The 135,215-nt window shown below is 38.1% G+C and overlaps 5 protein-coding genes, 1 long non-coding RNA gene and 2 pseudogenes across 6 annotated transcripts; 4 read left to right on the top strand and 4 right to left on the bottom strand.

Annotated features, from left to right (window-relative positions):
- Positions 1-34,097: 34,097 nt before the first annotated feature.
- LOC147522646 (uncharacterized) lies at positions 34,098-35,108 on the bottom strand. The gene is made up of 2 exons (XM_086568180.1): positions 34,843-35,108; positions 34,098-34,725 (listed from the first exon to the last, which is right to left on the bottom strand). The coding sequence occupies exons 1-2, from the start codon at positions 35,106-35,108 to the stop codon at positions 34,098-34,100; spliced, it is 894 nt and encodes a 297-aa protein (XP_086424306.1).
- An 18,269-nt stretch (positions 35,109-53,377) lies between these two features.
- LOC147522645 (small nucleolar RNA R71) lies at positions 53,378-53,471 on the top strand (annotated as a pseudogene).
- Positions 53,472-64,760: 11,289 nt separating this feature from the next.
- On the bottom strand, positions 64,761-66,045 carry LOC147522644 (uncharacterized; annotated as a pseudogene).
- A 397-nt stretch (positions 66,046-66,442) lies between these two features.
- On the top strand, positions 66,443-67,007 carry LOC147522643 (uncharacterized). Its single transcript, XR_015195503.1, has 3 exons — positions 66,443-66,543; positions 66,691-66,791; positions 66,871-67,007. It is a non-coding gene; the product is annotated as an uncharacterized LOC147522643 (long non-coding RNA).
- Positions 67,008-80,545: 13,538 nt separating this feature from the next.
- LOC147522642 (uncharacterized) lies at positions 80,546-81,634 on the bottom strand. Its single transcript, XM_086568171.1, has one exon. It carries the CDS (start codon positions 81,632-81,634, stop codon positions 80,546-80,548), a length of 1,089 nt encoding a protein of 362 aa, XP_086424297.1.
- A 5,589-nt stretch (positions 81,635-87,223) lies between these two features.
- On the top strand, positions 87,224-89,341 carry LOC147522641 (uncharacterized protein At5g39865-like). The gene has a single exon (XM_086594576.1). It carries the CDS (start codon positions 87,760-87,762, stop codon positions 89,095-89,097), a length of 1,338 nt encoding a protein of 445 aa, XP_086450702.1. The 5' UTR covers positions 87,224-87,759; the 3' UTR covers positions 89,098-89,341.
- Positions 89,342-92,990: 3,649 nt separating this feature from the next.
- On the bottom strand, positions 92,991-97,869 carry LOC147522640 (RNA-binding (RRM/RBD/RNP motifs) family protein). The gene is made up of 5 exons (XM_086594575.1): positions 97,731-97,869; positions 97,070-97,223; positions 94,976-95,051; positions 94,316-94,429; positions 92,991-93,725 (listed from the first exon to the last, which is right to left on the bottom strand). The coding sequence occupies exons 2-5, from the start codon at positions 97,183-97,185 to the stop codon at positions 93,306-93,308; spliced, it is 726 nt and encodes a 241-aa protein (XP_086450701.1). The 5' UTR covers positions 97,186-97,223; positions 97,731-97,869; the 3' UTR covers positions 92,991-93,305.
- A 2,085-nt stretch (positions 97,870-99,954) lies between these two features.
- Positions 99,955-100,899, top strand: LOC147522639 (uncharacterized). The gene has a single exon (XM_086568164.1). It carries the CDS (start codon positions 99,955-99,957, stop codon positions 100,897-100,899), a length of 945 nt encoding a protein of 314 aa, XP_086424290.1.
- Positions 100,900-135,215: the final 34,316 nt, after the last annotated feature.

Below are 135,215 nucleotides of genomic sequence, written 5' to 3'. Positions count from 1 at the left end.
ATCTTGCAAAGTACCTTTCATTTCGTGGTCTTCCAAGTTGAATTTCCCTAAAACACATACAAGAGATTTTGAAACTAGCAAAGAATTAAGACTATCTAATTAAGTAATTTTATTTTCGAACTTTTACCTTTATAAATTTCCATAATCGTCTCTCGCTTCTCTTTTGACATCATGCCAATTGCCATAAGTAGCAATGGAAACTTCGAGAAGCAACGAAGAAACTTGAGTAGCTAGCCAAATCTTTCCCACCTTCACCAATACGTTGACCATTTTGATTGAATACAACATCCACACGTTCATTCTCTTTCATCTTTGTAAGACGGAGCATACAACGCTCCTCTACCTTTCCTTTTTCTCTCCATGCGTTGGTCACATTTTCTTCCATGTTTGAGTCGGAGTCTCGTCAACTTCCTCGTGTTAGAATTGAAGTTTTCTTCCATGTCCATGTCTCGAAGTCAAGAGTCTCGTCAACTTCCGTGTTAGGATTGAAGTTTTCTTGATCCATGTTAAATTCCTCAGAGTGTGTAGACATGAATAAAAGCACATGAAGCCAAATAAGATAACAACTATAACTTCTAAAATGATTACACAATTTTTACTTTAAGAAGATAACAAATCAAAAATAAACCCAAATAAATTTTATTGAGGAAAAAATTAATCGAAACAAACTTTTCTTAGTGATAAACTAAAATGATAAAATATCTGGTACAAGATAAACCAACTCCTTTGGAAGGAAAGAAAATATGTTTTAGGTCGAATCCACCCATATCCCCTCACAATTTTACACGGAGCATAAGAACCCAAAGAGTCAACTTCTGGCAAACTTTTACTGTTTGTATGGTCAATAGAGCAACCAACGTTGATCTCATCCTCATTCTCCTCTTCATGGTAGTCTCTTTCAGGAGCCCTCAATGTTATTGACCATCTTGGGTCGAGCTGGTCGGGTACATAAAATACTTGCTTGGCTTGGGAGGCCATAACAAAAGAGTCTGATTTATGGCCTATTCTACCAAGATCAACAGATGTGAAACCCAATTCATCCACTTTGACGCCATTTCTGCTCTCAACCCAATCACACTTGAATACCGGACTTTAAAGCGTCATATAGTCAAGCAAACCATATTTCTTGAATAACACCGTAATAACACATCTCCTAAATGACCTGTTTTTATCCTGGCACTAGTAATTTGTAATTTTGTTGAAGCCACTAAGCTTACACCACTATTCTGGTTTACTAGTGATGCTTCATGAGCCTTTGTATGAAAGCCAAACCCGCCAATAACATAGCGAGCATTTTATAACGCCTCTCAAGGTCGGTCCTTGAGCTACAACTTTCAAGATGTCCGAGAGATCGCTCCCCGAATCATTTCCTCTTCCTCAACCTGCTTTGCAGGTTTTGGGACTTGTTAGTCACATTTATAATATGGTATTAAATGTGATGCAAGTTCAATTAGTATACCGCTTTTCTGAAGCCAAAATAAAGGTGCGGTGGTGCTCATCTTGTAGCCATTTCACGACTAAAGGGATTACTACGCCTTAGGTGCTCCATATGCTTCCTTACAAAGACATAATTAGGAAAATACAAAGAACCATCAAACTGTCCAAATTAAGCAAGAAAGTTTCATAGTTTCTTGTAGGCGACATTGTTAGGTATAATTAATGCCGACTTACTCAATATAAAGTTGTACATCATCTCGTGTTTTGCAAACACACCGATGCGCTGCTCCCAAGAGTATTGTTCCACTCCAACAACCTTTGTACCACCAAGAGGCTTCCCCGCTGGATATTGTATCTTTTTTTTTTGTTGTTGGTATCCATGTTTCTTCCTAAAGGAACTCCCCACGGTTTGCAGACCTGATAAGTACTTTCGAAGAAACTTCTACAGCCTTCCTCAACAAGATAATTTTCTGCAATGCATCCTTCGGGACGATTTCGATTTCAACGTATCCCTTCAATATCTTCATGAATCTAAAATTTAATACATATAAGAGTTAGAGAAAAAGGGAAGCTTCGCTTGAATTATTGAAAAAATATAAGAAATTAGCTTGTACTTGCCTCTCAAATGGATACATCCACCGAAGAATATCGACCACAAAGCTCGACCTCACGTACAAGATGAATTGTGAGATGCACCATAATGTCAAAAATGATGGTGGAAAGTACATTTCCAAAGAAACACAATGTAACCGCCAAATTGTCTTGGATTTCCTGCAAAGAAACCTAAAATCTTACTCACCTAAAGTTGTAACTCCGGTTGTGAACCTATCGGTGCCCCTGGGTTTTGGATTTCCATCCATACTTACTTCGACCTATCCTACCCGATCCCGTGGTAAGGTAAACGACTAAAACGCATTTGGCAATCTGGGCGTTGGACTTTGGACTTTGGACTTGGGTCATGGACCTGGGACTTTGAATTGTGGACCCGGACTTAAGAAATATAAATGGCGAAAATCAAATAAACGTGCAAAAGCCGTTTTATCAAATGGCGCCACCGGGCCGTGGGAAGCGACTGGACTTAACATAATAACCTTAATACATCCATAAAACCCTCCTTTTACCTCATCATCTTTTAATTTAATTGTCATTTCTCGCAATACTAACTTTTACCGTAATTTTTTTCTACTAACAAATAACATGAGCGAAGTTTTGTTTATCTTCATTAGCCGCAGACCTAAGTATAAAGTAGAATTTGGAAAGTACTAAACAGACAAAAGAGTCTCCGGACGGTGAATTAAAAAAAAGACGTGAAACTAACGCCTGATATCAACACTCGGGTTTTCAGTCTGAGCCACTTTCCTTTTTTGTTACTCTTTTGGGCTCTTTGGTCCCCTTTTTAGTAGCATAAGCTTCGGAGTAGTCGATCACATATCGACAATCCTTGGGGCCTTGGGTTTCAAACTCTTAAACTCCCAAACTTTGTCGAGGATATTATTAAGCTATAACCTGTTTTACCTCGTTATATTTGTATGTTAACATGAGAACTTCCATTGTATGTAAAGGTGGTTAGTCATCACATATTAACGTAACAAATTAATATGATTGAATATTTTGATATATCGCGTGGCATCAAACCACACCTTAGAATATTTTTGTATGTGTATGTAACATCAATTCCGCGTACACGGTATTCAACCGCATGGTTAAGTTCTTGACATTCCCCAGCTCGCACATTATAACTTGGCATATATTACGCATTATAGGCACTATAGATTTGCATGAGTAGACTTTCTCAAGTAAACTAGTATATGTTAGTTAGTTTCTATTTCTAGCATTTATCGTTTTTAATTGCATGTTTTAGTAATCAATAATCCATAATACACCAGTAAATTAAAAAAAAAAAAATTAAAAAAATAAAAATAAAAAATTAAAAAAATTAAAAAATCATAGTAATTAAAATTTTCATCTAAATCATCTTAATAACACCCGCATAATACACCATCATAAATCATCCTATTCCATCGCCTAGGAAACTTGAAAAAAATTGAGGTTGCCTAATTAAGGAACGTGCTAGCTTACGAACAACCTCCTCAATTCTCGTGAGACAGGCTGTTTGGAATATTCACACGCTATCCTAGCTTCCCCTTTCGAGTTAGCAAATGTTTCGAGGAGGCGTGTTTCAACTCCCCTCTAAAACTCGAAAGCACTAAATTAAAATTTATATTTGTATGAGACTACGGTCTGGAAAACATAAGGAATTAGAACTTACATATCATCACGTCAAAATACAAGAAACAACTATTTATGTTATCTCCTAGGCATAGTTCCTCCTCCGGTAAATCAACCTCGTCAAACATCTCCGTTTCCATTATCCCCTTTAATTATGGTGAAGAAAATCTCACGATGAGAAACCCTTTAGTTCTATCTTGCTTCTACGGAAGGACACCGCTTCCTACATTAAACTTCGATCGTTGTAGGTGATTTTCGTATTCCAAACATTTTTAGGTTTGTTACACCGCTTTACCATGGTTTTAGACCATGAAAAACGTCTACAATCATCTTCGTCGGATGCAACAAGTAGTCACCACTTTCGCCATCCGTAGTTGCAACGAACAAGTCTTGCTTAGGTTGTTTCCCGCTTCACCTTAGGGATAAAGCTTCGGTTTGGCTTTCGCCGGACAAGCGCCCGCCATCCATTGACACATGGGCCAAACTTGTTCAAGCATTCATGATAAAGTTCTATACTCAAAAGAAAACTACAGAAAATGCTTCAAAAGATTCAATTCTTTAGCCCGACCCCCTGGGAATCCTTTTTGGGCGTGGAGCGATTCTTGATCTACTTCTCAAATGTCCCCATCATCAACTTCGACACCAGATATTTCGTTCATTTTTCAATGGTCTCTCGACCATCAAAAGGAAACATTAGATATCATGAACGGCGGTTGTTTTCATGGACAAAATCATTCTTGAAGCATACACTTTTCTTGAAACGAGGGCCTCACGAAGCACCCGTTGGGAAACACCGATTCTTCGGATCTTCTAAAGACAACTCTACCAAAGTTACGTCTATGTTCGAGGTCAAACCGATCCGGGATTAAAAACTCTAATCGAGACCTTAAACAAAAAGGTTGATGCTCTTTCCGCCAGTAAAAATTGAACAAAAACCAAACCGGGTCATGGGCGCCAACGCCTTCCCCATGCCCTCTTTTGCTAATCTCGAAACGCGCCGATTCTTATTGTCCTTTGGTATATGAGTGTCCTCCCAACCCACGAAGGGCTTGTGCTTTCAACATCCCTAACGCACCTTAGCGACAACATCCGGGTTTAGCTTGGGCACCCCCTCCAACAACAAGCTCCTCCGTGGCAACAACGTTCTAATAAAGACCACCCGCAATTCAATTCTATCGTCAAGGAAATCCTCCACAATTTCAGCAAGGGCAAAGTAATTTTTCAACAACGCAAATATGGGATACCAAAACAACCCAACCTTGTTCCCGCTAACCAAGGATATGGCTACCAAAATCAACCCGTAAATAATAACCGTGAACTAGTTCCCGCGCTCCTTTGGTACAATCCACGGTAGATAAAGCGGCTGAAACTTTCCCCGACATACATGAATCAGCCAGAATCAAATCCTAGCTTCTATCCAACAATCTCTTGGCTGTTAGCTCGGGATAAAAGTCAAAAAGCGTGTTCCAGCCAGCCGGTTCCAAACCCTAAGCTACAAACACCGCCTTTGAACTCAACAATGCACCGGGGACTGAGTAATCCAAGCCGGGTGAGGTAAATGCCATTACCACTCTTCGTTAAGGCGAACCATCGACAATAATATCGCATGCCGGGCGAGGAATCGACGGAAGCCAATGCTAACGTCCCTTCCAACTCATACCTTGCACTATAGCGGACGAAGTTGTACCATCAAAATCTACACCTTCGTCCCTAGGAAAAGATACCATTGATCCTTATCGCGATTCCGTCAAAAGTCTCCGTTCCACGCCCGTTTGGTAAAGAACAAACATGCACGAACATTTTGATGAGATCCGTGAAACCTTCAAAAATTTGACCATAAACTTACCTTTCCTAGATGCTGCTAAAAGCATTTGCCCAAGCATGCCAAGTTTTTGAAGGACATGTATTGCACCACCAAACGGCGTCTAATGTACCTCAACAAAGCGTTCCTCACGGCGGGTTTCCCTCGATTACCACTACCAATGGTGTGGTAAAATCTGAGACCAGTCGACCAACTGTACCTTGCGTTGGGGGGACAAATTATACCCAGCCTTCACTAGCGCTTTTAGACCTAGGTGCGGTGTTAACCTACTTTCCTACTACTTATTTAGCGGTTAGGTCTTCATGAATTGAAACCTACCAATATGACTCTACTTGAACTTCGCGGATCGGCTCCATCAAGTACCCAAAAGGCATAGTAGAGACGTTATAGTAAAGTCAAGATTTTACTATCCGGTTGATTTTGTCATTCTAGATCTTGAAATAGCTTGTGACTCCATCCCTATCATCTTGGGGCGTCCTTTCCTTGCAACTGCCAACTCTTATAAATTGTCGGGGCGGTTCAATGACATTGTCTTTTCGAACCTTTACTCACCGAACTCAGCGTGTTCAAATTAATGAAACAATTTCCGATCCTATAATGGAGGCGGATTAGCTTGGTTGATAGTGCGGAACATGATTATTTCACAAACTCTTTTCCCCGGACAAGATACACCAATTTCTTTCTTTTGATAATCCAGAGTTTGGCGATGGCTTCATTACATAAGGGATGTCCATGCATTATTAGAGTCGGTACCACTATTTGACCCTAATGCTTTTAGTGCAAACTAATTGAGAAGGACCGGATTAAGCTCTTTTCCATTGAAGAGATGATCCCTCACGAATCCTTGATCCCCAATCCTCAACTCGGTTTAAAACCTCTACCCCGATTTGAAGTGCGTGCATCTCGATCCCGATGGTAGTCACCCTATAATAATTTACGCTCACTTAACTGCAGACGAAGAGACCGCGGTTGATCCATGTCATTCGTGAACACCGCCTCTGCTATCGGATGGTCCTTAGATGATATCAAGGGAATAGACCCTAGCATATGCGTCATCGTATACATCTTGATGATGGCACAAAGACATCACGAGAACCATAACGCCCGCCTTAATCCCGCCATGAAGAAGTGGTGAGAGAGAAGTTCTACGTTTACTTGATCTCGGGTATCATATACCCTATCTCGATAGTGATTGGTTAGTCATCCACGTTGTTCCCAAAAGTCCGGCATTCAAGTTGTGCAAAATGAAAATGGTGAATGCATCTCCACTTTCGCATTCCTTTGAAATGGAGAATTTGCATTGACTATCGCAAAACTTAATGCGGAACGCGTAAAGATCATTTTCCTCTCCCGTTCATTGACCCGGATGCTAGAGCGTTTAGCGGTCATGCCTGCTTATTTTCTTGATGGCTATTCCGATACTTCCAAATTGTCATCGATCCCGCGATCAAGAAAAGACAACTTTCACGTGTCCCTTTGGAACCTTTGCTTCTGACGAATGCCTTTTGGTCTTTGTAATGCCCCGGGCACTTTCAACGCCGCTGCATGCTTCACATTTTAGTGATATGGTGGAACGTTATATGGAAGTCTTCATGGGCGACTTTTCCATTTCACGGAAATTCCTTTAACGATTGTTTATCCAACCTTTCCAAAGTCTTACGCGTTGCAAGAAAAATCTGGTACTCAATTGGGAGAAGTGTCATTTCATGGTTACCAAAGGACTTGTTCTAGGTCATATTGTTTCAAAAGGCGGGATAGAGGTTGATAAAGCTAAAATTGTTAAGATTTCTTCGCTACCTTTTCCCACGCGATTCGGGATATCCGTGCCTTTTAGGCCATAGGCTGGGTTTTACAGGAGATTCATTGAGGATTTCTCTAAAGTTGCTTTCGACCTTTAACCATCTCTGGCTAAGGATCGATGATTCGACTTCAATTTCAATTGCAAACAAGCTTTTGATACACTAAAACCGCCTCGACTACCGCTCATATTATTCAACCCGATTGGTCTCAACCATTCGACCCCGATGTGTGACGCTTCGCGACTTTGCTATTGGTGCGTGCTAGGCTGGAACGACGGCCTGCTGACGACAAACCCGTTGTCATTTATTACGCTAGTAAAACTCTTAACGACGCTCCAGCGTAATTATACCACAAGAAAGAAAGAGTTCCTAGTTGTTGTCTATGCTTTGGATAAGTTTAGCCCTACCTAGTTGGAACATCGACCATAGTATATCTTGACCATGCCGCGATTCGGTACTTACTTCGCGAAAAAGGACGAAAAAAACAACGATTGTTCGCTGGATCCTTCTCTTAAGAATTCACCCTGGAAATCAAAGACAAAGAAAGGAACGAAAATGTCGTGGCCGACCATTTATCAAGGCCGGTTGGTGACATCGATAGTGATTACCGAAGCTATCGGTGACTCCTTCCCGCACGAATACTTGTACTCTCTATTTTTCATCTCCATGGTGCGGGATATCGTTAACTACCTAGTTCTTGAGGAAGTCCCTCCTTTTGGTCGCGTCCGATCATAAAAGTTCTTATCCATCATAAAATATTATTTTTGGGATGAACCCTACCTCTTTAAGTATTGTTCCGACCAACTCGTTCGTGTTTGCATTCCATTCGGGAACACACCGACGTTTTATCCTTTGCCATGAACAATCTTGCGGAGGTCATTTTAGTGGAAAAAAATCTGCGGCCAAGGTGTTACAATGTGGTTTTACTGGCCTACCCTTTTTAGGCGATGCACCTAACATTGCGTAGCTTGCATTCGTTAATCAACACCTAGGTCGAATTACCAAAAGAAATATGATGCCCACTAAATCCTATCTTAATTGTGGAAATTTTTGATGTTTGGGGCATTGATTTTATGGGACCCTTCCCTATTTCTCAAGGTTTTCTATACATTTTAGTCATTGTAGACTATGTGTCCAAATGGATTGAGGCACTTCGATGTCGCTCGAATGACCATAAGACTGCCGTGAGATTTGTAAAAAGAAAACATTTTCTCTCGTTTTGGTGTTCCCAAAGCTATCATCATGATGATGGGGTACACATTTTGTAACAAAATTTTTGGGTTTTAATAAAAAATATGGAGTTACTCACAAGGTTGCTACTCCATACCACCCACAAAACGAGTGGCCAAGTGGAAGTCTCCAATGAGAGAGATAAAGTCTATTCGGAGAAAACTGTCAACCCATCAAGAAAGGATCGGTCTCTCCGCTTTTATCCGGATGCCTTGTGGGCATACCGAGCGACATTTAAGACACCTATAGGGATGTCTCCTTACCGCATTGTTTTTGGAAAACCTTGTCATCTGCCCGGTTGAACTTGAGCATCGTGCCTTTTTGGCCATCAAAAGCCTCGATTACAATATCATCGGCGGGCAGGCGAAAACTACAATTAAATGAGCTTGAGGAGATTGAATTGATGCTTATGATCTCGAAATCCTACAAAGCTAATATGAAAAGAGTGCACGACAAGCACATTTTTTAAAGTAAGGATTTCAAAATTGGCCAAAAGTTTTCTTTGTCTAACTCGGATTACACATCTTTCCCCGGGTAAATTGAAAACCACGATGAATGCGGTCCTTTCATTGTGTCACCTGTGAAACATTATGGGGCAATCTCTTTCTTTGAATCCAAAGATAACAAATAATTTCAAGTCGATGGACAACGCCTAAAACATTACCGCGAATTACGCTCACGGATGTTGAACGGACTCTTCTTGAATCCGGTATGCCAACTAGATGTTTTAGGTTTGGCGTACTCAATCTTGTTTCTATAGAGAGTACGCCATTTTGGTAGGGCCATCTTCTATCTTATGATCTCCAAAGTTCTTTTGAAGTGTGTGGTTGCAAGTCGCCCGAACCTTAGTCCACGGAAACTCTTTTCTGAACGAATTATAAATGTATTCTGAACAACACGAGCAAACGTGGCTTTTCGATGCTTGATGGGTACCTAAAATTTCACCTCCTTCCTTTTCTTCCCTTTTCTACTCTCTACCTCGCGAACTTCCGCCTTAATCATTTTGGTGTAAGTCTTTTCATCCGCGAATAGGGAATGGTCGTAGTTCTTTTGCTCGTAAGCGGCGTCTTGGCGAAGGATGGGGCTGGTGTATGCATTGCCAAACACCATACATCTAGGGCTCGACTTCCTATCCGATACTAGCCCGGTTTAAGGTATACTTTTGTCTAACACCGTACCGGGGATAATAATCTTCGCCGCGCCGTTTCCCTCTGGGGATGGGATTAGTCTTGAGAATCGACAATAAAAGACTTCGATTTGTCTTGAGAATCGGCGTTAAAAGACTCAATTCGTCTTGAGGATCGGCGTTAAAAGACTCACCTTGTAAATATGTTTATTTTGTTACCTCTTCCCTTTGCATTAAGTTTTGCACAAGGGATTAGGTAATCAAACCTCGGATGTTGCATACTTGGAACACAAACGGCAATGGATTCCACCGCACCAACCCTAGAATTGGTTACTTTGAGTCACTTTGGGGCGGTTTGAGGATAGCCGATATGTAAAAGGGCAATTTTATTAGGCCGTGGCGCCGACGGTCGGGATGGTACCGTCCGCCCCTTAACCCCATAATACATAGAGGTGAAGCCACAGTCGGGGCTGGATTGGGTTCGCTCTGGAAATGACATGACAGTTGTCTATGATTTAAGATGGTGACTCCCCGGACATTGATTGTTTTTCACGTATATCTCCCTTGTATGTAAATAAAACCCACTTACAAAAAAAAAAAAAAAAAAAAAAAAAAAAAAAAAAAATGACTTTCAAGAATGACTCATACAATTGGATAGAATTTTTAAATCTTGATCGTTTAGATATCTCATTCGGTCCAATTCGAGACCCAAACGAAGTCATGGGTACAGCATTTAGATTGTTAGGTTTAAATCGGGCTTTGGGCTTGATTTGGGCTTCGAAATTTTTGGCCCAACCCAAATATCGATTTCTCGGTCCATTTAAACCAAACCAACCCGATAACACGTCCACTATTCCACGATTCGTCTCCCTAAAAAACCGGATCTTGCCCCTCTCGCGTCGGTCATCGCACGAGATAGGCCCACACTAAAACCAGGTCTGTGGCGAGACCTCCTCACAAATCCGATCAAAATTTCCTTCCGTCGGATCATCCCAATTCTCCCCTCATCAATAATCCATAGCCATCCTCCCTCTTAGATCAGAATGGGCTGGAAACGGACGGATTTGTGTGGAAAAAATTTTTGAAATTTGTTTGAAAATCGGGATGTTTGCTCCATTCTTTGATCATGAAATTCACTCTGTAGGATGGGAGAGTTTGTTATATGCCAATGGAGGGCTTTATTCTAAGGATTTGGTGATGAAATTCTCGACAATGGAAGCTTTAATGGCGACCATTTTGGATCACCGTCGAGGGTGTGCGACACGAAGTCACACGGTGTTGCTCTCCGGGATCACGGGCATTCCACTGTGGGACCCGGATGACTCGGCGAAGAAGTCGTGTACCCCCACGGACTTCACGACCTAATGCTCGACACGCTTATCGAGGGAGAGTACAACATCGGCGGAAAATGCGCGGCGTATCGGTTTCGGTCGCGAAAAACCAGCTAGCTGACTCAATGGATGGGTGAGCGTCATTGGCACCTCGAAGCCTTCCGACATCAACAAGACCTTCCTCCACCTTTGGATCCTCCAGATGAAAGGGTAACTTCTGCATCGTTACCTTTCTTTTTGATATTATCACACATGCCACTCTTAGATACGCCCCCTTGGCCGTTCTAGTAACGCAAGTCATGATTAATCTGGGATTTTGTCCACCACCCCCTACTCCCTATACCACAATATATGAGAATATCTTTGGTGTTTAAGAAATGCATACAAGACCGCGGGAACCCACGGCACCTAGGGCAGCCGAGCACGCTAAGCGTAGGATCCTCTCACCCACCATACTTTGATGAGATCGCCGCCATGAGTAAGATCACCCAACCCATAGAGGCCTCTACGCGATGAAGCGATTGGTCGAGAGACATGTACACTTTCGCCCGGTATCGATGAGACGTACCTTAGGCGAAGTTAAGGACAGATATGACCACTCGCCACGAAGTCGATGACCAGGCAAAGATGGGTGAATTCCAAACGGGAGATGAGAGCCTCCATGACTACATTTCGGGGACGGTATGCTTTTCGCGAGAACCAGTTTATTGAATGTTCATGGCGAGCCGGCATCGATTCGAGCTTCGGTGATGGATACTCTTGGTGATATCCGGAGCAGTTAGCCTCCACGGGGCTCGTCTTTGCCCGCGTCGCGGGACTCACGGTTCTTCTTCTGCGGCCCAGGACTCTCTTAACAAAGCAGCACCAGGATCATCGGTAGCTAGTTTTTTTTTCTCGTCTTGTATAATATTTTTATTAGATACTTTATTTACGGTTTGAATTTTCTAATAGTACATGGTTCCTAAATATTTTTATCTTGATATGTTAGCTATATCTAATAGTATATAGGTAGGAACATATATTGCTAATAATAAATTATATACATATATATATAAATATATTTCATATGTCATACTTAAACAACAAATTTTAACGTAACTAACACGTTCAGAAACCGATAATGAAAACGCATCAAAAAGCGATTGAAAAGCGGTCATGAACCACATCTAAAAACGGTCATGAACCACAACTAAAAAAACGGTCAGAAAACGGTCATAACCACATCTAGAAAACGGTCAGAAAACGGTCAGAAAACGGCAATTTTCTTTCTATAAATAAGTTCAACTCTTCCTCCATATTCACTCATTTCTTATTCTTCCCTCTACACTTCTTATTCTAAAAAACGTTTTTAGATCACTCCAAGTTCAAGATTCATGGATGCACTAGAAAAGTTTGAGCGGCGCAGCGAATGAATATGCTACTCAAGTTTTCATGCTCGGTTGTTTTTTATTATAGTCATGTTGTTAATGTGGCATATAATTCTATCTAATATTTAGGTTTGTAGTTAAGTCATCGTTTATCATTAGTTGTGTTTCCATCATTATGTTGTGTTCTTTGTTTCCTACCATTGTATATTACATCCTATTGTGATAGTATATCTACATTTTCCTTGTCCTTCTAAAAAAAAAAAACAAACAAACAAACAAACAAACAAAGGGGGCACTATTTGTCACATGCCCCATTTCTTCTCATCCACACTTCATCCACTTTTCGCATATCTTAGAAGATACACGTTGAGGCATATCTAGACAATGCAAAGAAGAGGAAGTGGAGAAGTCCGGAAAGCTATGATAGATTGGCGGGACGCCAGGAAATGGCATTTCTACAAGGATCGAGGCAAGGAAGGACTATCCCCCGCCAAGGTTCAGGCAATGTGAGTTGATGCTTGTACATATTTGTTTTATGTTTTGATGTGAAATAAATAAGTGACCTAACAAAGTGCTACTTAACGGTGTGCTTCTACTTTTATGATGTATAATATATAGTGTGTTACAATAAATTTCGTGAAAGATGTCAACTTTATTTTTGCTCAAAGCCTCTCGGTATACTCTTTCTTCCTCTTAACACTTTGAGGACACAAAGTGTCCGAATCGTTTGGGGTGGTGAGAACCTTTTGCAAAATTAGGCATGCATAGTTATACATGGTTACTTAATGTCTAAATAAACGTGTTTAGTGACAAATTCTCGTTTCTCTTTATATGATGAAAAATATTTAGAAATCTCACCCTAGCATCAAAATTAGGACTTGTTCTTAGAAACTTAAATTAATAATGCATTATGCAATAGTTTTTACATCTTTTCATGAGCATTCACGCGACTGACTATCATTAAATGTACAATGCAAGATAAGTTTACGGGACCACGGTTAGACAACTTAGTTTCCATATCCTGTAAGAATCTAACCAAAAAGCCTCAAAATGTATGATATATGAGTAATGACACGGAGGAGTAGTTCTTCCCATAGAGAAGTTCACACGCCTACTTACTTGATCACTACCCAAATCCTAAAGCAGAATTTAGGCCTTCTTTGGATCGATATAGCCAAAAATTCGCACCTGTAAAATTTTTTTTTACCGCTAGTTGCCCACTGAACCTTTCATTAATCCTTTCTACTTCACTAATAAAAATCATTACCCATCTAGTAACCACAAATAAATAAGCCTACCTAGATGATGAGTATGAGAAATAGGATGAAGTCTTGAGAAAAATGAAGAGAAAAACCTTGTCACAAATCAAAATCAGTTACCTGTTTCAGAAGAAAAGAAAAATAAAAATAAAAATAGAAATATGTTTCCAAAAATCAAAAGAAATATCAAGGTTAGAATTTCCCCCAAAGATCAAATCAAAAGGGAATACAAAAGCTTGAAAAATCCAAGTATGGAAACCATGTTGGAGCCGTGGAAAGAAAAAAGGATTTCTAGTATAAATATCTCAAGACCTTATTCTCTCATACTTATCATTTTTTTTGAACTTTCCATTCCATTTTTTACACTACCACCTAAGCCCCATAACACCTAATAAAGACCTCTAGCTCAATTAGGAATAGGATAGTGTGATAATAAGTAGTAGTTGTGACTTCTCCCCTTCGGCTCCTCATTTGTCATTGAGTATGTGAGGAAACGTGCCCACCGCACTAATTTGGAGATAGCAAAGCTTGAGTGGAAAAATAAGAGAGAAATTGTGTTTCTCCCCACATACACGCGAGAACCTACTTAAGGACGCTTATCCAAAGGATCCGAAACGGCCCCGCCGTTACATTTCATTATTAGATCAATTTGCATGCATGCTCATACGTAGATGTTTCGATTATTGTATGTATATTAACTTGAATTTGAAAGAATAAAATCCTTTGTTTCCCTATTTAGAGATGACTAGATACCGAGATTAATTAAGGAAACAAGCATTTGTTACTAAGTCGCCAGTAGTATAAATGAAGTTTGTGAGTATCTTCTCTGGAAACTCTCACGAGGCTATAACTTCGTCCACTTAGGGAATTCTAGCGGTTCAAGGCCTTGTTGCATCTGATTGATGCAACCTCTCGCGAAATGAGATTTAGCTTGGACAACACATTTTTGATCACTTATCGTTTTAATGTCTCTTCTTTGCTTGAGGACAAGCAAAGTCTTTTTTAGGGTGGTGTGATAAGCACCCAAAACTGTAATATTAAACCCCGAGAGACATAGCATTTTGGTCGATTATGTGTTTAATAATCATGTAATAATTATATTTTTACCGTACTTTTTTTGGTTTCCAATTTAAATGAATATAGTGACAAAACGTGCATCAAAGTCTGAGAATGCGGAATATTTGGAGTTTCCCACTCTCGACCCGCGGCCGAAGTTTCCAAAAAACGAGAACCGGTCTGGGACGCCCACATATGAAGAAGCAAACTTCCGAAGCTCAAATCGGATAAATCTAGGTGCCGACGTCGGAAGCCGCCAAAGTACAAGAATCACGGGAATATTTGGAATTCCCCAATCTCACGTAAAGCCCAACAAAAGCCCGACTAGAGCGAAGTTTCCAAAAGAAACGAACCAATCACGAAGAAGGCCCACACATAAAGAGGCGGAAATTCGAGGCTCAAATCGGGTAAATCTAGGTGCCGACGCGTTGGCTAGTGAAGTCGCTATGGCGACGGGCGACGTACTTTCTTTATGAGGACAAAGTAGTAAAAATAAATAATTTCGGCGCCATACCTAACACACACAAGTGGACACACTCTGCCCCCCGAAGGCATGATGAGTCAGCATAGGCAGGTGGCAAGTGATGAGTTCAATTTGGTGCCACCTTGCAAGAGGAAAAAGATACCAATTCAATGTTTGAATTGAATTGGGCTAAAAAACGAAAATAAAACATATAAAGACAAAACCTTATAAGCTAAAGGACAAAATTTAATTTGTTAAAACAAAACTTTGATTCTCAAAGTTTTGAACTTTTCAATTAGGTAACAAACAAACCTGATTAATTGTTAGGATTTCACGTGAAGGGTCTTCTTCCGCCTATATATATGAGGGGTAGCCTTCATTATTACCCCTTCAAAGATATTAATGCTTTAGCTTTAAATTTCTTTCTTCAAGATTTTACCTTCCGCTATTTTGTTTTTGACTTAATACGATAAGTTATTTTACCTTAATAACAGGTTATTTCTTTCCTTGTTTAATTTACGTCACGCAATTATTTACTTAATGTATCAAACAAGTTTTATTATTCCTCCTATGATGATGAGCTAATCCCCTCGTCGGGAGGGGTTATCTTTCTTCGTAAAAATCGGATTGACTTCGTTAATATTCTAGAATCACTACTTAGGAATTAGACATAGAATTAACATCCTGGTCCCAAAATGACCGAGACTATACAAAGTTAGATCTTGATGCTCCAGGCCGGTCTTAAAGCGACCAAAATGTCTAGCGACTCTGTGTCGATACAACTCTCAGTCGTCAAATGATGTGAACTGTGCTGGAGCAGAAATAATATACCGAGAGATGAGGTATTATCGAAACTCCTTATGCTAGTGAAATCGACCTAGAGATGTGGGCATGCACTAGGGATCAATACTTTCGGCGTCGTCTCCGAAACGAGGACGGTAACTAGAGATGTAGTGATTTAGTAATAAAAAACTGTTGAAAAATGATTCTTGCATGAGCATGATTAACTCTCTCCCTGTTTCTCTACTTTTATTTACCTACATATAATCGCCGTAGTAATTTATATTATTTGCATTACCGTTATTTTAATTAAAACCAACTAAAAGAAACCTAAAAATCTTACTCACCTAAAGTTGTAACTCCAGTTGTGAACCTATCCGCGTTCCACTAAGGTTTGGGCGATCCCTTTACTCGACCTATCCTACCAATCCCACGTAGTAAGGTAACTTGACTAAAACGTACGACAATACGGACGTTGGACTTTGGACTTTGGACTTGGACTGTGGACCTCGGACTTTGGACTGTGGACCTCGGACTTAAGAAAATAAGTAACTGAAAATCAAATAAACGTGCCTAAAGACCGTTTTATCAGACACATACTTGTGAGAACCTACTTTAAGGACGCCTATCCAAAGGATCCCTAAACGCCCCCGCTTTCGTATTTCAATATTAGATCAATGCATGCATGCTCATACGTAGATGTTTTGATTATTGTATGTATATTAATTTGAATTTCGAAGAATAAAATCCTTATTTCCCCTGCTAGTGAGATGTCTAGATACACGAGATTACTTAAGGAAACAAGCCTTTGTTCTTGAAGTCGTTGTAGTATAAATGAAGTTTGTGAGTATCTTCTCTGAAAACTCTCACGAAAGGCTATAACTTCGTCCACTAGGGAATTCCTAGTGGTTCAAGGCCTTGTTGCATCTGGTCAATGCAACCGCTTTCTGCGAAATGAGATTTAGCTTAGACAACACATTTTTGACCACTTATCATTTTGATGTCTCTTCTTTGCTTGAGGACAAACAAAATGCTTGTTTAAAGGTGGTGTGATAAGCACCCAAAACCGTAATATTAAACCCCGAAACATATCATTTTGATCGATTATGTGTTTAATAATCATGTAATAATTATATTTTTTTGTACTTTTGCTTGGTTTCCGTGATTTAAAATAAATATAATGATAAAACGTGCATCGAAGTACGGGAATACTGGAATATTTGAAATTTCTCACTCAACCCCAGTGAAGCCCAACAGAGCCGAAGTTTCCAAAAGAACAGAACCAGTGCAGAACGGGTCCACATATAAAGAAGCAGCAAATTTCCGAAGCTCAAATCGGATAAATCGGGGTGCCGACGTTGGCTAGTGAACTGCCATAGCGACCAGGGCGACAAACTCTACGCAAAGACAGAAAGTTGTAAAAATGCCAAAATCGGCGCCGCCACTGGACATACTAAGTGGACCCACTCTGCGGGCCTAGAAGGCATGACGAGTCATCATAGGCAGGTGGCAAGTGATGGTTTTAATTTGGTGCCACCTCGCAATATGGAAGACACGTACCAATTCAAAACAGATGGTTTGAAATGAAATTGGCTAAAAGACGAAACTTTAATACGGTAAAGGACAAAACAAATGGGTAAAAACAAAACTTTGATTCTCAAAGTTTTGAACAACTCAATTAGCAAACAAACAAAAGCAAATTAAACCATCTCCAGTCTCCAGCCTATATATATGAGGGGGTAGCCTTCATATATTTTCCTTCAGCATTTTATGCTCTAGCTTCCGCTTAGCAGTAGTTAGTTTTAATTCAGCACTTACATTCCGTCATTTACTTTCCAGCAGCTTAAATATTGTAAGTCATTTTACCCTTAATAACAGTCATTTCTTTTCTAGTGTAATTCATGTCCTATATTTATTTACTTAATGTATACAGCAAGTTTTATTATTTCTTAAATGTCCATGAGCTAATCCCCCCCCCCCTCAGGGGGAGGGTTATGCTGCTCGTGTGAGAATTCGGATTGACTCGTTAATATTCTAGAATCACTACTTAGGAATTAGGCATAGATTAGACATCCGGTCCCAAAATGACTGAGATACAAATTTGGAGTCTTGATGCTCGGAATCAGCCTTCTAGCGACCCAAAATGTCTCGCGTCGCGACTCTTATGGTGTCGAGGCAGACTCTCAATTTGTTGTCCGGTGATGTGGAATCGAGCCAGAGCTGAAATGATATTCCGAGATGAAATATTAGTTCAACTCCTTATGCTAGTGTGATGCGGCTCGAGAGATGTGGGGCATCGCTAGGGGATCAATACTTCGACATCGTCTCCAAACACGAGGCAATTAGAGATGTAGTGATGTGGTAATATAAACTGTTAAAAATGATTCTTGCATGAGTATGATTAACTCTCTCCCTGTTTCTCTATTTTTGTTTACCTACATATAATCGCCCGTAGTAATTTACATTATTTGCATTACCGCTTAATTTAATTAAAATCAACTAAAAACCTAAAATCCTACTCACCAAAAGTTGTAATTCGAGTTGTGAACCTTTTCCGAGCCCTAAGGTTTGGACGATCCCTTACTCGACTTATCCTACCAAACCCACGTGAGTAAGGTAACTTGACTAAAACGTATGACTATACGGACTTCGGACTTTGGACTTTGGACTTCGGACTTTGGACTGTGGACCTCGGACTTAAGAAGATAATTAATCAAGAAAACCAATAAACATTACAATTAAACGCATTTTATCAAATACCAAAATAGCAAATAATGTCACGCCATAAGAAAATTTTAACGTATAAAGCATGGATCGGGGCTTCTGCTCACTTAGTAAAATAATCTGTTGCGATGAGCAAGAAACGAACACTGCCAGGGGCTGTCGAAAATAAACCAACAATGTCAAGGCCCCATTTTGCAAATGACCAAGGTTTATGGATTGGATGACGCTTCATCGCGGTAAGTTTGACGCATATCATAATATCATATATCATATTTTTGACAAGGCACACACTTCTCGGACAAACGCTGAACATCATTTGCCATATATGACCACCAATACTATTGGGTCATTGCTATGTGAGTGAGACTTCGCCCCCGGGAGTGGTGTTCATATAGTCTTGAATGAATTTCTTAGAGGCCTAGTAAATCGTTCGTTCTGCCCAAACAACGAAGGATAGGATTGAGACTTGTGCCACTGTGATAGAGTTTTTGGTCATCAGGAATTCTGGAGCATTGGCAGCTGCATGATTGTTGTTGGTAGATACCGAGACATTATCAGTGTCAAGCTTGTTGGAATCATCTGACAGCATAAGTGGTTAATCCAGTGTTGTCTTGGCAATAACAACTTGATTTTCATGGATAATTATGTGATAGAATTAGGAAGCCTTACATCATAACGTGGATACTACACAATACTGATAGATACAAAATTTTGTGCAAATTGTTGAATGAAGTCCAAATAAACGACCATTCTATTATCGCGAGCCGCATATTATCATTCGAAGTGGCCATCAACTAACTTAGAATAATTAATCGTAACTTAGTCGCCCCCAGCTGAAGAGTTGTGCGTATACCGCAAATGACAAATTCGTACTCGGCCATATTATTTGAAGCGTCAAAATCCAAATGTAGAGACCTCTCAATTATGTCGTCATTCAGCTTCAAGATGACAAAACCAAGACCGGAGCCAGACTTATTATGCAAACCTTTGGTGTAAATCCAACAATCAGTTGATATAGCCAATAAGTATTGCCAGTCATCACCTCTGGGAGGTAATGACAATTAGGTATCAACGTTTACCTCATCGAGTAATGCGTTTGACATAGAAATACCATCAATAAGAAAATCAACCATTAGCGAAACCAAAGTTTGTCTCTTTTTAACTGTATAAGTGTAAGAAATAATATTGTAAGTGCTAAGGTAACTTTTCCATTCTGCGACTCGATTCGTAGACATTACAAAAAAACTTGCGCAACGGATATTGAGTATAAACTTCGACTATTCTTTCCTGGAAATAAGTTTAAGACGTCTGACAACATGAAACAAGGCCAATGCAATTTTCTCAATGCAAGAATGCCTCGATTAAGCTGATATAAGAGTCTTGCTAACAAAGAATATGAGACGATTATTGGCACTATGAAACGATAATGGACAAATATGAATTGGATATGTTTCACTGAGATTTGTGAAAAGTAACCATTACGAAGTTTGTATGTATCGTCTTGAACTCAAGGGTAACCATTGCGAACAGCGAAGAATTAAATCACCACCACATAAATGATTCCACATGCAACTATGTTGTTAGCGTGTGTTACGTTGTGGTGTGACAGATACAACACCATTTTTGAGTCATGGATGACAGTACATTGTGAACAATAAGAATCTCATCCTCACCACGTAAACAATCCCACACACTACGATATCATTGGTGTGTGTTATGTTGTGGTACGATAGATTTCACATCATTTTTGAGGAATTGTTCGTTTCAGATGACGCTTGTAGTAATTGTTTTGTTTTCGTACACACTTGAACTATCGAAGAAGTGCTTCGCGAGACATTGGACTTACATTATCTACATCAAACGATGGAGAATCGTTAGAGGCAATAACTTTGCACTGAATAATTTGGTGCATCGGTGGAACGGTAGTAGGGTCACATGCAACCTGTTGTTGAAAAGGAGTAGGAAGGATTAGTCCGTTATCGCCAACTTGACCTTGAACATCATGTACGCGATAATCGATAGTAATTGTATCGAGAACTTGAGCTCTTCTAGTATTCGTCATAATTTTTGCAGAATGTGATCGAGGGTGTTGAATAAGAACCGCAGACGGTGCCAATTATGTTTCGACCAAATATAATCAAAACACTAAGTGGTGATGAAAGAGATGAAGAACGTAGAAAAGTAGTGAAAAAATAATGGTGATCGAGTGAATGATGAGACTGTACCTTTCGGTTGTCTACGTACCCAAATTATCGATGGGATCAACTCTTAAGAACGTAGTTCTTTATGAAAAATAGTTTGGTATTTATATGTATAGAATAAAGACTTCTTGTAGCTCAAGTAATTGCAATTGAACCTAACTCTTAATTGATGATTATTTCTTTGATATGAAACGAATCTAGACATATATTAATGTACGCAAGTGGCAAGCCATATGGCTAGGGTTCAGCCCTAGACACATGAGTTAATGGGCCTGTACATTGATCTATGATATTGCAAATTGGGTTTTAGCCCTGTTGATTAAACAAATAAAGTGGAAACCCCTACTAATAAACGTTTGCAACGTAGGTGGGGGTCGAAACAATAGGTATGAACAATGAGTGTTCATAGCTCATGTTAAATTATGAACAACCCAAATAGGTATGAACAATGATTGTTCATATAATGATTGGGGTATGAACAATGATTATTCATACTCCAATAAGTGTTCTTACTAATCATAAATTATGTTGAGGTATGAACAGTAATTGTTCATACCCCAAATAGGTATGACCAATAATTGTTCATAGCTTATGTTGATGTATGAACAGTGATTGTTCATACTATATATACTGGGTCATTTCGGTTGGACGGGGCCATTTATTATTTAGTTTCAGGGGTATACTTGACCTTTCATCTACTCGGTCCATGTGAGTGATTAAAAAAAAATTGATTCGGAGAGTTACTTTTTCCCCCGATTTGTCCTGGACACCAACCCTTTTTATTAGATAGATGGCTCTTTTATTCTATAAAGAGTGTTTTTTTTTCTTTTTCATATGTGTGGTATGTGAAAGTATGAAGCAATCTAAGGTCTCTTTTTTATGGTGAGAGCAAGTCCAATGAGGTGTTATATGGGCTGCTAAAGGGCCATATAACACCTGAAACACCAAAATGTCATCCCAATGGGATTGTTAGAAGGGTTCTAAATTTAGCTGGTGTGATAAACTCAACCAAATTTGTGGTTTTGTTTAGTAGTTGCCATAATAAGTTGTTGGGGGACGGACGACACAGTTTCTGCCGTATGTTGGTAATTTATGTACTGACAGCAGAAACTATATAGAAACTATATATGTCATTTGTCTCCCATTTTAACTAAATGGACATACAACAGAGTCTATCCCTTCTAGACATTTAACACCATTTTTACTTAGCCAAATTATTCAACTAATTGTTCACTCACATGCATTTACTTGTCATATCATCAAAGCCTCAATCCTCACAACCTCAACCAACTTCATTTATATCATTTCAATCACATCCATCCATTGTTCTAACCCCATTTCTTGTTTCAATCACATCCATCTATTCTACCAACTTTATTTCTTGTGTCAACTTTATAGATCACAAATTTCTAATATTTTCCTTCACTCACACTTTTTTTTTCATTGTACCATCAAAGCCTCACCATTCTCAACTTTGCAACCTTTATTCTCGCATTCAAAATGGCTTCTTCTTCTCGCTATGTTGAATCAAGCTCCTCATCCAAAGAAGAGAGCATGGTGAATGATGATGAGAACATGTTCTTACTTATCTTCTCGTTGTTGCAAGATATGCACGAAGCTAGTTGTAAACTTCGAGGCTCAGTCACCGATACAAAATACATTTATCATGATTAAATCGAGGTTGACAATAGGATTATGAGGGATTACTTTAGTATCCCCTTGATGTCTTCCATATGAGGTTTAGGATGCAACGCCATCTCTTCCTCCAAATTTTGAAAGTTGTCTCCGACCATGACAACTACTCCACATACAAGGCATTGGAAAACTATGTTACGTTTGATGGGTATGCAAAATGTGGTAGCTTGCATTCGTTTGCTTGCATATGGTTGTGGTGCAGATGCGTGACATGAATACGTTTAAATAGCAAATAGCTCTCTTTTAGAAAGCATGAGGCATTTTTGTGATGCCGTGGTGGTAATCTTTGAAGAAGAATATTTGAGGGCTCCAAACGAAGAAGACAAGGTAAAAAATCATGGCTTCCCGGGTATACTTTGGAAACTTGGATTGTATGCATTGGAAATGAGAAATGTGTCCTATGGCATGACAAGGTACACATATAGGTCATAAGAAGAAACCTACGATAATTTTGTAAGTCATCACCCATAGAGACTTGTAGATTTGGCACACATTTTTTGGTATGGCAGGTTCAAACAATGACGTCAACGTGCTTCAACATTCTCAAATATGCGTGGTGATGCTCCTTGTTGCAATTACACCGTGAATGACCTCCAATACAAAATGGGTTACTATATAGCTGATGGATTTATCCTAAATAGGCTACACTTGTGCAAACAATCCCTTATCCAACAACTCAAATGGAAGGATTCTTTAATTTGCTAAGATGTAAGAAGCATGTCGAAAAGATGTCGAGGGTGCATTTGGTGTCTTACAAACTAGGTGGGGGATACTCAAGAGGCTGGTGCAAATGTGGAATAGGGATGACATTAATCGGATAATAAAGACATGTATTATTTTATATAATATGATTGTCGATGATGAGTGAGAGATTGATATCGAAGATTGGCAAATTGATATTTCTTGGGAGCCCACAGTCGCATTGCATATTGCAGAAAATTGACATGAGAAAATTGCAAGAAGACTCAATACATTTCGTCGTATTCATAGCGGAGAAACTAATTTTCAACTAAGAGTTGACCTCATCAATCACCTTTGGAATATCGTTTGGATCAAGGAATGTAGCATGAGAGTTATCTATGTTATTAGTGAGTATTATTTATGTTTGTTCTATAGTTTGAGTATTATTTATGTTTGATTTCATGTTGTTTCAAGACAATTCAAATTTAAATTACAATATTGGAAATGAATTAACAACAACAATGGAATTGAAAGAACTAACAACATTGAAATTAATCTAAGTAGTAGAAGCATCAACCCCACTAAAAGCACCACCACCAGCCACTAAAAGCACCATTTGGAGTTCCAAACGTTCCACTCTCTCTCCTTTGGTGAATTATCTCTAATTTCATCATCTTGAAGCATTCAACAACTTCCGGGTTAAGAGTCAAAGTATCTTGTGCTAGTATTTTGTTATATTATTTCCACTTCTTGAGCTCTATCAACTTCACCCTATTGGTAGTGGCATTCGTCATTTGTGTCGAATACTTCTCAATCATCTTGTAACGCAACAACTTGTTTAGGAAATAGATCAATTAGAATGCCACAAAGAGTTTTCGGTAAAGTTGTAGGAATAGAAGGCACGACTTCGTCATCTACATCGAGAATGATGTTGGCTCATCTCCTTGTTGTAGTGGTGGACCAGCTCTCCAATTCTTCATTCCATTTTGGATTTTCCTTGAGGAAGACCCAACAATGCTCAAATTGAAAGTATGAGTTATGAGCCAACGAATATATTGATTTTGTATCAGCCAACCGATCTTGGATCGTTGTGCCACTTGTTGTGGTCCTCTCCGAAGTGGAGATAATTCCCGCCCATTGGTTGCAAACTTGTTGGATGTGTTCAAATTGAGTAAACACCGAATCCTGCTTGGTTCACTTGTTGTTTTCAACTCTTTCTAAAAATTCTCATATATTCTCTCCCAATAGTGTGTGACTCGTTGCCCCGCACAAACAATTGGATATTCATTAACATATATCCATCCCTTGCAAAGAGCCTTGCCTTCTTTAATTGATAAATTTGTGGACCTTGTAGTAGATTTCTTTCCTTTTGATGTGGTTGGTTGTTCATTTGGATTCATTTTTGTAGTTAGAGTAGATAGAAATTTTGTGAGAATTGTGAGAAAATGGTGAGAGTTGTGTGAAGTAGGTGTGTATAAATATGCAATTTCATAAAAACTAGCCGTTGGAATGATCTAGACTATATAGACAGCAGAGTTCGTTACAACTTAATAGACAGACGACATAGTTTCTGTCGTCCGTCTCCCAAACTTAACAGCTGCTAAAAAACGTGATTGGAATGATTTTTTTTTTTTTTTATTTTGGGCAGTTAAATTTGGTTTGGCAAGCTAAAATTTAGCAGCCCAATTTAGCCCATTCGACTTACTCTGAAAGTTATCTTTTGCTTGCTTGAATTGTTTCACCCTGAGAAACCAGTATTTAATTCTAAACAATCTGAATCCACTTGCTTCCTCTAAGCACAAAGCTGTTTGAGGGGTGGCCAATTCAAATTGATAGAGATTTATATTTGAGCCGACCCACACCCTATCCCTTTTTCTATTAAGCTACAAATGCTTCAATCACCCAATTAACAAAGAGGAATTCTTTATTACCAAAAAAAACAAAGAGCAATTATGCTCTTCCCAAATGTGGTTATGTGGGACTGAGAGCCTATTTTAAAAGTTTAAGCTTATTAGGCGTCCAATTATAGCTATAAGCCCAGATTGATGACCTGATGGGCCTAATTGTAAAAAATTGGCTTTCTCTATAATCCTGACTACACTACAGCCCAAAAACCTTAGATGGGCTCTTTTTTTTTCCCGCTTAGCACACATCATCATATTTTATTTTATTTTTTTGATTGGTAATAAAAGTCCATTTTAAATAAGATTAGTAATATTTTGATATTGTCAGGGTTTAAACTCCAGACCTTTAGTACCATCACCCAAAGATTTTACCAATTTTACTAGTTGACACCTACAACACACGTTGTCATAATAATATTAAACTTGTCCCAGCTTACAATCAAGAGCAAATATATGTTGAAAGTGAACCCAAGTTTAGACTCCTAATAGTCCGCATAGCCAACTTATGTGCCTCCCCATTGAAAATTCTACTAATCCAATGAAAATTAACTATACTACTTAAACTAAACTAAGATTACTAATTGTGCTACCGTGGAGGTTGTTACTATTGGTTCCAACTGCAAGGCAATACTAATATCAACATTGAAAGGGCTAAGGGCTGAGTTTCAGATTCAAAGTTTGATCCTCTCCCTCAATAAAAAAAAATAGTTGGCTTTGAGAGCAAAGTGTATAGTCTCCGCTACAACAAACTTTGCTTCTTCAACATCCCTAACTTTAAAAATTATGAACAATGTTGCACCACATATATTTTCCTTCCATATATCCCAAAGCAATGACTCCAGGGCACCTTATTTCCCTCATGCAAACCTTGTCAAAAGATGCATCAAATCTATCATTAGCATAGCAAAAACTAGTAAGTTCAATTGGGTTGGCCCATAATTATAATTGGTCTTGTAATTGTAAGTTGGTTAAGTGTTAAGGATTCGAATGGAAGGCAAATGCTTAAAAGTAGGAATTTTTAGTATGGCTCAATGGGCTATAGCTATTTATTGGGTTTTTATTTCGTTTGAATATGGAATTTGAAATCAAGGATTTCCAAGCCCAAATCAAACCTATAAGGGCATCACCAATTAACCAATACTAGTTTGTGTGCACACGCGTTACGCAATTTTTTTTTTCAGTTTACATGTTATTTTTCCCCAGTGGACAGCTGACCAGCTAAGTGAGTTGGCTTTTGCGGGAAGCACACCTCAATAATATTAGTAGAGATGTAACTCTATTTAGATTGTGGTGATTTTGTAAATTATATTTAGCCATTTATAGACATTTCATTTAGATTAAAATTCAATGGATTATTTTAACTGAGTACTCGTGTAGTCATGTTAATTATGTTAGTTTTTTTCAAAGGGAAGGATAGAACCACTCCCATTATAGCTGTGTTTACCACAAAAATCCCTACTAGCTTCCTTAGTCTCTCTCTTTTCCCTAGCCTCACTTTTTCTTTCTCTCCTCCTCTCTTTCCTTTCCTCCCTTCCTTTGATTCACTGTTCCTTTTTATATCCTTCGCCTTTTCCTTCCATCCGTTGATCTCCCTTCTATCTCACGGTCGACTTTCCCACACCTGTCCCTTTAGGGTTCCGCGGCCCGGATCCTATACACTCCAACCCTTCTTTCTTATCATGCCTTCGGTTTGACCCTGATAGCCCCTGGATCCCCTGTCTTTATGTGGCCCACATTCTTCTAGAGTGCCGTGAACTTGCTTCGATGTTTCTCGTTCTCCTCTCCTTATTCCACTTTGGGCCCTAAGTCATGGCATCTCATTGGTCATAAAATAGGCTGCTACAGATGTCCCCTCTCGGCCCTCGGATCTCTAGGGGTCCGCGAGCCGAGACTCACCACCTGGCCGTGAGATGAGTTGTCCCATCTGGGGTCTTCCACTCATTATTTCCTCTGGCATCTATGATCATGCTTCTGCCTTGGACTCTGAGTCTATGAACACGTGTCCTTGGGCACGTGCCCCTCGACGCATGCGTAACCACCCTTATCTCTTCGGTTTTCATGCGGACAGGTGTCCTCTTTCGTATGGTCCTTTCTCCCATCCACGTGTTTTCTCTTCCCCTTTTTGCCCTTGTCTCTTAGTATCCCTCCCAAAAGACTCCTCATGCAATCCTTCACCTTCCCTATTCCAAAACTCTTCCCATTCATTCTCATTTAATCACTGCTTTCTTTTTCATCCTTTGCACAAGCTTCACCTTTTCTCCTCCTCTCCGGTATAGCTCCCTTTGCGTCTGGCCCTCGTTCCACTATTGAACCACTCTTAGCTGTTGCTTGATACTAATCAGGTTTGTGACTCTCCCTTTCCTTCCATTTAAAGTGCATTTTCATCGATCACGCTTTTCCTCTTTTGTTTTTCTTCTTTTTTTTTTGTTTTTTTTTGTTTGTGATTTATTATTTCGCTCATCCCCCTCTCTTTTGAGGGCCATCCATCAACTAAGTTCCCCTTTTCTTCCATCTTCTTGTTCCTATCATGTGTGATCCGGATTCAGGTAGCTCATCCGCTACCAGATCAGCTAGATCTGGGTCTTTGTCCCCTTAATCCATCAGTCAGTCTGCTGAATCGGGATCTACCAGCCCATCCTTTGAACGGTCAGAGTCCCCTAGACCTGAACCACCTCATCCATCCGCGGCCCCCTCAACCTCTAGAAGACCACCCGTGCTTCCACCTCCACCTTCTTATTACCGCAGACCTAACCTTGTCGCGGTCCAAGCTGCCTATATGGTATTCCCGGAGATGTAATCTTAGAACATGTGCCTGGCGTCACCCACTTTCCTCATCTAGTCCCACTGCGACTAGGGTTTCTAATAGCCACAATGGGGCAAATAGTGGCTGGACTGCGATTCCCCTTGTCTATATTGGATGTTGAAGTTTGCAACCACTTCAACATACCGCCGTGTCAAGGCAGCAACTTCTGGCGAATCATGTATGCCGCGAACTATTACAACAAATCAAATACTCCACAGATTTGCCTGCATGACATCACCGCCCACTACTTCATAAAGAAGAGCACCAAACTTGGGAGCGTAGGATATCAATCCTTCTGTGTGCATCCGCGGAAGAAGTCCTTCGTTCTCCGCGTCACTACCTCTGATAAAGTATGGCACCACTACCCCCTATATGTGTCGGGGAACTTCCTTTCCGCGGATCTACCTCCTGAATTATCCTTAAGGCACTTCCATTTTCATGAAAGCAGTGAGTGTGGCTGGCTGCTGTGTTTGAATTTTTGAGGATCCCTGTATTAACACATCTACTCGTTTATGTTTCAAGTTGGAAACCAGATTCGTAGTCCCAAATATACACCGGTGTTTCTTCTGAGATCTTCACTCGGCTCCGAGACCTAGGGAGCAGTCAGTGCGACATTCTCGACATTGATCCTGACAAGGGTAGTCCGCTCCCTCTAGACCCTTTGCTCAAATACATTGGCAAGTATCATGGTCCTCTATACCTGTTGCCGTCGCCCAAAGAAAGGAAACCTAAGCCTTCTCCCCCCAAAGGCCGGAAAACGAAATGCCCAGTTCATCAGTCATTTGGGTTTACCACCAAGATCTCTCACTCTCAAGCACTTGACCGGAAGGTCGCCGCCACCACGACGCGTAAATCTCCCCCCGCCACTTCTCCAACCAACGCCGATACTATCCCGAGCTCGTAATCTTCCATTTCTGACTGGGAAGACGACTTTGCCTGTCCTACAGCCACCTCTGCGGACATGGACATTACCAAACTTAAGCTTTGGGATAGCGACTCTGAAGGTGATGCGCCCAATGACACAACAGCCAAGGGTCCTCATGCTAAAAAAACTAGGGTCGCCGCTTCCACCGCCTCGGCCAGCGAGTCTCGAATGGATTCTCCGCGGCCCATGGCTTCACCACGCCGCTCTGATAAAGAGGCCACTGGGCCAGTAGAAATTTGGCATCCATAATATAAGGCTAGGGACCGGGACATCACCACCTGTGACTCCACTTTGGACAACCCTACAATGGCCGCGTCCCTATTCTTCAGCTCCCACCTCCCTAGGGATCAAGCTTATGGGGATTCTGGCTCCTTCGCCTCCCACCGGGCTGCGATTTATACTGGATGGGAAAGGGTATGCATTTCCCTTTTTTCCTTTTCCTTTCTCATTGTTAATTTCCCCTAACTTTATCCTCATCTCCAGCTGAGCCTCATGTCGGTTACGTCATCCGCGGCCTCACCAACACCCTGGATGCGCTAGAGACCGTAAAGAATAAGATCCACGGTCCGGAGGGGTGGAAGGCGAAGTATGCACAACTGGAGAAGGAACGAGATGACGCCCGCCTCGTAGCGCTTAAACATCACCAGGAATTCCAGCGCGCTGAACAAGCTCACAAGGACTATGTGGCTGGCGTCACCTCAAAGCTGGAGAGCCAAAGGGAGGCAGATAGGGTCGCTGCTCAGGCCGCCCTAAACAAGTCATTGACGGACGCCACTAAGCACTTCAAGGCCTTAGCCTCCAAGAAGATTGCCTGGGAGCTAAAACAACAACTAGAAGCCCTTGCAGCAGCCAACTGTCTCCTCCCCGCCCAGCCTCCAGTTCCTGCCATTCCAGACTCTGTAGCTCCATCCCCAACATCTGAGCCAGAAGCTGTCGTCTAGCCTGGGTGGCAACCTCCCCCATTGATGTTGATGAAACTATTGCGGAGGAGGATGGGGGGCAGCCATCAGAGGATGTGGCCGAAGATCCAAAGTGAAGATAGCTCCAGTGTTTTTGTAATGCACTTTTAGTCTTGTATTCCTGGGTACTCCCAGAGGTTATGATAGAACTTGTTTCCTGTCCAACAATTGTTTTGGATTTGTTTTCTGATCTACGTATCACTTTTTTCTTAGCATATTGCACATTACTAATTATTACATAAGTTCCTCACATCAGGCCAACACTTGCCTATCATACATATTCATCCTACCATATTGTTCCTTTAACAGCTGCTAAAGCTGTCTGGGGGTAGCTCAGTCTACCCCCTGGTTGAATTGGGACCTCATTGTCTGCTGCCATGGAGATGCTCGGGTTGCTTAGTTTGCCCCCAAGTTGAATTCATACATCATCGTCCACGAAGGGCTCATTCCCCCACTTCCATGGAGATATTGGGGGCAACTCAGTTTTCCCCCAAGTTGAATATGGAGATGTTGGGGGCAGCTCAGTTTGCCCCCAAGTTAAATATGGAGATGTTGGGAGCAGCTGAGTTTGCCCCCAAGTTGAATTCGGACCTCATCGTCCGCGGAGGGCTCATCCTTCCCACTGCCATGGAGATATTGGGGGCAACTCCGCTTGCCCCCAAGTTGATTATGGAGATGTTGGGGGCAACTGAGTTTGTCTCCAAGTTGAATTCGGACCTCATTGTCCACAAAGGGCTCACACCCCCCCCCCCAGCTGCCATGGAGATGTAGGGGCTGGGGCAGCTCAAATTGCCCCCAAGTTGGATTCATACCTCATCATCCGTTGTCTTTGGCCTAATCCAAATGCAAATGAATAAACACAAATCAGATGAAGGAAATTTGCTATCATTTTCATTAACATACTAAAGGGCTCAAAATATCATTACAAAGCTCGATGTTCACATCTCATGAAGCAAATAAACTTTCATTTAATTGAAAAAGTATACACAAAGTTACTCATGGAACTTCTTCAACATCCTGATGTTCCATGGTTGCTTGATGTTCTCTCCCAGGGGCGTCTGCAACCTATAGGTCCCGGACGTTCCAGCCTCTACCACGATATATGGTCCCTCCCAGTTGGGGCCCAACTTTCCATCTGTCTCCTTATTGGTGGCTGGGGTCACCTGCTGAAGCACACGGTCACCAACATTAAATTTCCGTGGCTTCACGCACTTGTTATATTATCTTTGCAACCTCCTGTGGTACTCTTCCAATCTAAGGCGTGTGGTGTCCCTCCTTTCCTCTGTAAGGTTCAGCTCCCCGGCCAATATTGCCTCATTAACTCCTGTTTCAACAGCTTTGGTTCTGGTTGTCGCGACTTCCATTTCCACCGAAATCACTGCCTCCACTCCATAAGCCATAGCAAACAGCTGATTCTCTGGTAGAAGTCCGCGAAGTCATGCGATATGCCCAAAGTACCCGGTGTAACTCCTCTGCCCAAGATCATTTGCGCTCCTCCAACTTTTTCTTTAGATTATCCATTATAGTTTTGTTTGAGGACTCTGCCTGCTCATTCCCCTCTGGATTGTAAGGGGCCGAGAACCCTTGCTTTACTCTGAACGCTTGGAGAAATGCTTTCACCTTCTCCCCTGTAAACTGGGTACCGTTATCCGTGATGATGGTGTGTAGGAGACCGAACCTACATATGATATTTTCCCATAGGAACTTTCTCACCTATTCCTCCTTCACATGTTGCAGAGCCATACCCTCAACCCATTTTGTAAAATAATATGTCGCGGCTAGCATGAACCTTCTTTTGCCGCTTGCCATGGGCAGGGGTTCGACGATATCCAACGCCCACATAGGAAACAACCATGAACTAAAGACCTTGTGCAAGGGTTCAGTTGGCGCGTGTATCAGCGGTGCGAAGCTCTGGCATTTCTTGCACCTCTTAGCATATTCGGTTGCATCTCTCTTTATGTGAGGCCAAAAGTTCCCCTGTGTTAGCAGCCGGTGAGCCATAGTCCTCCAGGCCGAATGACTCCCACACCCTCCTTCATGAATTTCCCCCAACACCTCTTGCACCTTCTGCGGTCCCAGACATTTCAGCAACGGTCAGCTGACACTTCACCGATATAAATTCCCATCCAGTAATATGTACCTCTGTGATACCTGCTCCATCCTTCTCCTTTCTCGCTTGTCCTCTATCTCTATCCCCGAAAGGAAACTCTTGATGGGTTCCATCCACCCGCTCTTACTCAGTAGTTAGCTATACCCCCTCTTCCTCTGTAGTACTTGGTTTGCTCAGCACACTAACTTCGATGGATTTGCCCTCGGTTCCAGGCAGTACCGCAGCAACATATGCCAATACATCGGTGTGTCTATTCTCTTCCCTGCCTATATGAGCAAAAATGATTTTTTTGAATTTGTCTGCCCTTCTCCGCAATACCTTCAAATACTTCACCATCCTTGGACATCGGGCCGCGAACCCTCTGTTGACCTGACATATTACCAAGTTCGAATCTGAATACACTATTAGCTCTCTCACACCCAGATCCCTAGCCAAGTCCAAACCTGCTATCACTGCTTCATATTCAGACTCATTGTTTGACGCAACAAAACCTAGCTTCATTGATAACTCCAGGCGAGTATTCTCGGGCGTGACCAACACCACCCCAATTCCATTCCCAGTATCGGTAGCGGACCCATCTGCAAAGACTCTCCATCTGTTCTGCATGTCCCAAGGATCCAGAGGGTCGTGGTTTTGGTCCACTTCCTGTTCCATAATCATCTCCTCCCCTAGGTGGGATCCTCGGCCGGAAACTCTGCCAGGAATTCAGCCATGGCTTGTGCCTTCTCTGCGGTCCTGGCTTGATACTCAGTGTCATACGAGCTCAGCATTACTGCCCATTTCAATATTCTCCCTGATTTCTCTGCCTTCAGGGCTTGCTTAAGTGGCAAGTTGGTCACCACTACCACCGAGTGAGCATCAAAATAAGGTTTCAATTTTAGGGCAGAAAAGATCAAAGCCAAGGCAAACTTCTCAATTCTACTGTATCTTGTTTCAGCGTCTAACATAGTCTTGCTCTGGAAGTACACCGACCTATCTACCTTGTCCGCTACCCTTATCAGCACTGAACATATTGCATACTTTGATACCCCCAAGTACAAATATAGCTTCTCCCCTTGCCCTGGGCGCGACAAGATCGGGGCCTTTCCCAAATACTCTTTCAACTCTTGGAAACCCTTTTTGTATACAGTAGTCTACTGAAAGTCGGTCGTCCTCCTCAAAAGTAGGTACAAATGTTGGCATTTATCCGAAGACTTTGATATGAATCTATTGAGAGTCGCGACCCTCCTGGCTAATCTCTACACCTCTTTCACATTCTGCAGAGACGACATTTCCAACAGTGCCCTTATTTGGTCTGGGTTTGCTTCTATTCCGCGGTATGTGACAATGTATCCCAAAAAACTTTCTGGATGTCACTCCGAACGTGCACTTCTCTGGGTTCAGCATCAGTTTGTGTCTTCGCAGTATAGATAATGTTTCACTTAGCCCTGTCAGATGCTCCTCCTTGGTCATACTCTTCTCTACCGTGTCATCTATGTAGATTTCCATTCCCTTTCTGATTTTGCTTTCGAACATCTTCTCCCCCACTCTCTGAAATATTGCCCCGGCATTCTTTAGTCCAAAAGGCATTCTGGTATAACAATACGTTCCCCCCTCCACTATGAACGCGGTCTTCTCTTGGTTAGGGCCATACATCATCACCTGATTGTAGCCCATTGATGCATCCATGAACGAGAAAATCTTGAATTCCGCGGTTCAGTCCACCAACTCATCTATCCACGGCATGGGGTAGCAATCCTTCGGGCACTCCTTGTTGACGCCCGTAAAATCCACGCACATCCTCACTTTCCCGTTCTTTTTGGGGTTCGCTACTACGTTTGACAGCCATTCATTAAACTTGCATTTGCGGATGATTTCAACATCTTTCAACTTCTTTACCTCATCTCGAATTCCTTGTGCATACTGCGGTTTCACGCCCCTCATCTTCTGCTGGACTGGTCAGACACCTTCCATCATATGCAATTTGTGACACGCGGACTCTGGATCCAATCCCTCCAAATCCTCGATTGTCCATGCAAACACATCGATATTCCCAGTCAACAAGGCAATCAACTTCCCTTTCCAATCCTTTGACAAACTTGTCCCCACATTCACAAACTTCTCCTCCTCCGCGACCCCTATATTCACTATCTCAATCTCATCCATTGTCTTGGCCCCGACGAGCAGCTCCTTTTCATCGGCCACGGCCTATAATTGCTATGCTGATTTGTCACCCTTTTCAGGCGCCTCTTTCTCTGGTGCACGGACTAACCCTTTTGTTGTCACATATTGGATGTTTTGTGTCGTGGCCTGATCACCCCTTATCTCATATGTTCCCCCATTAGTCGGGAAGCGGATCACTTGATAATAAGTGGATGGGATGGCCTTCATCTCGTGAATCCATTTTCTATCCAAGATTGCATTGTATTGCGAGTTGGTATCTACTATCATAAAATGGGTAAAAACTATTACCGGCAATACCAATTCCCCTAACGGCTCTGTCATGCTGCCGTTGAAGTCGAACAAGTTAGTTTGAGGGGGCTTTATTTGCTTACTTTCAATGCCCATCTCTTCCATCGCGCCTTTGAATAACAGGTCTACTGAGCTTCCGCAGTCTATCAGGACCCTTTTTACTATGTAATTACCCATCCCGATTGTGATCACCAGCGCATCCTCGTGAGGAGAGGTCACTGACTCCAGATCCTTCGGAGTGAACTTTATCCTGTCATTTCCCTTGCCAGCCCCTGGAACAAGTCGTGGACTACTCAGAACCTCATTTATCTGTTGAAGACTGCCTGTCCTCCTCACCTTATCTCTGTGGGCATTCCTCCCCAGTGTTTCTCTACTAAAAATAACATTAATCGTACCCAGGATCCTAGCCACGGCCGACACTCTTTCGACCGGCTGCACCTCCTTGATGAACTCCTTCAACTTCCCTCACTCAATCATTCTCTCTACTAACCATTGCAACGCAAAGCATTCATTGGTGGCGTGATTCCAGACCTGATGATATGCACAAAACGACTTTCCCTCTATTTCCCTGGGTGTGTTCCATGGTGCTTCATAATACAGCTGTCCATTGATTAACGGCAAGATTTCTTCCAACGATTTGTTCAGTGGTGTTAGCTCTATTTCGCGGTAAGGTTTTCTCTCTCTGTATTCTCTTCTGGCTTGCTCCCTACCTCTTTTTGCTTTCTGTGTCTCCCCTTGTAGGTTCCCCCCTCTCATTCCGCGGTCCTTTCTCGGTCTCTCCGGTTCTCTACTCCCACAGCATGTACTGACTTCTCAGGCTTTTTGTGTTCCTTACTATTCCTCTATAAAATATCCTCGTATCTTATGTATCTCTCTACCTTCATATATAAAGCATGTAAGGTAGTAACCTCAATCTTGGGCACCAACTCATGGACTCTGGTTCCCTATTTCAACCCATGTTGGAACACTATGACCGCGGTGCGGTCATCTAAGTTCTCCACTCGTAGTGTCTCTTCCTTAAACCTACACAAAAAATCCCTAAGTGTCTCGGTGGGCTTCTGCTTGACATTAAAGAGATCTGCGACATCTACTACCCTCTTTTTCTGATGGATGAAGTGGTTTATGAAGGCTTGCTCCAGCTCCTCAAACCTTCGTATACTCCGTGACTCAATCGATAATACCAGTCCGAGGCTCCCCCTTTCAAACTGGTAGGAAACATCATACAGCGGAGTCCATCGTACTTCTCCTCTTGCCATAGTGGCATCTGTTGCCTGAAGTGGTGCAAATGGTCCACCGGGTCTCCTTTCCCGCCATATCTCTCGAATCAGGCTTGTGCGAACCTCTTAGGTACCTCAGAATTCCAGACTGAGTCAGCTAGTGGTTCTAATTCAAGTTGGCCACCACCTTCTTTGTTGCGCCATGTTTTTCTTTTTTCGCCGTGCGGTTTGTCTCTCTGTCCCTTTCGATCATTGCCTGTACCATTTCCATGGTGATACCTCCCGCGTTGTTCACTTTGGGTTCATAAGGAGGCTCCTCGCCTTGCCCATCCACTTCACTACCCTCAGGTGCTTCTGTTCCCATTCCCCCCTGAGTGGTTTCCCTTTCTCTTCTCAACTTATCATTTTCCTCTCTAAGTCTCCCTATCTCTTCTTGAAGCAACCTGGTCGCTTCCGCCACCGGGTCCTCGACCTCCTCCTCCATTTCTTCATTTTGAACACTCACTGCTTCCTCCTCAATGGCTTCAACCATCACCCTTCTGGGCCTCCCTCTTCTTCTTTCTCTTCCTCTTCCTCTCTTAGCTACAGTAGCCATACTCTACTCTCTCTCTCTCTCTCTCTCTCTCTTTTTCTTAACAGATCGTGGACCAACTCATCCCCACAGACAGTGCCAAATGTGTTTACCACAAAAATCCTACTAGCTTCCTTAGTCTCTCTCTTTTCCCTAGTCTCACTTTTTCTCTCCACTTTTTCTTTCTATCCTCCTCTCTTTCCTTTCTTCCCTTCCTTTGATTCACTGTTCCTTTTATATCCTCCACCTCTTCCTTCCATCCATTGATCTCCCTTCTATCTCACGGTCGACTTTCCCACACCTGTCCCGTTAGGGTTCTGCGGCCCGGATCCCGTACATCCCATCCGTTCTTTCTTATCGTGCCTTCGATTTGACCCTGACACCCCTTGGATCCCCTGTCTTTATGTGGTCCACATTCTTCTAGAGTGTTGTGGACTTGCTTCGGTGTTTCGCTTTCTCCTCTTTTTATTCCACTTTGGGCCCTAGGTCATGGCATCTCATTGGTCATAAAATAGGCTGATACAATAGCCACTCCCAAAATATATGTACCAAGTCATATCTCATCCTACCACTTGAATTAAATGTTGATATTTTGTAGATATGATCTCCCCACCATAAATAACATGCCCAACAAATTTCGGCCCATTTAAATATGTCTAATATAATCAAATGTTATTATGAAATTGGGAAATTCTAAACCGTTAGATAAACGTTCAAAATGAAACACTAGTTTTCGCAAGATTAGACATATTCAAATATGATGAAATTTTGTGGGCATGCTATCCATTGTGAAAATATCATATCCACAAAAAATAGGGTCTTAATTCAATTTGCAAGTGAATGAAGTGGCTCTAATGAAAGTAGTTTTATCCGTAAATAAAATTGATGGGCTTGTCATAGGCCCACTTAGAATGCCTATTGAAGGAGCCTGAAGTCAAAGAATTTAATGAATACACATGAGTGACACGTACACTTAGGGTGTGTTTGTTATGATGGAAACACTATGGAAAGGAAAATAAGAGTGGTCCACCTTTTCCATAGTTTTTAAGGTGTTTGTTTACCCATGGAAAGGAAATGGGCTTTTCCATATGGAAACAAAATTATGGAAATGGAAAAGGTTTTGTGTCCTTAGCTAACCCTTGAAAATTTTGTGGAAAGGAAAGGAAAGAAAATAAATAGATAGGGACTTACTACTAATACACCCATGACCCAACAATATAATTATTCATTTCCATAGCTTTTGCAAACAAACATGATTATTCATTTTCCCAGTTTTTACTTTCCTTTTTCCAGTTTACCAAACACATACCATTTAAAATTATTTCCTTTCCATTCCATTCCATTCTATTCCATAGTGGACCACTCATTTTATTTCCTTTCCTTTCCATGAGTTAAAATTTAACAAACACACCCTTATTTTACTTCCATGTTTTCTTCAAGTGTGGGCCAACGTGGGTTTAGAAATGAAGCGCATTTAATGAATTAGTAGTGTGATGCACTATGCACGTGTTTTTTGCATCGCTAATTTGTAAATGAACAAAAGTATAAAAGCAATTCTACTAAGCTAAAAAGTAAATTTATTTTATTTGTTAGAATGTGCACGTAGGCCACTTGTTCGGACTCATGTGTTTTGGAAAAATATATGTTGAATCTAAATAATATATTTGCCCTTAGAGAGCGGTTCCTCTATAACCGGGTACAGAGATCAATCTTTGTACCACACACACACCTATCTCGTATCTTGACGCACACACACACATCTCGGAGCACACACACAGGTATCGAGGCACACACACATTTCGAATTTGAATGAACGGCGAGATAATACGGTTACAGAGATGATCTCTGTACCCGGTTGTAGAGATCTCGAGTCCTTTTGCCATTAATATTAAATCAAATTTACTTGAATTTTTTATTTGAATTTTTGTAATTTAATAAATAGAGTACAGGCAGTCAAAAGAAGTAGTTGAAAAGTTATATAAAATAATATATTTTACTATTGGGGGACTATTGTCTACGGATGGAAGCCATGATTTTTAAAGTAGTTTAAGATAGGGTCTACAAATAATATATAATGCGATTACCAAAACTGCCCCTGTCTAATATGGAAATGCTTGCTTGGAAAAGAAGGGTAAATAAGTAATTAAAGGGGGGCGAAGTTACTGACAGCCTATTTCAGCCGTAATTGAGGTGTGACTTAAGCCTTACAAAAAAAAAAAATGCTAATTTGAGAGAGGAAAAATTGGACAGGGAGCCGGCTAAGTGAGTTGATTTCAAGTAGGTGTGGCAGTTTTGGATTGGGTTGGCCATAATTGAATTCGGGTCAATTAAGGGTTGACCCGCCATATCTGTTATATAAATGGGTTAGGTTCGGGTTAGTTGTCAAGTTAGACGGGTTGTGCATGTCATCAACCCAGTGTTCTAAAAATCGGTCTAGGCGGTTTCTAGGCGCCAGCCGGTGCCCAACCGACTCGCTTAAGCCTAAATCGGTTAAAAAATGGTCTAGGCGGGCTAGGCATATTAATCGACCTCTAGGCGGTCTAGGCAGGTCTAGGCGGTCCGATTAGTTGGGCTAGGCGGTTTATTCGACTCAAATTTTATTTTATTTCAAAAAATATAATTAAATGTCGAAAATAAAAGGCCCATGAAGGCTTAACATTTGAATGAGTTTAAAAAACTAGAGCCCAATGTAAATTATATGCCACTATAAGAAAGAGAATGTGTTTTTATATGAAGTCGCTATTTGGACTCCCTATTCAACTCGAGCAAATCACTTGTCACCTTCTTCAACTGTTACGCCATTTTGTAATAAATACTTTTGTTTGTGTTTATTTTTTTGAATTATAGTAAATGTTTGGTTTCTTCACTTCTTGTAGTATGGTGTGTACACAACTATATATTATAATATATTTATTAGAAGAAGAAGAAAAAAAAAAAAAAAAAAAAACCCCGCCTATCCCTTAGCTCGTCTAAGCGTTGCATAGAAAGCCTAGGCGCTCACCCACCGCCCGATGCGACTACCACCAGCGTCCTTTAGAACATTGCATCAACCCGACTACCCGTGTAACATGTTTATTAGTTGCATATGATAAGTATTTTGGACTTTAATTTCCTTTTGTTTGCCTCAAAAAGTTTCAATAATTCTTATTTATTCTGCATTATCTTGCCTTAGAGTTTGGAAAACAATTGCTATCATTTTTACTATTGGTGAAACAGAATTATATTAAAAATTAGAAAGTTATAGGTAGTTTAGGTACAAATCAAAATTGAGAGCTCAAAAGTACATACATTAGAATTCCGTAAACAATTATGTATCATTATTCAATTTCAATTGATGTGTAATTGAGTTATGGATGGTTTTTGAGATTTGATAAATATATATTTTTTAATCTATTGTAAAGAAAGTTGTGAAATAATATAAATTTTGCATACAGATTATCTATGAACCCGATCTGAAATTGATTCGAAATTGACCTGCTAACTTAGTGGGTCACCCGTTGAGTAATCCGTTATATAGACGGATCGGGTTTGGATTTGACAAACTTAACACGATTAGTAATTGGGTCGGATTTAGGTTTGTTCTTTTTACACGTAACCCAAAGTCCCAAATATCAAATATGACACGACCACAAATTCGAAACAATCCGACCCATTGCGCTGCCACCCCTAGCTTCAACTTTCAAGGGGCAAGCCTAATTAATATAGTAGAGATGGGGCATTTATTGAATGGGCCCCTTCCTGTGGTAGACATATGAAAACACATAGGAATGGAGTAACTTGGACCCTTACCAAAAAGTTTGATAGTTGATACGCATCATCCACAGCCCATTTCGTCTTTGATACACACGCCAAACTTTTGAGATACTAATGAGATGATAAAGGGAATGTTGCCAATCTTCAAGGAGCCTGAATATGTGCATCTGGTATTAAATTAGATATTCGATAAGGGAATGTTGTTTCAGAATAGTTTACAAATCCAAATGTTGAGTCCAGTGAGATACACAGTCCCATTTAGGGGTGCCAACGGGTCGGTTCTGGGTTGGGTTTTAGCGGTTTCAGTTTGGGTTTTATTATTTGCGGTTCTATCAGTTTCGGTTCTCAACGGTTTTAGTATGAGAATTATAGAACCCAACCCAAAACCATAAAAACCCACAGTGTTTTATCGGTTTCGGTTCTAATTCGGGATTTTATTATTTATTATGATTATTAAACAATTTCAATCATTTAAACACTAAAACTTGTTTTTATTTTTATTTTTTTCTTTTCCTACATGATAATATTTTATGTATAATTAGTGATGTATCAACAATCATATTTACATCAATCTATGAACATATATCAATCATACACATTAAAACATTTACCATTCATGTGATAATTTCAAACTTTGATATAGAAATTAAAATAATCAAATATCTAACTCTAAAAATTTGATTTTTTTAACGTGTATACACATATATTTGTTTCCTTGTATTAACTCGATTGTGTACACGTGCAATCACATATATTTGTTACCTTGATATATTTTACGCACATACGTACACATATATTTATACACGTGTATTAACTCGCATTTTAAATCGAACATGCGAGTACATGCATTTTACAATTACATCTCATCACTAATTTTTAACATGAACACTACATATTGGTTTATAATAAGTGTGTACCACAATATATCAATCATGTGTATCATATTTAAATATACACGTGCATAAGTTAATAAATATAAAATGTATTAGTTAATTCATAATATACACGTTGATATTATTTAAATATACACGTGCATAAGTTAATATATATAAAATGTATTAGTTAATTCATAATATACACGTTGACATTATTATTAACATCTATCTATGATATAACGTATAGTTATAAAATATACATTTAACAACACACATTCACTTTTATGCTATATATATATTTAATAAACTTTTATACTTAAAAAACATATTTTATATTATAATGTATGAGTTTGATTATCTCAAATGTAACATAATACTAAATTGTATATATTGAAATCATAATAATCGGTTTCAGTTCCGGTTAGGATACCCACGGGTTTTTTTACTATTCGGTTCTACGGTTTTGGTTATTTATCGGTTCGGTTCTTAATGACCCATTTTAAATAGGTCTAACTTTTTAAGACCCAGAATCGGAACATTTGGTTTCGGTTCCAGTTCGGTTCCGGGTAATCGGGTACCCATTGGCACCCCTAGTCCCATTACTTTGTCCAAAGTCCATTGGCCGTTTAATTTAATCAAACTAATTTATGATTTGGGTTGAAAGGGAAATAAGAAATTAAGAGCAATTAATTGTGGAAATAATAGGGTGATCTTGGATGTACCTAACAAAACACTCCTGTACCCAACTTTAAAATAAATAAAAAAAATAATTTTAGACACATTTAGCTTCCTAAATTACCTTTTTTTTTTATTAGACGTACCCAAGATATTTATTGACTAAAACAAGTCATTTATTTTACATAATTCAGAAGAAAAAGACTACCCGGGTTTTTTTCTTTTTCTTCTTCTCCAATAACCTCTTATTATTTTATCTCATCAATAAATATGCAAACACCCACTTTTGATTTGAATCAATCATACCAAAGTAATGAGGATGAATACAAACCAAACGAGGATGAAAAAAAAAATTCAAATCAAAATTTTGACGAATGGGAGAACGCAGAAGACTATTATATTTTGGATTACTATAATGAACAGATACAAACAGCAAACAAAAATGTGAGTTTGTTTGCAATATTAAACAAAGTGCTATTTTTTTTTTTTTTTGGTGCATACCGAAAGTATAAACCCTAAACCATTTTTTTTTTTTTTTTTTTTGATAAAATTTTACTTTGAACAGCCTCATCCTATTAGCAGTGCATCTCCAAATGCATTGTCTTTGCTTCAACTGAATTATGAGTGAAGTGAAGTGTTGATTCTTTGAAATATAAGGAAGACTGGAGGGTGATTCTAAGGTGAAGGCAGTTGCTTATGAGAGAACAAATAGTCGACAAAAGAAGAAGTGGAAGTGGGAGATCATTTGCTACTGACATAACTTGGGTTTCATAATTGAGCACAATCTAAGACCAATATCACAGTGATCTGAACTTGAATTTAACAGGGAGAACAGGCGTGCCCACTTTCAATGAAATATAGAGCTCTGTAACAGTAAACATACTATATATGGTGGCATGGATCACGCTTACATGCAAAATCCTACACTAAAACTTACATAACTATAGAAGCAATCACTCTTCTTAGCTAAGTTCATTACAACGACACAAAGAGCAACAGAAAGAGGAGGATCAATGGTGAGGAAAACATCTCAAAAGATAAAAGACACTTTTCTTGTATCATGATATTAAACCCAGATGGATTCGAACCATCAACCTCTCAACTAGCTAGTGAGCGCTCTTTCCATTTTGAGCTTATGCATCTACTGATACCAAACACAGGGAAACAAACATTTATTTTGATAAAGTAAATAAAAATCATCTAAAGTCGTTTACATCGTTTACATCACAACTAAAAAAATATCTTAGCATAGATGGGGGATCTTATCACAGCACGGGGAAAACAGAGACAAGCATTTGATTATATTAGCAGCATAGCAAGAAGAGGGTACAGGAGCAAAGAAAGACACAACACAGCTAGTGCATCAAGGAATATCATCAAAAAGTGAAAAAATTCGAAGCAAGTGGAAAGAAGTGGAGATGGTTGCTGGTGTTGTTGCTGTTTTTGTACTTGTTAAGGATACTGCTGAGGCCATTGCTGTTGATACGGTGAAAATGGTAGCCAATAAACATCTGAATAGCAAATCGTTCGTCAATACCACCTCTCCGGGCCTACAAATGAGGAAATTATTAGGCAATATGAAAGCACGGCAGCATCAAGTAGATATTTAAAAAATAATTGGCGCATTTGGAAGGTCAAGAAAATCAAGTTGTAGGTTATATACCACAGATTTATTAAGTAATGTAAAGATACCATAATATATCTACTATAACTTTGTGGGAAAATAAACTTCAGGAAATTTCTGATGCATGATCAGGGGTAAAAAATTCAAGATGTGTTTGTAGCAAAATATATCTACTATAACTTTATGATTACTTGTTGGTTATAACTATCTGTGAGTGAAGAATTTTCAGTTGCTAATGATTCTGCTAAGGCTCTTGAGGCATTCAGATCTCGCTCCATAGAGAACTTTGCTTGTGTCAGATCTTCAATATGCTGCAACAAAAGACACCGTATGTCAAGACAAGCAAATTGAGTCAACTTTATTGATTCTCAACAGAAAAGGGTACAGAGAATAATGAACATTAAGTGGTTCCTCAATCTGCAAAATAACCCATATATATCCTTGGATAAAACCTATTGCAGATGTTCTACACGTGAAGGGCCCAATAGATCCAACAAGTAATCATAGTTGCTAAGTTAAGGGCTACCAAGGAGATGAGAGATATTGTACTGAGAGTGATAAATGTAAATTGAATAGTTTACCTACGAAATGAACGATGAATTCAAAACGTAAGTAAACTAAAACTAAACTTTTACAAGTCTCAATTATCAAAGTTTCTACTCTCTATGCGAATTGCACTAAGTGGAGTAGGAAGTTCGTTCCACTCCTAGTTCCCTAGCATGGATTGTTTTCTAAGTCTAAGAAATCAGTCTTAAGTCAATGAGAGCTTTACTGAAGGAATTATACTCACGATGCAATATGAAATTGATTAATTGAATTTAAACTACTTAATGCTATGGAAATATGATTGTTTGAATCTAGATAAAGAAATTAGAGGGGAATTGAATCCACCTCGACTCCAACTTAACAACCTAGCGTAGAATGTTATATCTCAATTCTCACGCTCTTCATGCGAAATTTCGAAGTCTAATCCCTAGTGTTCATGGCATTCTTACCGATACTAACTAGCATGTGAGGTCGCCCACCCATTCTCATGGCTAAACACGACCTTCTAGAGTGGAATAGATTCTACAACCAATTCTATACTAAACAACTAAGTCTTCATCAAGGCTTCATCAACCCCTCTAATGGAGGTTTTAGCCTTGAGTCATCAAAACATCATTTCCCATATTATTATAACTAAACATACTATCAAGATTCGAAATTTACTTAATTTAAAAACAATAATGAAATCTAATTTAATGACTAAAATGAAATAAGGACAGAATTGAAATTAGATCTAGAATTGAAATGACAAAATCGAAATTGATAAAGAATACTACTTTATTTATCTAATCAAATTGAAGAGCAAGATTCAAAGGTTTAATCTAATACAATAATTTAAATGGAACTAAACTTAATTAAAACAATTAAATCTAGATCTAGAAGCTATTCTAATGGCTACTTTCTATATAAGCTATCTACCCTAATTCTCTACTAAATAATCTACCATTAACAATGAGCTTCCTAACCTAACTGCCATTAACAAAGAGTCAAGCTTTTGTTTTTATACATCCAGATCCAAAAATCGTGCATGGGCTTGGAGCCATGTTTTGGGCCAGAGAATCAGGCCCAAAACCCAATTCTTTCAGTCCAAAAAGGCCTCTTCAGCTAGATTCGGCTTCAACAGACTTTTCGTCCACTTCTGCTCCTCTGATTGGATCAAGGCTTGGACCATTGCAAATCTCTTTCCGAGCCGGTCGTTTTGACATAAGGTAGGCCCAATTCGAGGTCCGAGTCCAAAGATATGGCATTCGAAGTTCTCACGACTTTTTGCTCCTTTATCTCGCTAAAGTGGCACATTTCACACATAATGGACTTTGAAGCCCGAAATGCATAAAAACACGTAATCAGTATTAACTCTTACTTATTATTCACATAATTGGTCTAACAAGATGATTATTAAGGGTTAAAACTACAGTTTTGGGCTCTTATCAAACCACCCCAAACAAAGATTTTGCTTGTCCTCAAGCAAAGATGAGAAATTAGAATAAGTGACCAAAAATGGAGTTCTAACTACTCGCTTTCAATCGAGTGCGCATTGCATTGACCATATGCAACAAGACCTTAAACCACTAGGAATTCCCTAGTGGACGAAGTTATAGCCTCGTGAGAGTTTTCCAATGAAGGTACTCACAAACTTCATCTATACTACAACGACTAAGAAAAAATAAAACTATTGTTTCCTTATTCATGCTCAACTATCTATACATCTCTAGCAATTGAATAAGAATAACCAAGTCGAAACCTAAGTTAATATATGCATAATAATCTATCATCTACAATAAACATATACACAATGAGTAGTACTATAAAATGTTTAGCGTGTTTGTTTCGAACTTCGGAATAGCCCCTTAAGTAGGTTCTCACAATAATAGTCAAGAAACAACACTCTGATTTTTCCACTCAAGTTTCGCTTACTCCAAAGGTACAAGTGGGCACACTTTACCTTACAATCTCAATGACAACCAGAAGTTCGAGTCGATCAAACACATCCGCCACTTACTATCACACTAACCTATTCCTAATTGAGCTAGAGGTCTTTATTAGGTGTTACTGGGATTAGGAGATGGTTTAAGAAGGAAGGAAATGGATATTCAAAAGGACAAGTCCGAGATAATAGAGTCTTCATATTATGTAACTAGAGAAAACCTTGTTATTTACTTTTGCTTCTACACTTTGTTTCCATCCTTAGCCATATTTTTCTTTTTATTTTCTTTGGCTTTTGACTCCTTTTTATTCTATTTTTTTTGAGTTTTTATTTTATTTCTATTTTTATTTTTTCTTTTTCTTTGGATGGAAACTTCTTTTCTTTATTTTCTCAAGCAACCCGACTAATTTTTGTTTACACGTGTTTTTCTCTTCTTCTTTTCTTCATCATTCTATTCTCCGGACTTATTCTAAATTGGGTAGGTTGATTTTTTTTTTTATTTTGTTTTGTAACAGGGGTAAAGGAATTGTGGTTTATGGAAGGGCTAATGAAAGGCTCATTTGGCGGAAAATAATTCATAGGTTTGAATTTCTGGCTATATCGATCCAAAGAGGGCCTAAATTCTCGCTAGGATATGGTTTAGTGATCAAGCAAGTGGACGTGTGATTTCTCTATCCCGATTTTACTTCTCCCTTGTGGTCATTTCTCAAATGTTTCACTCATATAAGACTTTAGGCTATATTCTCACAGGTTTGTAGAATAAGTACTCTAGCCTAGATTTCTAAAACTTATCGCTAACAATCATAGATACTCATGTAATATATTTATAGATAGATGTAAAGATTATTACCTATATATTAACCTAAGTTTCTAACAATTATTCTCGATGCAACAACTACATTGAGACTTCTAGATTGTTAAGAGCATGGAGAAAGAAACAATACCAATATTCCTAAGTGTATAGCATAACTTATTTATTTATATTTTTGAATTTTTGAAATTTTAACTAGAAAACAAATGCATATTATACATATTTATATCCTAGCAGATGTCTTAATTACACGTGTTTCTATGCCCCCAAACAAGAAGCATGTTTTGTCCTCAAAGCATTTAAATAAAGAGGGTAGGAAAAATACCATTGAAGCGCTGCGTGAAATTCAGAAACATCCGCAAAACAAGGTTAGAACGCACTAATATAGGAAATAAAAACTGACGCAACTCTATAAGAGTTCCACCCATTATGGGGTTAACAGAATTAAATTGCTTGGGACATAGGCGCACACTAACGTAAACTAAAACTTACCTCCACTCCCATTTGTTATTCGTCACCGTCATCCTCTACTTCTATAAAGAAGTGAGGCTCCTTCGCGATCTGCCATGCTATGATAATTTGCCGGCTTCACGCCATTTATCATCTATGGTTGCTAACCTATTAAGTGCCACTTGGTCCGATGGGGTGTAGGGTGCAACTTGGTGAGGTTGTATCCGCCACCCTTGCCAAGTCATTGCACGGAAAGATCGAATAATACTATTGGTGGGTCCGTAACCCTAATCCAATCCGCGAAACGTGTACAAAAACGGAAAGAAACATAGCATAATACGCGAAATTAGAACAGGCATAAGAAGGTACTTATGCCTCATGGTATGGGCTCGTGCTAAACTAGACATCAAAATTCTGGAAGGTCATAAACCGCGGCCCCGTGGCTAAAGCAAGGAAAACGGCCGCAAGTGGCGCCATTCACGTAAGAAAAACGCCATTCCCCTAAAATGTTTAGCATAATCCAAAACATAACAGCCCTATGTTCATGGACAAAGGCTACCAAGTGGTAACGCTATAGTCCCCTTGGTCCTCAATACGGAAAATGCCCGCCCCATAAGCCTCGTGCAAAACTCATAAGTGTAGACATGCATATTATCGAATCCAATAGCACCATGGGTCTTGTATCTCAAATGGGCATAGCAAGTCCAAGAACAAATGCTAGCAAGAACCCGGTAATTTCCATTGGTTCATCATCAATGTTGATGGAGAACACTTGTTCTCCATCCGGTCCCTCAAGAAAATGCGCTTATTATAAAAATAAGATGCAAGTCTTTGGAGAATAAAGTTCACCGGTCTTACCATAAGAGGTTCCCACCAACGATGTGATCACCTCGCAAAACCAAGCACCGTAGTAGTGCTTTGGAACAAATCTTCGAAAAGACTGTTCCGTATTATTATAGGAGATGTCATCTCAAAACTACGCCCGAACACCGCGAAAAACAACCGGCACAACTCGCTGAAAACTGGAATTTTTCTCGTCCACGGAACGCGTAGGCCGCTGAAGGCCAACTAGGGCGCGAAGTCGCGCTTTGTATTTTGGAATTTGAGCAAGTGTTTGAGCCTTGAAGCAAAATTTTCGCTGTTGACTTTCCCGAAAGGCGATTTTTGAAAATGGAGACGAAAAAGTGGGAATCGCGGGTGTGAAGGGTGCGTGATGGAAGTTAGATGTAGTGTGAGTTGTGAGTGTAGAATGTATGAAGTTTATATAGGTTTTAAGTTGCTAAAACGGATCGAAGTTGCCAAAAAGTGTTTACGGCGGTTTAGAAATCCTAAAATTTCCAAACCCAAAACGGAAACAACTCATTTTCTTGATTCTAATTCAAACCCAAGATCTTTTAGGTTGATTTTATGATTGAATGTACCTATTTAATCTAGATTTCATCCTACAATGATTCTCACTCATAGATATGCCTAAACGCCCATATTTTCACCTTTTACTCCGCAATAAATTCTAACACTGTGGTTATATAAAAATAAAGCTTGAATTGATAAAACCACTCCCAAACAAGTTGGGAAGGTGGGATCAATATGAAACAACCACACATACTGAAAATAACCCCTTATATTAAAATTTTCATTCGAGTACCTTTCACTACAAAATTCAAAATACTGAAAATAAAAGTTACATTACAATAAAACAACAAAAAAAATAAATAAAACAACAACCACTATCAATCCTCGACTTTCTAAACACCTCGCCATCGGTGGCGGAGGGCACACTTCTAGTGGTGGCTCCCCGGCTCCCGGTTGTCCAAAGAAGTCGTCTTCTTCATCGACGACGCCATGCCTCGAAGTCGTGTCTCCTCGCGTAGTCCAGATGAGGTGGGAAGCGTCGCAAGCATATCCACTCTAAACCGGCGCTGGGCTTCCATCTCACTGTTCCCATCTCTCATCCTCTCTCCGGTGCGGATCTCGGTTGTGATGAATAGTCGCCATGTCGAAGTCCGGAGGTCCGCAGACAGATAGTGTTTAGTGAACGATGCCCCTATGAAGCATAGCCATGCGCTCTCGTGATCGAATTAACACCTCCGGAAGGCATCCGTGATCAAAGCAAGTCACGCCCTCCTCATCCTCCTCCGAATCATCCTCATCCTCCTCCTATATCTCATCCCGTTCCCTATCCGCGGGCAATATCCAAATGTTGGACACACTCCCTATAGATACGCGGGTTACGGTGCGGGGGTAATGTAAATCCTATCGACGGAGTCGCTTTCATCTTCAAAGATGATCTTGGTAATTAACACGAAAGAGGTGCCAAAGACTTTCCGACCCCCTAATCATGCTCAGCAAAACTCCAAGATACGAAATCGTGACTTCTCGCTCCCCGAGTACCCATAAGATGTGGAGGCAGGGCGTAACCGATGTCACCGACCTTGTCCTTCCCTAGGACATTCCGACCAATCCACCGAAAAGAACACAATGGGAGTTTGTATTGTAGCTCCCATTGATGACACTCACGCCCATCAAAGGCTCTACCCCGTCAAACTGGGGCTCCTGTAAAGTGGCATCCAGATGGATTCTAGGCGGAATGCCTAGAATCTCAGCCAACAGTCCAGTAGTCAACTCCTTCCTCTTCTTCCTTACCAACACAAAAATCCTACTCCGCTCCAACTCCCCTGGTGTTGTAGAACCGCCGGACCAAGTCTTCGGGTAGAAGGCTTCGTCAAGTACCATAAACTACTCCAAATTTACTAGCCATTTCACACCGTGAAAACGGCGCCGAATGGTCGGCAAAGGAAAACTTGTTCCGTAAAATTCGGCGTTGTTGAGCCATTTGAAGTTTGAATACGGTTTGGGGTTTGTAGAAGGTGTAGGAGTAATGAGGAAAGACCTTACCGATAAAAAACGATGGTGGTGGCGATGTATGTAGTGGCGCAAAGACCAAATTTTGATTTTTCGGTGGTTTTTGGTGGTTTGAATTGGTGGTGTTTGTGGTTGGTGGAGTTTGGAGAAAATTTGGGGTTAGGATTTGATTTTGGGCTGGGTTTATTGTATTTTCTTTTTAATTTTTATTTTGTTTTAGGTTTTGGTTAAAGCTTGGCGTTAATGGCGGAATGGAGGAAGAAACGAATTAACCGTTCGGGAGGTAAGGCGCTCGCGCTCGGTGGGGCTGGTCAGCTGGTTGGGCCCAAGCCCAAAATCGAAATTTTCGATTTTTTTCGCGAACTTCAAATCAAAATTGCCGCCGCTATCGGGTCCGATTTTTGCGAATGAGATATGGAAATGATCAGGAGAGAATTTCCTATCCAATGATCCATAAAACACTCTATTCCGACTTCAGATGACATATGAGATAGTGGAAATCACCTCGAAGTGCATGCATGACGTAAGTTATGCGAACGAATGAACTCTAAATTAATAGATTATGTCAATCCGAATCGTAATACAATAAAACGCCTAAGCAACTCTAATGGGACATAAAACCTTTTAGTACGGAAACATTTAACACTTGACCTCCAAACAAATTTTTACAACGGCTTTAGAAAATTTGTTTTAGCAAATGGGTCTTTTAAAGTCGATTCCCGACTTTCTAGATTACTATGTTTATTTTTTTTTTTTATTTATTTATATATATATATATATATATATATATATATATATATATATATATATATATTTTTTTTTTTTTAGAAGGAAAACAATAAGCAATAAAGACATAATTCACACCATAGAGAAACATGACTCAAAAAATCCGAGAAAAACATGCAAGAGTGGAAAACGGAACTATGTGAACCGTGGACTTAGGATCCAAGTACTTATAGCCACACACTCCATAGGGAGGGCCCGGTTACCTTAATAGTGCACTCACCAATATATTAAAGTGAAAGGAAATGCACCAAACACGAAATTGAGTCGCTTTATAGTCGATACTTTCGAGACTTTATCTAAAATATATGTATGAACATGCAGTTGATCATATATCAACAACCAAATAGTTGTGGATCATTCCATAAATAAATATCACAGAAAACATATCCAAACACAATCAAGCACCAAGATTTCCCTCTGACGCACCTTCTAGTGGAATCCAAACGGTCGGATAACCCTATTGTGGTAACCTATCATGCACCTTCTTTTTAATTTTTGAATGCGTGGGTGTTTTAGTAAATAAGTGTGGAAAAGTGAATGGTTGTGGAGAATATGGTGGATATGGATAAGTTGTAGAAAGACGCCTGCATACACAATGAGGATGTGGTTTTAGCAATCAACTCATTCATTGTGTGTGTAGGACTGCCTCAATTCTGAAAATGAAGGTGTCAAATAGTTTGTCCTTCCAAGTATCCGCTTGCTAGGAGGATTTAAAAAATTATGAAGCACAGGAGAAACAAAAGGATCGAAAGTGCAAACTCGAGATTCCTTTGAAAGGGTGGAAGAAGGGAATCGAGGTGGATGTTGTGCAAGGTAGATCTTGATAGGGTGAATCGTCACCTACTCGAAGAAACTCATCGAATTCCTCATCTAGATTGGTCATATCCACATTACTATGGTAGTCCTCTACATCTTTGAGAAAGTCATCTATCCCGGCCCTCATCAATAATATGTGTATCGACTAGTGTAGGGATGAAAATGTTGAGTCCGACTTTCCAAAGGAAAGACTTTTTTAATATGATTATCGTGGAACGTGTTGTTGAAATAATCTCGAAATTAAGCTCGATCATGCTAACCTCTCCATCCATAGATCGATCGGGTAACTGTGTCCTTGTTTTAAAAACATTGACTTCAACAAAGAAGATGGCCAAAAGACATGGACATTGAACCATCACGGCAATTAATGAGCGCATTGGCGGTTGCCGGAAAAGACGCCCTAAAATGATCGGACAGAGTCGTTAGCTTAATTCAGATCGAGGACTACAAAATCAGCCGATAGTAGAAATCTTGAACTTTTACCAAAGACATTTTCGACTACACCCTTAGGATACTTAATAGACCGATCGACTAATTGCAACGCCATTTTAGTGGGTTGCATCTTGTCTAGACCTATTTGTCTATACAAATAAAATGGGAGTAAGTTAACACTAGCCCCCGTGTCTAATAATGCGGTCGTCGATATAGGAATCTCCTAAGGTGCATTGTACATAAGAGGATCTACCGGTGGTCCTTGTACTTAACAATTCCATTATGTTCGATAAGGTTGGGAATTGTTCCGTTAAAAAGGCGCCTTTTGGTATATTTGTCTTCGCCTAGTAGTACACAATTCCTTAAGAAACTTAGCATGATGTGGTAGCTTTTAATAGCTTCGAGGAAGGGAAGGTTTATAGTTAGATTCTTGAAAATGTCCCTAATCTCCTCGTAATTTGTATCCCTAGTTAACATGGCTAATTTTTGTGGAAACGGTGGTTTCGCCTATATTTAGCAATGGTATCACCTAGATGTTTAACCGTGGCTTTACGTTTCTTAGGTTGTGTTTGAATCGGTACCTCTACGAAGGTAGGCTCTTCAGTTTCTATTTTGGTATCTAGTAAAATAGTAGGTGTAGGGGACTATCGGTGGGGTAACTATAGGCATAGTTACCTTATTATCAACCACTCTGCCGGAATCCAGAGTGGTGATGGCATTTATCTCACCTACATTTTCATATTCATTACTAGTATTATCGGGTTACCTCAAAGGCTATGTTTGTTGTTTTAGGATTAGGTATTGCGTGACTGGCAACACACCTTTGGTTTGGGCTTTATCTTGAGCCAACCGTCAGTTAAATTATTAACCGATTGTAGAAGCCGTTGGTTAGATTGAGCCATGGTTTGGAAAAGTTTTTGGCTCACTTGTATGAAGGTGTCAAGGCGATCCGTTGTGTGGGTGTAGTAGTCACGGTGGTGTGGACGAACTATTTCACGGAATTATTTATGGGTGGATTTTGATAATTATTATTGACCGAACGATACCTCTATTAGCATTATAATTATTATAATTACCTTGACCTTGTGCTTGACCTTGTCGAGGTTGCACTTGGTTGTTATAATTATTAAAATTACCCCCGACCGCCCCCGTCCGTAGTGGAGCTTGGTTAAAGCCGCTCGTTGGCCTAACATATTGATTATTGTACCCTCGAGGTGTGACTTGTTGGTTATTTCTCCAACCGGAGTTGGGATTTTGTCTCCAAGGGGGCGTAGGTTCACTATTAATGGAACAAGCCCGCTCATAGGCTATGAGGGCGGGAGTCGGGATGCTCGGGACTCCAACGAAACTACACATGGGTTTGAATTTACATTCATGACGGGGATAGGCTTTTGTTGTATGAAAATGGCCTCTACCTTTTTAGTGAGTGATTCGATTAGAGTTTTAAGCTCGAATCGTGTTTAATTTCAAACATACCGCGGCCTTAACTGTTGAAGAAGAACTAGCGGAGCGGAGTAATCGTCACTACCCCCAATTATTATTTTTCGCTTAGTTTGGTCCTCTAAAAATTTATAAGCCTCGAGGCTCCTTTACTTAAGAAACTACCCCCATTCATTATGTCAAGGACTTCTTTATGGTGGTGTAGAAGTCCTTTGAAAAGGCACGAACTAACGGTCTTTCGCTAAGTTATGATGTGGACACTCTATAAGGAGATCGATGAAACGATTCCAAGCCTCTGAAAATGATTCATGAGGATTTTGTCGAAAGAAATGAATCTTGGAAAGCATCTCATCCGTTTTGGGGGGGTAAAAATGTTCCATAAACAATCGAACAAGTTTAGCCCACGAGTCCACAGAATTAGGGCGCTTGGGCGCTTAACCAAGACGCCTTATCGGCTAAGGTGAAAGGGAATACCCTTAATTTAATTTGTTCCGCACCAACCGTAGGATGGTGGAATGTTGTTAGGACTTGTTCAATCCCTACGATAATCTTGATAAGGTTTTTCATGGTCTAAACCATGAAAAACGGGTAACAAATTAAAAATATTTGGAGGGATTCTCAAAATCCCCACCGGTCCGCTAGAACGATGCAAGATTTGGGGCTATCGCCAAGGCTTTGTAGAAGTCCGAGAGAGAGTCTCTCTTTCTTCCCCATTATATCGGTGGTGTGTGTGAAATAGTAGTTAGAGGTGTAGTGTGTGGTATACTAGATAGATTTGATTGTTGATGTTGTTGTGTATTTACGCTCGGTGTTTTTGTTCGGCCGACCTTAATCTCATGCAAGACTAAGTCGAACTTAACTAAACATGCAACACTCCAAACAATTATGATATACTAGTAGAAAACCTCTAACCGAAAATGCGAGGTATGGAAGAAAGGAATACCTGATAAATGTCCTTGCTTCGCTTATGAATATAGCGTCTTGTTTACGCTTTGTTCAAAGGTGTATAGCAGCGGTTAGAACACCGAAAAATATGAAAGATCAAAGTTTGAATCAAAAACCGCCGAAATCCGAAAAATTTAACCGCATGGCCTTCAGCCATAAGCATATAGCCAGCTGTCGCTAAATTTTCAAATTACGTTGTTTTTAGCGGTCGCTCCCATGGGGGTCGGTCGCGCAGTGTAAAGTCAAATTCCAAGAACTTAGCTGGTCGCTTGGTATGAAGCGCTGGCCAAATGGTAGACCGAAATTCCAACTTAACTTAGCTGGTCGCTCTCCTTGCCTGCTGGCGCGCGGTATTTTCTCGCGGAATTTGTCACGCTGAAATGGGCAACCACAGTATGAAACAAACAAGGGTGGGTGGGTTGGGCAACCACAGTATGAAACAAACAAGGGTGGGTGGGTTTAATGGGACTTAAAAATGACTACTTCTACAAGGAAAACAATGCTAAAGTGTAACTAAGATGGTAGCGGCGCCATTTGATAAATGTAAATTGAATAGTTTACCTACGAAATGAACGATGAATTCAAAACCTAAGTAAACTAAAACTAAACTTTTACGAGTCTCAATTATCAAAGCTTCTACTCTCTATGCGAATTGCACTAAGTGGAGTAGGAAGTTCGTTCCACTCCTAGTTCCCTAGCATGGATTGTTTTCTAAGTCTAAGAAATCAGTCTTAAGTCAATGAGAGCTTTACGAAGGAATTATACTTACGATGCAATATGAAATTGATTAATTGAATTTAAACTACTTAATGCTATGGAAATATGATTGTTTGAATCTAGATAAAGAAATTAGAGGGGAATTGAATCCACCTCGACTCCAACTTAACAACCTAGCGTAGAATGTTGTATCTCAATTCTCACGTTCTTACTGCGAGAATTTCGAGTTCTAATCCCTAGTGTTCATGACATTCTTACCAGATACTAACTAGCATGTGAGGTCGTTCACCCATTCTCATGGCGAAACACGACCTTCTAGAGTGGAATAGATTCTACAACCAATTCTATACTAAACAACTAAGTCTTCATCAAGGCTTTATCAACCCCTCTAATGGAGGTTTTAGCCTTGAGTCATCAAAACATCATTTCCCATATTATTATAACTAAACATACTATCAAGATTCGAATTTTACTTAATTTAAACAATAATGAAATCTAATTTAATGACTAAAATGAAATAAGGACAGGAATTGAAATTAGATCTAGAATTAGAAATGACAAAATCGAAATTGATAAAGAATACTACTTTATTTATCTAATCAAATTGAAGAGCAAGATTCAAAGGTTTAATCTAATACAATAATTTAAATGGAACTAAACTTAATTAAAACAATTAAATCTAGATCTAGAAGCTATTCTAATGGCTACTTTCTATATAAGCTATCTACCCTAATTCTCTACTAAATAATCTACCATTAACAATGAGCTTCCTAACCTAACTGCCATTAACAAAGAGTCAAGCTTTTGTTTTTATACATCCAGATCAAAATCGTGCATGGGCTTGGAGCCATGTTTTGGGCCGAGAATCGGGCCCAAACCCAATTCTTTCGATCAAAAGGCCTCTTCACTAGATTCGGCTTCAACAGACTTTTCGTCCACTTCTGCTCCTCTGATTGGGTCATGGCTTGGACCATTGCAAATCTCTTTCCGAGCCGGTCGTTTTGACATAAGGTAGGCCCAATTCGGTCCGAGTCCAAAGATATGGCATTCGGAAGTTCTCACGACTTTTGCTCCTTTATCTCGCTAAAAGTGGCGCATTTCGCACATAATGGACTTTGAAGCCCTCGAAATGCATAAAAACACGTAATCGAGATTAACTCTTACTTATTATTCACATAATTGGTCTAACAAGATGATTATTAAGGGGTTAAAACTACAGTTTTGGGCTCTTATCGAGAGCATGCACAACGATATCTTTGTTTAAGACTTATGAAGTGAACCCAAAAGAAAGCAAGTAAACTTGTTCCAGAGTAGCAAAGTTTTCGTCTTGCTTCATCAGAGCAAACTCATGATTCCATTTTATACCATTGTCCTTGACACTGCACCTTGCATTTCTTCTTCGCTCACTAAACTGAATTGTTCCCGCTGTGGTGCATATCGTATATTTGGAGTTTTCCACTTGTCAAATAACGCCCATAAACGAAGAGGTTGGTGTATCTCGCACTCTGAAATATAGAACTTCTAGACATATATGGTTCGGTTTTATTTTCACTCAATGGCAAGTGGGAGGAAGGGGAGACTCGGGAACATTAAGAGAGTCAAGAAAAGATGGACGATTCCGCGGGTTCCAGCCGATGTTACAGGGGTTAAGTGGGATATGATTGGAGTAACTTCGAGATCAAAATTATAACCTCAAGAGAGTGAGGAATCGATGATTTCCACTTTTCACTACACCGGGCTTTGGGTTCCCCGATCAACATAACTACTAAGCTTTATTCTCCCCATATCAAAAATAGAACCACTGGACCGCTCAGCTCTAGGAAAAGATTCCGCTAAGCTGGTTGTAGAAGGAATAGAATCTCTAGAATAACCGACTACAAGATAGTAAATGAAAAATCCCCAAACGTTAAATCAGACTATATGCACTCAAATATATTGTTCCAAAGGAATTGAAAAAAGTGGTAAATCAAAATTCAAAATAAATAAAATAATAAGAATAAATATAGATAGATAGATAGATAGATATATTAACTTCATTTAGATAAACAGATGCATTGCCACTAGCCGAGCATTGCCACTAGCCGATGTGCTGGCAAATCCAGCATCAAGTTTCTTCCCATTCTTTCCATTTTTTCCCATTTTCGTTTTCCTGTCGTTATTTTGTTTTTCCGATTTTTTCATAGACGTGTTGCTATTTTTTTATTTCTATTTTTTTTTTTTTTTCTCCTACCCTTATTGGAAATACCCCAAATTAATTTAGAAGATATTATTAGATTTAGGTAGTTATTGGAGTATGACAAAAATTTATGTTAGTTATGGGGTATGGGAGTGTTTTGTTGGGTATGTCCAAGATCACCCAAATAATAAGGCCAAGTTAACCCATAACTTATGATCATACATGTTTTTTCTATTGATTAAGTGGTTGATCACACTAATCACAAAGTTTGTTACATAAATACAATATAATTTAATTCTGTTTAGTTGGTTTAGAATTTTAGATTTTCTTATTTCAGAAATATTTGTCCGACAAATACAAAGTTAAATTTGTTTTTTTTTCTATGAGTCGTTAAATTTGTTAATTGTATTTAGAATTTGTGGAAAATATATGCTCTTGTGCAATGACTTTCTGTGTAAAATAAGAGGAATGCGAACTAATGGGCTCGGAGATTCTCGCAAAAAGACAAATAGATTTAACTGGATGACCAATACCGTATTTCTACTCTCTTGTTTTTTCCGATAGAATACCATACCGTATTTCTACTTTTTTTTCGATAGAATACCAATACCATATTTCTACTCAAGTCTCAAGGTCAGCATATTTCACGCCAAAAATTAGAAATTAGAAATTTCTAATACATTTATAATTTCTAATACATTTCTAATTAGAAATTAGGAAAGACACGGGGAAAAATTAGAAATTTCAAGGGCACATTTTTCACGCAAAAAAAAAAAAAATAAGGAAATGGGGAAAAGGGGAAAAGGGAAATCAAAGTCATTAATCATTATTTATTCCTTTCCTTCTACAAAACCTTCTCTTCTCCATTCTCTTATATTTTAAAATCAAACCATATATGTTTAATCGGTTTCTTCACAAGAAAGAAAGAAGAATACACTTGATTGTTGCTACCTGGTAGGATCCTTAGTTCTTATTTAGGAAGTAGGTAGATATTTCTATTTCAATTGAAGTTTAGTTAGTTTATTTTAGTAAGTATTAGTTTTAGAATTATAGCCGAATTGGCAAGGGTTTGTTCATCCACTATAAAAACGTGGGTAACTTTGATAATAGACAAAAAATTTATGCATCTTCTTTACCGGCTTCTAAATTCTTCTAATCTTCTGTCTCAAATCCCAAATTCTTTTGAAATAAGTAAGGTTCCTAATAATTTGGTATAAAAAACTATTTTCCTAGCACCTACCATGACTGTTTAAAACTCTTGAAGAACAAATTCAACTCCATGCCCAACAGATTGATGAAGTTATTGTAACTTTATCAGAAACAAATTAAAGACGAACATCAACAATATTCCGGAGTTAAATAGCTGGTCTTAATGCATGATTGGATCAATTGACACCATCAATGACTCCTTTTACGCAACCGGTGGTTGTTCCTCAAAACATTCCAACTGATACTATGGTTTTCTCTCGTCATGTTCGTCTTGATTTCCCCTTGTTTAACAGCAAGGACCCTGCTGCCCGCTGGATGGTTTTTCGAGTAGAGCAGTGTAAAAAGGTGTCCCATATTCTAGATACTCAGATTGGTTATGTTATTCCATTGTATCAATCGCTTGAACGTACATTAGGCAAGCTAACATGGGCGCAATTTACAAAGGCCTTGTGTATCCGTTTTGGTACTTTAGAAGATTCAGATCCAGGGGGGGGCTCTTTCTAAATTACATCAAATTGGAACTGTCACAGATTATCAACTACAATTTGAACACAACCAATCGTACACGAGGATTGCCCAAAGAGTTTTTGATTAGCTATTTTATTTCGGGATTACGTGATGAGTTGCGAGTTGGTGTTCAGATGTGGGAACCTGCTACTCTTGTACAAGCTTTTGAACTTGCAAATATCAAGCTGAAATTGTTACAGTTGCTATGAAATGCCAAGCTTTTCGCCCCCAATTTAACTTGTTCCTCCAATGCTCCTTCTCTTAGTGCTCCATCTGCCATTGGATCCACTCTATCGATTCTTGGTCCTGCTCCTATTTGTCATCTATCATCTGTAGAACTACAAGTTGAACGTCGATTGAAAGGTTTTTGCTTCAATTGCGATGAACAATATAATTAACCGGGACATCGTTGTGGAAAATCTCAAGTATGTCTTTTGGTTGCTGATATTTTTCTTGTTGATGAGGGCGTTGAATATGTCCCTAACGAGATTGATGCTACCATTGGTGTTGAAATCTCCCTTCATGCTCTTACCAGTTCAAGTCGCCCAGAAACTATGCGCCCGCTTACTGGTTTTCTTAAAAAGCATCCTATCACTATTTTGGTGGATTCTGGTTCTACTCACAATTTTTTGAGCCCATGTCTTGCTAAACATTGTGGTTGTGATGTTACTACAACGCTACATTTTTGTGTTACAGTTGCTTATGGTGGAGTCCTTAATAGTCATTGTTGTTGTTCAAATGTTCCATTCACTATTCAAGGCTACCATTTCCATTCTGATTTTTCTTACATCCCGTAAGTGGTTGTGACATGGTTTTAGGTGCTCAGTGGTTACATTCTTTAGGTGCTATTCTTTTGGATTTCGCTGCACTCACCATGCAATTTTCTTTGGATGGAAATAGCATACAATTGGTAGATAACAACTCTTCTACTGCTCTAACCAACTCTAGTGAAATCAGAAAGTTGTTATTACAAGAAAAGTATGGTGCTTTTTTACAACTTATGACGGTCTCAAATGAAGAGTCTTCATCTCCAATTCCACCTATTATTGTCAGAGTTTTGAATGAATATTCTAATATTTTCAATGAATTCAGTGGTCTTCCACCACATCGTTCTCATGATCACAAAATTCCATTGCTTTATGGTAGCAGCCCCCTAACGCATCGTTGGTGAGATGCTTGAAGCTGGCATTATTCAAAAAAGTGTTAGTCCTTACTTCACCAATGTTTCTTGTAAGAAAAAAAAAAGATGGATTTTGGCGCATGCATGTATGTTGACTATCATCGCGCGCTCTTAACGATATAACAATAAAGAATCGCTATCTGATTCCTGTAATTGATGAGCTATTAGATGAACTACATGGTGCAATCATATTCACTACATTGGATCTTCGTAATGGTTTCTATCAAATATTAGTCGACAGTTTTGATGTCCCTAAAACCGTTTTTTGAACTCATGATGGTCATTATGAATTTTTTGTTATGCCATTTGGACTTTCAATGCTCCAACAACTTTTCAAAGTCTTATGAATGAGATTTTCCGGCCTTTCCTTCGTAAGTTTGTTCTTGTATTTTTTGACGATATACTCATTTACAGTCGTTCCTTCGATGCTCATGTTGCTCATCTATCTACAGTTCTAGCTTGTTTATGCCAACATCAATTTTATGTGAAGTCTTCTAAATGCTCTTTTGCACGATCTTCATTGGATTATCTAGGGCATGTTATTTCAGGAGAAGGTGTAGATATTGTTGATCCTGAAAAAATCCGTTGAATGGTTGAATGGCCCAAGCCAAATACCATTAAGGCTTTGCGCGATTTTTTGGGTATAACAGGCTATTACCGCAAGTTTGTGCCCCTTTGACAGATATTCTTAAGAAAGATTCCTTTGTGTGGACTAGAGAGGCTGAAATTGTATTCGACAATCTAAAAAATGTCATGTCTACAACCCCAGTTCTTATATTACCTGACTTTTCCAAACCTTTTTCTCTTGAATGTGGCGTTTTCTGGTAGGGGTGTTCATGGGCCGGTTCTTACGAACCGGTTTCAGTTCTATTTTTAGCAGTTCCTACCAGTTTCAGTTCTTTTTTTACGAACCGGTTTTTTTCTTATATTTAGAAAACTCGGACCCGTACCCATTAATTAAGTCGGTTCCGGTTCGGGTCTCAATTAGTCATATATAGATTAAGTACATGTCTCACAATTGTTGGTTAACATTGTAAGTATTTGTTATCCTATATATATACACACATGTGATATATTAAATACGTACACATTCATGCATTAGTTAATATAGACAATGTATTAGTTAATTCATAATATACATGTAGACTAACATTTATAATACACATATTTAATATAATATTATAATTAAAATATGCATTTAATAACACACATTTACTATTATGTTAAATGCTATATATATTTAGTATAATTTTACACCTAACAAACAAAAACTATATATAATAATATTTGAGTTTGTCTTTATTTAGTGTAATATAATACTAAATTATATATACCAAAATCATAATAATCGGTTTCGATTTCGGTTCGGGTACCCATCGTTTTTTTACTATTCGGTTCTAACGATTTCGGTTCTTTATCGGTTCTGGTCTTGAAGACCCATTTTAAATGGGTCTAACATTTTAGGACCCAGAACCGCTCTAAACGGTTTCGGTTTCGGATAATCGGTAACCATGCACACCCCTAATTTCTGGTCATGCTATTGGTGCAATGGTTATGCATAAATGTCGACCGTTAGCTTTTATTAGTAAGGTTTTATCTGGTCGCAATTTGGCTATGTCAATTTATGATAAAGAGATGTTAGCGGTTTTTTTTGCAGTTAATAAGTGGAGGCCTGATCTTATGGGTCATCACTTCAAGATTATTACTGATCATCAGAGTTTGAAATTTTTCTTGACCAACATGCGTGTTTCTTCAGTGGACCAACAAGAGCGGGTTTCTAAGTTGTTGGGTTACGACTATGAGATTATATATAGGAAAGGTTATGATAATTCAGTTGTTGATGCTTATTTGTCCCGTGTTGCTGATGGCTCTTGTGTGCATGCTATCTCTTCTCCCATCTTCTCTGATGTTAATATGCCATTTCTCAAGATTGTCTTGGTGATTTTGAGTTGTCTTCCATTATCAATCGTCTTCTTTTATCTGAACATGTTCCACGCTACTCTTACGACAACAATATTCTGCGCTACAAAGGACGAATGGTGGTTCCTTCTTCTTAGGGTTGGTGAGATCAAATCCTTCATGAATTTCATTCTTCTCCCGTTGGTGGACATTTAGGTTTTCTACGTACGTACATACAAGTGTATCTCTACCAATTTCTATTGGAAAGGTTTGAAATCTGCCACAAAGTTATTTGTTGTTAAATGCAATATTTGTCAAAGGAACAAAGCGAAAACGGTTTCTCCTCCGGGTTTATTACAACGATTGCCTATTCCTAACAAAGTTTGGGAAGATATCTCCATGGATTTCATTGATGGCCTTCCTTCTTCAACCAAGAGGATTTCTATTCTAGTAGTTGTCGACCGTCTTTCGAAGTATGCCTATTTCATTACACTTTCACATCCTTATACTACTTCTACAATTACTCAAATTTTTGTGTGTGAGGTGGCTCGTTTACATGGTATGCCCTGCTCAATTGTTAGTGATCGTGACCCGGTATTTCTAAGTCGGTTCTGGCAGGAACTTTTTTCTTTACAAGGAAGCTCTCTCTGTCGCAGGACTGCTTATCACCCCAAATCTGATGGGCAAATTAAAGTTCTAAATCGCACACTTGAAAATTATTTGCGTTGCTTTGTTGGGGATCAACCTTCTCAATGGACGAAGTGGCTTTCTTGGCAGAGTGGTCTTATAACACTACATTTCAATCAGCCATTAAAATGACCCCTTTTGAGGCTATGTATGGTCGTCCTCCTCCTCGAATTGAGACATATTTTCCTGGTTCTACAAGTGTGCATTCAGTTGATGTTGCCTTGCGCAAACGAGATGAAATTATGCGTATACTCAAGTACAATTTGCAACAAGCACAATCCAGGATGAAATTTGTTGCTGATAAGCATCAAACTGAGTGTGAATTTCAAGTAGGTGATTGGGTTTTACTTCGCCTACAGCCTTATCGCCAAACTTATGTTAATCCACATGGCACTCATAAGTTATCTCCTTGTTTCTTTGGTCCGTTTAAGATTATATCTCGTATTGGATCAATTGCATACAAGCTGGATTTTACCTCCTAAAGTCGCATTCATCCCGTATTTCATGTCTCCTTGTTGATACTGAAGCTTGGGAATAATAATTTGGCAATTCCACAACTTCCAAGTCTCCCAAATTCTAGACAATTTGAATGGAAACCTCTGGCCATTTTAGATCGTTGAATGTTTAAAAAGGGTAATCGCGATGTGACTCATGTTTTAGTGCATTGGGAAGGACTCCCACAAGATGAAGTTACATGGGAAGATTATTACGATTTTGTTGCTTGGTTTCCGGACTTTTCAGCTTGAGGACAAGCGGTTTTCGAAGTAGGGGAAGATGTTAGGATCCTTAGTTCTTATAAGTATGCAAACCATGCTACGCATCGATTTTCTTAAGTCTCACCCGCCCTTCTAGATCGATAGTTAGCATGGGTTCTTTGGATTCTAATTGTAAATCGTAATTGTAATTATATAGGAGAGACTCATCTATTTATTTTTTTAAAATATAATAGGAGATAATTATATTATTTAAATGATATTATGGAGGTTCTTTTAAATTATCAATAATAAAATAGGACTTGTTTTAATTTCAATGTGGGAAATGGGGGTAATTATTTAATTTAAGTGACATTAGATAAATGTTTCTAAATTATTAATACAAAAAGGACCTTGTTCAAATTATATTAATAAAAGTGGGGCTTATTCTAAATTTAGTGAGGGGGTGTTTCTAAATTAAGTAAATAAGGAGATCTTAAATTGCCTACTCGATATTGGGAAGGGTATTCCGGAAGACCCGGCTATCATATAGTGTAGATATTTATGAAGTATTATTAAGTTAGATATTTCAATTTCAATTGAAGTTTAGTGAGTTTACACCTATATAAGCAAACATGCAAATCGGGTCAGCATTATAAAAATGCTGGTGTGAGTAGCTTTAAAATACAACATATACCTATACATATACATACACAATACATAAGGCAGTTAGTTCCTTCTCCGAGGCGCCTCAACTTTCAACGACTAATACAACATCCTTACACTACAAGAAAATTGAGCTTTTGCCACAGGTACAATCTTGTTTTAGCCACAGTCATCAGCTGTTGCCAGGGTCCAACGACACATAGCCGTGGCCAAGTTTTTAAGTGGCCATGGGGTATTGTTTGGGTAGTTGAGTTTTAGTTCCCATTTTGGCCAGGGCTGTGTCCATTTGTTTTATCCACCGTTGGATCATACTTGAATTTTGATGTCCGTTAAGATCTCATGAAACCCTCATGAAAATAAAGAGGAACCATGAAACAACTATCAAAAATCGAAGAAGACGACTCGAGTTATTCAAAGAAAACTCGATATTAAAGCAACAACAAGATTTGGCTTCCTCCTCTCTCTCCTCTATAAATAGTACTTCTATTTTATTCACTTCTCTCATCTAACAGAACTTTCCTCTTCCCCCTCTCTGTCTCTCACCTAGGTTGAAGATGGACGAAAAGCATCAATTTTTCCCCCTCACACACTCTCTCTTTCACGCTAGAGTCACGAGGACTAGGTTGGATTGCACTCTTATATCTGTTTTTTTTTTTTTTTTTTTACTTATTTTGATGTTAGTTGCTAATTTAGGGTTCTTTGATTTTAATTTTTGTAAGAGAATTTTGTTTTTTAACACCAATTAACATTACAAAATGTAATTGAGAAAAGTTCACAAGTTCCTTTATATGAAAAGGGTGAATATATAACTGATCGAGTCTCTCTCTCTCTCTTAAAATCTCCAAAGTACTAAAGATCAGTAATTTCCGACAACTTCATCAAAATTTCTCAATGGAGATACAATCCCACTCCGATCGACTCACGCCATAACTTTAACCATGGGACACATCATTCTTGAGAAGCAACAAAAGACTCATCTTCAGATTGTTCTGAATCTAAAATGCCAACCATCTTCTGAATTGAATCAACATCCCCAGCTTCAGAGAGCGTGTGTGTCCGAAAAGTAACTGCATCCTCGTCTGTAACTCCAAATATCTCTTTGATGATTAAGGAGCTCTCCCTTGAACAAAATTCGGGCAAAATTTATAGATAAAAATATCTTCCCAAAGAGTGCCTCGACAACAAGTTTTCTCTTAAAACCCTTCTCTCGAGTATCCCGAAATATCCATGACAACTGGACCTTTGTCCCTTACAATTCGCCTTGATATCTCATTTAGAATTTTAGCAACTTTGGGCATCATTCAAAGATAGAAGCTTTTCTCGAGTTGGATCAAGTCGCCAACATGTCTAGGTTGAAGGGTTTTTCATTCATTGCATGGCGAATGTACTTTGCATAAAATTTCCTCCATGCCAAATCCTATCTGGCTTTGCACAAGTTCGGTGAGAGCTTGATTCTCAACTTGATTTCATCCTTTGAGGAGTAAGTCATCTATGGATTTGCATAAGAAATCATTTTTGTTTACCGGTTTGTGTCTCTTAGCCTTTGGTGAATTTGCCTTTTCGAGGGGTCTTGACAAAGGCAATAACGAAAGTGAGTCCAAAGATAAGCCATGGGAACGGCTAGGATCCAGGGAGAGAGCTCGACCCCGGACCTCTACAATTGCTTTGGGATATATTCAAGAATCTTCTTTAATCTTACTATTTTGTTTTCTTGTTATCTGCTTTTGATAGACTAAACCTCATGGCCATGGTGATGTCCATTTGCTTCTTTACTCTAGTGGTCTTCTACGTGTTTGGTATCGTTGCCTTTCATAGAAACAGTTCGATTTTCTTTTTTTGTTGTTAGAAGTTATTTTTCGTGTTAATAATGTATTAACCTTGTTATGTTGATTGATGATGTTTAGATTCATACTAGTCTTAGGCTCCATTTTTATATGGTATTTTTCCTGAGTTGCCTCTAATATGACAAGTTTCATTACTGTCTTAGGCATGATGCAGGATTGAAGTGGGTTCTCTTTTATTAAGATACGAATGGATTACTCTTCAAGGTTAGATGAATGTGTTGTCATGACATATTTGACTACTTGAAGAATTTTGTTAAATGGTTGATTTTTATCATATGACGTATTTGACTTGAATGATTATCTTATGAGCTTATATGGTTTTTTTAACTTACCACTTCTTTTGAAATTTTAGTGCTTGCTTCTTGGTTCCGTTTGAAATACCCCCACATTGCTTTGGGTGCTTGGGCATCTTCTGCTCCTGTTTTATACTACCTGGGTGATACCAAGGTCAATTAAATTTTGAACCTCAACCAATTCCTTGTATGTAATAGCATGTAGGAAACAAGTGTTAACTGTTATGAGACCATAAAGAGAAGCTGGGACTTGATCGATGGTATTGGATCCAATGGCAACCGTTTGAAGGAACTTAGCCAGAAGTTCAAATCTTGTAGGTAATCTTATAAATTACACAAGTATTATGCATCAAATACTGTTCTCATTATTTTGTATCTATTCTACTTCCTATGATAATTGCTTTCAATTTGCTGATTTTATTTCTTTTCTTCCTAGCCTTTTGAAGTCATCCATAGAGTTGAAAGATTATCTTCAAAGGAAATATCAAGATGTTGCACAGTACGATTCACCGGAGGACACCCCAGTGGAAAAGATATGCAGTGTTATAGATGCAATGTCTACAAATTTTGATGTTCTTAGCAGAATATTTGCAGGTGTTGTGTTTTAGATTTTTAAAGTTAAATATAAATATGTGTTTTCTAAGACAATCACTATATATAAACTGATTTCTCAACTTATTATTCTTTGTCGTTGCAGCATAAAGTTTGGTTTACACTAACAAGTAACAACTCTCTATGTAGGAATTGAAGCGATTGAAGGAAATGAACCACCTAAATGTTACCCAATATCAATACTTACGACTTATGCGAGCATATATCAATGGACGTGGCAAGTATCTCAAGTATACTATCGTCTCAGGCTCTCAGCCATAACATTTTCAGATGGATTTGCTTACTTTATTGTTTGTTGTGATACTTCAGATATACACGGAGCTGATAGAACCAAGTACAACGAGCACTAATGACACGATGTTCCAGATTCCCAGTGCAAGTTACAGTCAAAAGGAGTATTGTGAAGAACTGTATGGACCTCTCAACCATCCTACCTTAGTGTTCATTGAAGCCTGAAAATTTATTGAAAAGTTATGGGAGTGATGCCCAGGGACTTGAAGCCTGAAAATTTCTTGCTAGTGAACCGAGGTTAGGATTCTCCTCTTAAGGCCACCGATTTTGGAGTCTCAGTGTTCATTGAAGAAGGTTAGTTTCTATCAAGCTGTGTTTGGCATTGCAAAGTCTAGAATAACTTACGATATGTTAAATGAGATAATTAATGTACATATCTTTTTATGCTGACTATTCGTTTCAAAATGATTGTCCAGGCAAAGTTTATCTTGACATTGTAGGAAGTGCTTATTATGCGGCACCTGAGGTATTGGGTCGGAGCTATGGGAAGGATATAGATGTATGGAGTGCCAGGGTAATTTTATATATTCTCTTGAGTAGTGTTTTTGCTTGAACCAAGCACTGCCTCAGTTTAGTTAGTCTCATGTCTCGGTTGTTGAAATCAATGCTCACAACAATATTATGATCTGTTTTACTCAGACACTTAAATGAATGAACTGAACGCAGAGACAAAAAAGGGGATATTTGAAGGCATCTTAGAAGGTAAGATTGACATCAGAAGCGCACCTTGGCCTTCTATATCTGACGCTGCGAAGGATCTTGTAAAGAAGATTCTAACATGGGACCCTAAGAAACGGATTAATCTTGCCCAAGCCCTTAGGTGAGTACCATGGAAAAATGATAGAAGCTCTAATTTATTTACTTTATAGTCACTCCCGTTACATCAGGTCTCATTCTATGAAAACTTCGTGGTGCTTGTTTCAAGAGTAATAATAACTAATAGAGCTATATAAAGTACAGACTTGAAACTTCACTCATATTGCATTAATAAAGGATCTTCATCCCAGACTCACAATGCCCAGTATAATTGCAGATAAAAGAGTTGGGACCCTTTGCCAATCTGATCCGATCAGTCCCACTCTTAAGCACTTTTGCACCCCTTGGAATCCGACATGTGTTGTAGCTCCTCGGGTCAACGGCAACCACGTTATGGAATGAAGGGTTGTACTTGAAAATTACACCATGAACACACGCTTTAGCATGTATGTGAATTTTAATCTAAATGAGTCAAGACACACAAAAGAGCATTTTCCGCATGCAGTTCCCCCGAAGTAAGTTTGATTTCATCTTATTATAATAATAAAATTAAAGTGCTAAAAAACAAAAAACTAAAATGTTTTTATGTGAATATGGTCAATATCGCCCTTTTTTTTTTTTTTTTTTTCTGGGATCAATATTACAACCCGTTGCATTCACCAAGAGCATCTGAATCTTATACTGAAGTTACTACCAAAGCTATCTGTAATAATTGTTTCATGTGTAGTTTTAGCATGTTTTAAGGATGTAAGTAATGTATACTACTTGGGATCAAACTCATCTGGGTAGATATTGGGTTCATTTGTTGACGATATAATAAGAATAAAGAATATCATTTTTCTTTGTCATTTCTGGAATATGATCGGAAAGAGACAATGATCATTTTGAGTGTAAGCAAGGGACTTGCTGACATTGTCATTTCCATCAAAGACCTGGAAGAATTCAAGGGATTTTACTCTTTATTAAATATGGAAACATGGTTTGGTCAGGCTAATGGGATTTAGGGATCCTTACCTTGGCTTTGCCGTTGTTTTGCTTTCTTAGTCGGTCTGTTTCATCTACTTATGTAATTATCGTTGGTAATCTTTGTTTGAGTTCAACTGTTTTACATATTCACATTCACCTTCGGTAGTTCTCTGATTTCCAACAATTAAATTCTCATTTCAGACTTCGAGAGAGCATTGAGGACGTTAATCGATTATTAGAAGCAAAGGAAAATGCTCTTGATGGGTTGCAGCACTCTCTTTTTGAGAAAGAACAGGTTTGGACATTCAAACATCTTTTGAAATACTTTAGGGTTACTGCTTCCTGAGAATTTGTGGGTTCATCTTGTTATACAATTATTATCCCCATCACACTACTTATGTGGGACTGTCATCAAAAAGTGCTGATTAATGAAGACGAACAACAAAAGAAATATATTATTAGTTTTTATGACATATTTCACATATTTTGGCAGGGGACAAACATAATGCCGGGTGGTGCTACAAGTTCTGGGAGACTCAGCTGGATCGTTTAGCTACCAAAGATCAAACTTACCAAGTACATCACCAGCCCTGAACCTTTTTCCCCAGAAGCCGACTTACACGATGTTAAAGGTCCACCACGAGCATCTCCAACTGTGTAAATGCTGCATGAGCAATTTCACAATGAACCAAGATAGGACTAGTAGTGTGATCGCAATGGTCACAAAGATGATTTGCACCTTTGTTCCTGCACCATCTTAAGAAAAACAACAACTATAAGTGAAAGATGAAAACTGAGAAACTTGAGGTTTTGTGGTGATGGACTTCAACTGAGGAGATCAACATGCTCCGCCAGGTGCTCTGTCGTTTAACGTTACGTAACTTATTTTCACATTTTGTTCAAGATGAGATGATTGACACACGCGGTGTTCTGCGATGTTTGGTTTGGCTAGCTGTTCAGATTGTTGTCAATTGCCCTAGGACTGTACCGGATGTTACTTTCTTTCAGCAATTGGAGGTTCAGAAATCCTTGGAACGAATTCTATATACATGGTGAGTTCCTTTACATGATTATATGGGATAAATGTATACTATTGTGTAGACCTTTAGGCATTTAAAAGAATACTATTATGATGTAGACTTTGGCAGGGATTAATTAGAACAACATTCCATATGTAATGGTTAGTACTTTCTCCCTTCATTTGATATTTGCTATATTAGATGATTTTCATTTCTAATGATTGCTTTTAAATATTGTAGAAATATCTTCAAAGCCTACTCTAAGGCAGGATCATGAAGAGGTACAAATGAGGAATATCGTTTGTCGAGTTTAGGCACTATATACGATGATGTTTTCATTTTTCTTAAGAGTCATTCTAAATAGTGTTTAAATTTTTAAAGAGTGTTATATTTGTTCTTTTATGTAAGTTAGGATACCTAATGGGATCTATGTTGTAAAAAAAAACCTTATGCCAAGTACATATTGAGTATGAAATATTGAATTGTGGATAATTAAGATTCTTGTGGGTTTGATTGGAATGATAGAATTTTGTATGAACTGCAGGTGATGCGAATTGTATGAATTTTGTATGGTGCTAGAATCAATTTTTTTTATCCAACAAAAGACATTTGCCACGACCATAAACTGTGGTGAAATTTTAGATACACTCCACAAAAGACATTTGCCACGGCCTAAACCTGTTGCCAAATTATAGATCCCAGTCCACAAAAGACATTGGGCATGGGTCGTGTGAGGAATGGCTACGGTTTAGTGCTGTGGCAAAAGGAGACATTGACCACGGCCCTTGTAACGGTTTATATCCGTGGCCAAAAATGAAGCTATACCCACGGTCTTTAGCTGTGGCCAAATATTAGCCACAGGCGCATTGGCTACGGTCCTGCAACAGCTATAAGTCGTGGCTAAAGGTCTTTTGCCACAGCTCATGACCGTGGCGAATACTCGATATTCTTGTAGTGTTAAGTACAATAATTAAGGCAGGTAGTTCCTCCACTGAGGCGCCTTAACTTGCCACTAACCACACAACAAACCATACGCATAATAAAAAGGCATTTAGTTCCTCCACGAGGCGCCTTAGGTTCTAACTAAACTATAACCAGCCAAGCATATTCCATACTTACCTCATTTCATGCTCAATTACAGAGTGAGTCGTCTCTGCACAAGTAATTAGTTTGACCCACCCTTCTGCCAAACCATATACAATCATCTATCTAAATATATATCATTAACCAACATATTACCATAATTATATTAACTAAGGCTTTCTTTGTGTGTCCCTAAAATTCGCGTCGTATCTATGTCTTACCTAGTTTCCCTGGCTATGTCTTACCCCCAACCCAAATCTTTTTGCCAGTGGGAAAATAGGGGTAATTTTCTCACTAGGGCAAGAAAATTTGCCACCATCTCTCACTCTCCTCTCATCTCTCTCACCACTCCCTCGAGTAGGTAAACTGTCGGCTTCCTCTATTCTCTCACTCTCCTCTTTGTTGCAATTCTAAAATCAACTCTTTCTCTCCAAACCCTTCTTCTTTTTCCTACAAATCTCCCAAATCTTTCAATCATTCACAAACCCGTTTTAATGGACTTTGTAAACCTTTTCAATCTGTCAAATCTTCTCGTCTCATTTCCAAACCCAATTATCATAGAAGCTTTGTTGTTCACGTTGTAAGTTGATTTGAGGAAATGTGTGTTGGATTTTGAAATTTATATGTTTAAATTGCAATTTATTTGTTGATGACTTTTAGATTGCTTGTCTTTGGAATGTAAATAAATTTATATGGTTAAATTGAGATTTTTTTGTACATAGAGATCTATATGTTTGTATTGCTAAAGATGAAAACAAAGTGCACTAGCGACTGAAATGTTGAAAAGTTGATGTAATGTGTTCTGGTTAGATAGTTAGACGAACTTAACAAATAGGATCTGGATTTGTAGCTTATAGATTATTTGATTTGTTACTATTTGGACTGAAAAATAAGTATTAAGTGTATTTAAATTGGTCGAACTTTTTATGTAATTTGTTATGAGTGCTTCAACATTCTTTTGCGGTTGTTCGATGTTTATTAGTAGATACCAAATGGTCATGATTAGTGGATAGAGATTATCATTATTTAGATAATGTATGTTCTAGCATTCTACTGGGATTTTTAGTTAGTTTGAGAAAGTTATGTTGCAATTGCCTGATTGAACTGCTAGTCACCCCAGTATCTGTGAGTTCACTATGCTAGATAGCAACTATATTCTCTTACACACAACCTCATTTAATAGCTTATCTCATGGTATATACATCGCATGCTTGTTTTGAATTTTTGATGACTCAAAGGATTGGTTTCTTCTATTCTATTATAAATTGATATTTTTTCTTGTTTGGTTAGGAATGTACACTAAACAGGGCTTTGAGGCGAACTTGTTACTTGTTTATGTTTTGAGTATTACTAAGTTTATTTTGGATATTGTGGTGATTAACTGATAATGTGGTACTAAATTTCTTTCAGATATTACTTTATTGATCTTTGGGATATATATTATGGAAGATGTTTTATTGTGTGTATGTTGTGTAGTGTATGTGAGTGTGTGCTGGCAGGTGGTGGTGGTAGTGTGTGTATGTGTGTGTTTGTGGTGGTGGTGTTGTTGTTGCATGTGTGTGTGTGTGCTGGTAGGTGGTGGTGGTAGTGTGTTGTGTGTGTGTTGGACTGGTGGTGTGTGTATTGAGTGTGCTAGACTAGTGGTGTGGTGGTGACTGCCTGATGTTGTTTCTCGGTATTGTTGGGTGATGCTACTTGGCTGTTGCTACTACTGTGCTGATGTTAATGCTGATGCTGTTGTTGTGCTGATGTTGATAATGTTGTTGTTGTGCTGATGCTGCCTGCTATGTTGCTTGATATGTGTGTGATAGTGTGATAGTGTGACTGTGATTGTTTGTACCTACTTAACACTTGTAATATATGTTGACTTGCATGCTGCATTTTTTATTTTTTATTTTTTATTTGCAACTTTTTAATTCCGTTAACTTTTCTATGTTCTTACTAGTACTTGTAACGACATTTGGACCAAGTTTGAGAAGACATACTATAAGTACTATTAATGTTGAGTTGTATTGTCTTTAATTTTATTTATTTTGTATTTTATTTTTTGCTTTTTCTATACTTCATTGAGTTTGAAAAAAAAAAAAAAAAAAAAAAAAAAAAAAATCCAAAAGTTGAAATATTATTTGCCATGGGAAAAAAAACCATGTAAACAAACACCGGCAAAACAGGCAAATCTAATATTTTCCCATTATACATTTTTGCAAACAAACACTGGCAAATTGAAAATTTCCCACTATAAATTAGCCTGGCAAAACTCTAGTGGAAAAACACTAGCAAATCTAATATTTTCCCACTAGGGGTTTGCCAGTAAACAAACACAACCTAAGGTTCCTAATAATACCTGCATATTATGTTGTTTGTTTTTCTTTTTATCTTTTTGTTTATATTGAGAGAGAGAGTGAGTGAGTAACTAGTAGGGTACAAAGAAAGCTATTTTTGTTTGTTTGGCTTAATTTTTTCATTTTCTTTTCAATTCATCAGTTCTTGTAATTAAATTGAAGGGATTTTGAAATATTGACGAAAATTCTAAATTTTCAAAAATTCACGGTTGATACTTGACAGATTTATGGTATTGGTCATAGATATGGTTCAAACAAAGAAGCTTGGGAATAAGGAGAACTTACCATTGATAATGATAATGAGTTTTACAAATGATTAAGACAAGCGTGCAACAAGTTGCGCTGCAAGTCCCTTTCTGAATGACAAATCATATCCTTCTAAATACAAACTTATTAGAACCAACTGTCATTACATTATTATTTTTTATTATTATCTTATTTTGTTTTTAGTTTTCCCCCCTTTTCTCTAATAACCGGTCACTACTTCTTTTGCTCTTTGAACAAAACATCTATCACATCTACGGATATACCCTGTAAAGCCATCCATTAGGGTTGTTAGCACATAATTCCTTGGCCTAGAATATCAGCATCCACTGATATATTCAGTGTTCTAAAAATCGGTCTAGGCCAGCCGCCTAGGCGGTCTTTAGGCTCTAGCAGGTGCCCAACCGACTCGCCTAGGCCTAAGTTGGTTTAAAAAGCAATCTAGGAGGTCCAATTAATTAGTTGGGCTAGGCGGTCTAATCGACTCAATTTTTATTTTTTTATTTTTTTTCAAAAAATAATTAAATGTCAAAAATAAAAGGCCCATAAAGGCATAACATTTGAAAGGAGTTTAGAAGACTAGAGCCCAATATAAATTTTATGTCACTATAAGAAAGAGAATGTGTTAAGTCTCTTTGGTCTCCCTATTCAACTCGACCAAATCACTTGTCACATTATTCAACTGTTACGCCTTTTTATAATAAATAATTTTGTTTGTGTTTATTTTTTTGAATTATGATAAATGTTTGATTTCTTCACTTCTTGTAGTATGGTGTGTGCACGACTATATATTATAATATATATTAGGAAAAATACCCCGCCTAACGCCTAGCTCGTCTAGGTGCTGCATAGAAAGCCTAGGCGCCCACCCACCGCCCGACTACCGCCTAGCGTCTTTTAGAACATTGGATATATTGGACCTTTGATTTTCTAATGCATCTTAAGATATCGGTCCAACATTTTCCCATATATTAGTAGTTTTTCTAGAATAATAATTGGTGTTATCCTAAATTATAGGACAATTGTAGTTTAATTATGTCGAAGCTAGCTCAACTATCGGAAAGCGCATCCACACTTAATAACATCCGAGTAATTAACAAGGAAAGATTATGTGTAACATCTAATCTAGTGTTAATAATAACAAGAAATTGGTCCCAAGGCCCAATTTTGGGGAAAATGAAGTCTAGGGGACACGGTTTTTTGTGAGTAACTCACAAGGACAAATTTTGGGAAAAAGTAACTCACGAACTCACTATTTCAAAATTAGTAACCCTCAAGGACAAAATAAGTTGGCCCCGCCTTTTTATATTTTTTTTAAATGCCAGTTATACCCTTCCGTGAAAATAACCTTCAAGGACAAATGACCCAAATTTAAAATAAATATTTTCCAATTTTACCCTTTCTGTCATTTTACTATGAACAATGAGTGTTCATATCTTCTGCTGGTGTATGAACAATGATTGTTCATATCCAAATAGATGAATGTACCTTATACAATATATTGATGTATGAACATTGAATGTTCATACCAAAAGGACTATGAACATTCAATGTTCATACCCAAAGACTATGAACATTGAATATGCATACCCAAAGGACAAAGGATTATGAACATTGAATGTTCATACCCAAAGGACTATGAACATTGAATATTCATACCCAATCAATGTTCATACCCAACAACTATGAACAATCAATGTTCATACCTACCAATTGAAAAAAAATAAAAAGTAGTCATGAATAATGATTGTTTATGTTTGATGTATGAACACTTTTGATGTATGAACAGTGATTTTTCATACTTTGAATAGGTTTTCATATAACCGATCTTCATACCTATTGGATCATTGTTCATAGCTAATGTTTGTAATTGGGAGTATGAATAATGAGTGTTCACACCTACTTAAAAGTATGAACAATAATTGTTCATATTAAATACACTAGTGGATATTTAAGGGAAGCTTCATATCCATATCCAATCATTCCATATCCATATCTATTAACTAATTTCTATATATATTAACTAATACATATCCAATCCATATCCATATCAATAACTAATACATATCAATTAACTAATCTAATAATTTGTATTTTTTATCCTATCGTATGAAATAATGAAATAATCGTTAGCTTTGTTTTTGTTTTAGCATAACACATGAAAGGACAATTTTAATTTATATTAAATTAGAGAGCGCCAAATTCGGGGTTAGTTTGGTAAGAAGGCAAGTAATTATTTTTCAAATAGGAATTTGCTTTTAAAACTTTCTTGATGTGGCTCACTATGAGCATCTTGGGAGAAACGGATATTAATATAGGTAGGATTAGGTCGTTTCGTCTGGGCCGGGCCGTTAATTATTTCGCGTCAGGGGTATATTTGACATTTCATCTATCCGATCTATTTTTTATTTTGCGTCAAGGGTATAATTGACTTTTCATCTACCCGGTCCTTATGAGTTATACAAAAAAAAAAAAGTGTCATTGAGAATTACATTTTCGGCAGTTTTGTTCTTGAGATTCACTGCCTGTAATAATAAAACATATAATATGCGCGCTCAAACAGATTGTTATAGAATTAACATTGTCTCAGGTTAGCAGTGGGAGTGGCAGACCATTAACATGAAAGTGGAGTGCATTAAGCGACAAACATTCCTTCCAAGAAGCAAGTAGACGATCGTACATTCACTTCAGATACACGCATTACTTAATTTAAGGTTTATTTAAATATTAAGTAGTGGAGAAAAGACTATTCAATTTTCTTCTCTTCCAAGGTCAAATTTCTTGTAAGTGGAGTTGTAAGCACGTCATTTCTATTGTGAGTCAAAACTCCACGCTACTTTTGTTTATTAAGTTTCCTTTTTTTCAAAAAAATTCCCCATCATGTTCTTCCATATTTTCCCTAATTTTGATGATCCAGTGCATTCCGATTCATGCTTTAACACATGGATGTCACTTCCTGGGATGATTGATCGATTTATCGGATGAACTTGATTATCTGATCACGAGTTCATCCACAACGTCTATTGAACAGCCATAGAGAAATAAAATACATACAGAATTGGAACAATAACTCGGTAGTTGATTCTGGGCCAAAACAAGATTGAGTTTCAATTGGTCAAACAGTGTGGATAAAGCACATTAAATTCAGAAAGTTGTACTTTTGATATCAGGAATCAAGCATTATCTTCGCGCTATCCATGGTGAAGATCCCGACAAATTAACAGTGCTCAATAATGAAACACCAACTTTAATCCGTACTGCGTTATTACAGACACACAAGAGCGTGGACTCGTGTCACGTGCGGATATAATTGAGAGTGCAGGGTTTCATGCTTCAGTAAGTAAGTGTTAAGGGCTTTTGTGTTTCAGTGTTGGAGAGTGGAGACGGTAAACGGGCCACGTGCCGTCATGTGAGTAATCATCATTTGCATTTAACCTCCAGTTATGATATCAATCCCATTGTTTCGATCCATGTTTTGTACTGGTTGTCTTGTTATCCGAGGTCTTATCTTGGTTTTAGAGTTCACAAGTTACACACCCAAGAGCTGAAGAAGAAAGTAGAGTTTTTTTTTGTTGTAATACTACTTAGATTATATTTAACCACCTAAAGGTGAACTGGAACACAAACAGCGTCAATCATACACTTCGGAAGAACCGACCTATCCAGCTGATGGTTAGCCCATTTAGCTAGTAAGTCTGCATCCCTATTTAAAATCCTACTAATCCAATTAAAAGTACATGAGCTAAACTCTATAACACCAGAGAAAATAGAAGTCTTCAATATATCCAGGGTCTAAAGACAGTCAGTTCCTTGAAGCACCTTCATCACCTCCAAATTGTCACCCTCCAAAACATAGTTGTTGTATCCAAACTGTTTTGCCAACAGAGCTGCCACTTCAACTGCACCCATTTCTGCTTCCCCTACCTTCTGAGCCCTGAATCTTATGACTGCTGCTCCAGCTATATCCCCTTCACTATTGCTTGCTTTGCTCCAGCTCCAGCCCACCCTGTATTCCTGTTGAATGATGCATCAAATCTAATCACAATACTATCATTTGGAATTTCAAGAAACATATTATCCATAAAGTCATTGACATAATTAATAGAATCTCGAGGGTTTGAGAAAGCTTCTCTGAATGCAGCAAAGCACTTGTCTGCCAACCCTTTGCTCTGTCTGATGATACGGTCCCTATTTGCCTTCCTACTTTCAAATTTGACCTCATTTCTAGATCTCTATATGTGCTGGAGCAGGTACATGATGTGAGTCCCAGCTAGGGGTGGGCAATGGGCCGGGTCAGGCTAGCCATGCTCTAAACATTTAAAGCCCTTCAAATAAAGTCGGCCCGCCCCTAAAGTCGATAGGGTCGGTTGGCCGGTCACAAGTCTAAACCTCAAGCCTTACCCTACCCCTAAGCCCTCTTTAAAGGCTTTAGGCGGGGCTTTAGGGCCGGGACCTATATATATTTTTTTTTTTTTACATCATCAGGTTTTAAAACTCATTTATATTACAAAAATACAATAATCTACAAACTCAAAGTCCAACCAATCTAGTAATAATCATGTATAAGTCCAAAAATTTAAAATGCACATCCACAATCTAATGAACTCAAGTACATCGAGAGTTCGAATTTGTTCTTCCTTGTACTTAAACCTCACTAAAATTACATTTTAAATTGAAATACATAGACAAATAATTATATTATCATTTTAAAGGAAGAAGTAATAGATATAAAGAAGAAACATAATAGTTTTGGTTAAGGGTCATGGAAGTTGTTAAACTATTTGTAATACCATAAATTATTTCTATAATAGATTCAAACAAATATAATATTACCTTTTTTCTAATTTAAAAGTGATTCAAGCTTTGTATATAGAAATGAAAATATTGGCTTTTGAACAAGTGATGGAGAAAGGTTTGAGATTACAAATGTCATTTTTCTAACAAAGGTTGTTTTTTGGTTTCTATGTTACAAATGTCTGCTCTGTATTTTGCTTTAATGGTGTGGAAAGAAATCTTTAGTTTTAAACTTGGCTTGGATGTGAATAAAAATATAATTTATAAGAAATAAGTGAGAAAAGAAATTGAGAATAATAAGTTATGGACTTTGACTTGATGATCAAAAGAATAAAGTCTTATTTTTTATTAGGCTAGTGCTCATTGTTCTTCATGGCTGTTAAGTTGACAAGTTTTTGTTATATAAGACAAGTTATTGGAAGTATCCTTGGGTGTAAGTGATAAATTACAAAGGACAATGTTATTTTAATTGAAAATATTTAACAAAGAGTTGGACAATTATGGTATGTGTATTTATAGTGAAAGTGTGAAACATGGCCGGTTAGGGCTTGGTTAGGGTCAGGCTAATGAGGGCTGAATTAGGGTTGGGCCTATGTTTTAGAATCTTAGCCCTAGCCCCTAGAAGAAGGCATTAGGGGCCGGGCCCCTAAACTCTGTGAGGGCTTTAGTTGTGAGGGCTTTATAGGGCTTAGGGTCGGGTCGGTCAGGGCCGGGTTAGGGTCGTTAGGGCCAAATTCCCACCCCTAGTCCCAGCCAAACATAATTCCCTATTCTTACTGTGACACCAAGACAGGAACAAGTCTAGTCTCTCCCTCAAGCTTTGGTTCTGCTGGAAGAGATTGATTCGTAGTCCCACTTGCGAGCTAAACCATACTGCTTTAGTCTAGTCATAGGTGAATAATAAATGCTCAGATGTTTCAAGTTCTCTATAGCAAAAAGGGCATGTGAAGTCCCCTTTCATATTCCTTTCAACCAGCCTGTCTCCCAGGGGCAGCACATACATGTAAACTTTCCATATAAATATCTACATATAGGAAGGTAGATGAGTTGCCCAAAGCTGTTTAATAGCTTTGTAGTTCATACTAGAGCTTTGCCCTATGTCAGTGTTCTTATTTTTTAGAAACTCATATGCCAATTTGACTGAAAGCTTCCCTAACCTTTCCATAGCCCATATCATTTTATCAGCTGAGGCAGAAGTAGGTCTAACAACTATCTCCTGCATCAACTGACTTATGTAAGGGTGGAAGTGGTAGTTAAGTTTGGCTGAATCCCAGCCACTCCCATCTGGAAAAAATAGGTCTAACACATGGAGATTGGATAGAGAGTCATCCACCACACCCAATTCTTCATGAGTCACAGGCTTATTTAGACACTTAAACCATGGATCCTTCAGAATGGAGATGGTGGTTCCCTTTCCTATTCTCCAAATCAGCCCCCCACTAATGGAGTTAAAAGTTTTATGTATGCCATTCTAGAAATAGGAAGCTTGGTCAGGTGGTTTTTCTACATCTCCTATCCATTTCTTGCCATAGATGCTAAACATGGTTATAGTCCACAGAGACCATCCTATCTTCACACCATGCAACTCTTCCTTGAGCTCAGCTCTAGCAATCATCCTAGAGAGGGCCTCAGAGACCAAAATGAACAGATATGGGGATAGGGGATCCCCTTGTCTCAGCCCTCTCTCAGGGATAATCCTCTCTAGAGGAGAGGCATTAAGCATGGCTTGGAATGATACTGTGGATAAACATTGATGAATCATGCTCCTCCACTTATTGATAAACCCAAGTTGCTCAAAAATGTTATCTACAAAGGCCCATTCCACCCTGTCATAGGCCTTAGCCATATCCATCTTAAGGGTACACCAGCCCTAACTCTTTGACTTCATATTTTTCATGTTATGAAACACCTCACAAGCAAGACCTACATTGTCCCCAATGCTTCTTCCTTTGATGAAAGCCCCTTGAAAAGGAGACACAATCCTATTCATAAGACCTTTTAGCCTATTTGCAAGAATTTTGATACAATTTTGTATCCAAAGTTGCATAAGCTGATAGGTCAAAATTTGGAAGTATGGTCAGGATTAACCACCTTAGGAATCAAGGCAATGTAGGTCTCATTGAACTGAAGGTTGAGATAACCATTAGTAAAGAAGTCCTGTACAAAGAAAATCACAAAGGGTCCCACAATGTCCCAACATTTCTTGTAAAACACTAATTTAAACCCATCAGGACCAAGGGATTTTAGACTGCCCATCTTATTAACCACCTTCCAAATATCCTCCTTGTTAGGAACACTAGTGAGGAGCTCATTTTCCCTCATTTTCCCTCTCACTCACAATACTTTGAAACAGGTTCATAATCTAATCATCCCTTTTAGGTCGATCAGAAGTGAATATCTCAGTAAAGTAGTGATTAAGAGAAATGCCCACATCAGTTCTACCTTCTCTCCAGTTAACATCTTCATCCTTTATCTTATCAATTTTATTTTTTCTCCTTCTATATATAGTGGAGAGATGATAGAACTTGGTGTTTTTCCCCCATCTTTGATCCAGTCAGTGGAGGATTTTTGTTTCCAAAACTCCTCCTCCTTATTATACCATCCCAGCAGAGTGTCTTTCAGCTCATTTGCTTTATTATAATTCTCTATGGAGAAATGTTTAGCCAAGACTCTATCCAACTCCTTATGAGTAGCCTTAATGTTCGTAAAGATGTTACCAAACACAAATTTATTCCATATAGAAAAATCATTCCTGGTTTTATTAAGCTTATGGATAAGATTACTGTCAGGGAGATCATGTGTTATGGTATTCCAAGCATTCTCATTCACAAGTCTACAAATATCATCAGTAAGCCACATATTAAAGAACTTGAAAGGTCTAGGGTTTTTCTCCTCCTTATTGTCCAGATTGATAATTAAGGAAATATGATCAGATGAGGCATTAGTAACAGTTTGTACAAGGGCATGTGGGAACAGAGCTATCCACTCAGGAGAGGCTAGAGCTCTGTCCAACCTCTTAAGCACATGATCACCAGGTCTCCGATTATTACTCCAGGTGAACTTTGGGCCTTTAAAACCCAAGTTCACCAAGCCAAGATCATTAATCATGCTATTAAACTCATGCATACTTTTTGTAATAATACTTCTCCCTCCAATCTTCTCATTTAAATGAGTTATAGCATTGAAGTCACCAAACAAACACCATGGTCCAGGAATAAGAGGGGCTAATCCCCTTAATTCATTCCAAACTTTATTCCTATTATGGGCAGCTGGTTCACCAAACACAAAGGAAAAGAACCAAGCCTCTGAACTAAAATAATTAGTAATTTTACCTGTGACTTGATTGCGATAAGCCCCAAGAATTTCCATATCCACTCCTTCTTTCCAGAGCATGGCCAGACCTCCACTTAGACCTTGAGCTAGAACCGCAAAATGACCACTAAGCTTGAGCTTCTTACTAAGACTCCCAATACTCTCCTTACTAGCTTTTGTTTCCGCTAAACAAACTATATCTACATTAAATCTACCCATCAGGTCCTTTAGTTGTTGAACTGCCATGGTGGTGCCTATCCTCCGATAATTCTAGGCGTGAATTGTCATGGATACTAAGGCAACTGTGATGGGACAACTGCCGCGAACCCTGGAGGAGAAGATATACCTCCACTGTAAGGAACCCCCATGTTATATTATTCATCAAACCTCTATTGCAACTCTGGATTGCTTTGTCCTACATACTCTTGATCCCTCTTACCTTCTAACCTTGTAGAGTGCTACGATCCACAGTAGAGTCATTCATAGCCAAAGGGTGTTGGTTGGTACTCTGGATTTTCCTTATCTGCTTCATAACCCACCATTTCATTTTGGCTCTGATTTTCCTTCTCATTTTCAAGCTCATTTTCAAGCTCATCTTCATTATCTGAGTAGTATACCTCCATTGGTGCCTGATACTCACCATTCATTTCTTCTGATACTCCAGATTCATTAGATGTTGTATCATTTGTTCCTTCCGATTCTGTTGGGGTTGGATTAGTAGTTGTATCTATTTCAATGTGCTCCTCTGAAGAAGTGGATGCTGCTGAATCACTCGAAAGATGCACTATGTGGGCATTCAGTGGTATCAACAAGTGCCCTTTCCCTTGACTCCTCATTTCAGCTGCCATTTGTTTGGCTCTCTTTGAGCGTTGTTCCACTACCCGTTTGCTTCTTCTGACCCATCCATCTCCCCCATTCATCACCATCTCTCCTTCCTTTTCGTAACTGAGCTCAAGTTTCCTTTTCTCCTTTCTTTGAGACGCCTCTCCTTGCTCCCTTTTTTCTCTTTCCAGTCTTGCTTTGATCTCAGATTTGGAACCTTTATCTCTTCCACCTCGAGAATCCATGATTTTAAACCCTCTTCCACGTGTAGCCTTATTGTGGAAGAGATCTTTATGATTTGCTTGGTTCTCTCGTTATGATGCCTGGTGGACTGGTTCAGTACTTGTGTGGCTCGAGACACCATTCTTCGAGCCTGATATTGCTTTTGTGGTTGATGGATAATTACTCTGGTTTGTAGGCCGGTCACACCTTCTAGCAACATCTGACCTACTAGGACAACACGTGTCATCCATCCCCTTTACCTGATTAGATTTGTTAGGGATGTCCGAATATATATTTGGACTAGCATGATAGGCCTCCATCTCATTGTCCCAAGACTTACCAAACATTGCTAAGCCCAACTCCTCACTGGTGTCCACCATAACAAGGTCTAGGCCCAACTGATTTGCTGTTGGGCTTTGTTGTGTCTCCCGCCCATGTTGGCCTTCTTGCCCTAGCCCCTATGTCTCCTCTTCTGAGCCCTGGGCCTGAGGCCCAGTATCTTGTTCATCATTTGGGCTTGACTATTCTATACCAGTGACCGTTTGAAATCTTACCGTTGGAGTAGCCGTTGTATCTGTTGTTGTAGGCCCTGCTTCAGACCCCACCTCTATGTCCTTGTTCCTGTCTTTGCTCTTCCCTGGGTCAGCTGACATGGACCCGACCCATTTGTTCTGTTTAGTTTGTGCAAAAGTTTTCCGGCCACCAATCACCCAACTCGTTCTTTTCGGCGCCAGAGTTTCTTCAAATCTAAGCTTTGAAGGATGCCAGCTATTATAAGGGATTGTTTGCCAGAAAAAGCAGCCCCATTGTAGAACTTATTTGCTTTCATCTGACTAGTAAAATTTGGTTTAATATCCTTAAAAGTACCTCCACATTTTATCAGATCATATCGGTGTTGGTTGACGTATTCTACAGGCAAGTTGGTTGTGACCAATGACACCGCAGAAGTAGTAGAACACCTCTAACTTTTCATACTTGAGTCTTACCACTAGCTCTTCTCCTGTCTTGAGTTTGATCTATTGGTCCTTTTGCAACCTTTCCTTAACATTCATTTCTACTCGAACACGAGCTACTGGTTGGTTGAATTCAAGAGGACAAGATAAATCAATTTCCTTGACCATCCCTAATTCCGCTCCAATTTTCTAGATATTTGCTTTGTTAATCCTTTCCTTTGGGAGATTCCATATTTGAACCCAGAACTTAACGAATTCAAATTGGTATTCTTCCAACCTCCTACCTCTAATCCATTCCTTAACCGAGAAAATGTGACCTTCCAACATCCAAGGTCCATTGTTAAGCACATGTTTACATTCCTGTATCTTTTCAAAGCTGATTTTAACATGGTCTCTGTCTAGACGCTCAAGCGTTATTCTGCCTTTTGTTTGCCATATTCTATGTATATCTTCTCCAACTTCCTCCAGCTGTAAAGGATATCCACCATACAGTTTCCCGACCAGAGTGAGCTCCTCATTACCAGTTTCTTCTATATTGATACAGTTTATCTCTATTATCTGATTCTTCTTTCCAAAGAACAGGTTTTTCATATTCTGTTGTAGTGCCTCAATCTGGTTGGTAGTGCTACTGGCTTCTTTCTGAGCTATCTCTATCTTTGTGGATCCTCGCATAGTTCCCATCTCAGCTGGGTTCTGGCCTACTACAAACCAAATGAAACAGGGCACCTAAGCCCAACAATAGCCTGATGGTTGAACAAAACTAACGGTAAAAGATGAGGGGGATGTAGGTGGGAGTGGGTGGAGGGGGGGTTATGCCCAGCTATGTAAACTAGCAGAGAAGAAGAAGAGAAGAAGATAGAAAAGCGCTGCTATGACCCGCAGGAGAGGTTCACAGATTCCTTAGGTAAAGTACAATGAAGAAAGTAGAGTTGTAAATAGTAATTAACTAATTATAAGTTTACCGAAAAGCTAGTGTGTGCAGGGTATACCCATGCGCAGGCATCTGGGCTACTCATATAGGCAGGGGATTCGTGTGTATTGCAACAAAGAAGTACTGTCAATGGCTCTCATTCCTGCGCACACATACATCATGATGCACCCTAGATGCCCTCATAAGTTTATAACCAAGGCCCAAAATATCGAATGCGGTGAATATTTTGATGTACCCAAAAACCGATATATATCGGATATATTGAAAATATCAGAGATATCTATTTTTTTGTTGACCAGTCAAAATTTTGTTTTGTATGTCGATATATTGAAAATATCGTCGATTATATCAGAAATATCGTCAATATATTGGTTAAAGTCAACAATATCGGTCAAAGTCAACAATTTATATCGGATATATCGTATATATCGGTCGATATATATCGTTATATCGGAAATTACGATATATATCAGGAAAAAAAAGGTTCAATATTTGGTTGAGATATATCAAATATATCTATGTCGGTGCACCAAAAAAACGATATATATCGGTGATATTTTGGGCCTTGATTATAACATCCCTGCCTCTTATGTGAATTGGGATGTGCAATCCTTTGACCTACAAATTCATGTGTATATTACTATGAGCACCAGCTCTGAGTTTTGGGTGGCCCTAGGCAAGCTCCTAAAAATGGGCCCTTGTCTCCCAAAAAAAAAAAAAAAGCCATTTTTATTATTATTTATAATCACTACAAGTCTATTTTAAACATTTATGCCAAAGACATATACTTATATATATAACTATTTAACAAGTGAAAATTTTAACTAATTCAGTTACAAAACAAGGAAAATAAAAAAGTGAAACTAGGTGGAGAATGTACTTTCTATTTGTTTGAACATTTACAATTCAAGTAATTTTGAATTTGAGATAATACCTTGAAAATATTTAACAATAAAAATTGTGGCGAGTGGTGTATGTAATCGCTATATTTCGATTTTCGGCTAAGCTAACAAATTATAGTGGTCGTTTTTTCTTTTTTGAGCAAACCCCAACGAATGGTCGCAAAAAGAATTGAAGGAGATGAGTGTTTTATGTTTCTGTTGAGTGTTGAGGCTTAGTTTGTGGGCTTGATGTTAATTAGGCCAAACATGTTATTTTGTAAACAAAAAATAAAAATAAAATAGTGGGTTAGTGGGTAGTGAGCATGATTCAATTCGGGGCCCTTAGTTTTTGCAACAAGTGAGGGCCCTAAGCAGTGCCTTTGCTGACTATGGGTCAAAGCTGCCCATGATTACTATATTAGCATATATATATTCCTTGCCATAGAAATTCCATCCTAATTTCTCATATAAGGAATTGTAACAAAAGTTGTGTTCAACCTTGAAAAATTACCTTTTTTGTGATATCATTGATAGAATAGATAAATTTTTTGATTTTGAAATTGCCATCGAAGTAAAGATAAACCAAACTTATAGATTTTGCCACAGTCATATATAGTTCAAGATTTTGGAATCTCCGAAATTCCAACAAATCTAAAAACTGGAATTTCGGCCCTTATTCCGCTATATTTCGAGCACATTATGAAAATTATGTTTTTTCAACACTTTTGATATGGAATTCCAAATTTCTCAAAAATCGAAATATTAAACGAAATTCCAAAAATTCCGTTGAAATCACGAACTATGGCCACAGTGCAGTTTAGAAAATGATAGATGAAGCCAAATTATTATTATTATTATTATTATTGGTAACTAGATGAATCCAAATTCTAAACAATTTATGCATCAAATTATAAGATTATTAAGTATTAACCATTAGGCTAAGGAAATTTTAGTATAATAATTATCATCTGAATTTTTTTAATAGTGTATTAGGTCCAGTTACATTTGCTTCCTTTTTCTAATTCTGGTACAGGCGTGGAAAGCTTCAAGTTGTTAAATTTGAGCAATATTTTCCGATCTCAAGTTGCCTGCTTCATAATCATAGTTCAAGATTTCGGAGAGTATTCGGCTATATTTTGAAAATCTCAATATTTCAACCTTTAACATATAATTTCGAATTTTTTAAAAACCGAAATATTTGGTGAAATTTCTAGATTCCGCTCGAAATCAGTAACTATATATATGTTCATAATTCAATTAGTGGTTATGGGAAACTGGATTGCGAGATTAGTGTTAACCGTTCCTCGTAGTTCCAATGATTTAACGATTTGAATAAAAGAATAAAAGGAAAAAAAAAAAAAATATAGTTTTTGAATGTTTGGTTTACACTTTACAGAACAGGATGGAGCATTTTAAGGAATTTTAGAGCATAATTAATTTACCATTTTACGAAATGTTTTGTTTAATGCCAAATTAATTAGAACTTAAGCCTGTTTGATGGATGACAAATCTACTTTGGAAAAGTAATTGATAAAAACATACAACTGCGCTGGATGTATTCACATTAATCAAACTCATCTTTAAATCAGCTCAAACAGTAAATAGCTGCATTTCTCGATTTTTTTTCTGTCTATCGGCATGTTTTTCTATTTTATTTAATAGAAAAAATAGAGGAAAAGTAAAAACTATGCGAATGAAGATGCAAAACATTCAACATTCACTATGACTCTGTAAACTGTATACACAAATCTTATGATTTGCTCAGTTTAAAACTTTATTTGGCAAACTTTATTTTTTGTGATCTCTTGACTCTTGTGTGTTTCATGCCGACATGTTTGTCAGCAATTTTGAAAATTCCAGAGGATCCATGGGTGGAGTTCACGTTTAAGAGTCAAAAATTGATAATTCAGTTAGTCGACCAATGCATTAGTGAAACTCACAAAGACTTCAAAAGTCAAAACGACCTCTTCACGTCCAAGTGGCTATCAATACACCTAAGTCATTCACCTCATTTTAAAAAATAAAAAGAACGTACTTAATAAATTCGAAAAAAAAAAAGGGAAAGCCGGAGATCAAAATTGATAATAATAAGAAGAGAAACCTTCCCCCTAAATAGCTGAGAGAGTTCATTTCTTAAGCGTATCTCCATTTATGGTTTTATGGAGAGGACGGTTTGAGCTTCCTCATTTATTATCCATCCAACTTTGATATCTACATCGTGTCTACACCAAAAAAGACACTTCTCGTCTTTTCTAGCTCTTCTTTCCTTGATTATCACTTTTCCTTCTCTTCTCTAACCAAAGTTTTGTTCTAGTACTATATATCCCGTCCCACTATTTGATTGCCAACACAAGGTGAGGTAGTTTGTTATTTAGTTGAAGGTTAATTAATTGTCCAAAAATGGGATTATTCCTTCTGTTTTCATAGACGTTTCAAGGAGCAATAGATATCCTCTAACTACTTCATCTTTCTGTTTGATTCTGAGCTGTTTTTTCTATATACACCAACCTCTCATTTCTTGTTTAAATTCTTTGTTTCATTTCTTTCCTATTGGAATCTGTCATGGGGTGTGCTAGTTCAAAGGAAACGCGTTGTAAACATTGTCAAACACCATATTCTCCTCTAGCTAGAAGTTACTCAGTTCCGGTTCATCATCCAGCGCTTCGTAAAGGCGATAGCTACCATGTCGTTGCGCTTACTTCTTCGACATTGGGCTCTATCCCGCTCGATGCAATTGATCAGATTCATTTCAATGACAGGACAATTATTACCACCGACAACAATAACAAGAGTGACAGCAATAATGATTATATTGGGGGCATGAAAAGCGAGGATTTCATGACAGAAGTTCTACAAGCGAAGAATTGGTCTAATATGATTGAGGAAAAAATTCCGAAAGTCATCCCAAGGACGCCAATTAGAACGCCGCCTGGTGAACCGGAGACGATTAATACATGGGAAATGATGGAAGGCCTTGATGAGTATAGCCCGCTCCGTCTTGCTAATATCCTTGATCGGTCGTTCTCTTTTCATGCTGTTTCGAGTAAGGGTCCTACTGATCATTTGGAGTTACATAAGGAAAATGGTATTGATTCGCCTACTCTTGTTCCTTCCAAATTGAAAGTACAAGAGAATGGTACAGAGTCGCCGAAGCCAGAGTGGCTACAGATGGTGGACAATGATCCAAATTCAAATTTGAGTACGTTTATATCCGAATTTGATCCTGAGATTGTATCCCAATTCAGAAAAGCACTTGAAGAGATTTCCCCAGTTGCCGCAGTCCATCTTAAATCACCCGAACGCGAGAAAATACCCTTCTCCAGAGATTTATCAAAGGAATTTGTAGACACTAAGAAGGTGGATGATGATATAATCACGCTGACAAATTGCCCGCCGTGTGGTGAAGACAAAGTGGTGATTTATTTCACAAGCCTTAGAGGGGTGAGGAAGACGTACGAGGATTGCTGCCAAGTCCGGGTTATATTCAAAGGCTTTACCATTCGAATCGACGAAAGAGATGTGTCCATGCATTATGGTTTCAGAGAGGAGCTGAAAGAGTTATTAGGGGAGAGTGGGAATAGTGGTGCATTGCCGAGGATATTTGTGAAAGGTAAATACATTGGTGGAGTAGAGGAAATAAAGCAGTTACATGAGGATGGAAAGCTTGAGAAGTTGGTTGAAGGTTGTGTATTGGTGGAAGAAGGTAATGGTTGTGGGGCTTGTGAGTTGTGTGGTGATATCAGATTTGTTCCGTGTGATAGATGTTCAGGGAGCTGTAAAATCTATTGTGAAGATGATGTTGATGATGAGTATGAGGGAGAAGATAGTGTTGGAGAATTCCAAAGGTGCCCTGATTGTAATGAGAATGGGATCATAAGGTGTCCTGTTTGTTGTTATTAATTAGTGGAGCTTGGATTGCCGTTTGCTAGAACAATCTCTTTCGGATAGAAATTCTAAAGACGTAAGTTTGGTTGTTTGTTGTACAGTTATAGTATTTCAATGATATAGGAAGTAATAATTCAAAGAAAGATTACACAGTTTATTCTGCTCCCAATTTTTGATAACAAGTGTGTTCAATATCTTGTGAATAAACAACAAGGATATGAAGACTGATTCAAATGAATAAGATTTGCTATTGTTTTCATATGAATAAGCTTAATCTGTTAGGTTCTTGCTGGCACTCTTCTATCTACATTCTTCTTCTTCTAATTTGAAGAACATAGTATGTTTGAAATTTGATGTTTACTACGCCTAGCTAGGGTAAATGCTATGGCTATGGCATTAAATTTGACTAGGAAGAATCTATAACAAATCAATATATGTAGGGAACTAGAGGAAAGAAAAATGGAACAGGTTTTGAAGTTTAAGAAAATCATGAAAAGTGTCCTACTTCAAGCTTCAAGTTTCTTGACTAAGAAAATGATGAAAATTGCCCTGCTTTCTATAGCCTGCTGAAACCATAATCGACCCAATAAAATTGTTTTCCATTTCTCGGGCTTAAACAATGCAATTATGCAAAAGATTGCATAGCAGTTGTGTCTAACTATATATATATATATTAGGACTAATCTTTAGTGTGTCCCATGTCTTTACAGAACTCTCTCTCTTTAAGTCTTGGCAAGATGCCTGAGTTGACCAATTAAGCATTTAAAAGTGAATTTGATTTCAAAATCACCAACAAGAATCCAAGCCCTCAATATTTTGTAAAACGGATTTTCGCTCACATTTCATTCTTATGTGTCTCTTGTCTACATTATAGTAGGTATGTTTGTCATTGTTCAAATCTCACATCATCATCTTTGTAATTTTTTCCACCTTCTGCGCATTTGCTTTTTTGGCTTCGCCGTTCTTTCTCCGCCGAGTGAATAAATTATTTTGTCAATAAAGTATATTGCCGTATAAAGAACACCGAATTCACGGACTTGGACCCGTGAATGTACTGGTCCCCGAAGATTGACTTCACAGAAAAATCACTTTTCTCTTCTAGAATCTGTAACAGTGGTCTTTGTCTTCTTGTTTTAAAATCTAGTGAGCATAAATGTCCTTTGGCACGTATAGAAGATTAGAATGTGAACAAACGAAAAATAGGATATTGTAGAGGTCTATGGCCTAGTAGAATCTTCTTTGAGTAGAGTCAATCAATCATTAGAAGAATGCTAGAGCAATAACTTTGATGGTTACAATTGTAGGATTACTTCATTATCACTTCATGAATGGACACTTTTGAAGAAATGAGGTTTCTTGGGATTGGATTCTGTTCTAAGGATAACTTGGCAGAATTGAAGAATAAATTGTATCCTGGTAGTTGAAATGGAATGCTTAGGACTTTTAAGAGATATTAAGAAATGAAGACTGCTAGCCTACATTATGAAATACACTTCGTAATTTGCATACCTTTTAAGGATACTAGCGTGTATGCAACTCTCAAAGTGTTTTGCGTGCTAGCATTCATATAAGCGATCATCATCATATTCAGATACAGTTTTACATTATTTTTCCAAACTAAGTATACTATAGTAGACTATTGTCCATACTTTTGATTTTTGAATCAATAGAGAGAGAGAGGAGATGAGGTAACTTCCATAGTGTGTAAACTGTAAAGTTATAAAAAGTTGTATGAGAGAGATATGCTGCTTAATTCCTGGTTAATTATTGCACAACGTAAAGGATTTTAACCTCCGACGTTATTAACTATTCTTTAATGATCCAAACCAATCCACAGAGAGTTCTATTCAAACCACTAGATCTTACTTCAAAAGTTGAGCAGACAAAAGCTAAAAGCGCTCCACTCAGTAGCTCGACTCTCTTTCAGTCTTTTTAGAACACTTTTTAGTTAGGGATCGCTTGTCCCAACTTCTGACGGTCCACTATCATAATTGCCGAAGGCCATGACCCACAAGGCCAGACTGACTAACCCTAATTGCAAAGCACCAGTGACATTCTCTTTAAAAGTATGCTTAAATTCCAAGTAATTTTTTTCTAAGGGCATCTCCAATGGAGAGTGGAAAAATCCACCTCGACATAGGCGCTATTAGGATTATACACTCTAGAAAAATCTCAAATACATAAAGTGTATATTTACTATTTGTGGCTATTCCAATGGTAGGTGGAGGCAAATGTGTAAAAATAGATAGCAACCGACTTAAACTGTCACAGCCCATTCAAAATAATGTAAAATAACAAATTTGGTCCGTCGCAAAAACTTAAAACAAATAGTGGTCCACTTTCAAACGTCATTCAAAGCAACGTCCGTGTTTTTAACAGTTTTAAATCACTGAGCGACGGACTTAGACCGTCGCAAACATAAAAATAAAGCTTCAAACGTGTGTTGAAGTGACGTCCGAGTTTTTAAGTTAGTCAGACGTTATTTTAAGTGACGTCCGGGCTTTTTATTAACTAATAGCGAGAGGGGGAATTCCCCACCCTCTCTATTAGCTAATATACACTATTACCTACGGTATAGAACCCCCATTGGAGAGAGTTTTTTTATATTTGGAGTGTAAAATTTCCACTCTATACGATTTACACCCCCATTGGAGATGTCCTAAAGTCTATAGCTGCACTTAGGAGTTGGGATTATGGAAAGCATTTCTTCTTATACTTGCACTCCTCATTTGGATTCTAATTACGTACAAATGCACAATCTACAAGACATGCTCGGATCCTAGTTAGCAAATTGGATTCGGTTTGTTGTAATTTCCCTAGGAGCCTAAAATATCGTAAAGCAACATTAGAAGTAGTCATAAACATGTCACTATAGCCATAAAAGTTTGCAGAAATTAGATGGGCATGTGAGAATGGGACCATTTAAAACAGAAGTGGGCATTCACTAAGAGGCAGAAGATGATGTAGAGAAATGTTCATGCATATGGACTGAACTCACGTAATTGAAGGAAATTGATGCCCGACCTCACATCCTGACCTGCCAACCACGCTAAACAATTAAGAACGTGACGAGTGTGATTGACCACACAGTCCATCTGAATTTAATGATTAAATGACCACAACTTCTCTTCAAGTATTTTATGATGAATGACAAGTACAAAAATGGGTAACAAATGGTTAAAAATCGAATGTAGTCTTTTCTCTCGTTCAGGCCGGTACCTGGAACCATTTTCAGAGAAATGAATTTTATCCATACAGTGATGAGTATAAGACTACCTGGTACTGGCTGGTAGGCACAACTTTCAGGATATTGCCGATCTTACGCAGTTCCTCCCTATCAAATATAATGACCTTGATAGTTTGCGAAGTTGGTCCTCGCTATCAGCAATCCTTCATGTGGGGACATATCTGATGCCCACTGCCCAGGACTCCAAATACATGGAAATTCCGGTGAAAAGAAAACAACTCGCTATGGGGACTAATAATGAAGTCATTCTATTACACAAAATGTAATATAATTATTTGGATGGTTCCTAGGAACTGTGACCTTTAGTAGATCATCATCCAAGTATCCAACGTCAATGCCTCAAATTTTACGGCTTAACAAGCTATGTACCTCGTTAAAGTAACTTGTTGCTGAAACTTGAAACCAACTTCAAAAATTATGAGAGAAAATGTACTTTGACCAAAGCTCAAGTGAGTTCGTAATTGACCATGTGGTTGGAGTCTTCTTGGTAAATGTCTCTTAAGAAAAGAAAAAATGCAAGCACACACGCAGAGTTAATCATCTAAATCCGTTTTGTCCCATATATATATTAAGTTTACTTTTCACATCACTTCCTTGTCCTAACAGTTGATGCTTACCTTCATCTTATATTCTTAACAAAGAGAAGGATCCTGCAGCCTAATTAGTTAATTGACCAAGTATTATTAATCAACAAGATTCTATCGTAGGTAACAAGATTCTATCTAATAGGTAACATTTACAAAACACCAGAAGATGGAACTCAGTAGCATGAACTTATTTCAGCTGGACCACAATGGATACCCAGCTTGTCCATAACAACACAAGGTACACTATAATCTAGACAAACCTAATATTTCACTTTTATATGTACCCGAAATAAGTATGAATACACAGCTAGCAATCCTAGCATCACTTTGTGTGTTAAATGCCATAACGTAGATATATACAACATCAAGAAGGTACCAGAGGGGGTGCTTCAATTTTTACTGCCATGACTACCTAAATCAGCTGCTGCTTTAGCTGCTTTATTGAGAGCATCAGACACCCAAAGAGCCCCCATAGAAAAGTAGCTACTATTGATCACAGAGTTTGCAGCCGCCACAGCTGTTCTTCCTGTTGCAGATACAGCTGACTTAGTGGTCTCTGATACTCCGTATTTCTCATCAACTGACATAACAGCTCCAACACCCGCAGATATCTTATCAGTGAACCCTATTCTCTTGCTCATTTCGGAAACCTTCTCTGCTGCAGTAGCCGAGACCTGATGGGACTCATCCAAAGCTTTGGCCTTGCTCAGTGCATCCTTACCAAGTACATATCCCTTTGATAGCATTGATTTAACAACTTCCACCGCTTCTCCAGCTGTAGGAATGGAGGGATTCCCATTTACGCCATGCTATAAGACCAAAACGTTCCAAACAGATGACCCAATTTGAAAGGAAAGCAACTTTTAGTGCGACAATAGTCACCATGCAAAAAATATATACACTCTACAATAAATGCATCACATCCAGAGGGGTAAATAATGGTCCACAAACAGCTAGAAAGCATTGTAGTGCACATGAAGGGCAGACAGCATAGCACTAAACAAAGAGAACATAGAGGTAAAGTAACCTATATCAACCAGTAGTCCGAACTCTGGATACGAGTAGTACACCAAAACCAATAATGATTGAAATTCCTAATATATAGACAGTAACTTTCTTCCTTTAGTATCTATTAATCATCAAGATTTTGAGAGTAGGCCACAATAGGAAAACAAAGGATAATGTACTCCCCATATCACATAGCCAATTACAGACACGAAAATGACTAGACAAGATTTACGCATTGCAAGCCTCAATATCGACATTTACAATCTTTTCACATTTTTCAGGTAACCCAAACTTTTAAGCTTTCACGTAGTGGATGCATTCATCTCCCCGACTTAAAGAAAACTGAAGACCTAAAAATTCATTAGACTCAACACACAAAGAAATTGCTTACCGATGAACTGGTTTCTTCTTCAATTTTCCATGAAGACCTGTTCCAAATATCAAATTCATCTTCATACTGCCCCCAGCGTGTTATGCATATGCGTTGATCTATAATAGTAGCTCCCTGAGATAGGAAAAATCTAGCACATTTACAAATTTTAACTGCTAAAAGGAGTCGAAAATATAGCCAGACACTTCAAACAGATCAAAATTACCAGACTTGAACAGATATATTTAGGAAATATGAGGGAAACAACAATGTAATTCTAAACGGTAACTTTATGTCATCTTTTTATAACTTTACTGCTCATTATGTATTGAATAGTCCAAACCACAAAGCCGATACAAGTGGGGGCAAAGCTTGCAAGGTTCCATAATTCTAGACTCGTAAATTCCAATACAAAAAAATAATAATAATAATAATAATAATAAATAAATAAAATAAAAAAATAAATCTTAGCAAGCTTTAGTAAAATAATCGATTTTTGCATTTTAGATGCTTCACATGAACAATCTCATTTCTACACTTATACTGAGCCAAATTGCAGTTTCTAGGGACTGAAGATATAACAAGTACAGACAATTAGGGATGCAAGGTATGTCAACTCAACAAGCTTTAAACATATTCATAACAAACAACATTAGCCTACAGTCTACACTAAGAACTTACACTAAGCAAGACAGCATTTTCCAGGGCATAAGCATCTTTGAATGTTACATAGGCTGTACAAGCATACTCTCCAGATCTGTTTATAAGATAAAACTTTTTTCAAAGATCAGAAAAAAATATCTAACGGCATATTGCAAAAAATTTAAGAAATCCACATAGAATTTCTACTAAAGGAAGCATTAGGCAGAATTAGAAACTCAACAGTAGCTCAATCAAGGAGAGACAGCTGAATAATAAAGATTGAAACTTTATAAATGCCGCATAATTGAGTTTAAAACGGATTAGGATTTAGTGGAAGGGGAGATCAATTTGTTTTTGGCAATCTTGAAGGCGGGGTTTTGGTGGTGGTGGAATGGCGGCAACTGGAGATGGAGGATAAAGAATCCTAAAACTAAGGTGCTTTTGAAGATGCTGGTAGGTAAAAGATTGTGATGTGCTCTTCACAATGTGGCCCCGGACAAAGAGACCAGGGGTCCAATAAGCAAGGCCTAAAAAAATATTAAGAACAACTTCCAGCATTCACAATTCAGACATCTTACAAATCTCCTTGCAATTTCTAGTTTTCAAAATCAGATTTATACGTAGTCATTCTTCGATGATACAAACCTACCGTAAGTAATTAATCAGTTAAACCAACTGAAATCAACTAGTATATAAACAAGTTGCGCATAAATTCGGTCACAAAACACACCATGGAACAAGCTTTTTGGCCTCCCTGGTGCATCTTTGTCTATCGCTTGATGGATCCACAAACCTTACATGCTTACTGGTTTCCACCTTTCCAGAACACAAATTCAGCCATCAAGGATAACCCTTGAATGGGTGATGGCTTCTAACTACGATATAGAGGGCATGAATACGCCTAAATAGGTATAAAAAATCACTTGACATTGTCCTAAAAAATTTATCCCAGATCCAAAGATTCAATTTCCTAATAAAATCAAAAGAAGCATACCAAAAATTGTGGTTTCAAGTGATTCCATAGAGCCACAAGCAGAACACAGCACGCCAAGCTATGTTGCATGGAATCTTTGCGAAATAGCAGCGCACGACCAGTTTTTTGTAGAATTCTGATACGAGAGAGACTTGTGTGTGGCACCACTTTTAACTTTTTTTGTATGGGATAATCTTTTGTCATGTATTAGGTACCTTTCAAATTAAGAATACTTCATACTCATAGCAAGTAATACGATAGATTTATGTCTTCTTTTTTACAAAAAACACTGGATATGGACTAGAAGATACTCTAAAAACATATTTTCTGAAATATACGAAAACAAAATATACTCTAAAATAGCATGTGGTTTTTTCCTTTATCCTTTATTTTATTTTGTGGGGGAGGGGGGGAGGGGGGGAGAAGGGGATGGATGGATTTCTATTTGACATCTCTAAGGTTGAAGTACGCCAAACTACACAAACCATAATATTTGAAGCTGTGAGCTATTTTGGTACCACCGATACTGATGCAGAACAAACAGAGATTTAGAAAAAAAGATGTGAAGATCTTTAAAAGAGGGAATAGATTTAAGGAAAAAGAAGATTGAATAGAAGAATTGTAGAAGTTGAAGGAGAAAAATATAATAGGTTTTGGAGATTTAATAGTTTGATAATTGAATACCTGAACTAAACTACAATGGCCTCTTTATATAGATAAACCATACTTGATAACCAATAAACCTAAACTTCTAAATCTAATTAAACTCTAAATAAAATATCAAATATCAAATACTCCAAATTCCTAATAAGTAATAATTCTAATTTGAAAATAATTATCTTAGCACAAGCAGAAAGAATTCTGGTAAGAAAGAGGGGCTAGTCATCCTACATCAGATACCATGAAAAACAGTAAAACACTAGATAGCAGATTAGCAGGTACTCAAAGGAAATACGAAAAAATAGGATAGTTCATCTTGGTAGCAGAGCTGATGAGTGGTGATCCAAGGAAAACATGGAAAAATCAGATCAGAACTGAAGTGTTGTAATTAAGATCCATTACTTTACATTCAAAGAAAAGAAAAGATGCATGACACAAATAAGGAATAATATAAATTCAACAACGGATCAGTAATCTAAGTTTATATCCATGGATTATACCTGACAATTTCAACATGTTCGATGCTTCCAGAGAAAGCAAAAAAATCATCCACATCCTTCTCTGTAGCATTTGGGGACAACCCAGTCACCTCTGCAGCATACCCAGTGGGGCTCATGCTTTCAATAACAGTCTTGGACGGATGGTAATAATACCCTGATAGAGCGTGAAAAAGAGACAACTAAGCATATAGTCCTATAGTATATGATGGTAGCTCTTTATAATGAAAAATAAAAAGATGAAAACAAGACTTATATAACAAAAATAATAGTCACTAACATTCATGTGGACATTGATACACAAGATCGTGTCATTTGAGCCCTCGTACAAACTCTTACAAAACAGGGCCAAAAGAACGTAGTAGCAATATTTATAAAAAAAAAAACTAGCCTAAAGTGTCTTCCAACACCACCACTTGATAATAACCAAATGTCAATCAAAGTATTTAACTTTGTTACCTTAGTCTTTCCTTCTCAATTGATAACATGAAAGATTCTACCTTTTTCCGAATTCACAATAGCAGTAAATAAATAACATTAAGCTAGTGTTTGATCAAACTATAACAAATGAAACACAAATAAAGAAAGAAAAAGGATACGTAGAATAAGTGTACGTCAAATTACAGAATAATAAGAAGAGATTAATTAAAGATAAAAACTTAACCTGTGGTTTTGGATCGAGAAGGAACGAAAGAAGAGTTGAGTAAAGTGGAATTAAGAGAGAGAGAAAGAGACCGTTTTTAGTTAGAAGGAAACGGATAGTGTGGTCGACTGGCTTTATGCGCACGAGTTATACATGAAGGGTGGAAGGGCACGTGAGCCACTTGACCAGGGGTTATTTGTTTTTTTTTGGGGTTATTTTGACATAGACCCCATTGGAGTGCTCATTTGATATAGACCCCCAATTTTTTGGACTTTTGTTTTGGAACCCCAATGTAACATGCGACTGGGTCACCTGGTCAGTCTTTTACTTCGTGACCAAAATACCCTTATGATGTTTTAATATTGAAAATGCCACCAACCATAATTGTAGTTTTATCACTATGGTGGAGAGACAACATGCACTTCACGTCAAATCAAATAGGTTTTATTTTTTTTTCTCTCAACTCAATTCATTTGGGGGGAAGAATGTGTGGAGTGTTTTCTCTCATCCACAATAAAGGAGGGGACTTTATGCTCTATTAACTCCAATCGAAGTGGTTTTTTTTTTTTTTTTTTTGGATTTGTTGTAGTAGAAAGAAAAATGGTGATTAACTTTAATCAAACATTTTCAAAGTACCAAAAGGTAAAACTTTTATTGGTTTCGTTGTATATTACGTTCGTTTATGAAGAAAGTAAGTCGTTTTTTGTTTTTTTTTTTTCAAAAAACTTGTTTTGGTGGCCTAAGGGTTTTTTTTTTTTTTTTTTTTTTTATAGATAATGGTTTCTTATGAAAAAAGAGATTTTGTGATACATTATGGGGGTCGGTTTGAAAGGGCTACACTAAGTGATGGAACTGGGGATTTTTTTGATAAAATGCGTTAATGGCAAAACCACTAAACTGCTTATCGTTGATGGTGACTGTGTTCGTTTTCTCGATTTTGTTAGTTATGTAGCTACCTCGGTGTCATGCCCTTCTGATGCATTTTTAAAGATAGTTTATCCGTTGGGTGAGGTTACAATAACTTGTTCAAGTGACGAAGATGTCATGTTGATGTGGAAAGATCTTGAGGTTGATCCGTATGGATTTTCACACATATTTGCTGGTTGGGATGGTGTGGAGATTATACCAACCCCTTGTGCTTTGCCACCTCCTAGATCTATAGTGGTAGTTGACGATGATGAGATCCCGATAATTGTAGTTGAAGATGATGATTTTCCGATAGTGGCAATTGAAGAAGCTAGCAACAAAAAGAGAATGAGAGAGACTAGTGTTGAGTCGGCTGTTGAACTCATTTTGGACTCTACACCTCAGCATCGAAGGGGTAGTTGGGTTAAAATGGAAGAGGTTAACATTAGTAACATCGAGGCAGAAGAAGAGTATCACAGCAATAACTCCTCCGAAGGTGAGTTTGTCCCACCTCAAGGTGGAGGTTTCTTAAAAGATGCAGACAATGTTTTTGCTAATGAAGATAATGACAATGAAGACACTAGATTAAATGCAGAAAATGTTTTACAAGTTGGGATGCAATGGCCAACCATTTTAGCATGCAGAAAGTTTTTGAAGAATTATTGCATAAAAAACAAGTTTGTTATTACATATGTCAAAACTGAGCGTTATAGAATCGGGTGAAGTGTAAGGCTGATGGTTGTCCTTGGTTTGCTAATTTTAAAAGGTTAGCTTATAATAAACACACAATTGAATGCAAGAAAATGTGTGGTGACTGTTTCGCCCCCCACCTACGTGGCAAACGTCCATTACTAAGGGTCTTTATTTTATTCATTTAATCGACAGGGATAAAGCCCAATTTGCAATACCATGGATCAATGTACAGGCCCATTAACTCATGTGTCTAAGGCTGAACCTTAGCCACATGGTTTGCCACTAATGTACATTGATTTATGTCCAGATTCATTTCTTATCAAAGAGATAATTATCAGTTGAAAGTTATAGTCTATCACAATTGCTTAAGCTACAAGATTACTTAAGCTACAAGGACTCTCTACTCTACCTATATAAATACCAAACTATTTTTCATTCAGAACTACGTTCTTGAGACTTGATCCCATTGATAATTTGGGTACGTAGGCAACCGCAAGGTACAGTCTCATCATTCCCCCGATCACCATTATTTTTCTAAATTACTTTTCTACGTTCTTCATCTCTTTTATCAACACTTGATGTTTTGATCATATCTGGTCGAAACAGTGACCATGTATGTACTGCCGATGAAAACAACAAAAATCCAATGGCTGATTGCAATTGGATAATGGAAGTTGTGGAAGATGGAATCAAGAATCATCAAAAGTCATACAAGCCATTTGACATTCAAGAAGATTTGTGGTGGAGTTTTGGTGTGAAGGTTAGTTATTGGAGTGCATGGCATGCAAGAGCTAAGGCACTCCAGAGCTTGTTTGGGAGTTATGAAGATAGCTATAATTTGGTACCCGAGCTTTGTAACCAAGTCTTGATCAGTAACCCTGGGTCCATTGCAAAATATTGTAGAAGTGACGATAGTCGTTTCTTGGGTTTGTGTGTTGTTTTTAAAGCCTCATTGGATGGATTTGTTAATGCTTGCAGACCCATTATTGGGTTAAATGGCTGCTTTTTGAAAAGAAAATTTGGTGGTCAATGTCTCAGCATCATTGGGTTGGATGGTGATAATGGGTCATTCCCTATAGCTGTGTACATTTGTAGGAGTGAGAGTACTGAAAGTTGGACTTCATTTCTCGAGCATTTAGCCCCATATCTGAATATGCACCCTTTACCACTCACGATCATTTCCGACAGACAGAAAGGACTTGTGGGAGCAGTTGGAGATGTTCTACCAGAGGCCTCGCATAAGATGTGTTTTAGACACATGTATCAAAACTTTAAGAAGGAACACAAGGGTAGTCATCTGGAAAATTTAGCTTGGGACGCTGCGAGGGCATATAAATTAACAGATTTCAATAGAGCCATGGAAAAGCTTGAGGCTGAGGACAAAGATGTAAAAGCTTGGTTAGACAACGCGGAGCCTGTGCAAGCATGGGCTAGGTCACAGTTTGACCATACATCTAAGAGTGATCACATAACAAACAACTTCTCGGAATCATTCAACAAATGGATTTTGGAGTTGAGGGACAAACCGATTGTGACTTTCATTGATGGGTTGCATATTGCATTTATGAAAAACATTTATGACAGGAAATAGGTTGTAAATGAATTAGGAGAGAATGAGGTTCTTCCAAGGGTGAAGAAGCCTATTGCCAAGTATGTCAAGTTGATTAACAATTACGTTGTTTGAGGATCATTAACTGATCATGTGTATATGGTGAGGACTCAGTATGGAACTAGGTGGGAGGTAAACTTGGTGACCAAAGAATGTAGCTGTATTAAATGGCAATTGTCAAGACTCCCTTGTGTACATGTAGTGGCTGTCTTACATCCCATGAGGTGTGATTGGGTGGGCTACAGTCATCTATATATGAGTGTCAGAGCATACAAGGAAACTTATGCTGGTTCTATCAGACCAATGGCTGATCTCAATACATGCATGCATGCAAGAATGATTGCATGTTGTTTTGGAAAGAAAATGATAGTCTTCAAAATTGTCTCGAATGTGGGGAGCCAAGGTATAAAGTTTGTGAAGGCAAGACTAAAAAAATACCACAAAAAGTGTTGCGTTACTTTCCACTTAAACCAAGGCTCAAGAGGTTGTTTATGTCGAGGGTTACTGCTGCAGATATGAGATGGCACAAAGAAAAACATGATCGGAGGAGAATGTACTTTCGGGCACCAATGATTCTTAAGCTTGGGGCGATTTTGATAAGGAACATGAGTGGTTTGCCAATGATCCTCGCGCAATGTTCGCTTTGGGTCTTGCAACCGATGGATTTAACCCATTTGGCAATATGAGTAGTCAATACAATTATGTGACTGTAATGGTGATACCATATAATTTACCACCGTGGAAGTGTATGAAAGAACCGTTCACCTTCATGACGTTACTTATTCCAGGACCTTCATCACCTGGGAATGATATCGATGTTTATTTACGACCTTTGATTGATGAACTTAAAGAGTTGTGGAAAGATGGGGTAGAGATTTATGATGCAATGGCAAAGAAAACATTTCGGTTGCATGCTGCAGTGTTATGGACTATAAATGATTTTCCGCATACAGTAATTTATCTGGTTGGAGTACCAAGGGCAAAACTAGCTTGCCTTAATTGTAACAAGGATACAGTTTCCATGTATTTGAAGAATGGACGAAAGTTGTGTTATATGGCAAATCGTCATTTTCTACCGTTAAGGCATGCTTGGAGAACTCGTGGCAAACAATTATTTGATGGAAATAGGGAGAGCAGGTTGCCACCTAAAGAGTTGTCTAGGGATGAATTGTTATCACAAGTGAACTATGTAGAACCCTTCAAATTTGGAAAGCCTAAAAAAAAAAGCGTCTGCGAGATGGGAGTTGAACCGGACAAAGAAGAGCATATTTTTTGAGTTACCGTATTGGGACACTTTTAAGCTGCGACACAACCTTGATGTTATGCATGTTGAGAAGAACATTTGTGACAATATTGTGGGGACATTGCTAGACCTAGATAGCAAAACAAAAGATTCAGTAAAAGCTCGATTAGATTTGGCCGCATTGGGTATAAGAAAAGAATTGCATCTAATCCCAAGAGGTGATAAGTTTGCAATACCCCCGGCATGTTACATATTGTCATCTTCAGAGAAAAAATCTTTTTGCGAGTGGCTGAAGTCGGTGAAGTTTCCTGATGGGTATGCGTCTAATATTTCTCGATGTGCAAATGCTAAAGATGGTAAGATAACAGGAATGAAAAGTCATGACTGTCATATTGTAACACCCGTATTTAAAATACGTATTTAGTTTATTAATTAATTAATTAATTAATTTATTTATTTAAAATGGGTTGGATTTGGATTTGGGATACGCGGGCCTGATTTTTGGGCCCGAGTCTGTTTTGGGCTTGGGTTTTAAACCCAAGTATATAATCACATTGTTCTAGAGAATAGGGTTTTTAGAGAAGAAAAATAATAAAAATGGAGGCATAGCTAGAAACTCGTTTGCTGGAGGGTGGAGCGCGACGATTTGGACTAGGAGGATTCGTGGAGCTGTTAAGACAGGTGAGTAGAGTTTATCTCTCACCACTACTAAAACTATGATTTTCGTCTGTTTTCCGACCAGTTTTTATAATTTTAGTTCTGTCGATATGTTTTAGATTTTGGTTAAACTATCGAAACTCTGTTGAGGCTAGAAAATCGACATTGAACTGTCCAAGCTTTATGGGCATTAATGGCAGATAAAGCCCAATAGCATGAAATCGTCCTATACCTTTGGTTGAACTCATTGGGGGGTCCGAACCCCATCGATGAGGTTAGAAGTGAATGATGTTGGTTGGGTTATGGGGGATGTCGGGTTTAGAAGTGGGGGATGGTGCTGTCGAAGCTCTGTCGGAGCTCTATAAAGGTATTCATGGCGCACCAAGAAATCGCCAGTCTATGATTTGGAAACGTAGTAGTTGGATCTTGATGTTGTTTGTTGGGTTTTGTTTTTCGATTGTTGGTTGGTTGGTTGAAGTGGGGTAGTGTAGGGTGTATGAGGCTGTCGAATGGGTGTTGGAAAGGGCTGTCAAAGCTCAGAGAAACCATCAATGGCGGCACCCCTAGACGTCTCCAGTAAATTGATTCTAACTGTTTTTGGTTGATTTGTTGATAATGGGTTGAAGTGGGGTGTGTTTGAGTGGGTGAGGGCGGTCGAATAGGGGCTGTTGGAAGCTTGAAACAAGCGTTAATGGCGGCGGGAATTATTTCCAGATCTAGTTTGGTGAAGTTTGGATTTAAGGATTTGAGATTTTTGTTTTATTAATGTTGTTTGGTTTTTTATGGGGATTACAATCGGTGGCTTAAGAGAGGAGGACGAGTGGTGGTCGATTTGGTGCTGGTGGTAGAGGAGAAGCCTGAGGAAGAAGATGACCGACTGGGCTTGGGCCTGGGTCGGTTTCTCTTGGGCTTGGGTTGTTTGGTTGGGGCCGGATTCTAGTTTAGTTTTCTTGGGCCGGTTTAAATTGTTGGGCCAGACTGGTTTTGATATTAGTTAGTGGGTTGGGCCATTTTTCTATTTGTTTAGTTTGGGCCAGTTTAATTTAAAGTTTTTGGGCCGGTTTCAGTTCAATTTTTGGGCAGAACCACTTAACTGTTTTGGGCCAGTTTCTAATATTGTTTGGGGCAGTCCAGAGGACTTAAAAATAGAGATCCAAATGGGTCTTTCAACATGTAGACTTTTGGGTTTTAAGGTTTAGGCTTGGCCAGTTGGGTCCGAACCATTTCCTTAGTCATGAACCCTTGAGTCATGCACCTTTGACCTTAGCCATGAACCATGGCTATGACCATGAACCTGTCGAACATGGAAACGACAGTTTGACTTTGACCATTGACCGTTGACTTTGACCATTGACTGTTGACTTTGACCGTTGACTTTGACCATTGCCCATTGACTTTGACCATTGCCCGTTGACTTTGACCGTTGACTGTGGAATGTTGACTTTTTTTTCCCAGTTTTTCTCATATTTAAGAATATGGACAAATGTAGTAATAAAATATTGTCGAACTTTGTATAACTTTGTTTGTCATTATCTAATTAAGATTTGATGTAAGTAGTGTGTAAAGCATATCAATATTGGCACGTAACAAGCGGGGAATTTTTAATAAGACTTTGATATATATGTTTGTATGAGTATTAAATTATATACGGACTTAGATTCATGGACTTTGATTGTGGACTGTGGACTGTTTAATTGTGCTACATTTTATGTTGTAAATTGTATGGACAAATCAAATGCTAAAATGCTGTGGAGGCTTGTATAAATTTGGTGGTCATTATCTAATTAAGATTTGACGTGGATATTGTGACATTATATAATATGTTGGGATATATATATTAAATGCAATAGTTTTGGAGAAATAAATGTATAAACACTCCATTATTATATATGTGAGATGCTAGTAAAGTATTTGTGGATATTTTCCACGGATTGTGGCGTAGTGCAATAATATATTGGCACGTGAAAGAATGAAAGTGGTTATGAGATATAATTGAGATATTTCTAAATATTGTGGCTTAGTGCAATAAGGTATTTAACTTGCACGTGATATAGTGGAATTATTATGAGTCATAAATGTATGACACTTTAATAAACTACGTAACGAAAATCCTATAACCTAGCTACCACAACTCATGTGATTTGCCCTGTGTGGGCGTGTGCAATTTGATTGGCCCTTCTGGAGTTTCAGTGAATCTGAATGGCCTTTCTGGCATAAGTAATGTGATTGGCCCTTCTGGCGTTTCAATAAAGCTGAATGGCCCTTCTGGCGTAGCCGAATAGTGGCTTGATTATTTCGTTCGCAAAATAGAATGAGACGCGCGATATTTTATGCCGAATAGTGGCAGTACTTACATAACAGCTTCCGTGTGAGGGTTACCTGGTGTGCGGCATCCCGCTCAGGGTAGTTACACACGGAGTGGTTCATTATGTAAGGGGAGGCATGTGGATGTACATGTTCGGTGTTGGGAAGCGATTGTGGTAGCCAGGGAAACTAGGTAAGACATAGATACGACGTGAATTTTAGGGACACACAAAGAAAGCCTTAATTAATATAATTATGGTAATATGTTGGTTAATGATATATCTTTAGATAGATGATTGTATATGCTTGGCTGGTTATAGTTTAGTTAGAACCTAAAATACCGCGGGAGGAACTAAATGCCTTTTTATTATACGTATGGTTTGTTGTGTGTTTAGTGGGAAGTTAAGGCGCCTCAGTGGAGGAACTACCTGCCTTAATTATTGTACTTAAGGATGTTGTATTAGTCATTGAAAGTTAAGGCGCCTCAATGGAGGAACTAACTGCCGTATGGATTGTGTATATATATATGTATAATTATATGTTGTATTTTAGAGCTACTCACACCAGCATTTTTATAATGCTAACCCGATTTGCATGTTTGCTTATCGGGTGTGTTCATTAAATGAACATAGTTGATAAGTCTTGACAGGTTTAGTGTTGAAGAAGATTGGTTGCTGCTTGTGGTTTGCGTTAGCGTCGCATTTCAAGATAGGCCTTGTTTTCCTTTGAGGTGATATAGATTTTCAGTTGAGATAAGGTTATTTGCATTTTCATTTGTAAATTTTTGTAATGAAGATGACTTTTGTTTAAGTTTAAAATTTTTATTGGTTTTTATTTATCCGCATATTTAAACTGTTTATGGGTTTTTGGGAGTTGAGAGTGCGTCACACCTCAGAAATCGAAGAGTCGGGAACAAATAATGTTTTTCCGAATTCTGTCGAAATTCGGGGTGTGACACATGTGCTCTTGCAACAACTTCTCCCGATTGCAATACGTGGTTTCTTGTCGAAGGATGTAGCCATTGCATTGGTTGAGTTGGGCCTATTCTTCAAAGAGTTATGTTGCAAGACGCTAAAATTGGAAGTGCTTGAGAAAATGGAAAAAGACATTGTAGTTATACTTTGTAAGCTCGAGCAAATATTTCCTCCTGCATTTTTCAATGTAATGGTTCATTTAGCTGTCTACTTGCCGCGTGAGGTGATACTTGGAGGACCGGTGCAGTATAGGTGGATGTATCCTATTGAAAGGTAAGGCATATGACTTGCAATTCATTTAATGTGAAATTAGCATTTTAAAGTTAAAAGTTTTATTATACATTAATCATACATGTGTGATTTGTAAACATGTATCTACACACGCTAAAACAATACGTTCGAAATAAGGCTCGCCCCGAAGGTTCAATTGCTGAAGCATATGTTGACAATGAATGTCTCACGCTTTTGCTCCATGTATCTTCAAGGAATTGAAACTTCGGTTCAATCGTGAAGAAAAAAATTATGATGGTGGTAATGAGAATCAAATGACGAGATTTGATGTTTTCACCGAGAATGTTCGACCATTTGGAGCTTATACAAATATCATTCTCGAACCAAAGGATCGAGACAAGGCTCATTACTATGTGTTGAATAATGAGGAGGAGTTATCAACTTATTTAGAGTAAGTTCTACTGCATTTAACTTATCAATTATGTTTTATACATTTTAAGCCACTTTAAGTTGTTAAGTTTATGTGTTTGATATGCATGTAGTCAACACATGACAGAGCTTCAAATGGAAAGCTCACGCAACTTACCTGAGAGACAAGAAATGTTGTTTCCTAGTTGGTTTAAAAAACGTGTAAGTGTTCGTATTGTTTATTTTAATGTTATTGTTATAAACCGGAATAATATGCTAATTATGCTTTACTGATTTGGTGTACATTTTTATGAATAGATGCAAATATTACGCAATGAGAACTCTCCTGAAGCTACCGATGAATTGTATTAATTGGCATGTGGACCTGATACACGTGTGAAACGTTATAGTGGTTGCATTGTTAATGGGATTAGGTTTCACACCAAAGATCGAGAGAAAAATCTTCGAACCCAAAATAGTGGTGTTACTGTAAAAGGAGAACACTAAGGAAAAGAGAGTGACTTTTACGGTATTTTGACCGATGTTTTTGAAGTTAGTTATCTATTCGGGAAAAGAGTTTATCTTTTCAGATGTGATTGGTATGATGTTGGTAATAGAAGAACAGGGATACAAACGGATGGTTTTTTCACTAGTATTAATACCTCTAAGACGTGGTATAAAGATGACCAGTTTGTCTTAGCCACACAAGCATGTCAAGTTTTTTACGTCGATGATGCCAAATTGGGTAGTAGTTGGCAAGTTGTGCAAAAGACAAAGCTTAGAAATGTGTTTGATGTTCCAGAGAGGGAAGAAGATATTGAAGCAGGAGGCACTGATGAGGCATATCAACAAGAGGAGCATACAGGGATGGATTTGGATAATGTCCAATATGATGAAACACATGAAGCTAGTAGCAGTGGAATCCAAAATGAACCTATAACACCCATACAACTAAATAGAGACGATATGGACCCAAATGAAGTTGATGCCAGGTGAGGTCGCGGATCGCTATGGAAAGTTGCCTTCATGACAATACCATTGTTGATGAGGAAACTGATGAAGAGGATGATGATACATTAATGGATTATTGTTCAGAGGAAGAAGCTGTCATATCGAGTGATGATGACACGGACGTAGATTGAATATTTTTTTAGTAACTTCATTATCCATTTTGTTATTGAATTTAGAGTTTTATCTTAGATTTTATCTTGTTTTTCCATTGAGTAGAAATACTATATTAAACCTGATTTTTCTAGCATGTGTTTCATTTTTGGATATGTTGCATACTATATTAAACCTGATTTTTATCATTCATGAATTCTTTCTTTCATATTCATGCTATATATGTTTCTATAGTTATGGTACCTGGTCTAAATTGACCCTCGAGGGCACAATCTATTTCACAACCTTAGTCTGTGGTTAACGAGATGAATGGTCCGAGTGTCGGTAAGATTATAATTAATGGTTTTGTGTAATTCGTTGGTTAGTTCAAATAAAATGTCATGGAAGCTCATACTTTTTTATTTAACAGCTCCATTTAAGAAGAAAAGAGGTAAGGCTATGAATCAGAAAGTCATAGACTACAAAGACGCTTGGTCGGGGTAAAACCGAGGATAGAAATTCAACCGGTAATACTAGACACGTGGGGAAGTGGAGTGCTCAATTTGTCGAGGGAGATTGGCCTAGTTAAGTGTCGACCACGGTCCTCTTACTCGCCATGATTGGAGTAAAGTGGGAGAGGAAGTGAGAAAACCATTCACGCGACCGTGATTCGGTAATGGAGTTTTATGTTTTAGCTATATGATATACCATAATTATTTTATGTAACTTTAAACTACATTTCTTGTTAGGAAAAATTGAATGTGGATATGCACCTTCCACATGTGAAGTATGCTGTGGACGCAATATTAGGGGCACGTTTAAGAGGATTTAGGTGTAATCTTCACAAGCATTATAGGAGTTTTAGAAATGATGGAGTCGCACGATCACACCCTTATATTGGCTTGGCACAAGAAAAATGGAATGCATGTTGTGATTGGTTTAGAAGAGAAGATTTCAAGGTAATATACTTTATTGTGCTAATTATAGGAAACTGCTATGTATTGAATTATACTTAAGGGTTGTGTTGACTTCTTAAAGAAAAACTACATACTCGTTGTAATTTTATGTTTTAGCTTGGTGCATCTTTCTATTTGGATGATGTAGGGAGTACTTAATTTATTGGATTTTGAATGAGTTCAATTTAATGTTTTTGTTGGCATTATTTTTGATATTGTATTCATTTTATTGCAGAAAATTAGCGAGCAAAATTCAAATAATCGGCAAAAGCTCGAAACAAACCATTGTGGTGGTTCAAAGTCATTCCTAGAATACTTGGAGGAATCAGAACTTTCTTTATTTACATACATTGGGTTGCTTTTTCGCAGTTTTGATATTATTTGAAGTAAATTATAAAGGGATATGTTTTCAAATCTTTACAAATAAGTGACTCGAGACTTCGGGAACCTATTGGAAAGATCGAATTCTATCGTCGAACCCACTTTAGCAGTAGTAAGGGATGGACTAGTCTCATTGCTGAACAAAACTATGTAAGTAAATTTATTTGTACCTAGCTTTACCATGGTGTACTTATAGTTCGATATATTTATGCCCAATTTAAACTTATAGGACCGAATGCGACAACTTAAAGCCGAGTCTGAAGTAGAAGGCGTTGAGCCAAAGACTGAGGATGAAATTTTTATTATAGTATTGGGTGTAAGGTCTGGATACTCCCATGGCCTTGGGCATGGGGTCCTGCCAGAGTCATCTAGAAGGCTGGCATCCCTTCATTTAGAGGAGGAAGTGCAAAGGAGGAGGGACGAGGAGGAAGTGCAAAGGAGGAGGGCTGAGGAAGCTGAAAAGCGTAACGAGGAGCTCACTGCTGAAATGATATCTCAAAGAAGTAAAATAGAGGATATGGCGGTTCATCAAGCTAGGTTTGAGGCTTGGATGTTGCAAGTCAATGCTGGTTCTTCATGGTATGTATGAACTGTTTGTATTAAATTGATTGGTTGCATGCCTGATAGAGTAACTCCTTTTGAGATGTTTTGTGTTAGTTGTCACAACTTTGGTAAGTTATTACAGTTTCAAGTGCCCGGTTATATTGTTGGATTTTTGGTTACATGATTGCTTTGTTTCTATGAGTATTTCCGGACCCAAATAATGTCCTTTATAGATTTATGGGGAAGAGGGAAGTTGGACATATCTTGAGTGTGATTTATACTTGTCTGCATGAACCGTATGTGTATCCTTTTTCCTCAAACTTTTTCTCAGTATTACCTCATAATCATCTTCTATTCACCGAAATAACTTGACACCACCTACTTACTAACAAGCCTTGGTTAGTGGGAGAGATAGGGACTACCAGGCGATGAAGAGAGGGTGAGGAGGATCTTGACGAAAAATGAAAAATAAACAAGAAAATGAGATAAGGGGTGATGTCTTGGTATTGTAAGTTCATTCTAGACAATGTCACCCATCAATCTAGCTCTTAGTACTTGGTAAGTTTTTTAAATAATGTACTTATCAAGAGGATAAGGGGCCAAATTACATGCTCATTTGTTTTAGTTGGATCTGCTTTTACTAGTTAAATTTATCTCACTCGTGCAATCAAACTTAAGTAGCAACTCTATTGTCAATGCTATTAAGAGTGTAATCATCATTGGTTCCCTGCATAAAAGAATACTTCTTCATACATGATACATGTGAGCAGTCCTCCGCATAGGCGATGATCGAGATATGGTGACTCTTTATGAAGTGCTTATAGGTCTAGCTGCTCTAAAGAGAGTGAAGCCTAGTTTCAGAACAAATGATGATGGTTATGAGACTCTTTACTCCCTACAAAATATGCAGTTTCGCTAAAAGTCGAGAGGGCATGGCTCGAGTAGAGTTCTCGAACTAATAACAAATATTAGCTAGTTTTCAGAATTCATAGGCCTACCCAACAGAAAGGCCCATAAGGTAGTTCACAATGCCTAATTTTGATGAAACTTTTAGCTGACTTGAGGTACAGAACTCGCTTCCAGCAGGCTTTACTTTATGATGAGATTAGGATTCGATCCCACTGCCGCTACTCCCGCATCTCCTTTGGCAAAGACTTGATTATATGAATCATACTATTCGACTCTCGTAGTTGAAGGGTGGACAGAGGAGGAATGTACAGATGTACGTTAGGGAATAGTAAGAGTGAGATACCTCTTCTTGTTCTAGTTTAGGTACATATGTACGATAAGGAAGATTCTTATAGATACTAACTACGAAGAGGTACAGACGTACGATAAGGTAGCATATAAGTTATACAGATGTAGGTTCGGGGATGGGAGTAAGATCAATGTTAGGGTGGGAGTCAAAGCTTTAGTGATCGCTGTGGTTGCTTGCTTCATTGGTATTATGCTATATAATAGAATATTACAGATTAAGTAAGGTGCGGAGTAGAGACAGCGGGGGAGACCAAATATGTTGCAGGGGCAGGAGTGCAAATCTATCAGCTTCTATTGGAGGGCGATCCTCGTAATAGAAGACTTATCCCGGGGCTAACAGGCCATTTAGATGCATTTACCGGTGCTTTTAGTACGTTTATGGGTAAACTCGGGCATGGTCAAAGTCTGATTCTCAAGATATATAAATGGAGTTTAGGATCTCGATACCCATCTCTTTTAGGAATAGATAATCTTTCAGGGCTTAGGTCGTCGACTCAACCGATCAATAGAAGGAAGGACCACCTCTTAGAGGAGCCTCTTCTAGTTCTTGCATGACAACACGAAGTGGCCGCCTTTGCTCAATTTGGGTTAGACCTGATGCTGCGACTCAGGCATTACTCAATAGAGGTGCAAGGCTTACAGAAGTACTGAAACAACCACAATATGCACCACTTCCAATTGAAAAACAAATTCTAGTCATTTATACAGCTGTAAAGGGATTCTGTGATCAAATGCCACTAGATAGAATTTCTCAATATGAGAGAGCCAGTTAATTCTCGCTCCGAGTTTTCTTTTGGATTCGCGTAGTGATAAAATCATTTCCGATTGGCTTTCTTTGTTTGGTTTCCCTGAACTGGAATCTAATCTTTCTGCCCATAAGATGTGACTTCACCTATCGAGAGCGTTATGTTGCCTTAGTCGCATGGCTACCTCACTCCAGAAGCTACGGACATTGTATCCCTCGCTCACATCCTCTAAATGTATACTCCAGCCTTCGCCTTTTTGGGGCTATGGCTGGGAATACTTGGAGTCTGTTCACTCACCCCGGGGCCTCATTTTAGGCAAATGGAATGAATAACCAGCCCTTAGAAAGTCAGAAACGACATAAATAGGACAACTTCAAATCTGAAAACCACAATATGAGGCAATTGCTATCGCCGCTTTCTTCTTTGTTCTTCCTAGACTTTGCTCGAGAGCCTTCGATCCCCAACTCTTTGCTCACAGTAGAAGCAACACGCATAGGATCTTTTCTCACGAAATTCATTTACAGTATGTACAACATCCCCAGATCTTTGGAATTGAGAATCATTCTTTGATCGAGCGACGGAACGATCCGATTTACCAACTATTAGTGGCACATACCATGGAAGAAAAAAAAAAGAAAAAATGGAATTTGATGTGGTAAGCATATAGCTAGCGTTCTCTATTCCTTTCATAGTCTCGGTCTATAGCTTGCCCTATGCTATGGGCTCTCTATATCTCTCTACAAAAATAAGAATAGAATAGCAGGTCCTGGTTCAGAAACCAAGGGAAGGGAAAACTAAGCGCCTTTCGTTCTTTCTCTACGCTAATATCTAAATACTGCACAATCTCAATTTGAAATAGGGGAACCCTCTAGGTATCAAGCTAAAATCTCAAATCGATAGTGCATTCCCCATCAATTCTGGTCTTCTCTCGCCAATCGTGTCGGTCGCGGTCCGGACTTCGTGTCGAAAGCTTATCTTATATATATCATTTATCATTTCGGTTAAGTACATGCTTGATTCGCTGTTGGTTGGTCTTGATCCTTTCCCATCGGCCGTAAATTTTAGGCAAGTTGTAACCCAGATAGTTAATAGTTAGCATTAAAAGCTGATATGATAACACCTTATTCTGTCAGAGACGGATCTTATGATATCGATGAGAACGCGGTCAAAGCAAATCTCACGTGAGTGATCCAAATTCTTAGTGGCAGCTTCACTTCAGAGCACCCCCCTACAAGCCTCTTCCCCTTTGGGAAAATATTGGGGGCAAAAGACTTGCATGTTGATGATTAGTTAATAAGATCGTAAGAGAAGAAATGGACAGAGAAAGGACTGAAAGCGCTTGTCCAGCCTATTTATATTAACTGACTCTGATTCCCCTTCTTCCAATAGAGCTACTTCTAGTCGAATACTTTCATAAACATAAAGACCTTCTTTTTCAATGAAATAAATTTTCCGCTAATAAAGTCACTGACATCAATTGGATCAGACTTGCTCTTGACCAGGTATTCTAGGAACGCATAAAGTAAGGTCTAATTAATATAGTCAGAGGGGGCGAAAATTGGCTTGCGGCATTCAACTGTGAAATTAGGTGTACATCTGCTTCGCCTCCGATTCTCAGACATCCACTTTTATTAGCGCTTCCCTTTCGGACGCGCAGTCGTGGTTCAGCCTTTGATACCGCTCGTTGTCCTAAGTATTGACCATCGAGACTTTAATCTAATGCCATCGCCGGAGATACCATACAACGCGAATCCTGCTTCCGACATGAAATTATTGGAAGTCGCTACATTGTCATTCATCAAATATGGGAACGCCCATACAGACTGTTCCTATACTGGTTCCGTAAATCCCACTCTAGAAATTGTGATGTAGTCTCAATTGTCAAAGTTGAGTGTCTAGTCAGATAAAACTAGTCTTATGGTTCCCATCCATGAACCAATCAAAGTAGCTATCTTTCTGGATCCCTGATTCTAAGAGGGCCTCAACTCCATATAGATCTTGATCCTAGAATCCTATAGCTTCCTACCCCTCACGTCCATAGGGCTAATGAACCAATTGCGAGAACCACAATCTCTATCTTAGGTTCAGTATAAATTGGAACCCACTCTTTAAACGATTCGTCGGCCTTGCTTACTTATCAAGGGTAAGCGACAAGCCCAGTGTACAACCGATACCAACGCTTCTTAGGCGCAGCTCTCCATTGGTTTTTAGTCCTTAAGACCTTAGCTGCCGATCTATCTCTATTCTACGATTACATATAAGAGAAAACCACACCGATAATAGACTCCACTTCGAGTAGTGGTAAATCTAGCTCCAGTAGTGGTAGTCGAGTACAAGTGTAAGAACAACAGAGACAGAGACAGAAGCCATTTTCAGAAATAGATATCCAAGCAGATTGGCTGTTTCTTACTTCCTTCCCTCTGGTCAGCCTCGCTCACGGTATACTTTTCTAGCTTTATTGATGGCTCTAAGCCTACCACTTTGAAAACCTCGAGTATCGACAAGGTGGACGTATCTTTGGACTTTGGTACACTCTCTTTACTTCAATGAGTATATATGTTACCTTTCCCACCAACAATTGAATATTATACAATTTTCATGAATTTTATGGAAGCTTATGAAGTGCACCAATTTAACAATCTGGAGGATCTTTACCTTTTTTTTTAGCCTTCCCTTCCCTATGGAGTTGATTTGTTGCATGACACATCTCTATGTTATTGATGGGACCATAGTTTGACCACGTCAAAATATTTCACATGCATTGCTTACTTGCATTTTCGCTTTAATCTTCTTTTAATTTGGATAAGTATACTAATGTCTCTTTTCTTTTCCAATTTGTTGTTTGTACCAGATTGGTCGATTGGTTGGCAGTATATTGATAAGGAAAACTTGGGTGGATCGGATGTTGTTCGAATCGGCAGATTATGGGAATTTGGCCAAAATCTTATTTTTTGAAGAACTAATCTTATTTAGTTGATGGCTTTGAATATTATGTAATTCGGTATATTGGTAGAGACTAATTGTGTGGATGCTCAAATAGTTTTTTTGGATGATCTTAATTAATGAAATATATTTTGCTATGATTTATTGTGAATGAATGCATCTCTGATTGGGGTTTTTAGTTTAATCATAAATTGTATTGGGCAGATTTATAAAAATTGAAATTATTCAAATAATGCGTAGTACCTATTATATATATGAGTAAACCCATTTGCAATGCCAAGCTCGTTGTAAAAGAATCAGTGCTGCAAATGTGTTTAAACAATTACCAGCACATTTGGTGCGGCTAAAACCACCAGTAGTGGGGCAGCTAAAAGCACACTTTTGGCAACGCCCTTGGTGCAACTAATGGTTTAAACCTTTTGCGACAAAGATCGCTACAACTAATGTTTTGCTTCTTTTGCGACGCCAAAGGGTGCAACTAAAAGTAACCCTTTTGCAACGCTAGTAAGTGCAGCTAAAATGAACTTTTTGCAACGCCAACTGCTGCAAATAGTTTAAATATTTTAAAAATCATTTTAGTTTGGGAAAATACTTTAGCAACACTAATAAAGTAATAGCAACGGAACAAGTCGTTGCAATAACCTTCAGGCTTTTGCGACGCCAATTGTTGCGTCTTAATTTAGTTTTTGTGATCCAATTTTTTGCAACGCCTTTGCGACGCCCACATTGGCGTTGCTACTGATCATTGGCAGCGCTGTTTCATACTTGTAGCAACACCAGATGGTGTTGCAATTGAGCCTTTATGTTGTAGTATAATTAATCACGTCCATTACACAATTACTACAAAAATGCATAAGAGATCATATGTAAGATGCACTACAAATTGTGCCATTACATTGAACAAACAAAGATATTTCAAATGACCAATATAGAGCTTATGGAGCTTCAAATAGGCCCAATTAAAACATGGCTATTGTAAACAAATTTATAAGTCTGCTACTCAAAGATACTACTATACTGGGAATAGTTCGATCTGCCACTCAAAGATACCACTGGGAATAAGTTTGCTACTTAAATGAACTTCCAAAATTTGCTCTTAATGCCTATAATACCTACTTTGCAAACTTCAATTAATGGGTGGGGAATCTGTCAGTTGCCAAAATATTATCGTCTTTATTTCATTCGTTGGATAGTTCCTGCATAAATATAATAATAGTGAAAGTCATAGATCCATTAATAAGTAAAAACAAAATGGATCCTTGCTAAATCCAGCATATATGCGACCAACACTATTGCATAATAAGCTAAAGATAGCCCACAACCAATGCTCCAGACAACATGGGGCAGTTTAGTAGCTAGCTATTAAGAAGTGAGCTCAATTGACAATGAAATCTGAACTTCTATAGCCACTTCTTGCAACTAAATCTTAATCACAAAGCCATAGCCAACCTTTTGCAATGCAATTATGAAAATATAATATTTTGTCAATCCGGCTACGTTCTTTAGACAATCCAAGGATATAAACCATTAGCTTCCAAACTTCTAACCCAAATATGCAACTCAATTATATATGATGAAGATGGTGCTTTCTTGCCTACCTTTATCTACTTGTCCCGATCTTAGTGTGAGGTAGTCTTCATGTGTTTCATTCTCAAAATGTTGGTTTCAATTTAGCCCACAATCCTTTGTACCTGGATTTAACATAATTAATAACTATCAAATGATAACTAAATTCATATACTATGAGGTACCGTTATGAAGTCCTAATAAGTGCACACAAAGTCACAATACTAAAAGGCTGAAAACATCCAAGAAACTACAATCTTAATATAAAAATTTATCGAAACTAAAATATCATATTAGAAATTATGAGGATTCAAAAATCTAATAAGAAGAGAGGATATTGATCCTCGATACTCGAGTGATGATATCATAAGAAGTAGAAGTTCTACTATTGCCTTGACTTATACTCTTTTGGTTGTTGTTGCATCTTTGACCATGCACGTATGCAACACAATAAACATGGGAAATGAGTCCAACACAAACATTTGGGGATTGGGAAATGATACATTCTTCTGCATTTAGTCTCCCACTCAACACGACTTTATAACTACAAAATGCACAAAATGAAGCATATATTTACAAACAAATAAGACATAGCTTTTCAAATATAAATAGTAAAAATTAACTTTTCCACTAACTTACTTACTTCCATTATAGCTAATTCTTCACTCTTACATTTTCTTGTAACTCAGACACGTTCTCAGTCATGTTGATGAAAAAGTTCTCATTCAACAATACGTAAACCTTCCATTGATTAGTTCAATCTTGCAAAAGAAGCATTGAAGTCTCTGCACTCTGTACATACCGAAATGAATGTAGATATTTTGTTGTTCTGTGCATAGAAATAAACTTGAACAATTAGAATGAAATTACGTTAAAATGTACTTGCCTTCACAACTGTCGTTTAATCCCGAGGAATCTTATTCAATAGAAAAAATTTATTCACGTATCAATGGATTTTGCCGAAATCCCATCCTGCCGAAATCCAAATTGAGTGTTAAAGGCATATATAGTTTTCATTACGCCCATAAAACTATGCACTGAACCACTATGTAAACTAAATACAAATTAATATTACCTGTTGAAGAAGAGACTTAGAGTGGTGGAGAGAGCATGATGCAGTGGAGAGAACCGAGATAGATAAATCATATTAAGAATTCTTACTGAAGAGAAGAAGATAGTATTGAAGACGGTTACTGAAAAAACAGTGTGGAAAAAATAACAAAATTCACTGACAACGAAGTAATGAGATTTTTTTACCTTAAACTGAGGATTGCGTCGGGAGATCCTTGCACTAAACCGTGACAGGGTGAGAAGAAGGGTGTTACCTTACTGGTTAGGATAAGAAAGGGTTGTAAGGTATCCTCGTGAGGAAGAGGAAAGAGTGAAAGATCTAGGTTTATTTTTTTTATTTTATTTAAGTGGAAATTTTATTCATAATGATAACAAATTTTACAGATAATTAGGACAAGCGTGCAACAAGTTGCGCCACAAGTCATTTATGAATATCAAATCCTATCCTTCTAAAAACAATGCTGGTTAGCCCTACAAACTTCCTCATGCTTCTCCATCTTCCTTGTTGCTCCTCTCTTAGCTGCTTCTCCCACCTCAAAGCCACCATTCTCTAACCTTACCAACGGAGAGACTCCAGTTACATCAACACATGCATGTTTTCTCTCAGACCAACTGTAAATCAAGATATCCGTAGGCCGAAGTGTCGATTTGCCTTCATTCAGATCAGTGAGAAAGTTAGGGGTGGAACTCGGGCGAGTTCAGTCGGGTTGAGATATAACCCGAGCCCAACCCCAGTTTCAAATGCTTCAACCCGAGCTCGGGACCAAGCCCTAGTCGGTCCTTAAATTTTCAGCCCAAGCCCTAGCCCAACCAATTTGGGTTGGGTCGGGCTATGTCGGGTTGGTCAAACTTCTCGGGTTTTTTTTTGGAATTAGGAGGTAAAAAACATTGAAATTAAAATCTTCTAATGAAATCAAAGAGATTTGATTGTTTGAAAGGAAAAATAACCTTGTTGATTATATTATTCTCTCTAAAATAGAGATTCTAAACCTTATTTTTTTACAAGAATAGATGGATTGAATGATATATGTACATATATGCATACAAGCTCGGGTTTTTCGGTTTTTTGATATTCTAACCTGAGCCCAATCCAAAACCAAGTCAGGTTTTGATTTTACAAAACCAAGCCCGGACCACGGATCTAACATGTTAGCCCAGGATCAACAAAAGTTAGGTTTTAGTCCATCGGGCTTGGGCTAACCTGACCCAAGTTCCACCCCTAGAGAAAGTTAACAGGAGCTTATTTCTTCACTTGTACTCCAGCCCTCCAAAATGCATCACACAAAATGTCTCTAACATGATCATGTCGGTATTTAAAACCCAAAAAATATCTATAATGTGCTGCATGGTCCCCATAAACATCTAATCTACTCTTTTTGCATACAGGGAAAAGACCACCATTAGAGTACAGAGGAATCATAAAACGGTATTGGAGAATGGTACGATACTCCACCTATGACATACGCTGTCCAAGTCCCTCCATTGGAATAGTAAGTAGAAAATCTTTTGCATGTTCCGACTGGAAGCATCCAATGACTACTTTCTAACGAGCAGATAACTCAAACTCCCTCTCAAGACTAACAACCATCTTACCGTAGAAAGCTTCCGCCAAATTTTTTTGTGGTTTTGAGGGGATGGTAGCATTCACAGCCAAAGAATCAAGGTCAAAATCAGGAAGACAAAGACGACAATGCACTGGTAGCATCTTTAAGGATCTCACCTATAGGCACTGGACCATAACTCCTAAGAATGTGGTTCTGAAGCTCTAAAGTCTGAAAACGGGAGGCCACAAAAGCAAAAGTAGATACATTAAATGCACAATAGATACCTAACCTACCAAGGTGTAATGGAATCGTCGCTAAATGCCACTGCAAATCCCCGAAGCCAGGACCATCAGAAACTATAATACCCTGCAGAACCATGCAAAGGTGCTGATCAAAAGTCTTAGCTGCATCCCTAAAAAATGATAGTGGACAAGTACAAATTGCAAAGACAAACTTGGAGAGCCCAACACAAGCTCGTAAGAGTGCTAACTCACACTGTGGATCCTCCAATATAGCTAAACGGTCCATCGAAATCATAACCTTTTTAACACACTTGCGAGCAAGGCTCATGACAAAAGAAGAATCAGTGCTGACTGCCCCTCCAAGCAACCTGACCCTCATCTGAGGTCGGGATAAATCTAAAGGAAAGAAACCGAGACTGAAGCAACGTTGATCCAGTGATGGCCAAAATATCTCAGTCTTAGCCACATTAATAACCAAACGATACGAAGGTCCTTCTTCCTGAATCATACGCAGAGTTACCGCCACCTGTTCTGTAATCCCCAATCAGAGTCCCATCATCTAAGTACCAAGCCTGGAGCAATAACTGACAAATGAACTGTATCTGTAGGATTAGAGGGTGCAACACAAGTGCAAAGAGAAGGGGACCCAAAGGATCACCTTGCTGAACCCTAGGAGTAGACCAAATATAATCATCCCCCAAGTATAATCTCGCAGGCTGACAATACAAATACTTGACCCAAGGAGCAATAGCGGGGCAATGAATGCAAACCTCTCTCAACAGTAGTCCGATCAACCATGTTAAAGGCATTCTGAAAAAAATCTACTAGCAACATAGAAAGAGATGTACTGTCACCATTAGCATATACCATACGATTAACAACATGCAAAATCACCTTTGCTCTACCGGGGACACCGACCCCATACTGAAAATCCTACAAGTACCCTACCACATCATTGGAAACACCTTTCATTGCAATCTTGGAAACAAGACGTCGCCAGACCATACCCATGACTATTGGACGAATGCTATTATCCGGCTTAAGGAGTGGGGTAAGCGGATCACTCGCTACAAATTCGGCTAACGGCTGTGGACATCGTCCCTGTAACCAAAGATTCACCACATGAGTCAAGGCATCTAACAGATCAGACGATATAGCTGCTACAGCACCACTCATGGCATCTAACAAGTGCTGAGCACAGAGAACATCTCGGCCACAAGAAGTGCCTTTTGGGAACGACTTAATGCATGACAATAATGTGTCTCTCTCTACCAATAAAAGGGGCTCAGCAAGAGGAACAATTGGTCTCACAGGTGGTTGTTGCATCAAGTGTTTCTCCTTTAATGCATGTACAGTCTACGGAGTATTGGAGGCAACCCCTGATGATGACAACACTTTTACCGCTGCAGCAAAATGTCCATCAACAACTTTCGATCTGTAAGCATCGACGCACATTCTGAGTGGGGACGGATTTCCTGGTTGACTAGATTGAATGAGGCTCTATTACAGATTCTAACAGACGAAACACCCCACCAGGCTCATTCCATGTCATTAAAGCATGAAGAATCTATTTCTGCTTAAGGTTTTTTCGAGTACCAGAATGACGTTCCTGACGATTCTGTGGTTGAAAAACTTACAGAGTGCAGTGTGGTAGAAGAAGGAGACGAACCCAAGGCATAAATAAACCAGGGTCAGTCGTAATATCCTAGAGAGCAGATTTTAGTGCACTAGAAAAAGCCAAATGACAAGCACGTGGTATACTTTTCACAGTACGAAAATGTATACGAAATGCACTATCAAGTAACGTCTCATCAAGATGTGAAGCAACACCAAGCGGATTAGGAGTATCATCGTTTTACCTGTGTATCATGAGTGTAAGATCTGTATTGTTGGGCTTAGGTGGCGGCTGTGGTATGCCTACAATGATACATGTGAGTTCTCCACTCTCCATCAAAGTAGGTGGTTTTATAGTATCATCTAGATGACGACACGATATACCAAGTGTGTGGATGCAAAGACAAATGCCACATATCCATTTGTCTAATGAACTTAAGGAGTTCTCTAGTGACAAATATAGATCACGGTCATCTTTAATTTCATCTCGTACTCTTTCGATGCTCAACTGGCAATCCAAGTATTGTTTATCGAAATATGTGAAAATGTAGGGAATAGTAAACCCATTACCGTTCACCCCATTGGTGCATCCATGGCTATCCCGGAAAGGACAATGAACACGTTTCTTAGGAGGTGGGGCAAGAAACCCCAAAGAAGTAACTGAGAGGGCGAGACCTTTCTTCCTTCTCATAGCCAAATCCTGACGACAACTCAACAAATCCCAAAACAAACAAATCCCTAAACATACAAATACCAAACTCCAAAACAAACAGATACCAAACCCAAAACTCGTCGAATAAAACACAAAACCCAATACAAACAAATCTCAAAACACGTCAAACAAATCCGAAATCATCCAAAACCGAATCTCGTCGACAGTTTAGCAAAGGTGGAAAAATGGTGGTAGAGAGACGATGGAGATGGTGGAGGATAGGTGGTGGGGGTGGCAGCAACAAGTAAGTGCTGGAGGAAGGAGGCGACAGTGGAGTGAGGTGGTTTTTATTTATTTATTTCCCAGTAACTAAAAGTGATTTGAAGAAAAAAGAGAGATTGGCCAAGGATTCTTATTTCCTAATTTCGTGGGTATTAATAAGTGTTATAATTACCGTCAGATCATCCCAAAACTAAAAGTGATTTGTTTATTGGTAACTAAAAGTGGAGTCCGGTTTTGCTGTCCTAAAATATTGTGTCCTAGCTGTCCAGACTTAGTGTGTACTGTCGGTTTGTATTGAAATACACACGGACATTTGTGTGTAAATCTCGAGGCATTATATAAGCGGTTGTGATCTATTTTGGATAACTGGACATCAAACTTTGGGACAACATAACTAAGTCCACTAAAAGTGATTTGAAGGAAAAAAAGAGATTGGCCCGATGAAAGATTCTTATTCTTATTTCCTAATTTTGTGGGTATTAGTAAGTATTACAATTACAGTTATATCATCCCAAAACTGCTTTCTCCCTAGCTACTTAATATAAATACATAAAAAGCCAAGCTGTTTTATTATATAGAGGATTCACAACACCAGGGAAATACTCTCCAAAGAGTTTGTCGATAAGAAGGCTATGAGTTGAGGATTAATATCATCAGTACGTTAGAATTTAGATAACTTTAGATAAATTTAGATAAGTTAGAATTTAAATAAGTTAGATAAGAGAATTTAGATAACTTTAGATAAATTTAGATAAGTTAGAATTTAAATAAGTTAGATAAGTTATTTAGATAAGTTTCATAAATTCTAGATAAGTTAGTAGTATTTTTTTTTTTAGTAGTACGTTTTCATAAAGATTGTTTCCTAATTGGAATCAACTTACTCTTTAATTGTGCCAGTCTACCGTCAGATGTACTGATTGTATTAATTGTTAGCCGTCCGATGTAGGCTTCACACAAAGTGCTTAAAGACCAAGCTGTTTTATTATATAGATGTTTAGACTAAACCCACTATTGTATGGAAGCCAGGAACTCCCACCAGTAAACCTTGCCTGGAAATGACATTGTGAAGTTCTCTAAGCCTTTTCAATATCTCTATACCTTTAGAATAACTACTTCCAAAACAAGTCATTGATATTATATCTGCAGAGAAGCTTCTCAAATCCACACCAACTTTTATTTTTCCAATTCCCCCTCTCTTTCAATTCTACTTTCCCACAATTTAACTAGTAAGATTGTTGAATTTGCCATCAAGTTAATCATATCCTGTGTATACAAGAAAAAGACATAATATGAATGCATAGGCAAGTGCATGTTGTTTCTAATGCAAATTTTAAGTAAGACAAATATTAATTCCATCTAAATATCGAAGTAGGTTATAAAACCCTACAACAGGGTTCATATGACAATACATCACTCTAAACACTAAAGACTAGCAATACTAATAATCAAATGATTCCAAATTTTGGTTTGTTTCAATAAGATGATTGTGATGTTGGGAGAGAAGACACTTTTTGGGGAAGTTATTGGTGGATAGTAGCAAACAATCCCTACACCGTTCTGGCCATCATAGGTATATTCATCTACACAGGAACAAATCATTCATTGATTACTCTGAGGGACTAATATACACAACCAATGTATATTATACACGTGTTTAGTGCAACTCATCACAGAACCATATCAAGACCTCAGCCAGGTCAGGTTAGATCAGGTCGCTCAGCCAGGTCAGGTCATTTAGCTAGGTCAGGTCATATCAGGTCGCTCAGCCAGGTCAGGTCATATCAGGTCGTTCAGCCAGGTCGCTCATATCAGGTCCTCAATCAGGTCACGTAACGGTCAGAGGAGGAAAGACAGTCGTTACAGCAATTCTATAACAACAGCCATGCACTCATTTATCCTCCATTTAAGCTCATTCAAGTCCCACATTAAAGGAGATGGACCAAAGGTCATATGCTATAAATCAGGAGGGAACGACCAAAGGAAGAGGAGGATCGAGGCTCACCTTTTCTCCATTTCCAACTCAATCACTCAATTCCAATATGAACTACGTCTAACTTGATTCAAGTTCACCGGAGAATTGAATACGTAGGCAGTTCGATCATTCAAACTCAGTCATAACATCATCTTCCCCAATTACCCAGGCTTGTAAGGTTGTGACAAGAACACACCTTTACATTGGCGTCGTCTGTGGATCTAAATACTTGAAAATTCATCCACTTAACTCTCTCAACCTCTCTAAAATTTGCAATTTTCAAGCTCACGAAGCATGGTAATCGAAGGGAAAAGCTACCGAAATCATAGATTTGCAAGTTACAATTGGAGAGAAACAATCTGCAGAGTCAATGAATGGCAACCATGAAGCGTGGTAATCTAAGAGAAAAGCAACCAAATTTCACAAAACTTCGTCATCAATCACAAAAGCATTGGAAGATGAATAACCTGTCAAGACGTTGAATGGCATCCTAAAAGGCTAAAACCATCAAGTCGCTTGCAATTCTCAAATGAGATAAGTATACAACCTCAATGTTTAATAATCATTATTATTTTCAACCTTCGATTATGTGTCAATTATTCCTTGACCAGGTAAGGTTTACCATAACGATTTATCTTGAAGATAGATCTCGAGTGACCTGCCAACATAGAGATTTATTGCATTGAGTTTCTTAACTTTGTTATTTAGCCTTTTGTATATATGGGCTAATATAAAACTATTCAATTCATGCACCTTGAAAGACTAGCGACTTTACATTGTTTACATGATTGGGATGCTAATTCTCAATTTAGGTCCCCTTAACGACCTCAGGTCCCATCAACTATGTTAGTAACTATTAAGAACTTGCTTGCTGAACTGGGGCTAATCATCGCCATCTAAACATGTAAATCAATCAGCTCCAAACTGGGGGCTAGCCTTAACCATCTCCAAACTAGAGCTGGCTAGCTATTGTCAACCGCACATGCTCAATTCAGTTACAACCATTAGTTTGTACTTACTTTTTGGTGCTAGCTCGCATTTTTTTACAGGTCAATCAAGCACCAAAATCGGGGCTATCTATAGTTACACCAATTTGAGGCTAAGAACTATAGTGACGCCCCCAAAAGGCTAGCTATCAACCAATCAGCTTGATGTTCTGCTAAGGATCAAGTTTGATCTGCAAACTATGATCTACAAACTATGCGAACTATGATCTACGAACTACGATGTCAGATTACCATCAAAGACGCTCAACGGGAATCGACCATAGTGTCGCCCCCAAAAGGCTAGCTATTAACAATAACGCCCCCAAAAGGCGTACAAATTGACTTAAGGCCCATGCAATGGTTAAGTCTTATTCAATTGTAATTGTCACTCAAAGGCTAATTATCAATCAAATCCAATAAAAAATGCCCCCAAAAGGCGTACAAATTGACTTAACGCCTGTGCAAGGGTTAAGTTTGATTTAACTGTAATTACCACTCAAAAGTTAATTATCAGTCAAATTCAATCAAAGGTGTCCCCAAAAGGCCCACAAGTCAACTTAACTCCTACACAAGGGTTAAGTTCGATGCAACTATAATTACCACTCAAAGGCTAATTATCAGTTAAATTCAATTTACGAACTACGATCTATGAGCAGGACCTAACATATCAGCTCGCAACAAAGCTCCAAGCAACAAAATGACATCTAACTTACAAAATGGGATAGTTCGTAACAATCTCTACTACAAACCAAGTCGTATCTTCACAAGTAGTACACTGCCAGATCAGACAACATCACAAGGTTGCATGTATGACCCAAGTCCAAGTCGTCCAAATATCAAATATATGAAAACAAATAATCTACAACGAACACATGCATCTTCAATCATTACGTACCCCACGTGCTTCCCACGTGTGGAATTAATCTCTCATTATATCGTCCTACAGAATAGGAACAACCTAATGAGAGGGGGATATCTGAGGGAATAATATACACAACCAATGTCTATTATACACGTGTCCAGCACAACTCATCATAGAACCATATCAAGACCTTAGCTAGGTCACTCAGCCAGGTCAGGTCAAATCAAGTCATTCAACCAGGTCAGGTCATATCAGGACACTCAGCCAAGTCAGGTCATATCAGGTTGTTCAGCTAGGTCGCTCATATTAGGTCCTCAGCCAAGTCTCATAACGGTCAGAGGAGGAAAGATAGTCGGTACAGCAATTCTGTAACGACAGTCATGCACTCATTTATCCTCCATTTAAGCACATTCAAGTCCCACATTAAAGGAGATAGACCAAAAGTTATATGCTATAAATTAGGAGGGAACGACCAAAGGAAAAGGAGGGCTTAGATAATAAACTATAATTCCACTTTGATCATTTGAACTGAACAATTAAACAAGAACACATGAATTACCAAACCAAGGTTAATTTGATTCTAAATATATCTTAATATGGTGAAAACTAATATTGAATATATCCTAAATTAAACTAGGGTAAATAAATAATTTGATGTGAATATCAAAGTTCTACTTTCAATTATCATGTAATTAGGGAGAAATTTGTTCCTCTTAATTGCTTGATAATAATCCTTAATGATGAACATTAAACAGTATAGAGAATGATTCTAAATATAACTAATATGGTGAAAACTAATATTGAATATATTCTAAATTAAACTAGGGTAAATAAATATTAAGATGTGAATATACGAAATCTTTATGTTTTCACCCTAATCTTTATGTTTTCACACAAGATTCAACATAAATGTTAGGTCTTTTTATCCCTAATTATTCATGGTATCTCTAGCCAACTAATAATTAGCATGAGAGGAAGTTGAAATCCATTCTCAAAGTGAATGAACTACCCTATAGTCTAGGTTTATTTTACTTATTGCTAAATAAAAAACCCTATACTTGAAGCTTTTTAATATAACTATTCTATACTAACACATTAAGTCTTCATCAAAACTTCAATCAAACCCCTAATGGAGGTGTAGATATGGTTCATTAGACTATCATGGAATAAATAATGAGAAGAAGAAGACATAATTAAAGGAATACTTGTATTAAAATTACTTGAATTATATTAATGATGGCTAGGCTAATAAACATAAACTAGGTTTAGACTAAAGAGAAGAGGTAAGAGAGAGTGTTAGAGTTTTACCTTAGTCCTCTTTATATAGGAGAGGGCTAGGTTTACAATTTCGTGCATGGGATTTGGAGCTATGTTTTGGGCCACTAAATCAAGCCCAAAACCTAATTACTTAAGTCCAAAAAGGGTTTCTATATTAGAAATTACTGCAATAACCATTTTGTCCACTTTTACTCCTATGATTGGATCAAAGATTGAACCATTAGAAAGCTCTTTCCGAGTCAGTTGTTTTGACATATAATAAGCCCAATTCCGAGGTATGAGTCCAAAGATACAACCTACGAAAGTTTTGTTGACTTTTATGCTCTATTTCTGCATGCGTTGACTTTGACTTTTCAGCTTTGACTGGGCTTTAAAAGGACTTTTTCTCCTTAAAACTTGGGTTTTAACCATAGAACTTCTTAGCAACCAATTTTTGCTAATTTCTCTTGCAAAAGTAACATATTTTTTCACATAGTTGACTCCAAGACCTGTAATACACAAAAGTACATAAACAGTACTAACTCTTATTTATTATAAACATAATTGGTCTAAATATAATATTATTAAGGGGTTAAAACTACAGTTTTAAGCTCTTATCAGTTATCTTCCTACCTTTTTTGGACAAGTTTTTTGTAGTGGGTTTGATTGAGAATTGATTGGGTTTTGTGGTGGGTTGTAGCAAGTGTTTTTAGGGTTAAGTAGTATTACTTCTTTACATAAAAAAAAAAGTCAAATTGGGGGTTGACCGTGTTTTTTTTTTTTTTTTTTAATTTCCCATCTAGTGGGGGGAAATCCTAATTGGGGAGGGTAATACTTCGTTAATCCTATTTTTTTTATTATCAAAGATGGAAGGTTTTTCTGGTTAAGTTGGCCAGTTTCCGTTTTTTTTTTTCTCATCAATATCAGGTGTCACTTTATTGGAAGCGCATTTTTCACTCACTCCCGAGGGCAACTAGTAACTTCTTCAATATGATAGCCATGAACTATCAGGGGATGGGTACCTCCTCTTTAGTTCATATTATAAAGCATCTCATCCGTGTTCATGATCCGGATGTCCTTTGTTTGTCTGAGACAAAAGTAACAGAAAAACGAATGGAAACAGTGAGGAAGCAGTTAAAATATCAAAGTAGCCATGTAGTTCCAGCTGATGGGAAGAAAGGCGGACTCACAGTTCTTTGGAAGGAAGACTGTAATGTGACAATACCTTAACAAAAAATTATATCACATGTAAAATCTCGAATCTCGATAGTTTATCATCTTGGTTCTTTAACTTTGTCTATGGGGAGTCAAATTCCCATCCCATGAAGCAAGTATGGGATGAAATCTCTAGTTCAGCCTATCTTACAGATGACCCCTAGATTATATTTGGGGATTTTAATGCCATCACAAGTATAGATGAAAAGGAGGGAAGGAATAAAGTCAAGAACAGAAGCATGGTAGAATTTAATGATTTTATTAATGGGATTGGTTTGATTGATCTCGGCTATAAAGGCTCAAAGTTTATATGGTGCAACAACAGAGCATATGGAAGTCATATATTGGAGAGATTTGACATAGCACTAGCTACACCTTCATGGCTAAAGTTTTTCCCGGAAGCTAAAGTTACCACAGTGCCTAATCATTTACGGATAAACATATATATAATGAACTATGTTATGAAATGCAATAATAGATCCGTTTCTAAAACTTTGGAATAGCGTCCTTAAGTAGGTCCTCACAAATATGTCAAGACAAAAATACTCTTATTTTTCCACTCAAGTTTCGCTCAGTCCAGTGATGCAGTGGGCACACTTTTCTCACGATCTCAATAACGTACAAGGGAGCCGAGGTCGATTAAACACATCTGTCAATTACTATCACACCAACCTATTCCTAATTGAGCTAGAGGTCTTTATTAGGTGTTGTAGGGATTAGGTGATGGTTTAATAAAGAAGGAAATGGATAATCAATAGGTAGGCTGATTTTATTTTTATTTTGTTTTTATAAAAAGGTAAATGATTAGTGGTTTATGAAAATGCTATAGAAAGGCTCAGAGGGGAGACTAGCGAAAAAAATAATTTCAGATATGTTTGAATTTCTGGCTATATCGATCCAAAAAGGGCCTAAATTCTTGCTTAGGATATGGTATAGTGATCAAGCAAGTGGACGTGTGATTTTTTTATTCGGAATTTACTTCTCCCTTGTGTCATTACTCAGATATTTCACTCATATAAGGCTTTTAAGCTATATTCTCACAGGATTTGTAGAATAAGTATTCTAGCCTAGGTTTCAGAAATTTGCTGCCAATACAAACATAGATGCTCATGCAATATATTTATGGAAAGATGAAATGACTATTACCTACATATTAACCTAAGTTTCTAAAAACTATTTTAATTTAAGAGCTAACGTGAAACTTCTAGACTACTATCATCACAAAAAAAAAAAAAAAAAACAACAACAACAATACCAATATTCCTAAGTGCATAGTATAAATACTTTTTATTTATATTTTTTAATTTTTTACTAAAAAGCAAAGTGCATATTATACATATATATATATCCTAATAGGTGTCTTAAATTCCGCATGTTTCTATGCCACCCCCAAACAAAAATATATTTTGTCCTCAAAGTATAGAAATAAGAAGGATAGAAAATACCATAGAAACGTGTCAAAATTTTAGAGAACCTGCAAACCAAATTTAGAATGTACTAATATAGGTAAAGAAAAACAGACGCAACTCCTATATGAGTTCCACCCATTATGGGAATAACAAGAATTAAATTGCTTGGGACATAAACAGACACTAACAGAAAGTAAAACTTACCTTATATCCAGCACTAAGCGTTGTCCTCCCCTCCTATAAAGAAGTGAGGTTCCTTTGCATCCTTGCCAAGCCATAATAATCTCCCAGGCCTCACGCCATTTATCATCTATCTTTTCTAACATGTTAAGCGCCACTTGGTCGGATGGGGTGTAAGGGGCAACCCAATTAGGTTGTAGCCGCCACCCCGGCCAAATCATAGCATGAAAAGAGCATACAATGCAATTGGTAGGTCGCATAATGTCAACCCCAACCCAATCCGTGAAATGGGTACAGAACTCAGGAAAGAAACATAGCATTATGCGGCAAACCAAGACAGGCATAAGAAGGTACTTATGCTTCAAACTATGGGCTCTTGCTAAACTAGACACTAAGGTCTGGGGAAGGTCATACAGCATACATCCCTCAGCTAGAGCAAGGAAGACGTCACAAGTGGTGTTATTCACAGAAGAAAAATGTCATTCCCCTAAAATATTCAACATAATAAAGAACATAATAGTGCATAAGTTAAGGGACATGCTACCAAGGGTTACTTTATATTACCTTTGGTCCTCTACATGAAAAAACCCCTCCCCATAGGTCTCATGGAAATTCTCATAGTTGTAGATGTACTAATTATCAGACATATAGCCCCATGAGTTTTGGGTAGCAGGCATAGAAAGTCCAATATCATAGGCAAACAAAAACTTACTTAAATCCATTGTTTCATTATTAATTATGACAGAGAACACTTGCTCCCCATCTGGTTGATAAAAAAAACCTACAATTATTATAGAAATAAGCAATAAGTGTAGGAGAATAAGATTCATCAGCACTTATCATTAGAGGCTGCCATCCTAACTGCACAATCATGTTGCAGAACTAGAACCCATAGGTGTCACTCTCGAGAAATTCTTCAAAAGACTACTCCGGTATGATTTGAGGAGATTTCATAGCAAACAAACATACTACTGAACTCCTGGAATTTACTGCAGAAAAACAAAAAAAATAGTACTGGATGTATGTTGAACTAAGGGAGCGGGCGCGCTCAGAATGGCTTATGTCAGAGGTTGGACGCGCTCTCTTTTGACAAAAGAAAATTCTGCGATATTGGAATTACAGCGCCAACACGCTCTATGTTAATGCAATATAAGGGCGTCTGCACTCTGAGCAAGACTTGTGATATGAATTTGAGAGGTGCAGAGTGAAGTACATGGCGTGCCATGTATTTATAGAACACAAGTTTCTTAAACAAAGGTCCCCAAGGTTCCTAAATTGATAAGGAAAGAGATGGAATAAGAAAAGGGCTTCTAAAACCAAAGTAGAAACAGCTGAGAGCAGACTCCAGCACCAAACCTATATGGTTTTAAGCATGGAATCAAAATAGCAATCTCGATACTTCTAACCCTTGAGGTTGCACCAAACAACAGTAGCCAAACGTAGCTACACTCTATTAGTAGGATGCTCATATAAACTATATTCCTTAAGCATTGCAATATTAATTTAAAAAATATGTAGATATGGTAAAATACAGTGCTACAAATAATGTCACCCCCAAACAAGTCGGAAAGGTGGGATTCATGAAAAATAGATATCATGCGTAGACAAAAATTAAACCAATTTGAAATTCAAATAACAATCAAGTTACATAATCCAATATTAACTACTTAAAATAACAACTGGAAATACTAATTCTACTGAAACAGGAAAATTTTCTTAAAAAAATAATACAAAGGAACTAGCCACGAGAGGAGGAAGGGCCAGAGCCATCTGTCCTACGTCGATGACGCTCACATCTTCCAGAGTCAGCAGAGGAAGAACCATCATGAGATGGCAGGCATCGTAGAACTTCGTCTTGAAATGTGCGCTATTGTTCCCATAAAATATCCATGGCTTCCTAACGCTCAATATGAGTACGAGCGAGAGTCTCCATGTTAGCCTGGAGATCCTCATGACTAACACCGAGCAACTCAATATTTGACTGAAGCTTATCTTGGTTACGGATAATGGTACCTTACCTAGTCTGGATGGCCTCACAGAGGTCACTAAGAGAACATTGGCCTGTTCAAATCATCTCATACTGGTTATGGAGATATCGCATGCCACGATGAAGTAAGGAGAAACGGGCTCTATCCGTTGTAGCTTTTTCCAAGGCTCCTGCATCAAAACAGGCTACATTTTCCTCCTCCTCCTCCTCCTCCTCCGATTCTATCTCAGCAACCAAAACTTCAGGCAAATTCCATTCCTTCTGAATACGCTCTCGATAAATGCGTGCATTCTTATACAACTTTAACTTAACCTTACTAGATTTTGGAACATATCCCCAATACAACATAAGCTTCGTGATCAATGCAGGGAAAGCTGCGGTCAATTGACCAACTGCTATAATCTTATTTAATAAAAATTCAAGGATGCAAAACCCATACCTTCTGTTCTGAAGGGTCCAGAGAATGTACAAACAACTCAAATTTATGTCACTGGCTTTCGTGGTGGAAATAACATTCCTACTAACCCACTGAGCCATCGCCAGTTGGTTTCTTCTCAAAGATGACTGACGAACACAATGCAACCCAGGATTGTAACGTCCTTCCAACACCATCTCCGTCATCAAAGTACTGATACCCCTAAGCTGAGATTCCTGCATGGTGACTACAATGTCTCTTTCCTCAATGCCAGTAATTTCAGCCAACACTACTGTAGTCAACTCCTTACAACTACCATTCACATCTAGTACAATCTTACGGCCACTAATCTCCCTCTTCTTGTAAAAAGAGAACACCAAATCAGGGGGATTAAAATCATCAGCAGAATATCACAATCCTTCCCACTTCCTAATATGCATTTCGGTATTGAAGAAAGGTGCAAACTGTGCACTAGAAAAAAACTTGTTCTAGAAGAATTTTTGGGGTTATATGAGCCATGGAGATATGGAATCGGAAATTGTGGTGATCGTTAAGGTGTGGGAGAGTGAAAAAATAACTCTGTTGAAATTGGAAGGGTATGTGTGTGGAGGTAAGGGCTAAAGCTACCGATGGCCTCTCGATATGGCTTTGAATCTGCTCAAGGCCAATTTTTTTTCTTTGGTTTAGGTGGTGTTCTTGAGTGGAGGCGAGGAAGAAGGGAAAAAATGCGTGGGGTTTTAAAAAAGGGAGTCATGGGTGTGGCACGTGACCTCGTAGGGTTTTAATTTTTAGGCCCAAGCCCAAAACAAATCCGTAATACCCATCCTGTCTTATGCCTCGTATAACTTAAAAGTAAAATTCCCAATTCATTAACGATCTGATTTTGGCGAATGAGCTATGAAAATGATCAGCAGAGAAAATACAATCCAATGATCTATAAAAAAAACTCAAATCTAACCGTGGTTAATAATAAAGAGATGGAAAATGCCTCGAAATGTGTATGGCATAAGTTATGTGATCGAAAGAAAACTAAATTCATAGATAGTGTCAACCCGAATCAAAGCACAATTAAACGACATAAGGAACAAGAATAGGAAGTTGAGTGATTTAGAATGGAAAGACCAAACACTCTACCCCCAAACAAATTTTTGAAAACAGGGTTTAGAAAATTTGTTTTAAAACGTGGGTCTTTTAAAGTCAGATTCCCGAGACTTACTAGACTAATATTTATTGGATTTTTATATTTTTATAGTTTTTATGAATAAGGTTTGATATAAAAGAAAACAATAAAGCAATAAGGATGTAAATCACTCCATCGAGAAACACGACTCAAAAACGAGAAAACATGTAACACCTCTATTTTTATTAATGCCCAAAATTAATTATTTCACAAAATTTAATATATTATTGACTATGTCTTAAGCTGACTATTAAATTTAAGTGAATATGTATGTTTGACTTTTTGAAAAAAAAAAAGGAAAAATAGTTTGTTTAGTTTGAAAATGGTTTAATAGGAAAGTTTTTAAGTTTTAAAATAATGTGCAAAGATTTTATTAATAAGGAAACATGGAGAGAAAAATTTCGTAATTTATGGGAGAAAATATGGAAAGACTTTGATGAGAAAGGAAATGTCTATAATTTGTGGAGGAGAAAAGTTTTTATTTGAAAAGAATGTGTAGAGAATTTGTAAATATGGAAATGTCTTGAGATTATTTTAGATCTAAAAGAAAGAAGAAGAAAACAAAAGAGAGAGAAAAACAAAAGAAGATTAAAAAGAATAAGAGAAAAGAAGAAGAAGAAGAATGAATGAATGAATAAATGAAGTATTTCTATTTCTTGGTGATATGGATTTTACATGGCGTTGATTCTTTTCTATGATTGTTCTTTCGATGGCAACAACAAAAGAGTGAGTAGATATATTTTTTATATTTTACGGGCTCGCTATGTCGACATACAAAATTGACATACTAAATTGACATACGCATTCCAAAAGTAGGTTTGCACATTGAACTAAGGGCTGATTTTTGGTAGAGATGACTTACCTACTATAGATAGTATCTCCACAAAAAATCACCTCAATCGGATATGTCTAGTCTTGTCAAAAGAGTGTTAAAATTCTGAACCGTTAGATAAATTTCTAATTTGAACTCAATTTTTGGTAGGGTTAGAAATGTTCAAAGGAACTGATTTTTTGTGGAGATGATCTCCATGTTGTAGAGATCACATCCCCAGAAAATCAGTTTTTAGTTCATTATGTAGATATGTAGGATTGCGTATGTCAATTTAATATGTCAATTTTGTATGTCGATGCGAAGAGAAATATATATATATATATATATATATATATATATATATATATATATATATATATATATATATATATATATATATATATATATACACACACACACACACACACTAGTAAACGGGTACATGCAATGCACGTTCTAGGAGAAATTGGAGTGGAGAAAATCAAAGGAATGAACACATGTAAATTAGAATAGTAACATATTACATTTGTTTGAATGGATATATTATATAATATGTTTTAGATTAATACAGGTCGAGGTATGACTAAAAACTTCAATAAGAAAAGAACACTTCAGTACGCTAGTTGTGTTCTTTGTCTGATTGTTGTTTGCTGCTCTGCCATGGTGCGAATAAATAAATTCGAAGAGGTATTTAACTGTCTGTAATTTAGTCAATATCAGTTCATATGCCACAAACTAATTTACCAAAAAAATAGGTATTATGTTGATGAAATTAACCTTTGTGATGTTGGTTGTGTAATTATCTTGTCGAACATTTATATGTGATTGAGGAACATTGTTGGATTCATATAAGTATACTATCTGTAAGATATAAGAATATTATATCATGGTGTGCAACATAATTGTTATTCTACACTGGAGAATAAAATATCTCAAAACAAATGCAAGAAAAATAACATTTTTTTTTTATCATTGTCTTCAGAATGATCTAGCGAATCCATCATTTTTTTTTTGTCGTTTTAAATATTTTGGTCAGTTTAAATAAGTAGGTAGGTTGGACAGAGAAAGAAATTGTAGGCAGCTAACAAAAGCAATTTTTTGGTCGGTGTTTTTATTTATTTAGAAACGATCACATTGAGAAACAATTAGGAAAAATACATTGGACACTATAAATATTTGTTCTATATATAGATATATTAAGGCGGATATAATATGTAGAGTGAATTGAATGTGTAAATAAATATTTTCCGAAAGATGGCTATGTGGCAAGATTACCATTTAAAAGCTTTAAATAAGATATATTTTGGTC

The sequence above is a fragment of the Coptis chinensis genome, chromosome 1 (genome assembly GCF_015680905.1).
Source record: "Coptis chinensis isolate HL-2020 chromosome 1, ASM1568090v1, whole genome shotgun sequence".
NCBI lineage: Eukaryota > Viridiplantae > Streptophyta > Magnoliopsida > Ranunculales > Ranunculaceae > Coptis > Coptis chinensis.
This window is presented reverse-complemented; position numbering and strand designations above follow the sequence as displayed.

What these genes read in the sequence shown, in the direction of transcription:
- LOC147522646 (XM_086568180.1), bottom strand. Translation starts at nt 35,108, where the DNA reads ATGAGAGGGGGGAACCTACAAGGGGAGACACAGAAAGCAAAAAGAGGT. An exon ending in GAATGCTTTGCGTTGCAATG is followed by an intron (nt 34,726 to 34,842) that starts GTTAGTAGAGAG and finishes TGTTATTTTTAG; the next exon opens with TAGAGAAACACTGGGGAGGA.
- LOC147522642 (XM_086568171.1), bottom strand. Translation starts at nt 81,634, where the DNA reads ATGGCAGTTCAACAACTAAAGGACCTGATGGGTAGATTTAATGTAGAT.
- LOC147522641 (XM_086594576.1), top strand. Translation starts at nt 87,760, where the DNA reads ATGGGGTGTGCTAGTTCAAAGGAAACGCGTTGTAAACATTGTCAAACA.
- LOC147522640 (XM_086594575.1), bottom strand. Translation starts at nt 97,185, where the DNA reads ATGAGCCCCACTGGGTATGCTGCAGAGGTGACTGGGTTGTCCCCAAAT. An exon ending in GAACATGTTGAAATTGTCAG is followed by an intron (nt 95,052 to 97,069) that starts GTATAATCCATG and finishes TCTTATAAACAG; the next exon opens with ATCTGGAGAGTATGCTTGTA. An exon ending in AAAATGCTGTCTTGCTTAGT is followed by an intron (nt 94,430 to 94,975) that starts GTAAGTTCTTAG and finishes TTCCTATCTCAG; the next exon opens with GGAGCTACTATTATAGATCA.
- LOC147522639 (XM_086568164.1), top strand. Translation starts at nt 99,955, where the DNA reads ATGGCTGATTGCAATTGGATAATGGAAGTTGTGGAAGATGGAATCAAG.